The 144,179-nt window shown below is 47.1% G+C and overlaps 3 protein-coding genes across 4 annotated transcripts in view; 1 reads left to right on the top strand and 2 right to left on the bottom strand.

The window, feature by feature from the left end:
* The window catches only part of CREM (cAMP responsive element modulator), an 11,164-nt gene extending 7,210 nt beyond the window's left edge, over positions 1 to 3,954 (bottom strand). The window contains exon 1 of one of the 2 annotated variants that reach the window (XM_069729687.1): positions 3,875 to 3,954. In XM_069729687.1, coding sequence (XP_069585788.1) covers positions 3,875 to 3,899 — 25 coding nt within the window. In that variant the 5' untranslated portion in view covers positions 3,900 to 3,954. Of the gene's footprint in view, positions 1 to 3,452; positions 3,734 to 3,874 lie in introns of those variants that run through there. The other variant, XM_069729688.1, reaches the window with a different exon arrangement.
* Positions 3,955 to 21,594: 17,640 nt separating this feature from the next.
* LOC138643562 (uncharacterized) lies at positions 21,595 to 23,088 on the bottom strand. Its single transcript, XM_069732446.1, has 3 exons — positions 22,794 to 23,088; positions 22,564 to 22,708; positions 21,595 to 22,483 (listed from the first exon to the last, which is right to left on the bottom strand). Exons 1-3 carry the CDS (start codon positions 23,008 to 23,010, stop codon positions 21,715 to 21,717), a joined length of 1,131 nt encoding a protein of 376 aa, XP_069588547.1. The 5' UTR covers positions 23,011 to 23,088; the 3' UTR covers positions 21,595 to 21,714.
* A 25,019-nt stretch (positions 23,089 to 48,107) lies between these two features.
* On the top strand, positions 48,108 to 143,447 carry CUL2 (cullin 2). Its single transcript, XM_069729686.1, has 21 exons — positions 48,108 to 48,483; positions 61,601 to 61,742; positions 77,478 to 77,580; positions 78,564 to 78,658; positions 83,767 to 83,872; positions 85,316 to 85,398; positions 86,549 to 86,645; positions 86,748 to 86,858; positions 88,155 to 88,317; positions 93,978 to 94,102; positions 95,105 to 95,212; positions 96,840 to 96,899; positions 113,530 to 113,658; positions 116,953 to 117,039; positions 120,003 to 120,155; positions 121,877 to 121,954; positions 122,757 to 122,823; positions 123,104 to 123,306; positions 124,218 to 124,319; positions 127,550 to 127,666; positions 142,787 to 143,447. The coding sequence occupies exons 2-21, from the start codon at positions 61,624 to 61,626 to the stop codon at positions 142,916 to 142,918; spliced, it is 2,238 nt and encodes a 745-aa protein (XP_069585787.1). The 5' UTR covers positions 48,108 to 48,483; positions 61,601 to 61,623; the 3' UTR covers positions 142,919 to 143,447.
* Positions 143,448 to 144,179: the final 732 nt, after the last annotated feature.

Below are 144,179 nucleotides of genomic sequence, written 5' to 3'. Positions count from 1 at the left end.
GACTGATATTCTGCAAAAGGTACAGGGAGTGGACTGCTGAGGACTGGGGCAAAGTCACTTTCTCTGATGAATCCCCTTTTCGATTGTTTGGGACATCTGGAAAACAGCTTATTCGGAGAAGAAGAGGTGAGCGCTCCCACCAGTCTTGTCTCATGTCAACTGTAAAGCATCCTGAAACCATTCATGTGTGGGCTTGCTTCTCAGCCAAGGGAATCGGCTCACTCACAGTCTTGCCTAAAAACACAGCCATGAATAAAGAATGGTACCAGAATGTCCTCCAAGAGCAACTTCTCCCAACCGTCCAAGAGCAGTTTGGCGCCCAACAATGCCTTTTCCAGCATTATGGAGCACCTAGCCATAAAGCAAAGGTGATAACTAAATGGCTCATGGAACAAAACATAGAGATTTTGGGTCCATGGCCTGGAAACTCCCCAGATCTTAATCCCATTGAGAACTTGTGGTCAATCATCAAGAGACGGGTGGACAAACAAAAACCAACAAATTCTGGCAAAATGCAAGCATTGATTATGCAAGAATGGACTGCTATCAGTCAGGATTTGGTCCAGAGGTTGATTGAGAGCATGCCAGGAAGAATTGCAGAGGTCTTGAAGAAGAAGGGTCAACACTGCAAATATTGACTTGCTGCATTAACTCATTCTAACTGTCAATATAACCTATTGGTACTCATAATATGATTGCAATTATATTTCTGTATGTGAAATAAACATCAGACAAACACTAATAAAAACCAGAGGGCAGCAGATCATGTGAAAATATAATTGTGGTGTCATTCTCAAAACTTTTGGCCATGACTGTATGTGTATATACATATGTATATTATGTCTGTGTATAAATTATATCTACATACAGTATATATCTCTCGCTACATATACACACGTAGCAACGTATACGCACAGACATGTATACACCCCCCATGTACATCGATAGCTACATGTACACACAAATGCGCCCATATACATCCATAAGAGAGATATATGTATATATATGTATATATATATATATATATATATATATATATATATATATATATATATATATATATATATATATATATAGACATACCGCCGGTTCAACCGCACCGGGGCACAGAGCGGGAGGGGGGCCCAGAGCAGGAGAGGGGGCCCCGACGGCGGCGGACATACACGGCATTGTTGTGATACCTGTAATCCTGTAATGAGCGCCGCGGTACCCAGTGACCGCTGGTGAAGACGCTGCCGTGCCCGGAGTCTGCGGAGACCATCTGTCCACAGTCCAGGAGAAGGAGCTGGGAGCAGGTGAGAATCATATTTACCTGTCCACGATCCACACGCCGGGCGCCGCTCCATCTTCCGTCTCTCCGCACTGACTGTGCAGGTCAGAGGGCGCGATGACGCATATAGTGTGCGCGGCGCCCTCTGCCTGATCAGTCAGTGTGGAGAGACGGGACGGTGAGGACCAGCGGGCAGTTACGAGAGGAGAGTGTGTCATTTTTTATTTTTTTTTTTATTGCAGGAGCAGCATTTATATGTGGCACAGCTTTATATGGAGCATCTATGGGGCCATAATGAGTTGTATGGAGCATTATGTGTGGCGGCACAGCTTTATTTGAAGCATCTATGGGGCAATATTCAATAATGAATTGTATGGAGCATTATATGTTGCGGTATGGGGGGGGGGGGGGGGGGGCAGGAAGGTTTCTTGCACAGGGGCCCTCTGCAGTCTGTGTATATATATATATATATATATATATATATATATATATATATATATATATATATATATATATATATATATATATGTATATATATATATATATATATATATATATATATATATATATATATTACACACACACACACGTAGCTATGTATACACACACACACTGCCCATTACACCCACACACAGTGCCCATTACATACACACACAGTGCCACTCACACAGTGCCCATTACACACACACAGTGCCCATTACACACACACGTAGCTATGTATACACACACACACACACTATACCCACACACAGTGCCCATTACACCCACACACACAGTGCCCATTACATACACGCACCCAGTGCCACTCACACACACAGTGCCCATTACATACAGTGCCCCAGGAAGATTTTTTGCACAGGGGCCCTCTGCAGTGTGTGTGTGTGTGTGTGTGTGTGTGTGTGTGTGTGTGTGTGTGTGTGTGTGTGTGTGTGTGTGTGTGTGTGTGTATGTATATTTTACACACACACACACGTGGCTATGTATACACACACACACACACACACACTATACCCACACACACAGTGCCCATTACACCCACACACAGTGCCCATTACACACACACACACACACACACACACAGTGCCCATTACACCCACAGTGCCCATTACATACACACACACAGTGCCCATTACATACACACACACAGTGCCCATTACACACACACAGTGCCCATTACACACACAGTGCCCATTACATACACACACACAGTGCCCATTACATACACACACACAGTGCCCATTACATACACACACACAGTGCCCATTACATACACACACACAGTGCCCATTACATACACACACACAGTGCCCATTACATACACACACACAGTGCCCATTACATACACACACACAGTGCCCATTACATACACACACAGTGCCCATTACATACACACACACAGTGCCCATTACATACACACACACAGTGCCCATTACATACACACACACAGTGCCCATTACATACACACACACAGTGCCCATTACATACACACACACAGTGCCCATTACATACACACACACAGTGCCCATTACATACACACACACAGTGCCCATTACATACACACACACAGTGCCCATTACATACACACACACAGTGCCCATTACATACACACACACAGTGCACATTACATATACACACACAGTGCCCATTACATACACACACACAGTGCCCATTACATACACACACAGTGCCCATTACATACACACACAGTGCCCATTACATATACACACACAGTGCACATTACATATACACACACAGTGCCCATTACATACACACACACAGTGCCCATTACATATACACACACAGTGCCCATTACATATACACACACAGTGCCCATTACATATACACACACAGTGCCCATTACATACACACACAGTGCCACTCACACAGTGCCCATTACATACACACACAGTGCCCATTACATACACACACAGTGCCCATTACATACACACACACAGTGCCCATTACATACACACACAGTGCCCATTACATACACACACACAGTGCCCATTACATACACACACACAGTGCCCATTACATACACACACACAGTGCCCATTACATACACACACACAGTGCCACTCACACACAGTGCCACTCACACACAGTGCCAGGCTCCCCCGCACGGTCCACCCAGCACAGCCGGAGCTGCCCCCTTCCTCCCCGGCTCAGTGGCCGCACTCACCCCACATGTTCCCGGCAGGGTCGGTCCCGCAGCGCTCGGTGCCGCGGGGAGGCTGGCTGTGGCCGGCTCTGCTGATGACGCGGCTCGGTGCTGACGTCAATGTGCATCTTGTTTAGTGTGACATTTCCACTTCCCCGGCTGTAACCAGATTCCAGGAAATGTCATGACGTCAGCGGCTGCGTCCGAGGGGAGGGGCCGGGCAGCAGCTGACAGCCGGGGCTGCTCCCCCTCCGCTCCCCGGAGATCGCACAGCTCCGCTCATCCAGAGCCCGGCCCCCACTGGCTGCCCATGCTGGGAGTTGTAGTGCCAGTGCCCCGGGACAGATGAAGACAGCCGCTGAGGCCAGTCAGTGTAGGTGTCAGGAGAACTACTGGAGGCGGCATGTTAGGAGTAGAAGTCCTGGACAATGACTGACACTTACCGTAGTCATCTCTGGTCACTGCCATGTCCCCGCCGTGCTGCTGTGTCTGCTGTCAGTGCAGCCGCTGCCGCCTATTAATGTGCGCGGCCGATGACGTCATCGTGACGTCACTGCACAGTGCAGGGTGAGCTGTGCTATGTGTACAGTGCTGAGAGGAGGCACCTGCAGTACTGACGTGTACTGGTGATGACGTCATAGTGCACAGGGGAACATCCCCAGAGCAGAGGGTATAGGAGGGGGGCCACCCAGAGCACAGGGACTATAGGGGTCCACAGAACTGAGGGAATATAGGGGGCCACCCATGGCAGAGGGTATACAGGGGGCCACAGAACTGAGGGAATATAGGGGCCCACCCATGGCAGAGGGTATACAGGGGGGCCACACAGAGCAGAGGGTATACAGGGGGCCACCCAGGACAGAGGGTATACAGGGGGCCACAGAACTGAGGGAATATAGGGGGCCACCCATGGCAGAGGGTATACAGGGAGCCACAGAACTGAGGGAATATAGGGGGCCACCCATGGCAGAGGGTATACAGGGGGCCACAGAACTGATGGAATATAGGGGGCCACCCAGGACAGAGGGTATACAGGGGGCCACACAGAACAGAGGGAATGTAGGGGGGGGGGGGGGGCACACAGGGCAGAGGGTATACAGGGGGCCACCCAGGGCAGAGAGTATACAGGGGGCCACCCATGGCAGAGGGTATACAGGGGGCCACCCAGGGCAGAGGGTATACAGGGAGCCACCCAAGGCAGAGGGTATACAGGGGGCCACCCAGGGCAGAGAGTATACAGGGGGCCACCCAGGGCAGAGAGTATACAGGGGTCCACACAGAAGTGAGGTAATACAGGGGACCATCCAGGGCAGAGAGTATACAGGGGTCCACACAGAACAGAGGGAATGTAGGGGGGGGGGGCACACAGGGCAGAGGGTATACAGGGGGCCACCCAGGGCAGAGAGTATACAGGGGGCCACCCAGGGCAGAGGGTATACAGGGGAGGCCACACAGGGCCTTGCCACAATTCTGTCTCTGAGCTCCTTGGCCAGATCCTTTGACCTCATGATTCTCATTAGGTCTGACATGCACTGTGAGGTCTTACTGTATATAGACAGGTGTGCGTCTTTCCAAATCAAGTCTTATCAGTCTTACCAATGAAGGAGTAGAACCATCTGAAGGTGGATCACAAGGAAATGGACAGCATGTGAGTTAAATATGAGGGTCTGACCAAAGGGTCTGAATACTTATGACCATGTGATATTTCAGTTTTTCTTTTTTAATAAATTTGCAAAAATTTCTACATTTCTGTTTTTGTTCAGTGAAGATGGGGTGCAGAGTGTACATTAATGAGAAAAAAAATTAACTTTTTAGACTTTACCAAATGGCTGTAATGAAACAAAGAGTGAAAAAATTAAAGGGCTCTGAATACTTTCCGTACCTACTGTATATAGATGATATGAGGGGCCCACCGGGGGATTTACCTGTTCCCCCGTGGGCCAGTCCGAACCTGATTGGGAGGCAAATAAATTAATAAATGGCACATATGTACTGACCAAAAAAATAATAAACAAACAAATAGGAACCCTAAAGTGATACGTGCCCTATTACCTTCACAGAATGGGGAAACAAAACAAACAACAAATAACAAATACCAGACAGCACTGGCAGTGTTAGAAGTCACTTCCAATCCACAATTGTTCTCATAAGTTCACCGAATATGGGTCAACAGTAGTATAATTCACAGAGCATCGGTATATGGACACAGAATACACCCCTTTGATGGGTTTTCACTGCAACTGTGTCTACTCAACCAAAAAAATGTACAGTTTTTACTCTTGATCCCTTACTCCGGATGGTTTCTGAACAACAAAATGCGTATGCTATGTGTCCCATACACTTCCACGACACATCACATGCAATTGCTCCACTTAAATAATTATAAAAGTAGATACTATATATTGGATTGGAGCACTGTCAGTGCAGAATAGCAGCACATACAAAAAGCATTTCTGGATGCCCCAGAAACATGATTACCCATCCATATATCTGGGATACAAAATGACTCATTTCACAATTTCATGAGTGTTCCCTAATGGGTTAAATTATGGCACCTTCAAGGGTTAATGATAGTGGGATATTCTCTTAGGAACGCTGCGATGCATGAGACCAGATAAACAGTGAAAACCCATATGCTTGGGTAGGTCTCACCGCATGTATGATTCCGTCATCATCAGCTGTTCCTCTATCTCCGTCCACCTCATGTCCAACCCTGGTGTTAAAGTATGATGCTGCAAGAGGCATCTCCCGACGCGTTTCTTCCTTGTGGATTCATCAGGGGAGGATGCTGCTGCCATTGCTGGTCCCCCTTTCTGTGTCATTTATAGATTCAGCTCGGCGCCGCGCTGAGATAGACTCCGCCCCCTGGCGTGTGACGCGCGCCCCGGGCTTTCCCCTGTTTTTCCGGCCAGTTTGAGACGCTCACCTGCTTCATTGAGTGCTGGGAATCCCCGCTCCGCGGCGCATGTGCACTGCCGTGACGAGGCCAGACATATCACAGGATATGTGAGCACACTCCTGCCGGACACTGATAGAGAAGAGAATTGGGACACAGATGCATGTGTTCATGCTATTCTGTCCCCTAAAGTGCCTATACACACTGCAGCACCGGTTCAATTCATTATTATTGTGCCGCAAAAGTGATTGACACCCTAGAAACAGGAAAGATTAGTATAACCACCAATCCTGTTCACCAATTGGCATGATTCATAGATCTCTCAGCATATTTACATGACTTCCAGATTACGGAGGGTACATGTAAGTTGCCTACTTGTCCGGCAGGAGTGTGCTCACATATCCTGTGATATGTCTGGCCTCGTCACGGCGGTGCGCATGCGCCGCGGAGCGGGGATTCCCAGCACTCAATGAAGCAGGTGAGCGTCTCAAACTGGCCGGAAATACAGGGGGAAAGCCCGGGGCGCGCGTCACAAGGAAGAAACGCGTCGGGAGATGCCTCTTGCAGCATCATACTTTAACACCAGGGTTGGACATGAGGTGGACGCAGTGGCGTAGGAAGGGGGGTGCGGGGGGTGCGGGGGGTGCGGGGGGTGCGGGGGGGGCGGGCCGCCCCGGGCGGCACAATGCGGGGGGCGGGCATCTAGCCCTGCTGGCACAAGCATCTCTTCAGTCAGTGCAGGGCCAGGCAGTGCAGGCACATCGGGGTTAACAAGGCAGCCAGCGTGACATTGTTTTGTGGGCGGAGAGTTCTCCTGCTCTGCTCCTCCGCCCGCCCCTCGCTGACTGCTGAACTTACATCAGGACAGGCAGATTCTGGAGGAACTCCTTGGCAAGCCTTGCCGCCCTGAGTGAGTGCGATGTATCCCTGTATTCTGACAGTCTGGGTGACCTGGGGCGGCCACAGCTGATATACTGTATATTATATACTTCAGCAGCCGCCCAGGTCCCCAGCACCTGTCCTGTATATGTATATACTGTATCTGTACAGCCTGCATGACAGTATATATAATATATATACAGGACAAGTGCTGGGGGCCTGGGCTGGGCGGCTGCTGAAATATATACACTGCACAGTACCATCACTCCCCTGTATATATACACTGCACCGTACCACTGCCCTGTATATATACACTGCACCGTACCACTGCCCTGTATATATACACTGCACCGTACCACTGCCCTGTATATATACAATGCACAGTACCACTGCCCTGTATATATACAATGCACAGTACCACTGCCCTGTATATATACAATGCACAGTACCACTGCCCTGTATATATACACTGCACCGTACCACTGCCCTGTATATATACAATGCACAGTACCACTGCCCCTGTATATATACACTGCACCGTACCATCACTCCCCTGTATATATACACTGCACCGTACCACTGCCCTGTATATATACAATGCACAGTACCACTGCCCCTGTATATATACACTGCACCGTACCACTGCCCTGTATATATACAATGCACAGTACCACTGCCCCTGTATATATACACTGCACAGTACCATCACTCCCCTGTATATATACACTGCACCGTACCACTGCCCTGTATATATACACTGCACAGTACCACTCCTCCTGTATATATACACCGCACAGTACCACTCCTCCTGTATATATACACTGCACAGTACCACTCCTCCTGTATATATACACTGCACAGTACCACTCCTCCTGTATATACACACTGCACAGTACCACTCCTCCTGTATATATACACCGCACAGTACCACTCCTCCTGTATATATACACTGCACAGTACCACTCCTCCTGTATATATACACTGCACAGTACCACTCCTCCTGTATATATACACCGCACAGTACCACTCCTCCTGTCCTGTATATATACATTGCACAGTACCACTCCTCCTGTATATATACACCGCACAGTACCACTCCTCCTGTATATATACACTGCACAGTACCACTCCTCCTGTATATATACACCGCACAGTACCACTCCTCCTGTATATATACACCGCACAGTACCACTCCTCCTGTATATATACACCGCACAGTACCACTCCTCCTGTATATATACACTGCACAGTACCACTCCTCCTGTATATATACACTGCACAGTACCACTCCTCCTGTATATATACACTGCACAGTACCACTCCTCCTGTATATATACACTGCACAGTACCACTCCTCCTGTATATATACACTGCACAGTACCACTCCTCCTGTATGTATACACTGCACAGTACCACTCCTCCTGTCCTGTATATATACACTGCACAGTACCACTCCTCCTGTCCTGTATATATACACTGTAGAATTTACAATAGCTGTCACTCATATAAGAAGTGAAATCTGGCATTGGACTATACCTAGATTTCTCTGCCGTATCTGGGCATCATGAATCGTGGTATGTGTTAAAGGGGGGGGGGGGGGACCCACTGAGACTCTTTTGCCCGGGGCCCTCAAAAACCTGGAGCCGGCCCTGGGGGTGGGTCACCGGGCTGCGGCCGGCGCTGCAGCTGTTTAACGCTATTGACGTGTGGGCCCGCGCCCGCACGTCAATAGTTAACAGCCGCCAGCCAATCTGAGGCTGGCAGCTGACGTCAGTCCCAGTGTGCATGTCGCCGGCGTCTGACATCATTGTCAGTCGCCGGCGAGTGCACGTTTCAGCTGCATGGAGAGAGCAGGAGCGCGGTCAGGTAAGCAGAACTTGGTTATTTTTGCAGTCCCGATCATGTGATGGTAACATTCACCGGCGAAACAATTAAAGTTCTACATCTGAGGTCTTATTCCTGCGGGGGGGGGGGGGGGGGGGGGGGGCGCCAAGCTCGGGACCAGCCCCGGGCGGCAAAAGCTCTAGCTACGCCTCTGGGTGGACGGAGATAGAGGAACAGCTGATGATGACGGAATCGTACATGCGGTGAGACCTAAGTGGAGCAATTGCATGTGATGTGTCGTGGAAGTGTATGGGACACATAGCATACGCATTTTGTTGTTCAGAAACCATCCGGAGTAAGGGATCAAGAGTAAAAACTGTATATTTTTTTGGTTGAGTAGACACAGTTGCAGTGAAAACCCATCAAAGGGGTGTATTCTGTGTCCATATACCGATGCTCTGTGAATTATACTACTGTTGACCCATATTCGGTGAACTTATGAGAACAATTGTGGATTGGAAGTGACTTCTAACACTGCCAGTGCTGTCTGGTATTTGTTATTTGTTGTTTGTTTTGTTTCCTCATTCTGTGAAGGTATTAGGGCACGTATCACTTTAGGGTTCCTATTTGTTTGTTTATTATTTTTTCGGTCTATACATATGTGCCATTTATTGGCTTTTAAATATACCTAAATAAAGGTTAATTTTTATCCATTTGCTAAATACGGTATTAACTCTATTGGATAAGTACACCATGCTTATTATATAGAGGCAAATAAATGCATATTGTTGGGATGGCGAAAGCACAGAAGCTTTACCTGCACCATCTGCAGAGGGCGTTAGCTGTGTATTACAGCCGACACTCTGCTGCGACACAACATATAGAGGGATCCAATGGGTAACGGTTCTCCTTGCAGAGAGTGACATGTCAAGCCTGACATGCCAAAGCGAGGAGAGTTTTAATCCTTGCAATGCTCCTCTGGGAAATTAAATATGCAAATTGTCTCTTCAGAGAGGAAGAGGACTAGAACTCTAGTGACACCTATTGGAAGTAGCAATCCTAACGGTCAATGTCGACTCTAACGAGCCTTGTCACATGACTTAGGATAAAAACCAAAACCAGAATCTCAATTTACAGACACTGAGTTACGGGGTACTGCCCCTCGCCAGTGCAAAGTGTGAGATTTGGTTGTGCAAGGAGAAACGTTACCCCTTGGATCATGGTCAGACGCTACTCACCCACCCAAACCAGATCTCACACTTTGCACTGATGAGGGGCAGTACCCAGAAACGCAGTGCCTGCAGTTTGAGAGTCTGGTTTTGGCTTTTATCCTAAGGCTGCCATCACACTAGCAGTATTTGGTCAGTATTTTACATCAGTATTTGTAAGCCAAAACCAGGAGTGGGTGATAAATGCAGAAGTGGTGCATATGTTTCTATTATACTTTTTCTCTAATTGTTCCACTCCTGGTTTTGGCTTACAGATACTGATGTAAAATACTGACCAAATACTGCTAGTGTGACGGCAGCCTAAGACATGTGACAAGGCTCGTTAAAGGGTTGATATTACCTTTTAGGATTGCTACTTCCAGTAGGTGGCGCTGGAGTTCTAGTCCTCTTCCTCTCTGAAGTGACAATTTGCATACAACATATATACACATATCATCATATACCAACCATACACACCATGTTTGCAATTATCCCAATACCTACTGTACGTAAAGGGTTTGTTTCATGAATTCTGTACAGTCTACTGCGGTCTTGTCCTTATTGTTTACAATGTAAGAGGTTGAAGAAGGAAGGGGGCATTGTGTCTATTTTTGTCTTTGAGGGAGTAGCGTTGTCTACTTTACAATATTTTACTGGACACTGGAGCTGTCCCGTAGTGGCTGTATGTGATTAGGGAAAGGAGTCCTGAACTGTCACTAGGACTGGGGCACCAATTATACTTGCTCCTTGCTCCCAAAAGGTACCTCTAGAGGTGAGGAGGTTTGGGCCACCAGCCTTACTGTTCTCTTCTTATTCCCTAAACTGTCTCCACCACATAGTGCTCCATACAGAATAATGAGACCCATATAATGCTCCATACAGTATAATGAGAGCCATATATTATTTCATACAGAATAATGAGTCCCATATATTGCTCCACACAGTATTATGGATACCACATTGTGCTCCATACAGAATAATGAGCCATACATATTGCTCCATACAGTATAATGAGCCCCATATATTGCTCCATACACAATGAGCTACATATAATGCTCCAGTATATGATGGGCCCCATATATTGCTCCATATATAATGGGCCCCATATAATGCTCCACACAGAATAGGATGGACCCCATACAGTATAATGAGCCTCATATATTGCTCCATACAGTATAATGAGTCCCATATAATGCTCCATACAGTATATGATGGGCCCCATATATTGCTCATACAGAATAGGCCCCATATAATGCTCCATATATAATGGGCCCCATATAATGCTCCATATGTAATGGGCCCCATATGATACTGCAGTATATGATGGGCCCCATATAATGCTGTATATATAATGGGCCCCATATATGATGATAAAAAATGGGAGAAGCCAGCGCTGCTTATGGTCAGAACTTAATACATAAAGTGCACATGCACATATTGATTTATAACTGTATTTCAAAATGAGACATTTAGCAAACAATTGATCAATTCTTTGAGCCACCCCACCACGCCAAGGCATTCTCATAACGGGGCAGAACTACCCTACGATTTTTATACTCGCTGTGCCATTACGGCCTCCTAAATGTATTAAAAGCAAGACCACATTAAATGCCAACTGTACCTGAAGCATTTCTGAATAACTCCCATGGCGCCAGAAAGAGCAAGCACAGAAAGGTTGATCAGGTCTGGACACAGACATTTCAGGTACAACCTCCACACTGCCTGACCAGCACCACAGATGAAGGGTGAGACAGGCTTGGACACAGGTGCACAATCAAACAGAGCCTAGGGCAGGGCAGGGCTGCTGTGTCCAGCAATCTGCCCCAGTGTGTCCAGCATATTACCCCCAGTGTGTCCAGCAATCTGCCCCAGTATGTCCAGCATATTGCCCCAGTGTGTCCAGCAATCTGCCGCAGTGTCTCCAGCATTGCCCCCAGTGTGTCCAGCAATCTGCCCCAGTGTGTCCAGCATATTACCCCCAGTGTGTCCAGCAATCTGCCCCAGTATGTCCAGCATATTGCCCCAGTGTGTCCAGCAATCTGCCCCAGGGTCTCCAGCATTACCCCCCCAGTGTGTCCAGAAATCTGCCCCAGTGTGTCCAGCATATTAGCCCCAGTGTCTCCAGCAATCTGGCCCAGTGTCTCCAGCATTGCCCCCAGTGTGTCCAGCAATCTGCCCCAGTGTCTCCAATATTGCCCCAGTGTGTTGAGCAATCTGCCCCAGTGTGTCCAGCATATGACCCCCAGTGTGTCCAGCAATCTGCCCCAGTATGTCCAGCATATTGCCCCAGTGTGTCCAGCAATCTGCCCCAGTGTCTGACTTCAGCATATTACCCCCAGTGTGTCCAGCAATCTGCCCCACTATCTCCAGCATTGCCCCCAGAGTGTCCAGCAATCTGCCCCAGTGTGTCCAGCAATCTGCCCCAGTGTGTCCAGCATATTGCCCCAGGCCCCCTGGATTGCCGTTCGCAAAGAAAACAAAAAAAAAACGAGTTCTCCTCACCTGACTGGCGCTCCAGTGGTGAGCTCCCTCCAGCAGCGCGGACTCGCCAGCGACTGACAATGACGTCAGACGCCGGCGACGTGTGCGCTGCGCATGCGGCCGACTTCAGCTGCCAGCCTCCAATTGGCTGGCGGCGGTTGTTAACTATTGACGTGCGGGTGTGCGCCTGCACATCTATAGGTGAAACTGCCGCAGCGGGGTATCACAGGAAATTAGTTCCTAATTACAGCAGCGTAACCAAGCCCCTCACTGATCTGACCCGTAAGAACCAACCCCGCCAGGTAACCTGGACCCCGGAGTGTGAGGAAACCTTCCGCCAACTAAAGGACGCCCTCACCATTACCCCCGTATTGGCCGCACCCGATCCAACTAAATGTTTCCTTGTTCACACAGACGCTTCTATGTTTGGATTGGGGGCAGTACTGAGCCAAGTCGGGCCGGACGGCCAAGAACACCTGGTAGCTTACCTGAGTCGGAAACTACTGCCCGTGAAGTAAGCTATGCGGCCATCGAGAAGGAGTGCCTGGCGGTAGTATGGGCACTCAAAAAGTTGCAACCATATTTGTATGGACGACAGTTTTCCCTCCTAACGGACCATAATCCCCTAGTCTGGCTTAATCGGGTCTCCGGAGACAACTCCAGATTGCTGCGGTGGAGTTTAGCCCTACAACCTCTGGACTTCACCATCCACTACAGACCCGGCAAACAAAACGGTAATGTCGATGGACTAAGTCGACAAACGGAACTTGTACCAACCCCATAAACTTCGGTCATCCCCAAACCGATCTGTTAAGGATCAGACTGTGTTTGCCGATCGCGTCGCTGAAAAGGGGAGCCGTGTTACGTGTTACGGAACCACTCAGCACCCAGAATATGTTGTGCATATGTATGTATAATAGGTTCCATGTGAGATGCATGTCCCTAATGCATCAGCCCACAGGCTGCGCCCCTTGGCAGGGGGGACACGATATTCCCCTTTGTCCGCCCCCACCTTTGTAATTCCCACAGTAAATATCGGCAGGCTCCGGCCACCTGTGGCTATTGTAATGTATGTCTGGCCTGCCGCTTTTCTATTGGCCTGCCCTCTGTATCTGTGTAATATATTCTGTGTCCTGTGAGTAAAGTGTTGTCAGACTGGAAATACGTGGAGAAGCAGTGATCTTTTATATGCGCCCATGTAACCAAGCAATTCCAGCCAGCGTCCTTCATTCAGACTCCAGCCAAAGCAGAGTGGACCTCCTGAAACACGGGGTGGTACTGAAAGAGGTACCCCAGCTTGTTAGACCCCCGTTACAACAGGTGACTCCCCATATATATATAACTGGTAGTCTGTAGGGAAAGTTAGTTAGTTCCAGACATCTGTCTGAGAAGGACAGAGGGTCCACGGAGTTGTGCATGCCCTAAGAGATGCAGCTCCCAGAAGGAGACAATTCAGAATGCAGAATACGTTACAGTGAGCGTACAGGAAAGCAAAGCACAGGAGAGGATACCAGAAGGGAACCAGCTCCGAGCAGGCTGAGGAGGACAGAGGGTCCACGGAGCTGTGCATGCCCTAAGAGCTGCAGCTACAAGACTACAACACCAGAGCGCTAGAGGAAGGCTACTGATTTCTACCTGGACAAGGGGACTCTGGATTTGCCTCCAAACCGGCCGGACTCTGCCTGCCCTGTGGTCTGTGCTCTGGACTGTGGATGCTGACACCTTCAGTAAAAGGTAAAGAGACCGCAGCCTTGTGTCCTCGTTCTTCACTGCGCCTCACACCATCCACCATCTACACACTGGGAAGCCCTGGGGACATACTTCACCTGTGGGAAGGTATACCATCTAGCTGCCATCACATCACCCCAGCGGACCCCTTAAAGCAGAGTCAGTCACCCTGACCGAATACCACAGGTGTCGTCATGAACATAAACCTTATCCCTTTAAAGACCTTTCCCTTTTATACGGACGTCCAAGGGCCACGGACCGGGTCAGCAACCGTGACATCCCCCTGTGAACCGCAGGACCCCGTAACGAGTAACCCCACGGCCCTGACGGGGTGCTCTATATTCCTATCCCAATATGTAGTAGGTGTAAAAATAATAATAATAATATTCGTATATATCTCCAACTATAAATGTAGTACAGTTCTCTTGATAACTTTACGTCACTTACCCTATGTGCAGGGCATTGCAGTAGCTTAGGTATGTATGGTTAGGATCACTAAGAGCTGTCTGACTAAGGCTACTTTCACACTGGCGTTTTTTTGCCAGACGTCGCAATGCGTCGTTTATGGCAAAAAACGCATCCTGCAAAGTTGTTTGCAGGATGCGTTTTTGCCCCATAGATTAACATTAGTGACGCATTGCGACACTTTGCCACACGTCGCAACCGTCGTGCGACGGTTGCGCCGTGTTTTGGCGGACCGCCGGGAGCAAAAAACGTTAAATGTAACGTTTTTTGCTCCTGACGGACCGCTTTTTCCGACCGCGCATGCGCGGCCAGAACTCTGCCCCCACCTCCCCGCACCTCACAAAGGGGCAGCGGATGCGCCGGAGAAGTGCATCCGCTGCACCCGTTGTGCAGTGCGTCAAACGCTAGCATCGGAATCTCTGCCCGACGCATTGCGACGGGGAGATTCCGACGCTAGTGTGAAAGTAGCCTAACTGTCACTATATGAGTGGTTGTAATCACGGATACCTCAGCTACTGCAATGCCCTGCACATGGGGTAAGCGACATAGCAAATCATAAGAATTGTACTACCTTTCTAATTGGAAGGTTTTGCTAATATTATTATTAATACACCTGCTACATATAGGGATTGGATCTTAGAGATGGGAATACCTCTTTAAAGCCTGAAATAGTAGTGTCATCATTTATTCAGAAAATACTTAGCAAGTCTGACTCAAGCTATGGTGGACAGCAGCAAATGACGAGCAAAGTAAATAAAGAAATACGTGAGCTTAGACTGCAGTGATGTCAGGGTGTACTGATACAGTAACAGGCGGGGTGCACAATATTACACCCTACAATAAAGATCCCCAGCAGCAATTAAAGGCCCCGTCACACCTAGAAATTAATGCTAGTGCTAATGATTTTTAAATATTCCGATGATGGGCAACAGCAATTTCTAATCATACAAAATGTTGACTGATAAAACTATTATTCTTTGATAGAGGCGGATCATCCATTCCGGTGATCACTGTTATTGTTTACAGGCATTACCTGAAAGTAAATCTGATATCAGATTTCACTATACAAACTGCCTACATTTATTAATAGATCTATTAGACCTGATGCACTTACTTTATAAACCACTGCCATAATATCTGATCATTTTAAACTGGATTTTGAAAGTAAGTACACAATCCTCATCAGGTCTACGATATCTATTTAATGATGTATTCCGTTTGTATTGTGAAATCTGGGGAATGATCTGTTTGACGCTCCCAGGACCCAATACAAAATCTGTAACTGGTCCATTACCTACTATGTACCCTTTATAATACTCCATATGTAGCAGAAGACCCTTGTGACACATATGTGTGACTGCTATATGCACCGCTTATAATCGTTCCCCATTGTCATAGCATACACCTCCAATTAGAAATGTAGTATAATTCTTCTGATTAGCTATGTCGCTTACTCCATGTGCAGGGCATTGCAGTAGATTAGGTATCCACGGTTATGATTACTAACAGCTAACTAACTGTCACTATATCAGTGACCGTAACCATGGATACCTAAGCTACTACAATGTCATGCACATGGGGTAAGCGCAGGGGTGGATTAAGGGTAGCCAGTGCCCTGGGCTGTTCAGACACTGTGGGCCCCCCGGTCAGGTGACGGGGTCATGTGATGGGGTCGTGATGGGGTCATCATATACCTGAACCAGATTATTCCAGAAATATAATTGCTGTGTGAAACTATAACCGGTCAAACATCCATTGATCTATTTACCCTTCAGTTCAGTATATAGTATACAGTGTATAGTGTCAGTGTATAGCAGGGGTCCCCAACTCCAGGCCTCGAGGGCCGCCAACAGTGCAGGTTTTCAGGATTTCTTTAGTATTGCATCGGTGGTAATGTGATCATCTGCACAGGTGATAATTCCAACCCCTGTGCAATACTAAGGAAATCCTGAAAACCTGCACTGTTGGCGGCCCTCGAGGCCTGGAGTTGGGGACCACTGGTGTATAGGTAACACTGACTCACCAGTGACGTCTCTAGGTGAAGTCCTTCATCTTTCATCCAGCACAGACCGCCATCACTTCATCCAGCCAGGACTCGTCTCTGCAGGAAATAACACAGTTATCTCGAGCTCTGCTTGTAGAACACATTACTTAATTTTTCCCAACTTTTACATTACACCACATGAAGAAAAAGAGGCGACATAGTGTCACTTTACACAGTAACAGGACCACTCCCCCATTTAAAACAGTGTCCTCAAAAATAAAATAAATACATCACTGCAGTAATAATATCCCTTAATTAGCCCCTATGGTAATAATAATATCCCCCACCCTGGCCCCGTGTGTCTCATTCCTGGCTCCAGCCATATGTTCTCCCATCCTGCCCTCATGAGTATCCATCCTGCCCCATCAGTCTCCATCGTATCCATCCTGCCGCATGATCTTGCACGATCTGTCTCCAATCCTGCCCCATGTCTTTCATTCTCCCCCGTGTCTCCAATCATGCCCCGTATCTACATTCTGCCCATGTCTCCAGCATCTCTGCCCCCGGTGTGTCCAGCATCTCTGCCCCCAGTGTCCAGCATCTCTGCCCCCAGTGTCCAGCATCTCTGCCCCCAGTGTCCAGCTTCTCTGCCCCCAGTGTCCAGCATCTTGCCCCCAATGTGTCCAGCATCCTGCCCCCAATGTGACCAGCATCCTGACGCCAGCGTGTCCAGCATCCTGCCCCCAGCGTGTCCAGCATTTTGCCCCCAAAATGTCCAGCATGTTGCCCCCAGTGTTTCCAGCATATTGCCCTCAGTGAGTCCAGCATTCTGCCCCAGTGTCTCCAATATTGCCCCAGTGTGTCCAGCAATCTGCCCCAGTGTGTCCAGCATATGACCCCCAGTGTGTCCAGCAATCTGCCCCAGTATGTCCAGCATATTGCCCCAGTGTGTCCAGCTTATTGCCCTCAGTGAGTCCAGCATTCTACCCCAGTGTCTCCAATATTGCCCCAGTGTATCCAGCAATCTGCCCCAGTGTGTCCAGCATATGACCCCCAGTGTGTCCAGCAATCTGCCCCAGTGTGTCCAGCATATGACCCCCAGTGTGTCCAGCAATCTGCCCCAGTATGTCCAGCATATTGCCCCAGTGTGTCCATCTTATTGCCCTCAGTGAGTCCAGCATTCTACCCCAGTGTCTCCAATATTGCCCCAGTGTGTCCAGCAATCTGCCCCAGTGTGTCCAGCATATGACCCCCAGTGTGTCCAGCAATCTGCCCCAGTATGTCCAGCATATTGCCCCAGTGTGTCCAGCAATCTGCCACAGTGTGACTCCAGCATATTGCCCCCAGTGTGTCCAGCAATCTGCCCCAGTGTCTCCAGCATTGCCCCCAGTGTGTCCAGCAATCTGCCCCAGTGTGTCCAGCATTCTGCCCCAGTATGTCCAGCATATTGCCCCAGTATGTCCAGCATATTGCCCCAGTGTGTCCAGCAATCTGCCCCAGTGTCTCCAGCATTGCCCCAGTGTGTCCAGAAATCTGCCCCAGTGTGTCCAGCATATTACCCCCAGTGTGTCAGCAATCCGCCCCAGTGTGTCCAGCAATCTGCCCCAGTGTCTCCAATATTGCCCCAGTGTGTCCATCAATCGGCCCCAGTGTCTCCAATATTGCCCCAGTGTGTCCAGCAATCTGCCCCAGTATGTCCAGCATATTGCCCCAGTATGTCCAGTGTCATGATCCCAATGGCAGGGGATCACAAAAGGACAAGCACAAAAACAAAACAAGCTCTAGGGTGATGGAACCTGAGCTGACCGCGATCCTGAACCTAAACACACAACTAGCAGTAGCCGGGGAACGTGCCTACGATGATTCCTAGACGTCTCGCGCCAGCCGAAGGATTAACTTCCCCTATAAGAAGAAACACAGACCTCACTTGCCTCCAGAGAAACACCCCACAGAAATAGCAGCCCCCCACATGTAATAACGGTGAAATGAGAGGAAAGCACATACGTAGTTATGAAAATAGAATCAGCAAAAAATGAGGCCCGCTAAAGCTAGATAGCAGAGGATACAAAAGTGAACTGCGCGGTCAGCGAAAAACCCTTCAAAAAAACCATCCTGAAATTACTTGAACTCATGTGCCAACTCATGGAACATGAGGAGTAATTTCAGCCCACTAGAGCAACCAGCAGCAAGGAATCACATATCTGCAAGCTGGACTAAGACAAAAAGTAAGCAAAACGTAGAACAGGAAAATCAAAACTTAGCTTGTCCTGAAGATAACAGACGCAGGGAGCAGAGGTAAAAAGACACGCTGATTACATTGATAGCCGGCGAGGAAATGACAAAAAAGCCAGGTTAAATAGGAAACACCCATAACCTGATGGAACAGGCGGACACCAGAGACCGCAGAGAACACAAGTCACCCAGTACCATCAGTAACCACCAGAGGGAGCCCAAAAACATAACTCACAACAGTACCCCCCCCTTGAGGAGGGGTCACCGAACCCTCACGAGAACCACCAGGGCGACCAGGATGAGCCCTATGAAAAGCACGGACCAAATCGGCAGCATGAACATCAGAGGCAATCACCCAAGAATTATCCTCCTGACCATGAGGCTATGTGCACACGTCAGGTTTTTTGTGCAGAATTTTCCTGAGATTTTCCTGAGGAGAAATTGGCACCACTCCCAGGAAAACCGCATGCGTTTTTTGTGCGTTTTTTATGCGTTTTTTATGCGTTTTTTTACATGCGTTTTTTGTGCGTTTTTTACAGCAGATAAAGTTGGTTGAAAAAAAAAAAAAAAACCCATGAGTTCATTTCCTGGTCCAACCCCTCTTCACCATTTAGCTTCCTTGTTGAATTCAAGATGCCGCACCATCGTCTAACTCCAGAACAGAACTGCCTACTGTTGCATACGGCACTACTTTTGCTGCACCACTACAGCGAGCTGGTAAGAAAATGTCATTAGATGTGAACACTTTCCGTATTAGGCTAGGTTCACAATGTGTACAGCAGCCCGTTCAACACATACGTTCACGGTCTGCTGCAACGCAAGTGTTGACTTTGGCACATCACTAACGCAGATGGAGCATCTGCTAGCTACATCTGCGCTAGCAGTGACAGACACGGAAACGCTGCAGTCAGAGTCTAGAGGTCCGACCGTCACTCAAATGACGGCACATGGCTAGTGATGTCAGACATAGGAGTCAATGGTGGCGCTAGCGGACTACATTTCACCGCATTATGCAGCGGTGTTACGAAGTCCGTCAAAACGGACTGGGGGAACGCAATGTGAACCCAGCCTTACCAGCTGTATAACGTGTTGTACAGTTCCATGTAATAACACATACTATATTCTCCCATAGGAGCAAGCGCGGAGAAGAAGGGATAGCAGACGGCAAAAAAGGATGTGGGTTCATCCCATCATTCATGAACGGGAGGAAAAGGGACACTTCCATGTTCTTTATCGTGATTTAAGGAGGTAAGATATAGTGAGAAATGGTATATTGACAGCTGTGTTTCTTTGTACCTTTTTTTGATATATACAACATACATTATGTGTGTGTTTAAAATTAAAGTTTTATGTTCCTTTTTATTTTCAGCTTTCCAGATAAATTTTCTCAGTTTTGCCGTCTTTCCATTGAGGCATTTGATCGTCTTCTAATTCTTCTTGGTCCACACCTCACTTACGAAGATACGGTCATGCGAAGAGCGATCTCTGCAGAAGAAAGGCTGCTCATCACCTTGCGGTAAGGCCTTGCTGCTAGTGCCCCCCTAAATGCTGCTACAAATGCTGCCTGTTTAATCCGTAGGCGTAAGTGAGGCGTAATCCCTATCAACCATCGCCAAATCCCTATCTACCAAGGCCCCTTTTTAATTAATCTAATTGTAAACATTGCTAATAAATAAAAAATATTATTTAAACAATAATCGTTTCCATGTTGTTATTGTTTACCGTTGCTTAATCAGATCCCATTTCCGAGCTTCTTATTTTTATGATAATAAGAAATCTGAGTAGTTAAAATAATTTTTTTTAATAAAGTAAAAGAAAAATTAATTACATTAAAGAAACTTTTTTTAATGTATATGAACTTACATTTTATAACAAAACTTAAAGGGAACCTGTCACCCCAAAAATCACGGGTGAGGTAAGCCCACTTCTGTAATGCTGTAGATAAACCCCCAATGTTATCAGAAAAAGGAGAAAAAGACGTTATGTTATACTCAACCACAGGCGCTCTCGCTGCTGGTCAGGTCAGATTGGCGTCTCCGGTCCACTGCGGCGCCTCCTATCTTCTTTCCATGACTTCCTCTTTTGATCTTCAGCAACGGCTCCAGCACAGGTGTACTTTGCTCGGCCCTGTTGAGGGCAGAGGATAGTACTGCAGTGCGCAGGCGCCGTGCCTCTGACCTTTCCGGCGCCTGCGCACTGCAGTACTATCCTCTGCCCTCAACAGGGCAGAGCAAAGTACGACTGCGCCGGAGCCGTGGCTGAAGATCAGAAGAGGACTTCATGGAAAGAAGATAGGAGGCGCCGCAGTGGACCGGAGACACCAATCTGACCAGACCAGCAGCGAGACCGCCTGTGGTTGAGTATAACATAACGTCTTTTTCTCCTTTTTCTGATAACATCGGGGGCTTATCTACAGCATTACAGAATGCTGTAGATAAGCCCCTGATGACGGTGGGCTTACCTCACCCGCGATTTTCGTGGTGACAGGTTCCCTTTAAAGAACTTTTGTAAGATTTGGTCATGAACTCAACGGTTTAACATTCAATACACTCCCGTCTCTACTGAAATAGGATGAGATATCAAAACTCAAAATTGATGGTATTCCGGTTGGTAGCCCATATCATTAAATAAGTCAGGTTGGGAGTAGACACTGCTATTGGGCATACTGGAACGATGGCCAGTTGAACTAGGTACAGGTGTATGGCCACTGTACGCATCTACTTGATTGGCCCTGTATGTTGCCGCCTGTCCGTAACGCTGCGATGCAGCAGCTGGTGGTGGTGGTGGTGGAGGCATAATGGGGTTGCTGAAAACGTTGAAAATACCCGTCATTACTTGTGGAGCAGGGGGTAGGGTTGGTGTGTCATCAATTGCCATTAACAGACAATTGACAGCTGTAACGAACATTTGCTGCTTGTCCCGTGGCAGTGTTCTAACACGGTCTGCCAAAAATGACCCAAATTTGTCATGCTCATCTTGCTTTGAAGAATTATCAAGAAGATTGAGCGTTTTACTCGTTAATTGTTCTATAATTTGACCTTGTTTGGTCTTCTTTTGCACCGGTCTTTTCACTGCCACGGGACGGACAGAAGCAGCCCCCCTCCCCATGTGCCTCGACACACCACCACCAGAGTTTGCACCAGCGTCAGAGGAAGTAGAAGTTGTGGTATTTGCTGCAACGTCATGTTCTCCAAGGGAATCACTTATTTCGGGTGACCTTCCGGACAAAGACATGTTCCCCGGAGATTCTTGGCTGTTCATTATGCTGTCTTCTACTTCCTCTCCAATACTGTCCACCGTGGTGTCACCATCGGTAAGGTCCGGAGGTGTTTGGGCAGAGATGTTGCTTTCTGTTCTGCAGACCCAAAAATAAAACAAAGGTTACAAAAATACAAATCATTACGTCAAGCAACACTATTTCTTTATATTATCTACCTCCTCAAACTCCGGCTTCCCAATATGAACTTCAGCTGGTCTCCATAGGGCACCCTCTTCCTTGGCGGCGAGCTGCCACTCGGAGTCTTGAGTGATTTAAGATATCTGTCTGTGACAGACCGCCATCTCGTCTTCACATCGCCCACTGCAAATTTAAAATTTTTAAATAAAACATTACAAATCCATTCTTCTTACTTTTTTAAAAAAAAAGTTAATAAATTTATACTTACAAATCTGTGTTTGCTGCTGTGTTGGGAGATTCAGCCACTCTGGAAAGAGAGCGGTTACTATTTTGGGCCAGGCATCACGTTTTGCCCCCTTGTACTTTTCACTTGACCGGTCCCAGACCTCAGGGTGTTGTTCAATCTTCATAAAAAAGGACAACAAGTAAAAAAAATTGAAATTAATTGTGGCCAACAATAAATACACGGTTATGTACATTTGCATATTTTAGATATAGTAGCATACATCGCAGCAACATAACATAGTGACCAGCCACGTAGTATATTGCACAGGCACTTAGTATATTGGCCAGCCATGAAGTATATTGCCCATCCACGTACTATATATTACCCATCCACGTAGTATATTCCACGTAGTATATTGCCCTACGTTGATGGCCAATATACTACGTGAATGGGCAATATACTACGTGAATGGGCAATATACTACGTGGATGGGCAATATACTACGTGAATGGGCAATATACTACGTGGAATATACTACGTTGATGGCCAATATACTACGTGAATGGGCAATATACTACGTGAATGGGCAATATACTATGTGGATGGGCAATATACTACGTGGAATATACTACGTTGATGGCCAATATACTACGTGAATGGGCAATATACTACGTGAATGGGCAATATACTATGTGGATGGGCAATATACTACGTGGAATATACTACGTTGATGGCCAATATACTACGTGAATGGGCAATATACTACGTGGATGGGCAATATACTACGTGGATGGGCAATATACTACGTGAATGGGCAATATACTACGTGAATGGGCAATATACTACGTGGAATATACTACGTTGATGGCCAATATACTACGTGAATGGGCAATATACTACGTTGATGGGCAATATACTACGTGGAATATACTACGTGGATGGCCAATATACTACATGGATGGGCAATATACTACGTGAATGGGTAATATACTACGTGGATGGGCACTATACTACATGGCTGGCCAATATACTACGTGAATGGGCAATATACTACGTGGAATATACTAAGTTGATGGCCAATATACTACGTGAATGGGCAATATACAACGTGGAATATACTACGTGGATGGGCAATATACTACGTGGCTGGGCAATATACTACGTGAATGGGTAATATACTACGTGGATGGGCAATATACTACGTGGCTGGCCAATATACTACGTGAATGGGCAATATACTACGTGGATGGGCAATATACTACGTGGAATATACTACGTGGATGGCCAATATACTACGTGGATGGGCAATATACTACGTGGATGGGCAATATACTACGTGGATGGGCAATATACTACGTGGAATATACTACGTTGATGGCCAATATACTACGTGAATGGGCAATATACTACGTGAATGGGCAATTTACTACGTGGATGGGCAATATACTACGTGAATGGGCAATATACTACGTGGAATATACTACGTTGATGGCCAATATACTACGTGAATGGGCAATATACTACGTGAATGGGCAATATACTACGTGGAATATACTACGTTGATGGCCAATATACTACGTGAATGGGCAATATACTACGTGAATGGGCAATTTACTACGTGGATGGGCAATATACTACGTGAATGGGCAATATACTACGTGGAATATACTACGTTGATGGCCAATATACTACGTGAATGGGTAATATACTACGTGAATGGGCAATATACTATGTGGATGGGCAATATACTACGTGGATGGGCAATATACAAAATATAGTATATTGCCCATCCATTTTGTATATTGCCCAGCCACGTAGTATATTGCCCAGCCACATAGTATATTGCCCATCCACGTAGTATATTACCCATTCACGTAGTATATTGCCCAACCACGTAGTATATTACCCATTCACGTAGTATATTACCCATTCACGTAGTATATTGCCCAGTCATGTAGTATATTGCCCAGTCACGTAGTATATTGCCCAGCCACGTAGTATATTGCCCATCCACGTAGTATATTACCCATTCACGTAGTATATTGCCCAGCCACGTAGTATATTGCCCATCCACGTAGTATATTACCCATTCACGTAGTATATTGCCCAGCCACGTAGTATATTGCCCATCAATTTCGTATATTGCCCAGCCACGTAGTGTATTAATGAAATAAAGACACCGAGTTTTTGACCATATTTTATTATTTGGGTATTGGAAGGGTTAAAAAAAAAATGGTTTACAATGGAACAGGTGCAATTGCACCTGTCCCGTTGTAAACAATACTGCAGATGACATATATCATCTCTGCGCAGCCTCACCGGCTGAACGGAGATGAACTGATAGCATGGGAAAATTTTCCCACGCTCCAGAGTTCACCTCCGGTCAGCCGGAGAGTCTGCGCAGCTGCAGTGACTGCCGAACGAGTTCCCCCGAACAGTGCGAGCTGCGTTCGGGAGAACTCGGTATACAGTGAACGGGATCGCTTTACGATCCCGTTCATTGTATCGGCGGCCGCGGTTTAGAGCAGCCGCATGTTATGTGGCTGCTCTAAACTCCAGATCATCGTGGGACAATCGTTTAATTGGATGCTGCGGAGGGTAGGTATACGTTGTGGTTTGTTATTTTAATTTTTTCTGACAAGGGAATCGTGGAATTGGGCGTTTAGGTGAGTATGGGTTTGTTTTTTTATTTTTTATTTTAGGTGGCGATCGCCGGGGACAGGTAATTATAAGGTAACCACTGGCCACCAATGAAATTGTACTTTTTATTATTATTTATTCCACTGTCCACCAATGAAAATAAATAATAATTTACATATCCGTTCCACTGGCCACCAATGATAATTATTAAACACTGGCCACCAATGATAATACACTGGCCACCAATGTAAATAATTATACACTGGCCACCAATGATCATACACTGGCCACCAATGTTAATACACTGGCCACCAATGTAAATAATTATACACTGGCCACCAATGATCATACACTGGCCACCAATGACAATTAAGTTTAGGGGAGAATAGGGGTATATAACTAAGTTTATTAGGGGAATGGGCCCGTAACCACTGTTCACCAATGACCATAGGGGACATTTCATGGGGGAAATAGTACATTGCAGCAGGGACAGTTCGATGGGAAATACTGCTCCCATCGAGCTGAGCCTGCTGCAACTACTTGGAGGGAACAGACATCGGCCGATGAGACTAGTCTCATCGGCCGCTGTCCGAACACACGCGCACACACATATATACACATACACACACATATATACACATATACACACACACTTACCACACTTATCATCTGCACCACATCCAGCCTCATCCGATCATACCCCTCCATGTCGGCAGCCATAATACAGGAAGACGGGAATGGTGAGTTTCCTCTTCCTGGATTATGGGATGGGCATGAATGGCATGATGGGATAGATGGCATGTCACTTCCTGTAGTTTTTCAGGAAATAAACGCTAGAAATCCGCAAATTTTAATATGATTGCGGATTTCTAGCGTTTCAATACAAGTCAATGCATGCGGGAAATCAGCGATTCCGCAAAAATAATGAACATGTTGCTTCTTTTTCCGCAATTCGTTTTTTTTGCGGAAAAAAACGCTACATTGGCACAATTTTTGCGGATTCAATACAAAAGATTGGGAGCCTTATGTTAGCGTTTTTTTCACGTTTTTATCGCGATTTTATTGCGTTAAAAACGCGAAAAAAACGCAAAAAAACCTGAACGTGTGCACATACCCTAACCCTTCCACTTGACCAAATACTGGAGTTTCCGTCTGGAAACACGAGAATCCAAGATCTTCTCCACAACATACTCCAATTCACCCTCCACCAGCACCGGAGCAGGAGGCTCAAGCGAAGGAACGACAGGTACCTCATACTTCCGCAACAACGACCGATGGAACACATTATGAATAGCAAACGATGCCGGGAGATCCAAACGAAACGACACAGGGTTAAGAATTTCCAAGATCCTATAGGGACCGATGAACCGAGGCTTGAACTTAGGAGAAGAGACCTTCATAGGAACAAAACGAGAAGACAACCACACAAGAAGTCGAGGACCCACGCGGCGACGGCGATTAGCAAACTGCTGAGCCCTCTCCTGGGACAACTTCAAATTGTCCACCACATGACTCCAAATCCGATGCAACCTATCCACCACCATGTCCACTCCAGGACAATCAGAAGGCTCCACCTGACCAGAGGAAAAACGAGGATGAAACCCCGAATTACAAAAGAAAGGAGAAACCAAGGTAGCAGAACTAGCCCGATTATTAAGGGCAAACTCGGCAAGCGGCAAAAAGGAAACCCAGTCATCTTGATCAGCAGAAACAAAACACCTTAAATAAGTTTCTAAAGTCTGATTAGTTCATTCCGTCTGGCCATTCGTCTGGGGATGGAACGCAGACGAAAAGGACAAATCAATGCCCATCTTAGCACAGAACGTCCGCCAAAATCTAGACACAAACTGGGATCCCCTGTCAGAAACGATGTTCTCAGGAATGCCATGCAAACGGACCACGTTTTGAAAAAACAGAGGGACCAACTCAGAGGAGGAAGGTAACTTAGGCAAGGGTACCAGATGAACCATCTTAGAAAAGCGGTCACACACAACCCATATGACGGACATTTTTTGAGAGACAGGGAGATCCGAAATAAAGTCCATGGAAATGTGCGTCCAAGGCCTCTTCGGGATAGGCAAAGGTGACAACAATCCACTGGCCCGAGAACAGCAAGGCTTAGCCCGAGCGCAAATTCCACAAGACTGCACGAAAGAACGCACATCCCTCGACAAGGAAGGCCACCAAAAAGACCTGGCCACCAAGTCTCTAGTACCAAATATTTCAGGATGACCTGCCAACACAGAAGAATGGACCTCGGAGATGACTCTACTGGTCCAATTATCCGGAACAAACAGTCTTTCCGGCGGACAACGATCAGGTCTATCCGCCTGAAACTCCTGCAAAGCACGTCGCAAGTCTGGGGAGACAGCCGACAAAATCACCCCATCCCTAAGGATACCAGTGGGCTCAGAATTTCCAGGGGAGTCAGGCGCAAAACTCCTAGAAAGAGCATCCGCCTTCACATTCTTTGAACCTGGCAGGTATGAAACCACAAAATTGAAACGAGAGAAAAACAGTGACCAACGAGCCTGTCTAGGATTCAGACGCTTGGCAGACTCAAGGTACATCAGATTTTTGTGATCAGTCAAGACCACCACACGATGTCTAGCACCCTCAAGCCAATGACGCCACTCCTCAAATGCCCACTTCATGGCCAAAAGCTCCCGATTACCAACATCATAATTCCGTTCAGCGGGCGAAAATTTTCTAGAAAAGAACGCACATGGCTTCATCACTGAGCCATCGGAGCTTCTCTGTGACAAAACCGCCCCCGCTCCGATCTCGGAAGCATCAACCTCAACCTGAAAAGGAAGCGACGTATCTGGCTGACGCAACACAGGAGCAGAAGAAAACCGGCGCTTAAGTTCCTGAAAGGCCTCCACAGCCGCAGGAGACCAATCAGTAACATCAGCACCCTTTTTAGTCAAATCCGTCAAAGGCTTAACAACACTAGAAAAATTAGTTATGAAGCGACGATAAAAATTAGCAAAGCCCAAGAACTTCTGTAGACTTTTAAGAGATGTAGGCTGCGTCCAGTCACAAATAGCCTGAACCTTGACGGGATCCATCTCAATAGTAGAAGGGGAAAAAATATACCCCAAAAAAGAAATCTTCTGGACTCCAAAGAGACACTTTGAACCTTTTACAAACAAAGAATTGGCCCGCAGGACCTGAAACACCTTCCTGACCTGCTGAACATGGGACTCCCAGTCATCCGAAAAAACCAAAACATCATCCAAATACACAATCATAAATTTATCCAGATATTCACGGAAAATATCGTGCATAAAGGACTGGAAGACAGAAGGAGCATTAGAAAGTCCAAAAGGCATCACCAAATACTCGAAATGGCCCTCAGGCGTATTAAATGCGGTTTTCCACTCATCACCCTGCCTTATCCGCACAAGATTATACGCACCCCGAAGATCAATCTTAGTGAACCATTTAGCCCCCTTAATGCGAGCGAACAAATCAGTCAACAATGGCAAAGGATACTGATATTTGACTGTAATCTTATTCAAAAGACGATAATCTATGCAAGGCCTCAAGGAACCATCTTTTTTGGCCACAAAAAAAAAACCTGCTCCCAAAGGGGACGAAGATGGACGGATATGTCCCTTTTCCAAGGACTCCTTAACATAATTCCGCATAGCAGTATGCTCTGGCACTGACAGATTGAACAAACGACCTTTAGGGAATTTACTGCCAGGAATCAAATCTATAGCACAATCGCAATCCCTGTGAGGAGGAAGCGAACTGAGCTTAGGCTCCTCAAAAACCTCCCGATAATCAGACAAAAATACCGGAACCTCAGAAGGAGTAGATGAAGCGATAGAAATCGGAGATGCATCATCATGAACCCCCTGACATCCCCAGCTTAACACAGACATTGTTTTCCAGTCCAGGACTGGGTTATGAGTTTGTAACCATGGCAGACCAAGCACTAAGACATCATGTAAATTATACAGTACCAGGAAGCGAATCACCTCCTGATGAACGGGAGTCATACGCATGGTCACTTGTGTCCAGTACTGAGGTTTATTCATAGCCAAAGGTGTAGAGTCAATTCCTTTCAAAGGAATAGGAACTTCCAGAGGTTCCAGACTAAACCCACAGCGATTGGCAAATGACCAATCCATAAGACTCAGGGCAGCGCCTGAATCCACATAGGCATCGACGGAAATGGATGATAATGAACAAATCAGCGTCACAGACAGAATGAACTTAGACTGTAAAGTACCAATGGCAACAGACTTATCAACCTTTTTTGTGCGTTTAGAGCATGCTGATATAACATGAGCTGAATCACCACAATAAAAACACAATCCATTTTTCCGCCTATAATTTTGCCGTTCACTTCTGGACTGAATTCTATCACATTGCATTATCTCAGGTTCAGAAGACACCGCCAAATGGTGCACAGGTTTGCGCTCCCGTAAACGCCGATCAATCTGAATAGCCATAGTCATGGACTCATTCAGACCTGTAGGCGCCGGGAACCCCACCATAACATCTTTAATGGCCTCAGAAAGGCCATCTCTGAATTTTGCAGCCAGAGCGCACTCATTCCACTGAGTAAGCACCGACCATTTCCGAAATTTCTGACAATATATTTCTGCTTCATCTTGCCCCTGAGAGAGAGCCAATAAAGTTTTTTCAGCCTGAATCTCTAGGTTAGGTTCCTCATAGAGCAAACCCAATGCCAGAAAAAACGCATCCACATTGAGCAACGCAGGATCCCCTGGTGCCAATGCAAATGCCCAATTCTGAGGGTCACCCCGCAGGAAAGATATAACAATCTTGACCTGCTGAGCAGGGTCTCCAGAGGAGCGAGATTTCAAGGAAAGAAACAACTTGCAATTGTTCCTAAAATTCAGAAAACTAGATCTATCTCCAGAAAAAAACTCTGGGACAGGAATTCTAGGTTCAGACATAGGCGTATGTACAACAAAATCTTGTATATTCTGAACCTTAGCAGCAAGATTATTCAGGCTGGAAGCCAAACTCTGGACGTCCATGATAAACAGCTGAGGTCAGAGCCATTCAAGGATTAAGAGGAGGAAAGAAGCAGTCAAGCTGCAATTAAGGCTAGGCAGCAAACACTGAGGAGGGAAAAAAAAAAAAAAAAACTTCCTCAGACTACTTTTCCTCCTACTTCAGCCAAAACGATGACCAATTTTTTTTATTGGCCGGCTATACTGTCATGATCCCAATGGCAGGGGATCACAAAAGGACAAGCACAAAAACAAAACAAGCTCTAGGGTGATGGAACCTGAACTGACCGCGATCCTGAACCTAAACACACAACTAGCAGTAGCCGGGGAACGTGCCTACGATCATTCCTAGACGTCTCGCGCCAGCCGAAGGATTAACTTCCCCTATAAGAAGAAACACAGACCTCACTTGCCTCCAGAGAAACACCCCACAGAAATAGCAGCCCCCCACATGTAATAACGGTGAAATGAGAGGAAAGCACATACGTAGTTATGAAAATAGAATCAGCAAAAAATGAGGCCCGCTAAAGCTAGATAGCAGAGGATACAAAAGTGAACTGCGCGGTCAGCGAAAAACCCTTCAAAAAACCATCCTGAAATTACTTGAACTCATGTGCCAACTCATGGAACATGAGGAGTAATTTCAGCCCACTAGAGCAACCAGCAGCAAGGAATCACATATCTGCAAGCTGGACTAAGACAAAAAGTAAGCAAAACGTAGAACAGGAAAATCAAAACTTAGCTTGTCCTGAAGATAACAGACGCAGGGAGCAGAGGTAAAAAGACACGCTGATTACATTGATAGCCGGCGAGGAAATGACAAAAAAGCCAGGTTAAATAGGAAACACCCATAACCTGATGGAACAGGTGGACACCAGAGACCGCAGAGAACACAAGTCACCCAGTACCATCAGTAACCACCAGAGGGAGCCCAAAAACAGAACTCACAACAGTCCAGCAATCTGCCCCAGTGTCTCCAGCATTGCCCCTAGTGTGTCCAGCAATCTGCCCCAGTGTGTGTAGCATATTAGCCCCAGTGTGTCCAGCAATCTGCCCCAGTATGTCCAGCATATTGCCCCCGACAATGACGTCAGATGCCGGTGACGTGTGCGCTGCACATGCGGCCGACTTCAGCTGCCAGCCTCCAATTGGCTGGCGGCTGTGGTTAACTATTGCGTGTCCACAATCAGGATTGCCGGCGGTATCGTCGGAGCGGCACACCCGCTCCGCGCTAAGCTCCGCCCCCTCTCTGGGACGCGATGATGCCGGATGTGTTCATAGCACACATCCGGGATCATCGCTCCCCACCATAGGGCCCTGTGCTATATCTTGCGGCGCCATAGCGTCGCCGCAAGATATACGGACATGCTGCGATCTGAAAAGACACACAGCATGTCCGGAGTCGCAGGGCCGCCGCGTGCGTGTTACCACGCATAGTGGAGACGGGATTTCATTAAATCCCCTCCACTATGCTGTAACATCTGGACGCTGCGTGTTTGACGCTGCGTCCCTATGCAGTGTCAAACATGCAGCGTTTACTGTTATGACCTGGTGGTCAGGACAATGATGGACCTGGTGGTTAAGAGCACACGGAATGACCTGATAGTTACTGATAATAAGGACGAGCTCTGGGACGTGGGAACTCTACTGACCGCAATCCCTAAACCTATCAAACACACTAGAAATAGCCGTGGAATGCGCCTAACGCTCCCTATGCAACTCGGCACAGCCTAAGAAACTAGCTAGCCCTGAAGATAGAAAAATAAAGCCTACCTTGCCTCAGAGAAATTCCCCAAAGGAAAAGGCAGCCCCCCACATATAATGACTGTGAGTAAAGATGAAAATACAAACACAGAGATGAAATAGATTGGCCCGACTTACTGAACAGACCGAGGATAGGAAAGGTTACCTTGCGGTCAGCACAAAAACCTACAAAAAGACCACGCAGAGGGCGAAAAAAGACCCTCCGCACCGACTCACGGTGCGGAGGCGCTCCCTCTGCGTCCCAGAGCTTCCAGCAAGCAAGACAACAAATTAAATAGCAAGCTGGACAGAAAAATAGCAAACCAAAGAAATACAAACTGGAACTTAGCTTCTGATGGGAAGACAGGTCACAAGAACGATCCAGGAGTGAACTAGACCAATACTGGAACATTGACAGGTGGCATGGAGCAAAGATCTAAGTGGAGTTAAATAGAGCAGCAGCTAACGAATTAACCTCGTCACCTGTGAAACTCAGAAACACCCACCAGAGGAAGTCCATGGACAGAACCAGCCGAAGTACCATTCATGACCACAGGAGGGAGCCCGACAACCGAATTCACAACAGTACCCCCCCCTTGAGGAGGGGTCACCGAACCCTCACCAGAGCCCCCAGGCCGACCAGGATGAGCCTAATGAAAGGCACGAACCAGATCGGCAGCATGAACATCAGAGGCAAAACCCAGGAATTAGCTTCCTGACCATAACCCTTCCACTTGACCAGGTACTGGAGTTTCCGTCTCGAAACACGAGAATCCAAAATCTTCTCCACCACATACTCCAACTCCCCCTCAACTAACACCGGGGCAGGAGGACCAACGGATGGAACCACAGGCGCCACGTATCTCCGCAATAACGACCTATGGAACACATTATGGATGGCAAAAGAAGCAGGAAGGGCCAAACGAAATGACACAGGATTGATAACCCTCAGAAATCTTATACGGACCAATGAAATGAGGCTTAAACTTAGGAGAGGAAACCTTCATAGGAACATAACGAGACGACAACCAAACCAAATCCCCAACACGAAGTCGGGGACCCACACAGCGTCGGCGGTTAGCGAAACGTTGAGCCTTCTCCTGGGACAATGTCAAATTGTCCACCACATGAGTCCAAATCTGCTGCAACCTATCCACCACAGTATCTACACCAGGACAGTCTGAAGACTCAACCTGCCCTGAAGAGAAACGAGGATGGAAACCAGAATTGCAGAAAAACGGCGAAACCAAAGTAGCCGAGCTGGCCCGATTATTAAGGGCGAACTCAGCCAACGGCAAAAAGGACACCCAATCATCCTGATCAGCAGAAACAAAGCATCTCAGATATGTTTCCAAAGTTTGATTAGTTCGTTCGGTTTGGCCATTTGTCTGAGGATGGAAAGCCGAGGAAATAGACAAATCAATGCCCATCCTAGCACAAAAGGATCGCCAAAACCTTGAAACAAACTGGGAACCTCTGTCAGAAACGATGTTCTCCGGGATACCATGTAAACGAACCACATGCTGGAAAAATAATGGCACCAAATCAGAGGAGGAAGGCAATTTAGACAAAGGTACCAAATGGACCATCTTAGAAAAGCGATCACAAACCACCCAAATGACCGACATCTTTTGAGAGACGGGGAGATCCGAAATAAAATCCATAGAAATATGCGTCCAGGGCCTCTTCGGGACCGGCAAGGGCAAAAGCAACCCACTGGCACGAGAACAGCAGGGCTTAGCCCGAGCACAAGTCCCACAGGACTGCACAAAAGAATGCACATCCCGCGACAAAGACGGCCACCTGTACTGTTATGACCTGGTGGTCAGGACAATAATGGACCTGGTGGTTAAGAGCACACGGAATGACCTGATAGTTACTGATAATAAGGACGAGCTCTGGGACGTGGGAACTCTGCTGACCGCAATCCCTAAACCTATCAAACACACTAGAAATAGCCGTGGAATGCGCCTAACGCTCCCTATGCAACTCGGCACAGCCTAAGAGACTAGCTAGCCCTGAAGATAGAAAAATAAAGCCTACCTTGCCTCAGAGAAATTCCCCAAAGGAAAAGGCAGCCTCCCACATATAATGACTGTGAGTAAAGATGAAAATACAAACACAGAGATGAAATAGATTTAGCAAAGTGAGGCCCGACTTACTGAACAGACCCAGGATAGGAAAGGTTACCTTGCGGTCAGCACAAAAACCTACAAAAAGACCACGCAGAGGGCGAAAAAAGACTCTCCGCACCGACTCACGGTGCGGAGGCGCTCCCTCTGCGTCCCAGAGCTTCCAGCAAGCAAGACAACAAATTAAATAGCAAGCTGGAGAGAAAAATAGCAAACCAAAGAAATACAAGCTGGAACTTAGCTTCTGATGGGAAGACAGGTCACAAGAACGATCCAGGAGTGAACCAGACCAATACTGGAACATTGACAGGTGGCATGGAGCAAAGATCTAAGTGGAGTTAAATAGAGCAGCAGCTAACGAATTAACCTCGTCACCTGTGAAACTCAGAAACACCCACCAGAGGAAGTCCATGGACAGAACCAGCCGAAGTACCATTCATGACCACAGGAGGGAGCCCGACAACCGAATTCACAACAGTTTACTGCACGTGGACACATACCCTAAATGTCTAGGACCGCAGCTATTAAAGCTTAAGGCCTAGAGTTGAGTGAAAATATTCACAGGACCCAGAAACCCGGAACAGAGCCATGAAATCCATTAATACCTGCCAGCATCCCTGGTGCTTTTCTGATTAGTCGCCCCGTTGAGCGTGACGTTGTGCCGGACCTACCAATCAGAAGAGGCACCTGGAATGCCGGCAGGTAGGAGCAGGTACTCAGGACTCTGGTCCGGCGCCCACAGACCACAAATGTGGCCATTATACCAGGGTCTTACAAATCTTTTTTGTTCAACTCTAATAGGGTCCATACTTACTACAGGATAGTCAGGTGAACCCATGGATTTTGGTGGTTGCGGCTCACTATCTAATATAATGTACAGTATATATGGGTTTCCCAATGTCTGGGGAAGAAAATGGCGGTGTTGGATTTCAATATGCCAAATATTTTATCACATGATGAGATCCACTGCCAGAGTGCATGTGTAGGGGGTAGTTGGAAGGAAATCTGAGGAGTATGGTCCTTCTATGTGGTCCAACAACATGGTGGCACTGACATACTCCTTAGAAGTCACTGGGCACAATACAATCCATTCACTGACCTCTGTTGTAAGAAAAATCTGCATAAACTCACTAAGAACACTTGTCTGATAGACCTCACACCCATATAGTGACCGAGGAGGTCCTTCTGTGGGAGAAGCCAATGTAGGCATGGCGGACTGGGTCCTGTTCTCTGGACATTGCTCAGAACTGTCTACGACTGCAGTGTCGTCAGACGACCGATGCTTCAAAACGCCCCTAGATGACAAACAGAGGAGAAGGGATATACCAAGGAATTAATGGAAGGAGTACGTACAAAGAATGGCAAAATCCTTCATTATGAAACGATATTTAAAGTAAAACTTTATTCTCCACATTTTGTACTTACTTATATGGATCACATTCTCTCTTATTATAGTCTGCTTCCGGTAATTCTAAACACTCCCAGGGTTTCTCGATTTTTACCTACAAAAAGGAATGTAGAAGCAAATGAACATAGTGCAGACTCAAAGACCTCGATTCGTCGAATTCAATTGTACCAGAATTCTGATGTAAATCGCTTTAGAAAAGGTGCAAAAATTTTGTGACTTTTGGCATTTTCACAGCAGTTTTGCCAAACTCCGAGAAAATGAGCAAAGCTGGGGTAGAACAGAAGCGGAACAGGGCGCGTGATGCCACAGCTCGTCTAATTCATGACAAGTTGTGGCGTTTCTTACGCCAGAAATCTTAATCCAGTCTGTGACTAGAATAAGATTTGTGGCGAGGCGCACAGAGGTGCAGTCACTCGTCTGATGCTCCTGATTCCTTAGGAGGCTCGTGACAATTAATTAATTCGGTGCGTTTGACAAGTGACATGCGCCTCACCACAAATCTTACTCCAGTAAGATGGAGTATGATTTCTGGAGAAGGAACTCCACAAGTCGTCATAAATTAGACGAACTGAGGTGTCACTGCCCCGTTTCGCCCCAGCTCTGCTCATTTTAGTGGAGATTGGCGAAACTAACGTAAAAAGACAAACCATTACTCTCTATCCAGTCCAGAAAAAGAGGGAAAGGCGGGAAAAGCTAGGAAATGGAACCACTATTCTAGTGGTGGGTGGGAGACCCCAACAATAAGTCATTTATCACCTATTTTATTGACAGCTTATCCTTTTTTGGGGGGAAGGTGGAACTGGAAGAGGAGTGAGAGACCCTCTTTAAGGACCCTGTTAGTTCTGTCCTTAAAGGGATTTTCCAACTGTTTTTTTTTGTTTTTTAAAAGAGTCAAAGTTATTTCTTTATTTTTCTTTTTCTCAGCATTAGGAAAACCATACAGTTTTATATTTACATTGACACAGTTGAGTCTTGTTTTTTTTTGTGGGACGTATTGCATTTTTCAATGCCACCATTTTGGCGATACTTATATAACCTAATACATTTTATTAATTCTTTCTGGGATGAATGGAATGCCGTTGTTGTTTTGTTGCGTACTGCCTGAAACACAAGAATAAAACTAACCACTGTTACCGTAGGGATCATTAATTTCTGACAGAAATGCATTGTGAGAACCCATTTTCGTACTACATGTACTTGTAGCCCAGCAGGAAGCATTTATTGAAATGGGTCACATAAAAAAAAGGAATTTTCTGCATTATGTTTTTATACATGATACTTCTCTGGTCGGTAGCTTAGTATCTTTAGTACAGAACTGTGGGGTATGCTGCAGCTTGTTATTATGTAGCAGGCTGGCCACTGACCCCACAGAAGCCAGATACTTCAGTAATCATCTCATCATCACAGACAGAATGACAATGACAGAGAACACCTATATACACAATAGATTATACAGGATCCACCCTTCACGATAGAGGATTCCCTCTCTGCACAATGGCCTCTGCACAGATCACAGAGCATGCCCACTTTACTCTCCTATAGAAGTCTATGAGAATGTGTCAAGTTAAAGAAGACCTTTCACCAAGTCAGAAGAGGCCAGTTTTGACTTATTTTATTCCTGCTCCTGATTATTCTGTTTTTGTTTTTTTCTTTAAATCAGCCATACGATTCCAAATATATGGGTCTCTTTATCTAGAGCAAATTTTAATGGTCTTTACTTCAGGGACTCCTGTGTATAGTGGCCGCTCTCTGCACACAGAATGACGAAGCAGCATCAGGCGGTGGCCGATGCAGACAGGAAAGGGAGATGAGAGCGCTCACTGTCTTATTTTTCTCGCTCTCATCCCCCTCTCCTGGGTATAGCAACCGCCCGCTACACTCAAGATCACACAGCAATGGAGGACACTATATATAGGAGAGGGAGACGAGAGCATGCACACACTCACATTGTGTACGTTCTAATCGCTCTCCTGTCTTGCAGCTTTGTAATCCTGTGTGTAGGGCACGGACACCATTCACAGGAGAGGGGTTTGAGAACTCGGCTCCTGCCCACTCTGACGGTGTGTATGCAGGCGCGCTGCCGCTCCGCTGTCATTATGAGGGTTACACACTTGTTTTGGATCCGGGCTTTGCTCCTCTCACCTTTATCCGATGATTGGGTGATTGGGTGAGGAGCGTATGAGTGTGGAGGAGAGGAGGAGGTCTTGGGTGGGCCAGAGGTTGCGTGTTGGAAGATATCGGGAGATTAGTTTGGCGCTATACAGAGGAGACAGATTATGGATGGCTCTGTAGGTCAGTTTTAGTAGTTTGAACTGGATACGCAGAGGGAATGGGAGCCAACGAAGAGATTTCCAGAGGTGAGAAGCAGAGGCATAGCAAGGCGAGAAGTGGATTAGTTGGGCAGCAGAGTTAAGGATGGACTGGAGAAGTGCGAGATTGTTAGCAGGGAGGCCACAGAGAATATTGCAGTAGTCAAGGTGGGAGATGATGAGGGCATGCACTAATAATAATAATAATCTTTATTTTTATATAATGCTAACATATTCCGCAGCGCTTCACAGTTTTGCACACATTATCATCACTGTCCCCGATGGGGCTCACAATCTAGAATCCCTATCAGTATATCTTTGGAATGCACTAACATTTTAGTCGATTCAGGGTTGAGGAATTGACGGATTCTGGAAATATTTCTGAGTTGAAGGATGTGGCAAGAGCTTGGATGTGCGGTTTAAAGGGTGGCAGAGTCCAGGGTTACTCCGTGGCAGTGGACTTGCGGTACAGAGAATAGGGTATGTAGTGTGGCGGTGCTCACACTGTGAGATTTAACAGGCAGTGACCCAAGAAAGTCGAACTTAAAGTCTTTATTGTCCAAAAACTCACACCGTTAAAGGAAGATTTATCCTCCGGATCGCAGCCGGGTCGTCCAAACACAGTCCGTATAGCACCTCGTTGCCGTGGCTTACAGCACCGCCGTATCACCCTTGGGTGCATCAGAAGTCGTGTTGTCCTTGGCTCTGTGCTTAACCTTGGAGTGGATGGAGAGATTCGCCCCACTGCCAAACCTGCAAAATCTCTCCAAAAATAAAAGCCCAAATCCAAACTTTTTTAGTCTGCATTGTAAACACAGGCGTTGCTGTAGTCACAACGCGCTCCAGCAGATTCAATAATTCTCTATGCACATAGTAGGGGATACATATCGGTCCTCGTATATTATTCCCCTCACTGCCTCACACATTATATAATTTATTGTGACAGATAGATCAGGTAGGGGAGTTAGGTGAGATGAAGGAAAGATGATGAGTTCAGTTTTGTCCTCATTGAGCTTTAGGAAGCGAGAGGAGAAGAAGGAGGATATGGCTGACAGACACTCCGGGATTCTGGACAGCAAAGAGGGGATGTCTGGGCCAGAGAGGGAGATCTGAGCGTCATCAGTAGATAGATGGTATTGCAAGCCAAGGGACTTTATGGGTTGTCCCAGGCCAAAGGTATAAATTGAAAACAGTAGGGGTCCTAGGACAGAGCCTTGAGGGACACCAACAGAGAGAGCCGGATGAGGAGATAGTATGGGAGAGGGAGACGTTAAATGTGTGTTTGGAAAGATATGAGGAGATCCAGGAGAGGACAAGGTATTTGATGCCAAAGGAGGACAGGATCTGTAGTAGGAAGGACAGGTCTAGGAGGAGGAGTATAGAGAATTGTCTGTTAGCTTTGGCTGTAAGTCGTAATTTTGGTTGGGGTAGCTTCGATGGGATGGTGGGAATTGAAGCCGGACTGTAGGTCATCAAAGAGTTAGATGAGATATGGGAGGAAAGTTCAGCATGGACAAGCTGTTCGAGGAGTTTGGAGGCGAATAAGAGCAGCGATATGGGTTGATAGTTGGACGTAGAGGTCAGGTCAAGGGATGGCTTCTTCAGGATAGGTGTGATCGTGGCATGCTTGAAAGCAGAAGGGAAGGTCCCAGAAGGGAAGGTGTCAGAAGTTAGATATGAAAGGCGTTGGATATATCAGATCCAAGATTATTTTTTTTTTTACTTGTCAAATATAAATAATAGCATTTATATCATAAAAGGAGCAATTGGGAATCCCATGGCTAAAAAAAAAAAAAAAAAAAAAAAGTGGTTACTTTTCATGTGTAATGTAATGACCTTGAGAAATCTGTATGTTATCAATCTTGCAAAAAGAGGAACATTGCTTGTCTTGCTAAAAGATAGGAAATTCTAAAACAGCACCTCTGCTCCATTCAGGACTGGACTCTATAGTTTTCTCCCTCTTTTTTTTTTTTTAATGCTTGAGATACCAGGTGGTTAGATGCCCAGTGATCATAGATAAGGGATAGGCTGTGATTTTGATAAAATCCCTTTAAGTTTATTGATTGTGTGATGAAAAGTGATGTTACATCACAATACACCGGTACTTTATGTTTTTAATCAGCAATGAGTTAAGGACATCTGTTTGAATGTAATTATCCGCTGACCGCAGGCAGTTCTGGAACATGCTGATTAAGTGAAATATTGAAGATGACCCATCGCGGGTCCTTTATAAAGGAGTTGCTTGGGAGTTTTAAAAGCTGGGCCAACATCAGGAAAAAAAAAGAATACTCACCTATTTAATCTCCTGCCGCTCCATTGAGTCTATGAGATTGTGGAGCCAATCGTTAGACAATGAATGGAGCTGAGCACATCTGTGACCATTGCTCATTACTAATTTGGCAATTCAGAGCACCGCTCTCGGGATAGCAGGTGTCCCAGAAGTTGGACTATAGCAATCCGCAACTTTATTATCTGAAATGATTTTCCCACAATGGATAATTATTAGTGATGAGCGAGTATACTCGTTGATCGGGTTTTCCCGAGCACGCTCAGGTGATCTCCGAGTATTTATGAGTGCTCAGAGATTTAGTTTTCCTTACCTCAGCTGGATGACTTACAGCTACTAGACAGCTTGAATACATGTGGGGATTTCCTAGCAACCAGGCAACCCCCAAATGTACTCAGCCTGGCCAGTAGCTGTAAATCATTCAGCTGAGTCAACAAAAGCTTAATCTCCGAGCAGTTAAAAATACTCGGAGACCACCCGAGCGTGCTTGGGAAAACCCGAGCAACGAGTATATTCACTCATCCTTAATAATTATTAGATATCTAATCACCGGGATTCCACCATTGAGACACCCACTGATCACTAAATTGGGGGTTCAGAGACCAGCTGCACATGTTGAATCACCACCGCTGCACTCAAACTCTGCTCATGAAGTGACGAGGGATTGGGAGCTTGGGATCAGTACAGGTATCAGCAGTGGGGTCCCCTAAAATCTGACATTTAACACCTTAGGCCAGGTTCACACTGCGTTAGAGGCGTCCGTTAGACGGACTACGTTACACCGTGGCATAACGAGGTGTAACACAGTCCGTTAACGCCGCCATTAATTCCTATATCGGATGCATCACTAGCGCACACGCACAATAGACGTGCCCTTTCGATGTGCCGTCATTGAGTGACGGACCCTGGGACGTGGGCTGCAGCGTTTCCGGGTCCGTCACTGCTAGCGCAGATAGAGCATCTGCTAGCTCTGTCTGCGCTAGCGCGACGACATATCGGCACATGCGTTAACAGCAGCCAGTTACCATATGTATTGAATGGGCTGCTGTTAATGCAATGTGAACCTGGCCTTATACTGGTGTAGCATTGGCTGCTAGCGTCTGGGTTAAGGCAAGAATTGTGCAGCCCAACCCAGTAGTAAAGAATAACAAATAGTGCCCCCTTTAGAAAGTGTTAATGAACCTTTAGGGTCCCGTTAAACAGTAATAATGCCAAGTGCCTCATCCAAAATTTGTAATGCCACGTTTGTGCTGTCCCTCCACAAAAAAAAAGCTTATCCTCACCTAGACCCTGTCCCTGGAGCACAGAGTGGGCACACCGCAGTCACGTCATTGGGACGCTAGAGCCTTGCAGTCCATATGTCTACGGTCCCACCGCCCTGGAACAGGATCCAACTGTATCAGTCTCATATTGAGGCCAAAACAGTTTCAAATTGCACTTGCCCAGAGATTAAGGGCACCTGGGAAGATGTCAGGGGCCTGTGCAACACCCCGAAACTTCAGCAATGGAGGCGACACTTTTTTTTTAACTTTTGACACTTTACATCCCTACAAATTCTGCGCCACTTATGACCCCAATACTCTGCCACTGGCGTCAACAGATAATAAATATCATTTGATGGAAAAACACTTAAAAGTGGGTGATCCCTAATTCTCAAAATTAGGGCTCATCCAGACGTCAGCGCTTAGTATACAAGTTATCTGCAGTTTTCACGTATGGGGTTGTGCACATGTACGATTTCTTTCCTCTGACTGAATGGTCCACAGAAAAGATCAGAGACATGTCCAATTATAATCCGAGCGTCGGTAATGTAAGTCTGACATCCGTGTGCCGTCCGATTTTCACAGACTGTCACATACTGTAGGAACATTTGGGGAATCTTTTTTTTCCCTCCAATGAACTGATGACATCCGGACCATACTCTGAAGTCTGATCAAAATATTCGGACTGTTTTTCTCGTAAGTCTGAATGAGCGTCAGACGGCCGATAACATGGACGATGATCGCATCGCAGTGCACGGAGCTATTACACTCGGGTGAGGCGAGCCGCCGGCCAGTCCGTGCACTGCGATGTGACTGTCGTCCATGCTATACGGCCGTCTGACTGCGCCATTAGTTAGATAAACGTGTGACAAGTCTCACAGTTCAGGACAACATTGACAAGTCTCCTGGACCGCACCAAAGCCTCCCAAAAAGCTGCATGTCTTATGTGTGATGCTGCAGAGCTCGGTGTTAGCCATCATCCAAAGCAAATGGAGGCTGTGAGAGACATGGCCCGAAAAGGGGAGTAGTGCTGGAGGGAGTTTCGGCAGCAATCATTGCATCTGACCAGGGTTTCCCCAGAATAGCATTCCCTAATGTTAACAACGACGAATAGTAGAATATATATATATATATATATATATATATATGCATATACACACACACACCGGTATGTATTCTGTATAGCAGAGCTAAAGTTATCAGGGAGCAATGGCTCCCTCTGCTGGGGTAGTGGTAATACTGCAGCCGCCCTCTCCCTGTGTATGAGGCACTTACCGGCCTTGTCAGTGCTATGGACGTCACACACGGTGGCTGTACGTCACACACGGTGGCTGTACGTCGGCGGCACGTCAGCTGGAGGGGCTGTGTCCGCTCCTGGAGAGGGGGCTGGCTGACACCACTGCTCTTTCCTGACAGAGCTTTGTTTTCCTGCAGTGACAGCGGTTTCTGCGCCTCTCCTAGCACCAGCCATGCTCCGGCATGGCGTCAGTTATTGCCATGGTTACCGCGGCTGCAGGTGGCCGCTTTGTGACCTATGCTGGGAGTTGTAGTTCCCTCCATGAGCTGCAGTCTGTGTGCACACTTTATATGCAGGAAGTCATTTTGGAATAAACATTGGCAAGATGAAAAAAACTTCTTTTTTTTTTTTTTGCAGACTTAATGTATTTAAAAGATGTGAGAAAATCAGCCCATAAAATGCTTAAAAAACGCTATTAAACAATTAACAGAAAGCCTTAAAAAAATTGGGACGAAAAGACACAATGTTTCCTGAAGGTATCAGCTTGAAAAAAAAAAACTCAGCATCTTTGCCTCCATTAGAAATGTAGTATAGTTCTTCTGATTCCACTATGTGGCTTAATTCGTGCAGGCATTGCAGTAGATTAGGTAAGCAACTGTCACTATATGAGTGGTTGTAACCATGGATACCTAAGCTACTCTAATGCCCTGCACATGGGGTAAGTGATATAGCTAATCAGAAGAACTAAACTACATTTCTAATTGGAGATATTAGCTAATATCATTATTATTACACCTACTACATATTGGGATAGGATCTTGGACATACCCCTTTAATGACCGTCAATGTGGCCATTTAGCGGCAGATGACATCATCGGATATTTGGTTATAACTCTGCAATCATGACCACAATGTCACCTGTTCACTTGCAATTTTGGGATTTTTTTTTTTTTCTATGCAAATTAGAATATTTTTGCTCATATGACTTGGATCCAGATTGCATGTAGGTGAAAACAGCAGCACTGCCTGCCCTATCCGTCTGACCCTGTACACACTGTGCCGGCCTTGTACACACTGTGCCGACCTTGTGCTGCCCTATCCAACTGACCCTGTACACACTGTGCCGACCTTCTGCTGCCCTATCCGACTGACCCTGTACACACTGTGCCGACCTTCTGCTGCCCTATCCGTCTGACCCTGTACACACTGTGCCGGCCTTGTACACACTGTGCCGACCTTGTGCTGCCCTATCCGACTGACCCTGTACACACTGTGCCGACCTTGTGCTGCCCTATCCGACTGACCCTGTACACACTGTGCCGACCTTCTGCTGCCCTATCCGACTGACCCTGTACACACTGTGCCGACCTTGTACACACTGTGCCGACCTTGTGCTGCCCTATCCGACTGACCCTGTACACACTGTGCCGACCTTGTGCTGCCCTATCCGTCTGACCCTGTACACACTGTGCCGACCTTGTGCTGCCCTATCCGTCTGACCCTGTACACACTGTGCCGACCTTGTGCTGCCCTATCCGACTGACCCTGTACACACTGTGCCGACCTTGTCCTGTCCTTTCCCTGTCTGACCCTGTACACACTGTGCCGGCCTTGTCCTGTGTTTTCCCTGTCTGATACACACTGTGCTGACCTTGTCCTGTCCTTTCCCTGTCTGACCCTGTACACACTGTGCCGGCATTGTGCTGTCCTTTCCCTGTCTGACCCTGTACACACTGTGCCAACCTTGTCCTGTCCTTTCCCTGTCTGACCCTGTACACACTGTGCCAACCTTGTCCTGTCCTTTACCTGTCTGACCCTGTACACACTGTGCCAGCCTTGTCCTGTCCTTTCCCTGTCTGATACACACTGTGCCGACCTTGTCCTGTCCTTTACCTGTCTGACCCTGTACACACTGTGCCGGCCTTGTCCTGTCCTTTCCCTGTCTGACCCTGTACACACTGTGCCGGCCTTGTCCTGTCCTTTCCCTGTCTGACCCTGTACACACTGTGCCGGCCTTGTGCTGCCCTTTCCCTGTCTGACCCTTTACACACTGTGCCGGCCTTGTCCTGTCCTTTCCCTGTCTGACCCTGTACACACTGTGCCGGCTTTTTCCTGTCTGATCCTGTACACATTGTGCCGGCCTTGTTCTGACCTTTGCCTGTCTGACCCTGTACACACTGTGCCAGCCTTTCCCTGTCTGACCCTGTACACACTGTGCCAGCCTTTCCCTGTCTGACCCTGTACACACTGTGCCGGCCTTTTCCTGTCTGACCCTGTACACACTGTGCCGGCCTTTCCTTGTCTGACCCTGTACACACTGTGCCAGCCTTTCCCTGTCTGACCCTGTACACACTGTGTTGCCCTTTCCCTGCTGACACTGTACACACTGTGCCGGCCTTGTGCTGTCCTTTCCCTGTCTGACCCTGTACACACTGTGCTGGCCTTGTGCTGTCCTTTCCCTGTCTGACCCTGTACACACTGTGCCGGCCTTGTGCTGTCCTTTCCCTGTCTGACCCTGTACACACTCCGACGGCCTTATCCTGCCCTTTCCCTGTCTGACCCTGTACACACTGTGCCGGCCTTTCCCTGTCTGACCCTGTACACACTGTGCCGGCCTTTCCCTGTCTGACCCTGTACACACTGTGCCGGCCTTTCCCTGTCTGACCCTGTACACACTGTGCCGGCCTTTCCCTGTCTGACCCTGTACACACTGTGCCGGCCTTTTCCTGTCTGACCCTGTACACACTGTGCCGGCCTTTCCCTGTCTGACCCTGTACACACTGTGCCGGCCTTTTCCTGTCTGACCCTGTACACACTGTGCCGGCCTTTCCCTGTCTGACCCTGTACACACTGTGCCGGCCTTTCCCTGCTGACCCTGTACACACTGTGCCGGCATTGTCCTGTCTGACCCTGTACACACTGTGCCGGCCTTTCCCTGTCTGACCCTGTACACACTGTGCCGGCCTTTCCCTGTCTGACCCTGTACACACTGTGCCGGCCTTTCCCTGCTGACCCTGTACACACTGTGCCGGCATTGTCCTGTCTGACCCTGTACACACTGTGCCGGCCTTTCCCTGTCTGACCCTGTACACACTGTGCCGGCCTTTCCCTGTCTGACCCTGTACACACTGTGCCGGCCTTTCCCTGCTGACCCTGTACACACTGTGCCGGCCTTTCCCTGTCTGACCCTGTACACACTGTGCCGGCCTTTCCCTGTCTGACCCTGTACACACTGTGCCGGCTTTTCCCTGTCTGACCCTGTACACACTGTGCCGGCCTTTCCCTGTCTGACCCTGTACACACTGTGCCGGCCTTGTCCTGTCCTTTCCCTGTCTGACCCTGTACACACTGTGCCGGCCTTGTCCTGTCCTTTCCCTGTCTGACCCTGTACACACTGTGCCGGCTTTTCCCTGTCTGACCCTGTACACACTGTGCCGGCCTTTCCCTGTCTGACCCTGTACACACTGTGCCGGCCTTTCCCTGTCTGACCCTGTACACACTGTGCCGGCCTTTTCCTGTCTGACCCTGTACACACTGTGCCGGCCTTTCCCTGTCTGACCCTGTACACACTGTGCCGGCCTTTTCCTGTCTGACCCTGTACACACTGTGCCGGCCTTTCCCTGTCTGACCCTGTACACACTGTGCCGGCCTTTCCCTGCTGACCCTGTACACACTGTGCCGGCCTTTCCCTGTCTGACCCTGTACACACTGTGCCGGCATTGTCCTGTCTGACCCTGTACACACTGTGCCGGCCTTTCCCTGCTGACCCTGTACACACTGTGCCGGCATTGTCCTGTCTGACCCTGTACACACTGTGCCGGCATTGTCCTGTCTGACCCTGTACACACTGTGCCGGCCTTTCCCTGTCTGACCATGTACACACTGTGCCGGCCTTTCCCTGCTGACCCTGTACACACTGTGCCGGCCTTGTCCTGTCCTTTCCCTGTCTGACCCTGTACACACTGTGCCGGCCTTTCCCTGCTGACCCTGTACACACTGTGCCGCCCTTTCCCTGCTGACCCTGTACACACTGTGCCGGCATTGTCCTGTCTGACCCTGTACACACTGTGCCGGCCTTTCCCTGTCTGACCATGTACACACTGTGCCGGCCTTTCCCTGCTGACCCTGTACACACTGTGCCGGCCTTGTCCTGTCCTTTCCCTGTCTGACCCTGTACACACTGTGCCGGCCTTTCCCTGCTGACCCTGTACACACTGTGCCGGCCTTTCCCTGCTGACCCTGTACACACTGTGCCGGCCTTTCCCTGTCTGACCCTGTACACACTGTGCCGGCCTTTCCCTGTCTGACCCTGTACACACTGTGCCGGCCTTTTCCTGTCTGACCCTGTACACACTGTGCCGGCCTTTCCCTGCTGACCCTGTACACACTGTGCCGGCCTTGTCCTGTCCTTTCCCTGTCTGACCCTGTACACACTGTGCCGGCCTTTCCCTGCTGACCCTGTACACACTGTGCCGGCCTTTCCCTGCTGACCCTGTACACACTGTGCCGGCATTGTCCTGTCTGACCCTGTACACACTGTGCCGGCCTTTTCCTGTCTGACCCTGTACACACTGTGCCGGCCTTTCCCTGCTGACCCTGTACACACTGTGCCGGCCTTTCCCTGTCTGACCCTGTACACACTGTGCCGGCCTTGTCCTGTCCTTTCCCTGTCTGACCCTGTACACAGTGTGCCGGCCTTGTCCTGTCCTTTTCCTGTCTGACCCTGTACACACTGTGCCGGCCTTTCCCTGTCTGACCCTGTACACACTGTGCCGGCCTTTCCCTGCTGACCCTGTACACACTGTGCCGGCATTGTCCTGTCTGACCCTGTACACACTGTGCCGGCCTTGTCCTGTCTGACCCTGTACACACTGTGCCGGCCTTGTCCTGTCTGACCCTGTACACACTGTGCCGGCCTTGTCCTGTCCTTTTCCTGTCTGACCCTGTACACACTGTGCCGGCCTTTCCCTGCTGACCCTGTACACACTGTGCCGGCCTTTCCCTGCTGACCCTGTACACACTGTGCCGGCCTTTCCCTGCTGACCCTGTACACACTGTGCCGGCCTTGTCCTGTCTGACCCTGTACACACTGTGCCGGCCTTGTCCTGTCCTTTTCCTGTCTGACCCTGTACACACTGTGCCGGCCTTGTCCTGTCTGACCCTGTACACACTGTGCCGGCCTTGTCACTCCTCATCAGCGGTCACAGACTTTACTTCTGTGAGGTGATTCAAACCCTGGTAGCTTTATTATCCGCCGCAGACAGCATTGCGCTCTCGGGCGGACATGCTCCCCCTGGCGGTGCCTCTGCTCCCCACAGTCCGTGCACTCGCCGCCCACCACGGGCTTCCCCTTTCCTGCTTGTCATCAGGGCATGGACCCGAGGCCGCTTGAGCCTCCGCAGCTCCCGTACCTCGGACCAGTCTACTGCGCAGACAGGGGGACGGTAGATCCGGCAGCCCCCATCTGCGCACGTACTCCCACTTTTTAGACCGACTCCTTGCCGGTGATTGGCGGGGAATAGTGAGGGCCTTAGTCTGTCCCGGTGCAGGGAAAGAGACCTATCCGGCTGGTGGTGCAGTAAGTAAATGTGCCTGCTCCCCCCTCCATGAGCAGAGCGGATGGTAGCGGCCGGCATCCCAGGTAATGGCAGCTGAGTGAGCGGCGTCGGTGACAGCTGATGATCTCCCCCGGAGGACTCCCAGGGCCCGTGTGACAGGTACCGGCCGCACGCCTCTCCTCCTCCCTCCTCCCGGGGCAGCTGGCGCTCTGAGGCCGGAGTCTTCCCGTGCTTCCCTCCGGAGCCGGCAGCTCCTCACCGGCCCATGCCCAGCACACATGTGTAGGCCTCTGTCCTCGGGCTGTGCGGCCCCGTGCCCCGGGCTGGCGTCTGTGAGGGCGCTGCGGGGATACAGGCTGTCAGCCAGGCCCGGAGTATGGAGCCATGTACCGTAACCACTGCCCCTCAGAGTGCCCCGGCCTCTGCCTGTGAGGGGCACTTACTAATGAGCGCTGGCACATGTGCCGCCTGCAGGTGATGTGCTGGATGTTACCTCAGTGTGACTGCAGCCGCAGTGCCACCGGTGGGTCTGTGCCCACATACCGCCACCTGTAGTGCCACCGGTGGGTCTGTGCCCACATACCGCCACCTGTAGTGCCACCGATGGGTCTGTGCCCACATACCGCCACCTGTAGTGCCACCGATGGGTCTGTGCCCACATACCGCCACCTGTAGTGCCACCGATGGGTCTGTGCCCACATACCGCCACCTGTAGTGCCACCGGTGGGTCTCTGCCCACATACCGCCACCTGTAGTGCCACCGGTGGGTCTGTGCCCACATACCGCCACCTGTAGTGCCACCGATGGGTCTGTGCCCACATACCGCCACCTGTAGTGCCACCGGTGGGTCTGTGCCCACATACCGCCACCTGTAGTGCCACCGGTGGGTCTGTGCCCGCATACCGCCACCTGTAGTGCCACTGATGGGTCTGTGCCCACATACCGCCACCTGTAGTGCCACCGGTGGGTCTGTGCCCGCATACCGCCACCTGTAGTGCCACTGATGGGTCTGTGCCCGCATACCGCCACCTGTAGTGCCACCGATGGGTCTGTGCCCACATACCGCCACCTGTAGTGCCACCGATGGGTCTGTGCCCACATACTGCCACCTGTAGTGCCACCGATGGGTCTGTGCCCACATACTGCCACCTGTAGTGCCACCGATGGGTCTGTGCCCACATACCGCCACCTGTAGTGCCACCGATGGGTCTGTGCCCACATACCGCCACCTGTAGTGCCACCGATGGGTCTGTGCCCACATACCGCCACCTGTAGTGCCACCGATGGGTCTGTGCCCACATACGGCCACCTGTAGTGCCACCGATGGGTCTGTGCCCACATACCGCCACCTGTAGTGCCACCGATGGGTCTGTGCCCACATACTGCCACCTGTAGTGCCACCGATGGGTCTGTGCCCACATACCGCCACCTGTAGTGCCACCGGTGGGTCTGTGCCCACATACCGCCACCTGTAGTGCCACCGGTGGGTCTGTGCCCACATACTGCCACCTGTAGTGCCACCGATGGGTCTGTGCCCACATACTGCCACCTGTAGTGCCACCGATGGGTCTGTGCCCACATACTGCCACCTGTAGTGCCACCGATGGGTCTGTGCCCACATACTGCCACCTGTAGTGCCACCGATGGGTCTGTGCCCACATACCGCCACCTGTAGTGCCACCGATGGGTCTGTGCCCACATACCGCCACCTGTAGTGCCACCGATGGGTCTGTGCCCGCATCCTTAAGATACTTCATTCATGTCTGATCGGTCGGGGTCCAACACCCGGGAACCCCGCTAATCAGCTGTTATTGGTGTCCGGAAGTACTTATTTCCGAGCTGCTCTATGTTCTGATAGCCGCCAAGGATTGGTACTATACAACCGGCTCCTATTCAAATCAATAGGAGGCAGATGTGCAGTACCCTGCGGCTGCCATTATCAGAAGACGGAGCAGCTCGGCAAGTGAGGACTTCTGGCTGGGGCCTGCCGACACCAATAACAGCTGATGGGTGACTGCACTCATATGTCATCGCAGTGCAGTGTGATGGTTACCATGCACCCATAGACTTGATTGGGTGAACAGCATTCGATTTCACAGTGAAATCTTTTTTTCACTGACCGATTCGGTCAGTGAAAAAAAAATCGCTCATCAGCACTGCCCCAGTGAATAACATCGGTTCGAGAGCTTGCCGATAAATCATGGGCTGATGTATTCGCTGGTGTGAGTGAGCCCTTATACTAAGATTCTCTGAGCTTATTTATGACCTAGTGAAAGTTTATCTGTACTGAGATGTGGTTTGTAGTCATAAGTTAGCAGAGAGGAGCTTAGAAAAATATATAAAAAAAAAAAGTTAAAGTCTCCATCAGCTCACTGAGAGATTCTCAGAGCACTCATTCACCAAGGCATTAAAGGGAACCTGTCACCCCAAAAATCGTATATGAGATAAGGCCATCGGCATCAAGGGCTTATCTACAGCATTCTGTAATGCTACAAAATAAGTCCCTGATGTAACCTGAAAGGTAAGAAAAACAGGTTAGATTATACTCACCCAGGGGCGGTCCCACCTCTTAAAAATCATGAAGAGAATGCCAAGAGTGTGCAAAGCAGTCATCAAAGCAAAAGGTGGCTACTTTGAAGACCCTAGAATATGAGACATATTTTCAGTTGTTTCACACTTTTTTGTTAAGTATATAATTCCACATGTTAATTCATAGTTTTGATGCCTCCAGTGTGAATTTACAATTTTCATAGTCATGAAAATACAGAAAAATCTATAAATGAGGTGTGTCCAAACTTTCGCTCTGTACTGTGTGTGTGTGTGTGTGTGTGTATATATATATATATATATATATATATATATATATATATATATATATATATTGTTATTAAACTCCCCACACTTCTCCCTATCCTGCCATTTCCTGCCAGTTTGTGTGGAGTCTCAAATGGGACATCACAGGAAGCTGGCACTGCACTCGCTTCTCTGGAGCTTCTATCACCCCTTCTGAAACAGGACGTCATCAGGTGGCGGCGCTGCGATCACTTACAAAAACTACTGTCTTCTGCTTACATCCTGCTTTAGTAGAGGACCACAGTCGCCGTCAGTCACTGCTTCTAATACCACAGTCTCTTTCCCTGAAATGAGTTGTCATCAGGGAACGGTTATAGAAGCAAGGTGAGTGACCGTAGCGCTGCCTCCTGGTGATGATTCAATTGAGGGTGGTGATAGAAGCTGGGGAGCAGCACTTCGGCCTGTCACTCACACTTCTTTTATCAGCAACCCCTGATGATGATTAATTTCAGGGTAAGTGACTGCATTGTTAGAAGCAGTGACTGTGATGGCCACTGAAGATGTGGTCACTTCTCAATCACGTCTATTAAACCAGGATATCATCAGAGGACAGCGGTAACAGTAGCTGTGGAAAGTAACTGCAGCACTGCCCTCTGATGACTTTTTTTTGTTTTAGGAAGGGAGATAGAGGGAATGGAGTGCAGTGCCAGCCTCCTGTTACAGTCCTGCTCGTCGTTATTAGCACCCATGAAGTTTAAGTACATAATGTGGAATATCTCCTGAAAAAAAAAAATGAATCAAGTGAAAGTTTTTTTGTATAGAGCACTCATGTTAAATACAAAAGAGCAAATGATAAACAATAATTTAAAATAAAAACCAATGGGAGGGAAAAATGGAAAAACCTAAAGCTTGCTGTGACGCTGGTATTGGCACCCTTAACTTTAAATTAGTATGAAAACACATTTTCACTAGCCTGTGATAAATCACAAATGAATCAACTGTAATTAATGGTCGGTGCTCAATGTTGCATGAATTTGCCAATGAATGATGATTTCAGTGTTTTAAAAAGCCACATGGTAGGCCACGTCACATTGTCACAATGGGGAAGATAAGCTGTTTAATGACATCAGAACTGCTACGTCTACATTCAAAGACCTGAAGGCCAACCTGGAACAATCTGGGGTAATGGTTTCAACCATACCATACGCCACACACTAAATCAAGCAGTGCTTTATGGGGGAAGGAAATGACAGTTGCTGAAGAAAAGATATAAAAAGAAACAGTCTTTGCCAAAGGGTACCTTGACAAACCACAATCCTGCTTGGAAAATGTTCTGTGGACAGATGAAACAAAAATAGGGCTTTTTGGCAATGCAATGCAACAGTTTGTTTACAGACAGTGCAAAGAAGCTTAAAAGGAAAAGTACACCCTACCAACAGATAAGCATGGTGGAGGATCCATAATGTTGTGCGGTTGCTTTGCTGCATCTGTTATTGGAGGCCTTGACAGTATCACAGGAATCATGAAATCAGAGAATTATCAAGAGATTTTAGGGTGAAATGTCTTAGTATTAATTAGGGGTGCCTTTATTGCTGCACATGATGTTACAATTGCAAAGAAGAAACAGACTAAACATGTAAGTTGAAAACAATGTTTTATGGTTATATTACTTTACATCACTAATTAAAAAATCCTGAGGATATAACCTTGGTACATTTCAATTTATTTCTGAAGATATTGTACAGTCTATGGAAGAAAATGAAGTGGTGTCAGTAACGGTGAGCAGCACTGTACAGCCTGAGACTCCTCTCAAACTAAAAGTCATAAGATGAGAAGATAAAAGAAATGCATATAAAGAAATGGCAGGATAGGGAGAAGTGTAGGGAATTTAATAAATGCTAGTTACAAAAGTGGTTAAGACTTAAGGTACCGTCACACTTAGCGACGCTGCAGCGATACAGACAACGATCCGGATCGCTGCAGCGTCGCTGGAGAGCTGTCACACAGACCGCTCTCCAGCGACCAACGATGCCGGTAACCAGGGTAAACATCGGGTAACTAAGCGCAGGGCCGCGCTTAGTAACCCGATGTTTACCCTGGTTACCATCGTTAAAGTAAAAAAAAACAAACACTACATACTTACCTACAGCCGTCTGTCCTCCGGCGCTGTGCTCTGCACTCCTCCTGTACTGTCTGTGTAAGCACAGCGGCCGGAAAGCAGAGCGGTGACGTCACCGCTCTGCTTTCCGGCTGACCGACGCTCACAGCCAGTACAGGAGGAGTGCAGAGCACAGCGCCGGAGGACAGACGGCTGTAGGTAAGTATGTAGTGTTTGTTTTTTTTTTACTTTAACGATGGTAACCAGGGTAAACATCGGGTTACTAAGCGCGGCCCTGCGCTTAGTTACCCGATGTTTACCCTGGTTACCAGCGAAGACATCGCTGAATCGGTGTCACACACGCCGATTCAGCAATGTCTGCGGGGAGTCCAGCGACCAAATAAAGTTCTGGACTTTCTTCCCCGACCAGCGACAGCACAGCAGGGGCCTGATCGCTGCTGCCTGTCACACTGGACGATATCGCTAGCGAGAAAGCTGCAACGTCACGGATCGCTAGCGATATCGTCTAGTGTGACGGTACCTTTAGCCCGAGTGCAGACTATCCGGAACTAGCAGCGCTTTGAAACCTGCTGCCGTCTATTGAACGCAGGTGAATTTGCATGTTGTGATGGTGTGATATGTTATGTGGGTATCATTTTGTGTAGATTTACGGTATATTTTACGGATTTTCATAATGTTCTCTTGTTGCCTTGTATCATTCCGTGTATTCCCCATATTGTCTAGAGTCTCACTTACCTTCCAAAAGGCTGATAATTGAATTAGCTCACTTACTGTCTGCAGCCTGACTGTATCTGTGCCTCTTGATGATGCCCTGTAGTGCCTTAATCCCCGAGGCACTTTACAACCCTAACCTGTCTGACTACCCCTGGACATAAGGAGGGGGCTAGGGAGGACAGGAGCTGGCAAGTCAGTTCCTGTGTGGTGAGGACGGAGTGAACACAGAACGTCAGGGAGAAAGGGAAGCATAACAATTTTTTTTTTTTTTTATATCCTCTGTCTGCTGGATTATTGGACACTCATCTCCTTGGACATTTTATCCTGTCACTAAACTGCATTCGTGTTCTGGACTACTGTATCCTCAGTGTGGTGGATTGCTTGTGGACCTTTTAGTTTTGCCTATAATAAAGGTCTTGGGATTGTTCACACTTCCCTCGCTCTGTTGATTGTGTGGTATCGGAGAAGGACCCCATGACAACTGGTGGCAGCAATGGAATCAACACAGTGTAACCCAATGGAGAACCACCCACAGAGTGAGTACAGAAATTGGACTGTATCCAGTTTACAGGAGAGCCAGAGACCTGGCCCAGAACTCCCAGGGACTGACTAAAGAAGCCTTAATTGACCTACTGGTGGGTGCTAGCCCGACCACCTCCTCCCACATGGCTGTAGGACAAGCACTGGAGACAGGGATCCCCACCCCAAAAAGCCAGTGGTTGGTGTGGTACGAAAAAGAGATGGCCGTTCTGGGCCCAGGCGTCTCTCAAGAGTATAAGGAGAAGGCTGCCCGCCGGGCACAGCAGAGACCAGATGCAATGGAGCTTGAAAGAGAGAGTAATGCAATGTGGAGTGTAAACCCAACGATCTGTGAGCCTGTACGGATCACCCGGACAGAGTTTAAGCCATTTGATGAGGCTTCCGGAGATGTGGAGGGGTTCTTGAAGGACTTTGAGCAGCATGTGCTGTGATGGAGGTGCCCCACTCTGGCTGGATGCGTTTGTTAGTGGGACTCCTGAATGGAAGCGTGGTGGAGGCTTACCAAACCACTGACTCACAGCGGAATCGGGATTATAACATTGTAAAGCGGACTATCCTGGATTACCATGCTATCACTCCAGATTCATATAGGGCCAAGTTCCGAGACCTCCCATACACCACGGGGGGATCGTTTAGGATGTATGCACATAAAATGTCCCAGGCATGTCGGAGATGGCTGGAAGCAGAAAACTCCTTTACTGTGGAAGATGTTATACTGGCGTTCCTTATAGAACAATTTCTTGCCAAGTGCCCCACAGAGGTACTGGAATGGGTCCAGGAGCGCACGCCGTGTACCGTGGATAGAGCTGCAGCCCTGGCCGATGAAGCCCTTACTATCCGACCGCAATAGAGGAGGCTTCTGGACAATGAACCACGGCCTGCTCCCGTGCCCCGTCCCCCTTCGATTATATCTGTCCTTCCACCTAGTCGCAAGCCGATGACAATCATGCCTCACAATCCTGGGCCCCAACGGTTCCGACCATGACCTAGGGGTATCACAGAGAGAATGTTATGGGTGTGGGCAACCTGGACACTTGCAGTCTGGCTGTCCCTCAAGGATTCGGAGGGAGCCCTACGCAGCCCCACCTCGTCCAGTGCATCTTGTGCACTCCATCCCGCCTGAGGAAGAGCTACCACCACCCCCACCAGAGTGGACCAACGACCACGGCACCATAGATACCCCTCCTGGAGTGTACGGACTCCGGCCTTTGTCCTTTAGCTACCCAGAGCAACGGCAATGCCACCTGCAGGATGTCTTAATTGATGGATACAAAGTGTCAGGATTTAGAGACACGGGGTCATTCCTGACTATCACTAACCCCCGTGTGGTTCGATCCGAGGCAATTCCCCAGGGTCCGGGAATTCCCATTGTCCTGGCGGGAGATGCCCGCAAATATATATGCGTTTGGATTATGGTTATGGAGAAAAACTCTGTTGGATTGGAGTTATGGGAGGACTTCCTGCAGATATCCTCCTTGGGAACGACATTGGGGAGTTACAGTGCTAATTTGTGGGAGCAGTCACCCTACTACAGGCCCTTCAAGCACTACGTCATCCGGACCTCACGGGGGAACAACCACAACGAACCGCATCAGAGTTGCACCTTGGCCAAGCCCCTAACCGACCTGACCTTCAAGAACATGCCGAGGAATGTGATGTGGACGACTGCATGAGAGGATGCCTTTTCAGCGTTATAGACCGCCGTAATCACTGCTCTTGTCTTGGCTGCCCCTGATTATAAGCTCAGGTTCCTCGTGCAGACAGATGCATCCACCTTTGGGATTGGGGCAGTACTTAGCCAAGTTAACGCAGCCGGAGAAGAACATCCTGTTTCTTTTGCCAGTTGGAAACTACTAGATCGGGAAGTTGCCTATGCCACTATTGAAAAGGAGTTTCTTGCCATCATATGGGCGCTAAAAAAATTGCAGCTATACTTGCATGGCAGAGACTTTACAATTCTTAGACCACAACCCCCTCACATGGCTGAACCGCGTATCAGGGGACAATGGAAGATTGCTGCGGTGGAGCTTGTCCTTACAACCCTACAGCTTCTCCATCCAATACAAGTTGGGAAGCCAACACCAGAACGCCGATGGACTCTCGACAAGAAGAACCATAGGCTCCCTAGGCCGACCTACCCCTGCCACTGTACAAGGAACTATAAACGATTGAGCAATGTGGACTAAAGTGAGCAGGCCAGAGGTCTGTGTAGACCTTATGGCGTGCTCACTTATTATGATGGGGTTCAGTTTGTGATGGTGTGATATGTAATGTGGATATCATTTTGCGTATATTTATATTTTACTGATTTTCATAGTGTTCTCTTGTTGCCCTGTATCATTCCTTGTTTTTATTCCCCATATTGTCTAGAGTCTCAATTACCTTCCAAAAGGCTGATAATTGAATTAGCTCCCTAAAGGTACCGTCTAACTCAGCAACTTTGCAAAGAGAACGACAACAATCCGTGACGTTGCAGCGTCCTGGATAGCGATCTCATTGTGGTTGACACACAGCAGCGATCTGGATCCCGCTGTGCCATCGCTGGTCGGAGCTAGAAGTCCAGAACTTTATTTCTTCTCCAGGTCGGCGTGTATCGTCATGTTTGACATCAAAAGCAATGACGCCAGCAACGAGCATAGGGCCCCTAGATGTGTGTCGGATCGGTACACTCCGGCTGTTTGACATGGAGCTAACAACCAGCGAGAACGAGAAGTGAGTCGCCGTTACGTCACTGGATCGCTCCTGCATCGTTCTGGAGTTGCTGTGTTTTACGTCTCTACAGCGACCTAAACAGCAACGCTCCAGCGATCTAGTTTAGGTTGGCTCGTTGTCTATATCGCTGAGCGTCGCTGAGTGTGACGGTACCTTTACTGTCTGCAGCCTGACTGTATCTATGCCTCTTGATGACCCCCTGTAGTGCCTTAATCCCCGAGGCACCTTTGTCTGGTCTGGGAGGCCTGAAAACCACCCCAACCTGTCTTGACTACCCCTGGACATAAGGAGGGGGCTGGGGAGGACAGGAGTTGGGAAGTCCCTGTGTGGCGAGGATGGAGTGAACACAGCACGTCAGAGAGAAAGGGAAGCATATGGATTTTTTTTATCCTCGGTGTCTACTGGATTATTGGACTCTCATCTCCTTGGACATTTTATCCTGTTACTGAACTGCATTCGTGGACTATTGTATCCTCAGTGTGGTGGATTGTTTATGGACCTTTTAGTTTTTCCTATAATAAAGGTTCTTGGGATTGTTCACACTTCCCTCGCTCTGTTGATTGTGTGGTATTGGAGAAGGACCCTGTAACACATGTGATCTCTGAACCGTGCGGATTTACTGCGTCCAATACATTCTGTAGGTGAAACTTCTCTTGTAGAGATGGTAGAAATTCATGTGCTGCGGTCTGGAGAGATGATCCGCATGTCCGTCTCAGTGGGGGTCTCTGGACACATAGAGGACATGAGATTTCTTGAAATGGCCAATGCGGGTTTGACACTGTATAAGTACGCAGCATCCAACCCGCAGGTACTCTGCATCGTGTGCACCTACCCCTAAAGATAGTTATTTATAAAGGGCTTTATAGTTACAGGACCATCCCTATAGCTTTTAAGTCCAAGTGGGTGTCTTCACTGGGGTAGAGGACTTCTCTCTGTATCAGTTGCTATCTGATATCATCCACTTGGACTTAACAAATGTTTACTCATTAGGTGCAAAATACTTTGGTAATATCTCCGCAACAAAAAGGCAAAATAAAAAAAAGTACACACAAAAAGAAAAGTTTAATTCCTGTTTTCATCCACTATTATGTCTTGTTAGGCTCAACATGAAAAATTTGGTGAAAAGTCATCTTTAAAGAGGATCCATCTTCTGGACAGTTTGCCTTAAATGGGTTTTCTGAACTTTCAGCCTCCCAGCTTCCTGCTTTCTCTCCTCTCCGGCAGTTTGCAGCAGAGGCGTTCTTGTGCTGCAGGGCTGTGCCATCTTTGAGGTTGTTAACAATCGCAACTTTCTGCCGCCGCATCTGAGGAGCGCAGGGAGACTGACTCCGTCCTGCTGCAGAGCAGCGCTTACAAGCTTCTTGAAAGGGCTCGAGTCCCAAGACAACAAGCCATAAACTATAAAATTTAAAATCCCTCTAACCTTAAGAACGCTGGTTTTTAATAACAAGTAATTTGCAAAGTTTCCTTGTTTTTACAAGCACTTAGCTGACACTATTTTGATCACAAGCGTGTAAAAGCAATCCCACCGTGACAAGGTGTACCCAATCAAGACGGACCCTCGTTATGTGCAAGAAAGCCTTAAAATAGAGGGGGCTGAGCAGGACCCAGACCCGACTGTTTTGCACATGACCATGGAAAGATATACAAATGATGCAAAAGCAAAATAAAGCTGGTTTGGCCAAGTACAGACCACATGGCTACACGGAAGGACCGTCACAGCGGAGTGTCCAGATGCAGCCATGTGGTTTATCAAGCTCCGCTTGTATTTTCCATTGGCATTTACTGGTGACAGGTTCCCACTTTATCACCTAGTTTTGATTTATTTATTTTTTTTATATAAATTTAGAGGTATATTATTAAATCTTTTTATTTTTGCTTTTGTTTCCATTTTTTTTAAAATTTTTTCTGTACATTATTGAGCGCAGCCATCTTGCCTGAATTCCTGTTTTCTGCACTGAATTATTTGATCTTTCCAGCAGCCACATGAGCCATAGAAAATATCTGAATGTGTTCCGGTAATTGACTTCTATGGGAAAGTGTGCTGGGCATGCTCTGTGATTTGTGTAGGGAGAGGATAAGGGTGAGCTGTGACACAAGCCAGAGCACATGAGCGACTTCCAAGGTTTGTGCAGAGTAAATCATGGTATTCTCCAGTCCAGAGCTGGGCAAACTGGGGGCTGAAGGCCACATCCAGCCCTCTGGGTGTTCCAGTCTGGCCTACCGACCAAGTCAGCCAAAGGGCTGAACAAGCACCATGTACCATGTACTCCACCACCCGCTGTCACCTCTTTCCTCATCCTCAGGAATGGCTATATGGGGGCTCATAATGTATGTAGGTGACTGTGTGTGGACTATTCTGATATATATATATATATATATATATATATATATATATATATATATATATATATATATATATATATATATATATATATAGGCTGTGTGTGGGCTCATATTGTATATAGGGGCTGTGTGGGGTTCATACGGTATATAGGGGGGCTCTGGTCTAGTTTTCATATGACTGGTGCATTTTCAGGCTTGGCTGCTCCTACACCGCTATGAGAGCGAGCGCACGGAGCTTGGCTGGGCTGCTCCTACACCGCTATGAGAGCGAGCGCACGGAGCTTGGCTGGGCTGCTCATACACCCATCCGCTATGAGAGCGTGCGCACTGAGGTAGTAACATCCATTTTTTGCTGATGTGATTATTCTAAGTTTTACCATATCTGTGTGAACTTGGCCATGAGAGACATTTCTAGGTTTGCAGTAGATATCTACATACTAGCGGGGCCATTGTGATGACCATGGCTGGCACTCATGTCGGTTATGTACGTGTCTTGGTCTTTGCACCTCTCACAGATCGCATATTACCATTATACCCAGGTGTGATCACCATGGAAATCCGTGGCCAGTAACTCATTTCCCCATAGCAGTGACATGACTTGCCAAGGTCATGGCCATCTACTCTATGTAATGCGTGAATTCAACAGGTCTGCCAGCGTGGGGGCCGTCTGTCCTGGCACATGGTAAAAGCCCCCTGCATGTAACGTCCAGATGCCCCCTGCATGTAACGTCCAGATGCCCCCTGCATGTAACGTCCAGATGCCCCCTGCATGTAACGTCCAGATGCCCCCTGCATGTAACGTCCAGATGCCCCCTGCATGTAACGTCCAGATGCCCCCGTTTTGAGAGTCTCGAGGTAGGACTTTATGTTGTGTGCGTGTGATATTTGCCTGGTGAATATTTTATGAGGTTTCACCCAGGACGGAATAAGAAATGAGCCGAGATTTCACAATTTTACTTAGCGATGCATTTATTCCAGAGCTAGACTGAGACGAGCAGCCAAGTCACTAATTCATCTGAATATGTCACCGCTGTCTAACGTTGTAGGTTATTTTCCCTGCATCATCTGGATGGGAGCCCTGTGAACTGCGTCTTACCAGATGGCATCCCTGGCTCTTCTTCTGATTAGTATGCCTAGCGCGGTATCATCATGGGACACGCATGTGACTTTCCACAAGGCCGGCTAATCAAAAGCAAAGTCCTGGATGCCATCACGTAGGTCTCCGTCCTCAGGGCTCTTGTCCAGCCCACACAGATTACCAACATGGCTGATGGACCAGTTCCTGTCAATCAGTTCGCACCAGCTCTATTATCAATTTGTATTGAATTTCCTCTTGTTGGACTTGGTAGAGTTGTCTGGTGAACAAAACCCATTTTCATATACACTATTGGGCAATGTGGAGCTATTTAGGGTGTGGGGTCCTCTCCCCATCTCTTGGCCACAGTGGAGAGCAGTTAAAAAGAGCGTCTCTTACACTGGAGGACCGGTCTGGTTCTTCATTACACAAATAACACATTGCCGTGGTGTAATTCTTCATTTCCCCTGCGGAGGAGCTGTAGGCACACAAAACACTTTGAACAAATTTTTCCCACAGAATAAAGGTGATGACTGAGCTTGCCAGCAGGAGAACGCTTAGTAATCACCTTAATGTCAAGGATCCTCTCTAACAAGCAGTGGGTATCTAAAGAAGGGAACCTAAAACAATAACTTTTATAAAGAAGTTTCAGCGTAATACAAGCTGTTCATCATTCAAGAGGCACAGGGGTGAATCCTCTACTGCGAGAGGCCTTCTGGCTTGACGAACCAGCCGGGCTACGACCTCTCAAGCCCGTTACAGCCGCGTCATGTGCTCTGCGCAGATGAAGCGGAGGACTAGCTTCACAGCAAATGCCGATGGAGCAGCCAGAGAGTCGTCAATCGAGTCTGTAAGGGGGCGTCCAGCAGGATTTATTTAGAAGAGAAACCTCCTCCTTAAGTAGGAATTAGACAAAAGATAGAATAGCAGCACATGTAGGTGATGGATTGTAATTTTTTATTTTTTTATTTTTGCAGGTTTTAACATTTAAAACCCCACCATGTCATTGAAGCCACGAGTCGTGGATTTTGATGAGACATGGAACAAGCTTTTAACGACAATCAACGCCGTTGTCAAGTTGGATTACGTCGAGAGGGCAACATGGAATGACCGCTTCTCGTATCCTTCCCATAATATTCACGCTTTGTCCGATTTTATAGAGTCAAATGTGACTGTTGTTAATTTCTTTATTGACTGATACTACTTTTTCTTTAATATGTTTCAATACAAGAATTTGACAAAAATGCTAAAAACTCTTCTGTATTTACACTCTGAACGCGTCATTTCGAAAGCCAAATATTCCGGTGGACATTTATTATTAATAATAATAATAATAATAATATATAGCACCATTGATTCCATGGTGCTGTACATGAGAAGGGGTTACATACAAATTACAGATATCACTTACAGTAAACAAACTAACAATTACAGACTGATACAGAGGGGCGAGGACCCTGCCCTTGCGGGCTTACATTCTACAGGATGGTGGGGAAGGAGACAATGGGTTGAGGGTTGCAGGAGCTCCGGTGTTGGTGAGGCGGTAGCTTCTGTAGTGGTGAGGTGGCAGCGGGGTCAGTACAGGCTGTAGGCTTTCCTGAAGAGATGGGTTTTCAGGTTCCGTCTGAAGGATCCGAATGTGGTTGATAGTCGGATGTATTGGGGCAAAGAATTCCAGAGGATTGCGGATATTTTGAAGAAGTCTTGGAGGCAGTTTGTTGAGGAGTGGATAAGTGTGGAGGAGAGAAGGAGGTCTTGGGAGGACCGGAGATTACGTGAGGGAAGATATCGGGAGATTAGTTCAGAGATATATGGAGGAGACAGGTTATGGATGGCTTTGTAGGTTAGTATTAGTAATTTGAACTGGATACGCTGAGGGAATGGGAGCCAGTGAAGATTTGCAGAAGGGGGAAGCGGAGGAGTAGTGAGGAGAGAGATGAATTAGTCGGTCATCAGAGTTAAGAATGGACTGGAGAGATGCAAGGGTGTTACCAGGGAGGCCACAGAAAAGGATGTTGCAGTAGTTAAGGCGGGAGAGGATTAGGGCATGCACAAGCATTTTAGTAGATTGAGAGTTGAGGAAAGGACGGATTCTGGAGATATTTTTGAGCTGGAGGCGACAGGAAGTGGAAAGAGCTTAGATGTGCGGTTTGAAGGACAGGGCAGAGTCAAGGGTTAATCCGAGGCAGCGGATTTCCGGCACGGGGGAAAGCGTGATGTCGTTAATTGCGATAGATAGGTCAGGTATGGAAGATCTATGAGATGGAGGAAAGATGATGAGTTCAGATTTGTCCTCATTGAGTTTGAGGAAGCAAGAGGAGATGGAGGATATGGCTGATAGACACTCCAGGATTCTGGACAGCAGAGCGGTGACGTCTGGGCCAGAAAGGTAGATCTGAGTGTCATCACCATAAAGGTGGTACTGGAATCCATGGGACTTTGAGTTGTCCCAGGCCAAGTGTATAGATTGAGAAAAGTATGGGTCCTAGAACAGAGCCTTGGGGGACTCCAACAGAGAGAGGGTGGGATGAGGAGGTAGTGTGGGAGTGGGAGACGCTGAATGTGCGGTTGGAAAGGTACGAGGCAATCCAGGATAGGGCAAGGTCTTTTATGCCAAAGGAGGAGAGGATCTGTAGTAGGAGGCAGTAGTCAACTGTGTCAAAAGCAGAGGACAGGTCTAGAAGGAGGAGTACAGAGTATTGTCCGTTAGATTTGGCTGTAAGTAGGTCATTAGTGATTTTGGTCAGGGCTGTCTCAGTTGAGTGATGGGGGCGGAAACCAGACTGTAGATTGTCAAAGAGCAAGTGAGATGAGAGGTGGGAGGAAAGTTCAGCGTGGACATGCTGCCCCAGGATTTTGGAAGCGAATGGAAGCAGCGATATTGGGCAATAGCTGGACATAGCAGTTGGATCGAGGGTTGGCTTTTTAAGGATAGACGTGATTGTGGTATGTTTGAAAGTGAAGGTGCCATAAGTTAGTGATAGTTTGAAGAGGTGGGTTAATGATGGGATAAGTGTGGTGGTGAGGTTGGGGAGGAGGTGGGATGGGGTGGTGAGGTGCGATTTGGAGAGGAGACAAGCCCCCCTTCAGTGATGTTGGATAGGGAGGTTATGGGGTTTGGGCATTGGTCTGGTATACAAAAGGGGTTGTGGTGGTTGAACAATGAAGACTTGCCTTGTTTGGTCGATCTTATTTTTAAAGTGTGTGGTAAAGTCCTCAGCAGAGATGAGGGAGGTTGGAGGGGGCAGTGGGGGGCGGAGGAGGGAGTTAAAGGTTTTCAAAAACTGGGGTTGTAGGATAGAGAGAATACGAGTGTTGTGCAGTAGGCCTGTTTAGCAGAGGTGAGAGCAGATTTAAAAGCGAGTGTTGCCTGTTTGAATGCAGTGAAGTCGTCTTGCGAATGTGTTTTCTTCCAATGCCGCTCTGCAACCCTGGACAGTTGCCGGAGCTTTTTAGTGGTGTTATTGTGCCAGGGTTGTCTATTGATACGTCGCACTCTGCCATGAACGAGAGGGGCGACCGTGTCAATAGCTGATGCGAGAGTGGCATTGTAGAAAGCAGTGGCACTGTCTGTGTCGGGGAGTGAGGATATGGATGTCAGTTGTAGGATAGTCAGAGAGTGTGTGGGTGTCTAGGTGTGCAATGTTTCTGCGGGGGTGCGCATGTTGCTTGACATGGGTGACAGGTGAGGAGGACGGATGAGAAAGTGAGCAGATGGTGGTCGGATACAGGGAGAGGTGGGGTGGTGAAGTTAGAGAGCAGAGACGGGTGAAGACCAGGTCTAGTGTATGTCTGTCTGTGTGGATGGCTGCGGAGGACCACTGAGTAAGTCCAAAAGAATAAGTAAGGGACAAGTTTGGAGGCTGTTGACTGAGGGGTATCAGTGGGGATGTTGAAGTCACCCATGATGATGGTGGGAATGTCAGCAGACAAAGTGAGGGAGCCAGGTGGAGAATTGGTCAATAAAGGCAGTGGCTGGGCCTGGAGGTCGGTATATGACGGCCACTTGGAGGTTGGAGGGAGAGTAGATGCGGACAGAGTACACTTCAGAAGAGGGGAGGATAAGGGAGGGTAGAGGTAGGATTGGGTTAAAGGGAACCTGTCACCCCGTTTTTTGAGATTGAGCTATAAATACTGTTAAATAGGGCCTGCGCTGTGTGTTCCTATAGTGTATGTAGTGTACCCCGATTCCCCATGTATGCTGAGAAATAACTTACCAAAGTCGCCGTTTTCGCCTGTCAATCAGGCTGGTCAGGTCGGGAGGGCGTGGTGACATCGGTGGTTCTTCCTCAGCTTTACGTTGGTGGCGTAGTGGTGTAGTGGTGAAGACACAGCGCGCGATCTGCGCTGTAATCCCTTGCATCGGTGGGGGCGGCCATCTTCCTGGGGCCGCGCGTGCGCAGATCGAGTGCTCTGCTGCACGGGGCTTCAGGAAAATGGCCGCGGGATGCCGCGCGTGCGCATTAGAGATCGCGGCGGCCATTTTCCCAAAGCCGAGATGCAAACTCGGCTTTGGGAAAATGGCCGCCGCGATCTCTAATGCGCACGCGCGGCATCCCGCGGCCATTTTCCTGAAGCCCCGTGCAGCAGAGCACTCGATCTGCGCACGCGCGGCCCCAGGAAGATGGCCGCCCCCACCGATGCAAGGGATTACAGCGCAGATCGCGCGCTGTGTCTTCACCACTACGCCACCAACGTAAAGCTGAGGAAGAACCACCGATGTCACCACGCCCTCCCGACCTGACCAGCCTGATTGACAGGCGAAAACGGCGACTTTGGTAAGTTATTTCTCAGCATACATAGGGAATCGGGGTACACTACATACACTATAGGAACACACAGCGCAGGCCCTATTTAACAGTATTTATAGCTCAATCTCAAAAAACGGGGTGACCGGTTCCCTTTAAAGGTGCAGTTAGAAGAAAGGAGAAGACCCACTCCTCCACCATGTCTGTTGCCGGGAGGAGGGGTGTGGGTGAAGTGGAAGCCGCCGTAACACAGCGCAGCAGGGGAGGCGGTGTCAGAGGGTGTTGGCCTTGTTTCTGTGAGGCCAAGGAAGGCAAGATTGTGAGAGAGAAAAAGGTAATGAATCACATGAAGCTTATTGCAGATTGAGCGGGAATTCCAGAGTGCTCCAGAGAGAGGGAGTGGGCATAAGGGGCACGGGCTTTATGTTGGAAAGATTGCGGTAGTTCATATTAGATAGGGAGCGATAGGATGGGGTAGTCATGGGAGGTATGAGCTGTGGGGGACCATGGTTGGGAGATATGTCGCCAGCAGTGAGGAGAAGCAGAGCAAGGGAGAGCAGGTGGCAGGAGGAGAGTGGGCGACTTGTTTTATGTTTTATTAGGACAGATTTGAGCTTGAGGAGTAGGTCAGCAGAGGAGGACAGGTGGGGAGGAAAGAGTGCAGTGGAGATAATTATTTGGTTAGGGGGTGCTGGGTTTGTGGATAGCGAAGGAGTGAGAGGAAAAGTGGAGCAAACACTGTAAGGACATATGTAAACATGATGGAGTAAGATGGGTTAATAGAAAAGCTAGATCCAAGTGATTAGAAGTGCTTATTCAGCAGACATACCCAAAAGAGACAGATCCATAGAGTGGGGTCCTAACTCCTGCCATGACTAACAGCCGTTGAAATAACTGCGGCGTCTCTATGTAGGCACTGAAGGCTTAATTTTATGGTTCATAATTTTCTATCGTTTTATTTTGCTCAACCTTACTTTAAATGGGAACTGTACTTTAAGCAAACTTTGCATAAATCAATAGTTCAGACGAAAAGAAGGGACTTTGTAATATATCTTATCAGATAATTCTCCTTCTTTCTCATCCTCCGCCTTCTGAACTCCTAATATAGTCTGAAAAACAAACAGCTTTCCCAAGGTGACGTGTTTACTTTAAAAGAGTTGTCCGGTCAAAACCGATAAGTCTGCAGTCACTCTGTGTGACTGAAAACTTATGAAATCCTCCTACCCCCCCAACCCCCCCGCCACCCGCGCGCATACGCTGACTGGACAACCCCTTTAAAGGCAGTCTCCGCACAGAATGACGGTTCAAACCAAGCACAGATTCTCGGTGCATCATGGTGGGGCAAGATATCTAAGGCTACGTTCACATTTGCGTTGTTGGGCGCAGCGTCGTCGACGCAACCAACAACGCAAAACACAACGCTGCGTTTTTACACGCATGCGTTGCCATAACCTAGTAATGTTCTTGAATTTTGGCGCAGGGAAAACGCTACAAGTAGCGTCTTCCGCGCCCTGTCTGGTGCGTCAAATTGACGCATGCGTCGTAAAACGCAATACAACGCATACCGGCGCATGTCCATGCGCCCCCCATGTTACAGATAGGGGCTCATGACGCATGCGTCGACGATGCTGCGCCCAACAACGCAAATGTGAACGTTACCAAAGTGCACCTTCCCACCTGCTTGTTTCCATCATCTTCACCCTTCTTTGGGTCTATGAAGCAAGAACTGTCAATCATAGAAGAATAAGGAGGCGGTTGAGTGAAACCAAGCAGGTGGGAAGATCGGCCCCACCATGGTGCACCAAGCGTCTGTACTGTGTTTGAACGCTGCATGGAGCAGCTAGTCACCACTTGCTATGCTGTGAGCGGTGGATGTTGGCGTGCGCCCTGGCACTTTGATTCATAGCTTGCTCTGTGGTGCATCTATGCACAGCCGGCTGTCAGTCAGTGCCAGAGCGCACATACAGCCACCGCTCAGAGTATAGTGATCAGTGCTGTGATCGGTGACTGGAGCTGCCCTGTGCACCACCCCATGACTGAAAGCCAGCAGCTGCCAGGCGGAAATAAGTTCATTTTCTCCCAGTAGCCACACTTTCAGTAATGTGGGGTTGAGCAGCGTTGTAACAACGCTTACCTTTAGATTGATCGTATATTGGTCAAAACCTGAAGGACTATCAGCACATTGAGATGTCTGTGAGGGAGACGCAGAAAGATCATGCTGAGATTTTTCACAAGTTTTTTACCTTATCCTAGTGCTGACACTTGATGAGACTGGTGTACTTATTTTGGAATGTCAGAATAGCTGTGTAATCCTGGTATTAAAGTGAGCATTTTGTAAATGCAGTAAGCATGAAAAGAACTAATGAGTCTGATGATTCAGGGTTTTTTTTCACATTCAAGCCTACCTACGGCTGCAGCTTGTACTGAGCTGTGTGAGATTGCAGCAGGGAGGAGGCGCAGGGAGGAGGAGCACTGAGGAGCTAGCGATAAGGCTGGATGGATTTAGATTGACTTTAAAGGGGTTGCCGAGTACTGGAACAATCTTTTTAAACATTCTGTTCCCCAGTGTAAAATAAAAATACTCTGTACTTGCCTCCCGTAGCGGCGTCAATTCATCCATGTTGGACTGGCGTAATTCCAAGTCTTTAGTGACCTTATTATGCCGTGTGTGTCCTGTAGCCAAATAACGGCCACTATTGAATGGCTGTGCTCTTCCCCTCGACACCTGAGGAGGAGGAAAGAAGGAAGTGTGAGCTCCGCAACCCATTAGCAACTGCAACATGGCATAACAATATCACGAGACCCTCGGGAGACGCAACGCCGACATCGCTGGAGCGACACCAGTACGGGAGGCGATTGAGGTGGTATTATTTATACAAGGGAGAATATTGTATTTATGAAGAGGTTGACTGCAGAGAATTGGGAGCGCCGTGTGGAAAAAAATTCAGTTGTAAAAAAAAAATTGGTAAGAAAAAAAATAATTCAGATATTTGGACTTAAAATCGACTTATTGTTAAAATGTGGATATTCACTTGAAAATGATTGTAATGTTTTACATGAGGACGTAAGGTCACAAGTTCCGTCATCTCAGTTGTAGGCTTTGGCCCCCATCCAGGGAACTGCGGAGCACTGAGCACGGCGTCTGGCAGCGAGTGAGCGCCGCTCTGGCAGAATGTCTGTGAGAAGCGGCCAAAGTGGTGGAAATCTTGGCAAATATATCATTCTTGTAAATACTTTTGCTTTAATTCATTGCTCTTATTCACAAACAATGACTGAACGCTTTTTTTTTTTTTTTTTTTTTTTTTACTATTCATTTGGAAGTTTTACCACCCTCTGTAGCGGGGAAAAAAATCTTAGTTGTCAGAGTTGTAAGTTAGATCAAGGTTACAGGTTGATTAAAAGGGTGATCATAATGTGGATCTTTTACCAGATGTTATAATGCTTGCTTTATTAAACAGACCTGATGAGGCTGTCATACTTACTGTGAAAATCTGTGTCTAAATGGCAGTATAATCCTGCTACAGTTGCAATCAAAATGATACAGACCTCCATTGAAAACTGGGTTTATGTCAAAGTTGAGAAACTTTCTCCTACGCCTCATTGGGGGACACAGCCCGGGGGTGTATGCTGCTGGCACTAGGAGGGTGACACTAAGTGATACAAAGAAAGTTCTCTCCTCCCCTGCAGTATACACCCTCTTGCTGGCTCTCTGCTCCTCCCCTGCAGTATACACCCTCCTGCTGGCTCTCTGCTCCTCCCCTGCAGTATACACCCTCCTGCTGGCTCTCTGCTCCTCCCCTGCAGTATACACCCTCCTGCTGGCTCTCAGATCCTCCCCTGCAGTATACACCCTCCTGCTGGCTCTCTGCTCCTCCCCTGCAGTATACACCCTCCTGCTGGCTCTCGGCTCCTCCCCTGCAGTATACACCCTCCTGCTGGCTCTCTGCTCCTCCCCTGCAGTATACACCCTCCTGCTGGCTCTCTGCTCCTCCCCTGCAGTATACACCCTCCTGCTGGCTCTCAGCTCCTCCCCTGCAGTGTACACCCTCCTGCTGGCTCTCGGCTCCTCCCCTGCAGTATACACCCTCCTGCTGGCTCTCAGCTCCTCCCCTGCAGTGTACACCCTCCTGCTGGCTCTCGGCTCCTCCCCTGCAGTATACACCCTCCTGCTGGCTCTCTGCTCCTCCCCTGCAGTATACACCCTCCTGCTGGCTCTCGGCTCCTCCCCTGCAGTATACACCCTCCTGCTGGCTCTCGGCTCCTCCCCTGCAGTATACACCCTCCTGCTGGCTCTCGGCTCCTCCCCTGCAGTATACACCCTCCTGCTGGCTCTCAGCTCCTCCCCTGCAGTATACACCCTCCTGCTGGCTCTCAGCTCCTCCCCTGCAGTATACACCCTCCTGCTGGCTCTCGGCTCCTCCTCTGCAGTATACACCCTCCTGCTGGCTCTCATCTCCTCCCCTGCAGTATACACCCTCCTGCTGGCTCTCGGCTCCTCCCCTGCAGTATACACCCTCCTGCTGGCTCTCATCTCCTCCCCTGCAGTATACACCCTCCTGCTGGCTCTCATCTCCTCCCCTGCAGTATACACCCTCCTGCTGGCTCTCATCTCCTCCCCTGCAGTATACACCCTCCTGCTGGCTCTCATCTCCTCCCCTGCAGTATACACCTTCCTGCTGGCTCTCAGCTCCTCCCCTGCAGTATACACCTTCCTGCTGGCTCTCAGCTAACCAGTTCTTGCTTAGGCTTCTTTCACACTAGCGTCGGAATCTCCCCGTCGCAATGCGTCGGGGAGAGATTCCGACGCTAGCGTTTAACGCATTGCACAATGGAGGCAGCGGATGCATTTCTCCGGCGCATTCGCTGCCCCATTGTAAGGTGCGGGGAGGTGGGGGCGGAGTTCCGGCCGCGCATGCGCGGTCGGAAAAAGCGGTCCGTCAGGAGCAAAAAAACGTTACATGTAGCGTTTTTTGCTCCCGACGGTCCGCCAAAGCACGACGCATCCGTCGCTCGACGGATGCGACGTGTGGCAATCCGTCGCAAATGCGTCGTCAATGCAAGTCTATAGGGAAAAAACGCATCCTGCAAGCACTTTTGCAGGATGCGTTTTTTCTGCAAAACGACGCATTGTGACGGATTGCAGAAAACGCTAGTGTGAAAGTAGCCTTAGTGTCTGTAGGAGGCACACGGGTCTGGTTCAGACCCCAACGTTTTTATTTTATTTTTTACTTTTCTGTAAATTTTAATTAACGGAGTGAAGGGGGCGACGGATCCTTTCAAGGTTCCGATCTCCCCCGAATTATCAACAGGCGAGCACGACAAGTAAACCTCCCCGTACCCTCTCCTGCGACGTGGGAAGCCATGCCTGAGCTCACTTCAGTGGCGACGGTTCCTTTCACGGTCCCGATCTCCTCACACCAGCAGCAGGCGACCACATGGAGTGTCGCCTCCGTGTATCCTCTTCCCCAGCCAGGCTTAATGCCGGACAGCTGGCCCTGTCCACCCGGGGGCTGAACTCCGTGGATGTACAGAGGCCCCTCTCTATGGCGTCCGAGCAGCCCACACTGTCCCACCACTGTGAAAGCGGATGGCACAAGGAGGCAGACGGTTCCTCTCCACCTCCCTAACAGACGGATGATGGATTGAGGTTTATCCCTCTATCTCTGCACCTGCAGCAGAACAGTAGAGTGCGTGTGCTTTCCTCGGCGCTGAAACCCAGTCATCGCGGCGGCTCCATGCCGGGACGCGCACCGATGGTGAGTGGATCCAGTCAGCGATGGGCCTCTGCAGTGGGATATTCACATGCTGACAGGCAGCCTCAGCCACTTCCCTGTGGCCCACCTCCCTGAGGTAACGCTCCGGCCGACTGCAAAAATTTAGCCCCCGGCTTCAGCCGATGTGTAGGGCGCATCCCGGAAGCCGCGCCTGCATTATGGCATGCTAAGGCGGCTCCGCCCACCTTTTCTGGCGCTTCTTCCCTGGCACGGGAACAATCGCTTCCCTCAGCAACGCTGGTATTGCTCACGCCGGCTACAGAAATTTAGGCCCCGGCTTGGGCATATTCATGGAAGTCACGAGGCTCCACCCACATCACGTCTGTGGCTCCGCCTCCCCCTCCCCCCAAATTGCCGTCTCTCACTCTTTGCGAGACTTTACCACCTCTGCACTCACGGTGGCCATCTTGGTCCACCCTGTCGGCACACACACAGGGGCGATGGTTTTGTATTAAAGGGGCACAACGACCCTGCATCGGGTAAGAAGTACTGCTCTCTTCCCCTGCATCTTCCCCCTGTGCTTAACATGACCAGTATTTCCTGCCACATGACAAGTATTCTTGGTCTTAAAGGCACATGACCAGTATTACCTGGTCTTAAGGGCACATGACCAGCATTCCCTGATCTTAAGAGCATATGACCAGTCCGAAGCCGGTCACCCTAAATGAGCTCAGGAGCCCTCCGTCCCCAGTCCCAGCTTATCCCAGAGTACCTAGTTCCCTGAGTGGGCTTCGTCACTGCCGCAACCCATGGATTCTCTGACAAGAGATTGAATCCCTCCGTGAACCCTCTGTGGCTCAGAGTGCTCGCAGGACCAATATAGATGGTCTCTTTCCTTCAGGCTAGCAGGGGCCGCAAGTATTCTAGAAACGTACACGCGCCTAGAAAACGGAAGTTTCATTTCCTGATCCCTCAACAATGATTTGCGGAGAACAAGCTCTGAATATGGATCGGATATTGCCTTGGTTCTGGACTCACCAGAACTTCAGAAAAGGATGGATTCGCTTATTTATATCATCAACCAATCTCTGTAGACTGACGAGGACTTCGGTTCTGCTCTAGATCACGCAGTGTCCCTCATGAGGAAACTAAACTCCCTTGCAGCATCTGCCATTCACCCTCACAGGGAGCATCCGGGTAAGCGATCCACTGGACAGAAACCTCTGCAAGCGCGGTGTCCTTTTTCAGCCAATATGCAAACACGCGGGGTGTACCCTACACGTATTCCCACCGAAGAAGTGAGATGCCATGCCTGGCCTGATTAAGGGCGATGGGTCCTTTTAAAGGACACCGATTTCCCCACACAAGCAATAGACGAGCACATGGAGTGTCGCCTCCATGTATTTTCTTCTACAGCCAGGCCTAACGCCGAACAGCCAGCCCTGTCCACCCAGGGACCTTAACTCTGTGGATGTACAGAGGCTCCTTTTTTTTTGGCGTCCGAACACCCCTCTGCATCTCCACTATTTAGCAGATGATGCAAGAAGGTGGACGATCCCTCTCCACTTCCCTGTAAAGAGGATGGTGGATCGAGGGTTCATCATTTTAACTCTGCACTGTCAAAAGAGAGCGGCAGTAAGAGACGGTTTTTCCTCCTTCTGCATGCAGCCGCGCATTCTGCCACTTGGCATATTAACCGGGTAGAATCTCCTGTGGTATACCTACCAGTATCCCTACCCAATGGGTCATCAATTAAAAATACAACGGACTGTCAGATAGCAAATCTAGTTTGTTCTGTATTGTGGCCTCCAGTTCAGCTCTCTACCCTCCCTTAGCCGCTGCATGTGTTGCTAGAGCAATGGTCTCTTGGTCAGAGACCTTAACTATTTTAACTTCCTGTAGACCCAACCAGCAGTGGATCAGTTGTCCAGGACGGTCTAGATCTAAGGGATCTTGGTTCCAAAATGGGCACCAAAAAGTAAAACCGACCCTGAACCTCAAACTTCTACCAAGCTTGACAAGGTCCCCCTTCTTCGGATGGAGTTCCCCCGCTCAGCCATTACTTCAACGGAAAAAGGGGGAGTTTCGACCTTGTCCTTCTCCCTTGCTACCGCACCCAGAGTGTTGGCAAGGGTTATGAGGCTGTCGTGTTCCTCTTGCACCCTAGAGGCGTGGTCGTCCTGCCCTATCTGGTCGACTTTCTAGCTGCTCCTTCAGCCCGGCGCTGAGTCGTCCATATCTCTTGCGATACCCTCTCTCTCCTGGGCTGGCAGCTAAACTTACACAAGTTTTTTTCCTCATTTCCAGCCCAGCAGATATTTTTTTTGAGGATGATCTTGGAATCTTCCAGAAGTTTGGTGATTCTCCCTTGAGACAAGGCCGTGGCCCTTCAACAGGGAGCTCGCGCACTTGTTCACTCATACCCTCATTCCATTTGATTTGCTAGGAGTGTTCTGAGGAAAATTGGTAACGACAATGGAAGTGGTTTCCTTTGCTCCTCTAGTTTTCTGCAGGTCCATTAGGCTTTGAGGGTAGTCTCTGAGCTCCTTCCTCATCCAGGGGAGATCATTTCTCCCGGTTCAATGGTTATTAGTGACTACCGATGCCAGTCCTCTTCTCCTGATCATTGTTCTGGGGATCCGAATGGTACGGCTAGTTCTACTGCCTTCTGGCGGGTCACCCCATCCGATTCAATCGGACAATCCCACGTCTGTGCCATACGTCAATCATCTAACAGGTACCCACAGTCAGGCGTCATGGCCGAGGTACCTCACATTCTCTGTTGGGCCACGATCTATCATTTGGTGATCTCAGCACTGCACATCTCAGGTGTAGAACTCTGGGCGGCGGATGCCGTCAGGTTCCCGCCTCATGTGAGTGGGAACTTCACCCGGAAGTCTTCCATCAGATCTGTCTTCTCTGGAGCACTCCAGATGTAGGTCGGATGGCATCCAGACTAAACTCCGATGTTCTCTTAAGTTCATGGTTCGTCCTCCAGGTCCAAAAGCCATTGCAGTGCATGCTCTGGTTCTTCCATGGTACCAGTTTCCTTCACCCCTCTTCCACTACTTCCGAGATCTTTTCGGAAGCAGGAAGGGCCCCAGTGATCCTGGGAGATCAGCACTGACCATGTCAGGTTTTTTTCTCGTTTGCTGAACTAGTATTTTTCATCTTATTACAACAAAACTGCAAATATGGACTTCCTAGCAGGGAGTCTTTACATGTGGTACTTCCCTATCGCATACCGTTAGATCTTTGGGACCTTAATGATCCTGGGAGCCTTACAGTAGACACCTTTTGATCCGGACAGACTTTACTATCAGGGAAGGTCGCCCTTTTTTCTCTGCGATCTCCTCATCCTAACGAGTCTTCGGAGCTAGTCGCTCTGTTCTTTCAGACCTTTTTCCCTTATTACCATCAAGGCAAGGTTGTCCACAGGCCATCCCCATCCCTTGTTACCAAGGTGGTATTGTATTCCCACAGTTATGAAGGCATCGTTCTTTCCTCATCTCTTTCAGCACCAGTCCACATTACAGTCCACATATGGGTTTCCCATATTCTGGACGTGGTGAGTGCTCTGAGTAGGTACGTCTCGAGGACAGCGTCCTTCCGAAGGTTGGACACTTTATTTGGGCTACCTCACTGTAAGAGGACTGCTTCCTGACGGTTACAGGGTTTAGCTGTTTCATCGGCCATGTTAGCTTGGTGGATTTGTTAAACCATCCAGGAATCCTTCTGTGTTAGATGTCAGCCTATCTCCCTGTCTATCGAGGTTTCTTGGATTCTAGGCACCAGGCGTCGGCACAGCATAACAGCAAGCTTGCGGGCCCCTGGAAGAAGCGGAAGCGAAACGTGCGTCGGGGTGAGGAGGGATTCTGGTCACCCACTGGGCATTGGCGCAGCACTTTAATACCCGGGTAATAATTAAGAATCTTTATACTTATATTGGCATTTATCCCTTCAACATTGGCCGGGATTGCTTAGAATTTATTTAGGTCACGTGACTATTTATATTATTGGTATGTAAACACCCTTGCCTTGTTCTGAATAGGGATACCTATGGACTAGATATTGTGCTTAGCGGTTCTTAAAGGGAACCTGTCACCCCGTTTTTTTCAAGATGATATAAAAATAGCGCTAAATAGGGGCAGAGCTGTGCTTTAAATTGGTGTATTTTTGGAGCCTTTATTCCCCACCTATGCTGCCGAAATACCTTTGTAAAGTCGCTGTTTTGGGCTGTCACTCACGCTGGTCTGGTCATATGGGCGTGGTGACAGCGCTGTTTCTCCCCCAGATCTCCGTTGGTGGCGTAGTGGTGTGCGCATTCCCAGCAGGCGAATCCAGTGCACAGGTGAAGGAAAAAAGCGCGATCTGCGCTATTCCGCGGTTTATTGGTGGGCGTGGCCATCTTTGTGAGGCCGCGCGTGCTGCGATGGTACTTCTCGGCTTCAGGAAAATGGCCGCCGCGATCTTCATCTGCGCACGAGCGGCATCCCACGGCCATTTTCCTGAAGCCCCGGGAAGCCGAGAAGTACCATCTGCGCACGCGCGGCCTCACAAAGATTGCCGCGCCCACCAATAAACCGCGGAATACTAACGGTATAGCGTTCCAGGATATGACCGGTTCTCTTTAAGAGGAGCTTGTCTGGTAATGAATTGCATTCAGATCATTCTGACTATATGAGAATGATGTCAGGTTACTTTCCACATAACCGCTATAAAGAGATTGGAAAATTACCAGATTATTATTATTTTTTTATCTAAAAGTTAACCAAGAACCCAACATAAAAGAAAAATGCAAAAAAGAGAGGTCTCATTAAAAAAGTTATCCCCAAATCACTCTGCAGCCCACCCCCGTCACTGGAGAGAATAAACCGTGGCTCTGTGGCACAATGAGTAGTGCGGTGGGCTTCTAGAATTACTACATCAGTATTCCAATCACTGTTCATGTTTGCAGGGAGCTAAATAAGTGCTGAGAAATCTGGGAGATCGCCTCGTTGTTGGTGAGACCTCGTGTATGGATTACACCAGCTCTCCTGTGGAACTTTCTCCCATTACTGCACAGCCAGTGATGTGTATGGATTACACTGGCTCTCCTGTGGATCTTTCTCCCATTACCGCACAGCCGGTGACGTGTCTGGATTACACTGGCTCTCCTGTGGATCCTTCTCTCATTACTGCACAGCCAGTGATGTGTATGGATTACACCAGCTCTCCTGTGGATCTTTCTCCCAGTACCGCACAGCCAGTGATGTGTATGGATTACACCGGCTCTCCTGTGGATCTTTCTCCCATTATCGCACAGCCAGTGACGTGTATGGATTACACCGGCTCTCCTGTGGATCCTTCTCCCGTTACTGCACAGTCTGTGACGTGTATGGATTACACCGGCTCTCCTGTGGATCTTTCTCCCGTTACTGCACAGCCAGTGATGTGTATGGATTACACCGGCTCTCCTGTGGATCTTTCTCCCGTTACTGCACAGCCAGTGATGTGTATGGATTACACCGGCTCTCCTGTGGAGCCTTCTCCCGTTACTGCACAGTCTGTGACGTGTATGGATTACACTGGCTCTCCTGTGGATCCTTCTCCCATTACCGCACAGCCAGTGATGTGTATGGATTACACCGGCTCTCCTGTGGATCCTTCTCCTGTTACCGCACAGCCGGTGACGTGTATGGATTACACTGGCTCTCCTGTGGATCTTTCTCCCATTACCGCACAGCCGGTGACATGTATGGATTACACTGGCTCTCCTGTGGATCCTTCTCCCATTACTACAGTCGGTGACGGCCTCTTTCCGGTAGTTTATGGTCACGCGCTGCGGCTCCACCGGCTTCTGTCCTTCCTGTTGCCAGCTCCTGTTCCCGTAAAGTGGCGCCGGCAGCGGATCTAATGCTAGGTGATGAATGATCCGAGTGTCTGGGTGCGTTCCCATTCTGACGGCTTAGGTCGGGTTCTGCTGGCAGGAGCTGCACATGTTGCTTTCTTCCAGGGCGGCTTTGATCTCTAGCATGGTGCCAACATGCACTATTTTCAGACTGGCATATCTGTCGTTTCTCCACCTGCGGGCATGCTGGCACGGCTGTGAGGGTTATTATTGGCAGTGCTTTGCTGGTACCTTATGAAACCTTTTACATATGCTGGAGTCAGCGGGTGTGTGCTCCATATTGTCAGATCGTGTAAACATTCCCTATGATAACACTTACTGTCACAGATGACTAAGCAGCCTTACAGTGAAGGAGACAGTATGGCAGGGGTGTTTTCAGCTGCTGCTTGGGAGGTCCGATAAAGACGCTCTCTTCAATGATTAGGGGTCCTCATCTATATCTATGCCGGGCCGTCCAGGTCTGTATTTGCTTTTTTACCTGTTTTCTTTAATGGCCGCTCAGCGATATATATGCCCTCTGCGTCGCCTATCCAGAACCTCTTGGAGAAAAGCTGTACTCCGAAACCAAGACCTTCCTGGAGAATCATGTCCTGCAGTTACATGCGGTAAGAGACCTTCACTCTCCCGGTTTATAAAGCTGCAGCTATATAATCTTGGCCTGTCATGTCCCCTCGGACCCCCTTTTTGCCCCCACCATTCCCTTCACAAGGGTCTGCGGCACACCGGGGGTGCACTGGCTGATGTCACGCAGGGTGTAAACTGTTTTGCCGTCGCACCTTGTCCTTTCATTATTACGTACCTTGTCCTTTTATTATTATGCACCTTTCAGCTCGACTTAACACACGTTATGTATCTATAGGGGAGTGATCGCCCTTCACATATCACCGGAAGCCTCAATAATAAATCCCAGCATGGCCGATCATTTGTCTCGCCCATAGTAGTCAAAAACCAGTTACCGGCCCGGTGCTCTTTTTCTGCACCCTGCCTATGTTCTCCCCTAGTCTCTTCGGTTTCTGGCTGGAGACGACTTGGGAGCCCTGCTGCCAATCAATAGCCACTGATTGACAACAGCGGTGGCGTTCTTACCAGTGCAGAAACAAAGTCTTCTTGCTCTCTCCTCCGGCTATGGCGGCAGCGGTGACGTCCAGTCAATCAGTGGCTGCTGATTAGCTGCAGCGGTAATGTGAACCACCGAAAAAAGGAATCCGCGGAGTACATGGCAGTGGTGCGAGGGTCAGGGCTGGACTATGCAATCACAAGCTTTACTTGCATGGGCAGTGATACCATTCACCATCCATAGACTAGTTGATTTTGAGGAAGAAAGTTGTCCTGTTTTTCTAATCCCACACAATCCCTTTAAGTAAGATATCTGGGATCTTATTTAAGATAACTAATCATAATGAGTGAACATGCTTGTATAAGGTGTTATCTGAGCATGCTCGGGTGCTGTCGACCAGCCACGACACGCAGCCGCGGGGACACTTTTGAGCACGCCAAAGACACTGTTAGCATATGAGCATGCTCAGATAACACCTTATGTGCGCACGTTCACTCATCACTAATTAATAATTTACTTTGTATTTATCAGAAAGTTTTGGAGTCTGCAGAACAAGTTCTGGTGGTGTATCACCGGTCCTGGGAGGAATACAGTAGAGGAGCCGACTACATGGACTGCCTATATAGGTAAGGCATAGATTACAGTTTGTTATCCCGACTTAAGGTGTACCTGTCCTTTTTGTTTAAAAAACAAAAAAGGGGGCTGGTTTTGCTGTCCTTCTCCCCTACATCAACTTATAGGACTGGTATGTGTACCAAAATTAGTTTTATGTGCAGCAACTATTCTTATGCCTGTGTTAATTGCCACTCACTAATTTTGAATAGGCAGTTACCCTTTAATCAACATTCTTCCAGCACTATAGGTGTTGGGAGTGTCCTTTCACTTCCCAGCATACATTGCTTCTGTCATTGTCCAATGATTTGCCAACTCTGAAGGGAAAGCCTTCCTCTCTTTTACGCTTGTATGCAGTGTGCCAGAATGGAGAGCAGGTGCAGAGACACAGGGCAGCCCCCCTGTAAACCTTCTTGGGGTCTCTGCCGCTAGAGACAGATGAGCCTTGGCAGCAGGCAGTGGACGGCAACTTGGAAGAGAGATTGCTCCAACAATGTGATTGTGTATTTATCATATTACCTGACACGTTGGCCGTTTATACTGAGATCTTGCAAACAATCCAATGTGTTATTCACATGGGCTGTTGGGGAATTTAGCCGTCTACCTGGTGCGTGGTAAAAGAACGTAGGCTGCTTTACTTGTCAATTTTACCGGCACTAGGGAACAGTGTGAGAAACCTTCCTATTTGTGGCCATTGTGAGACAAAGACATGTTCTTCCTTGTAATAATGACAGACCCTAGCACAGTTAGAGGGGCTGACCAGCATCAATGAAAACTTTACACGTGGCATGGATGGCTTGGAAGTCACAACATCAGCCACACGTACGTCTAACTACTGGACCCAGTGCAGACCAGTCTGGGGGTCCCACTCTTCAGTCCCTTTATCTGGCCTGTGATTGGCTGTAGCAGACAGGTGGCTTTTTGTTCCCGACGCAGACCACCAGTGCTACCTGTGCTGGATCCACCAAGATGACAGCAGGGGTGTTTCTGTGTTTGGGCACGGTAGCGCTTCTGATGACTGCGTTGGGTTTCTTTAGCTCTCATAAGCCAGCATTGCCAAAATTGTCTCTCTGTTCTTGCCTGTGAACGCCTTCTCTCGTTCTATCCGTAAGGTAAAACTGTAGTGTTTCCTTCGCTCACCAGCTATACCCCTCCTACAGGGCCTGAACTTAAGTTTTAGCTTAGTATCTATAGGAGACAGACTTAAGCCCCCCATACACTTTAGATAGCTGTTGGCCAGACTTTGATTCCGGTGGCCGCTATCTTTCCGGTGTGCTCTCTATGAAAGAGCCACTGCCAGACGTCTCTGGCGTTGGCTCATCTGTATGAGAATAATAGGATCAGCAGTCCAAAATCTCCTCCTGAAAATCATCCATTGGGTGGCCCCCATGCACTTTAGACTGTAACATACCGATATTGGCGGGTTTGGTCTATGTTGGTCTAATATGTATGGGGAGCTTTTTAGGGTTATTTGACTGTGTACGAGTTGGTCACTCTAGGTTCAGCACCTGTTCACACTTAGTCTATGTTTGGATGTGACTGTCAGTTTTTTTTTTTTTGTTCAAATACATTTTTATTAAGAATAACAAGACAATTAACATGTTACATTCACATTTTCAATACAGAGTATTTTCCCCTCCCCTCCCCCTTCAAACAACCCCCTTCAATCCCAAGGCCCCCCACCCCCATCCCACAAAGCAGCTCATCTTGTTAATTACTTCCATCATTAAGACCATAGAGTATCTAATCCCTCATCCAACCGTATAAGCCACACTTCCCATTACTATCCCATAGCAATCCATGAAGACCACATTTTATTGAACGTTTCAATTTTCCCTCTCTTCTTATAAACCCCTTTTCCAGTGTCAGGCCCTGCTTCACATACTGGAGGAACTCTCCTCTTGACGGCGGCTCTTCCCTAATCCATTTTCGGGCTATCACCTTCCTAGCCATGTATAGCAATCTGGCTATAGCTATATTTAGGTGTTTATCCACCCCAATCTCATCCACGCATCCCAACAAACAGACAACTGGATCCCTTGGCACCGTGCATCCATACGCACCTTCCATACGACTCAAAACTACCACCCAGAAGGCAGCCAACCTCGGACATGTCCACATCATATGGAAAATGTCTGCATCCGTAGACTTACACCTCGGACATTCAGAGTCATTCCGCAATCCTGCCTTATATAGCACAATCGGAGACCTATAAACTCTGTGTATCACATAGAGCTGTGACAGCCTATACAGTTCACTCAGCGACAGTCTTGGGACCCATTCCAACACCGACTCCCAAGTCTCATTATCCATTGGACCCAGATCCCTTTCCCATTTAGCTCTCGCCATTATTGGAAACCCCAATAGGAAAGTGTGCAACAGATCCCTATACAGCGTGGATATGACTCCTCCAGTCGTCCCGTCATTACACACATACTCCAGTACTATATCCTTTTGAATCCTAATACCTCCGTTCCTACTCTGAGCTCCAAAGGCATGCCTCATCTGCAAATACTGATACTCCCCTGCAGTCCCGATACCAAATTCCGCCTGCAATTGGGAAAATGATTTCAGTTCACCTTGTTCAATTATTTGGTATACATACTGAATCCCTTTGCCCAATCACTCTATCAGTACCCCCAATGCCTCAAATTCCTTCAGATTGTTATTATGCCATAACGGCGAGTATCTAGTCAAGTCCGTGATCCCACGTATATGCCTCAATCTACTCCACAGCTTGCGTATCAACAGCAAAGTCGGGTATAGCTTCCCCAAACTCTCCAAGGATCCATCCTCCAAACATTGCACCACTGGCCTTCTTTTTGTCACCACCTCCATCAGCCGCTGTACCGCCCCAGATGACCCTTCATGCGCCCAGCCCCTTAGATGCTGACTCTGGGCTGCAAGAAAGTACAATTCCGGGTTAGGCAATGCCAGACCCCCATCATCCTTGGGTCGCTGAAGTGTCTCCAGTTTGATACACGGATGCTGCCTCCCCCATATCAAATTCCTAAACAGAGAGTTGATCTGTCTAAATTTCCCGCGCGGTATCCAAACCGGTGTATTGTGGAGAATATACAGTATTTTCGGCATCAGAATCATTTTGATAAGATTCACCCTACCTACCACAGATAAATGCAGCTTAAGCCATGCATCCGCTTTTGCCTTGAGGGCACCCAAGATTGGAGTCAGATTCTCATGTATATACTCAGTGACCGGCATAGTTACCCATATTCCAAGGTATTTAAATTTACTCGTCACCTCCAGTCGTCCATCCTCCAATGGTTCCCCACCCTCATCGTCCACCTTAAACAAGATAGACTTACTCCAATTTATTCTAAGCCCCGACACTGATCCGAATCGTTCAATAATCCCAATGGCTACCTCCAAGGATGCAACTGGATCAGCCAGAAACAACAAAATGTCATCCACATACAACGCCACCCTTTCTTCAATCCCCCCATATTTATACCCCGTCATCTCATCAGACCGTCGAAGCGTAGCGGCCAGCGGTTCCATAGCCAGAACAAACAAAAGGGGGGAGAGCGGACACCCCTGTCTCGTCCCTCTAGCCAATTGTATGGTCCGTGACAACTCCCCGTTTACCCTAACCCTGGCCATCGGCATCGGACTGTCAGTTTTTTTAAGTTTTTGAAGCTATAATCCATAGTCCTATGTCCCCACCAATGGTGTGGAGGAGTAATGTACAAGCTTTAACTACTTTTGGACCCCCCTAAGATGTCAGCGTAGATTAAGCATCTTGCAGGAGATTGTGCCTTTGTGGGGGCAGGGAGCCGGCTGTCAAACACAGATGGTTTATTACTGGCTGTCAGACACAGACGGACTTCCCATACAGAAGGCAGAGATGGTTTATTACTGGCTGTCAGACACAGCCGGACTTCCCATGCAGAAGGCAGAGATGGTTTATTACTGGCTGTCAGACACAGACGGACTTCCCATACAGAAGGCAGAGATGGTTTATTACTGGCTGTCAGACACAGCCGGACTTCCCATGCAGAAGGCAGAGATGGTTTATTACTGGCTGTCAGACACAGCCGGACTTCCCATACAGAAGGCAGAGATGGTTTATTACTGGCTGTCAGACACAACTGGACTTCCCATACAGAAGGCAGAGATGGTTTATTACTGGCTGTCAGACACAACTGGACTTCCCATACAGAAGGCAGAGATGGTTTATTACTGGCTGTCAGACACCGCTGGACTTCCCATACAGAAGGCAGAGATGGTTTATTACTGGCTGTCAGACACAACTGGACTTCCCATACAGAAGGCAGAGATGGTTTATTACTCTATCTGTCTGACCGCTCTGTAGACAGCACTGAACCAGCATTGTGTATATCGATTGTGAAATGCTGATGGCTGAGTCCTGGGAGGAAGCACTAACCTGTGATCACTGGGTGTAGGACCATAGGATCATAGGAGACTGTCAGCTCGGCTCTGCAGGCAAGAGGCTGAAGTTCCACTGCAACTGGTGTTATTATACCAGCCACAGTCACAAGGGAAATTGGCAGTAAAAAGAATGTATTATGTTAAAATGTTCCCATAAAGGTTTTTTTTAAGATTTTATGGGTGGGCAGAGTGTTTAAAATAAACTGAGGAAAGTAAAATAATAAGAAAAGAAAAAAAACAAGCAAACTTTAACCAAAATAGAGGCTGCAATTCCATTTTGCTGTTTCTAGCCCGATATGCTTTCGATTTAAAAAAAAAAAAAAATTCCAGCATATAAAAATAATTTCTGTGGAGACAACCCAATCTAAAATGTATTTTAGCATTCCTTTGTTGGTTGTGTAAAAAAATAAATAAATAAATAAATTAAATGTGTGAAATAAATATATATTTCCCATATTTCTTTACACTTTTCCCCCATGGAAGCAAAAAATAAAAAGGAATAGAAAAATGACATACATGTTAAGCCACATGTATCATAATAAAAAGGTAAAAGCCATTAATGAGAACATTTAGAGCTGTTGAACAATCCTGAAATCGTGCCTGGTCATGAGGTTTAGATGTCGCCTTACACCTTGAGGATTGCCAGGGCACAACGTCTGGTCGGGAGCAGCAGCACCACGGTCTCGTGATGGTAATGGTTTCTCCTCCACAGGTATCTCAACACTCAGTTCATAAAAAAGAACAAGCTGACGGAAGCAGATCTGCAGTACGGCTACGGCGGGGTGGACATGAACGAGCCGCTGATGGAGATTGGGGAGGTGAGTGTTGTAGTAGATATCCCAAGCAATGGCCGCGCGCAGGATGAAAACACGGCGTCTGTGCAGAAGGCAGGCAGGTAAATCATGGCCGCTGCATCTTGATGAATCGCTCCGTTATGGTTCTAGTCTTCGTACAAACGTTTCCAGCAGCAGGCACGCTAAGTGGCTGTCACTATTGTGATGTGAGCACCGCTTTAGGCTACGTTCACATTTGCGTTGTGTGTTGCGTCGGCGACACAACGCATGCAAAACGCATGCAAAAACACATTGTTTTGTGACACATGCGTCCATTTTTGGCCGATTTTGGACGCAAAAAAATGCAACTTGCTGCGTCCTGGCTTGCTGCGCCAAAAAAGACGCATGCGTCACAAAACGCAAGACAACGCATGTCCATGCGCCCCCATGTTAAATATAGGGGCGCATGACGCATGTGTCGCCGCGGTTGCGCCCGACGCACCGCAAATGTGAACGTAGCCTAACTTCAACGGGTTTCCACTTAAAGAAAAGAAAAAAAACAGTGGTCCCCAAACATTCTTATTTGTAAAATACCAATAAAAGAAAGTGCTCACCCTCCATAGGTCCAGCACTGTCTCTCCAAGCTACTCCAGTCTCTGTGTTTTTGGCTGCAGTGGTGACGTTATGTTACCACTGCAGCCAATCACTGAGCTCAGCTGCTATGCTGATGAAGATTGCACAAGATGCCGAGCTTAGTTATTGGCTGCAGCGGTGATGTACCTGCTCTTCTTGTTATTTTACAAGTATAAAAGAATTTAGGGGCTGTTTTTGACTTGTTTTTTTTTTTTTTTTTTTTAAGTAGAAAGCTTTTTTAATATTTTCATTATTTTTCAATTAATACAGTTCTATTTTGATTTGGATTCACCAAGATTTAGAAAAAAATCCTTTTTTTTTTATTATTATTATTATTTTGCAGAAACGGCGAAACTTGTCCAAAGGCTTTGTCTGTTATTGCAGTTTAATAATTTTCAAAGGAGGATTAGATGTGGGCCAGGGACAAAAATGACGCCGTCTCTTATAGGAGACTTGGTTCTGAGCTTTTGGCTGACCGCTACTTAATGATTGTAGTCGCTTTTGTCAAAAAAAACAAAAAAAAAAACATTGGACATCACCACTAGTGAACGTGCTGGGATCAGGTGTTATCTGAGCATGCTCGGCTGCTAACAGAGTCTTTGCCTCTGTTAAACTGTAAAGCGCTGCGGAATATGTTGGCGCTATATAAATAAAGATTATTATTATTGCCGTGCTTGAATAATATGTTCCAGCTCCCGCGGCTGCACTACTCGCAAATGTTCAACAGCCAAAACAAATGCAGCAAAGACACTCGATTAGCACCGGAGCATGCTTAGATAACACCTGATCCCAGCACGTTCGCTCATCACGTTTTATTAATATGTAACTGATGAGCGGATCTCCTGCATGTTGCAGTTAGCGCTTGATATGTGGAGGAAGCTGATGATCGAGCCGCTGCAGGAAACCCTCCTCCGAATGCTTCTGAAAGAGATTAAAAGGTAGGTGCGCTCTGTGACTGCGCTGCGGACTCGCTCTTATTTTGCACTCATGAACATTTCGCCCCAGTGACCTGACTGACCGCTCCTGGCAGACATTTCGGAATAACCCTTTAGCTGCTGGGACAATTTTTATACTTTGGAGAGGCACAAATTTGACTCCTTTTTAAATTGCAAAAAAAAAATAAAAATGGACAACTAGATCCCACAATAGATGTATTAATATAAATGGGGGAGGGGGCTGTAAACTGCACACACATAATGCATGAGATGAGCCGTATCCAGGTGTATGGTTGGGTTCAGAGCACTAGTTGGAGGCGCCCCGTAAAAGTCGGGGGCCCGCAGCTTTCCTTAGTCATCGGCACTTGTCTCCGCCAACTTTCATGTCTGGAAGTCTTCAGTGGATAGTTTTATTAATATATTAGATTGGGCTCAGAAGATTATGCCTGTAAGCACACTTAAAGGAGTTGTCCACTGCGGAGCAGACCATCCTTAAGGGGGTTTGGTCACGTACAAAAGTGCCTTTTGATCAATAGATCTTGGAATAACAACAAGTTCCACAATTGGATGTGTGTAAATAAAATGTTCCTGTGCTGAGATAATCTTATAAATGTTCCCTGCTGTGTGCTGTGCAATGGCCCTGTCTGCTGCACAGGGACATGATCTGACAACCCATAACCAACAGGCAATCCCTGCAAATGTTATGGCTGTTGAACAACCATTAGACATGCAGCCACGGGGACTTGAACAGATTTCTTGAGCACGCCGAAGTCACTTGGTTAGCACCTGAGCAGAGCATGCTCAGATAACACTTTATCCTAGCACATCCGCTCATCACTATTCCTCACCGAAGTCATTCACTGCTGCAGACGAGCTTTCCTATCATTTATACACTGCTGGACTGCCTACCTCTGAATGGAGCGATGGTTACTCATGCCATACTCTGTATACGGGGCTGACGGAGAGTCCAGAGGAGGGGGTATCACCGTCCGCCCCCAGACAATGAGCAGAGCAGGGGCGCACGACTACAGGGGACACCACAGCGCCGTCCTCTGTATCTCACCCCCAGCAATCAGCGATTTTTGCTTCAAGTCTGTTATTTTTCACCATTTTTTTTTTTTTTATGTTTTTTTTGTTTTTCTTTACTTTTCAGTGATCGATGTGGGGAAGACCCAAATCGAAAAGTAATCCACGGGGTTATCAACTCCTTTGTTCATGTTGAACAGTATAAGAAAAAATTTCCCTTAAAGGTACTCGAGTCTCGCAGGTTTCTGCCTTTTGTGTATGTTTTGCAGTGCTCCTTCCAGTTTATGGCTTTATCTTATCTGTTTTGTTTTGGGTTTTTTTTCCAGTTTTATCATGAAATTTTTGAGTGGCCTTTTCTGGCTGAAACAGGGGAGTATTACAAACAAGAAGCTTCAAATTTATTACAAGAGTCAAACTGCTCACAATATATGGAAAAAGTAGGTATTGCCACTGTTTTATTATTAACATGTATACAGAATGATTTTTATCTTGACCCATACTTTTCAGATTGGTAGAGGTCAGACTTCTGATACAAACCAGTTCATTTAAAGGGGTTTTCCATTAAAAAAAAAAAAAGGCTTGTCCCCAGGCACTTTTTTTTTTTTAAGCGCTTCACTCACCCACCTTGGGTCCAGCACTGAGCTTCCACCGCTGCTCCTGTTGTCTGTTATTATCGGCAGCGCTGGTGTCATGGGGATTGCGCTGCAGCCAGTCTGTGAACTCACCAACTTATGCCATCTACCCAGGCAGAGCCACCAAGCTCACTGATTGGCTGCAGTGGAGAATTGACCGTGGACCCAGGGAGGGTGAGTAAAGCTCAGTTTCTATTCGGAAAACAAACCATATTGGATACAGGAGTTTTCTGGAGATGTATCCGCTGTATATGTTGCGTGGCGGTACTGCTTGCTGTCCCCTGTTCACATGCATGGAAAAGAGATTGCATTACCGTTCATGGCCACTGCACACTATATGGCGCTGTGCCACCTGTGTTGTATCATGGATTCTTCGATCGGCCGATCAATGGAGATCATGGAGGTGCCAGGAGGCCGACTTGACCAAACCAATATTGATCTGCCAGAAAATCTATTTAATGGTGGCATTTTAGAAATGAGAAATTTTAAAATTGTTCATAGAGTACATCCGTATATAATTGTGAAAATTATCTGAAAGCTAAATCTGACCATAAATGGTCCCAGGAGTCATACAAACTAAATCTGAAAAGTTGTGTTAGTTTGTTAGCGGCGACCTTACCAACTATCCCGTAAATGGAGAATGTGGAATGCAAACTTAATGGGGTATTCCAATCTCCAAGATCCTATCTACGTATTTAGTAAGTATAGTAATATTCGCAAATTCCTCCAGTTAAAAATGTAGTATAGTTCTTCTGATGCACTGTGTCGTTTACCCTATATGCAGGGCATTGTAGTAGCTTAAGTATCCATGGTTACGACCACTGATATAATGAGTTACTTGTGGCAATACCATGGATACCTAAGCCACTGTAATGCCCAGCACATGGGGTAGCATAGCAAATCAGGAGAACTATCCTACATTTCTAGTTGGAGGTATTTGCTAATATTATCATCACACCTACTGCATTTTGGGCTAGGATCTTGGAGATGGGAATATCTCTTTAACAATACACACGCCTTTGTTTCCTTTTTATGAACTATTGTATTAAATTGATCTGTGTTTGTTGTGACGAGGTTTTTTTTGTTTATATATCCATTTAGATTTTAGGTAGATTAAAAGATGAAGAAATTCGATGTAGAAAGTATTTAAACCCCAGTTCATATACTAAAGTGATTCATGAATGCCAACAGAGGATGGTCGCCGACCACTTGCAGTTCCTACATGCAGAATGTCACAATATCATTAGGCAAGAAAGGAGAAGTGGTAAGAGGAGCTTGTTGTGTTTATTACAGTGTTAGCAACGGTTGTCCAATTGGTAACTTTTTTTTTTGCCAAAAAGTTTATATAGCTTTAAAAATATACAAAAGGAGCAACACGCACCTCAGCTGTCACCTACGCCTGTGCTTTAATGCTGTGATTTTCCTTACTGTGCCCTGCCTCCTGCCACAGTGATATTGTCCCAAATCATGGACCTGTGATCACTGCACAATCACTAACCAGTCGTAGGCGGCAGTGATTGGCAGCAGCCCTTTACAGGATCCTGTTTTAGTACACAATCATTTACCAATCCAAAATTCCATACTGATTTCTTTCATTCTATTCTTGCTGTAGTCAGAGCTACTTATCCCCCCGATGTAACCCATAAGGCAGGCTGCCATCACTAGAGATCTTCCTGTTAAATGGAGTTTGTCAGCAGGTTTTTGTTATGTCATCAGCATGATGTAGGGGCAGAGAGCCTGATTCCAGCAATGTGTCATTTAGTTTACTTGCTGCAGCAGTTGTGAAAGAATCAGTTTTCTGTGCTACAGATCTAGCAGAGCTTGGAGTGCTGAGCTCTGTATAACCCCTTACCCCTTTACCCACTGTCAAAGTGACATCAATGTGAATAAGGGTTTGAGCAGGACGGGGTCCTGAATATGGCAACCCAGCAATGGGACGCTATGTAAACGTAATGTCCACTCAAAAGAAAGGCAGGCGGCACCCTTACCTGCACTGAGAGCCAACACATGGAACTTAACCGAAAAAAATTAACTGGAGTCTAAGTTGGTATGCGTGCAAAATATAGGAGTATGTTCACACTGGTCATTAAGCAGACAAAACCTAAGGTAGAAACAAAATGAACATATACCCTGCTGTAAGTAAGTAAAAGCAATAGTGCATGTAAATAACATTGGGTACTTGGTAAACACAGTTTCTGATCACAAAAAGCATAACCGCCATCCCACCAGCGTCAGGGTGTACCTAAATCGGGATGGTCCTAACCTCCAGTATTAAAACCTTGCTCTGGAGGATAACAGTCGAGGAGGGATCACAGAGATCTCACCGCTGTTACCACTTTGTCACAGATGACACCAGGGAAATCACACAGATCCACCCGCTGTCACCAGTTTGTTAAGGGAACGCAACGCTACTGCCTCCAATCATCAGGACACTTAAGCAATTGATTAACGAGTGATGAACAAGGCCGCCGCGTCTTCCAAGCAAGTTAGGCTTCTTTCACACTTTTCCAAATCTGCACAGGATCTGTCAAGACGTTGAAATGACGGATCCTGTACAGATTGTGGAAAACGTGTGCACTGGGCCCGTCTTCCTGACGGACCCGTCGAGCCTATGTGCACCTGTTGTGTATGCGTCTTCACAGCCGTTTTCCACTGCGAAAACTCACACACAACACAAACCAGGTTAAAAAAAAATAAAAAATTGCAGTATTCTCACCTACCGGCGTTCCCGCGCAGTGATGCTCCCAGCAGCTAGTGTTCCTAGTAATACATTGCGAAATCTCGCGAGAAACCGCGGTCTCGCGAGACTTCGCAATGTATTACTAGGAAGTAACGCCAGCTGTCGGGAACATCGGTGACGCTGCGCGGGAACGCCGGTAGGTGAGAATATTGTGATTTTTTTTTAAAATTATTTTTCACATTCTATCTTGTTACTGTTGATGCTGCATAGGCAGCATCAATAGTAAAAAGAGAGCGAGAGAGCTTTTCCCTAACTGGAAATTCTTCCACGCATGCTCTCTTTGAAAATGCGTGACCCGTCGCTGGATTCCTGCTTTTCACAGGCAGCGACAGCGTCGCTGACCGATTTTTTTTTTTTTTTTTTTTTTTCTCCGACGTGCAGAAAAAAACGTTCCTCTGAACGTTTTCTCTGCCTGACAGACCGTTTTTTTATGCAGGATCCAGTGAAAGCCGGATGAAACTGATGGCCATCCGTCACAATCTGTCGCTAATACAAGTCTATGAAAAAATTCAGGATCCTGCATTCTCAAAAATCAACGGATTGTGACGGAAGTGTGAAAGACGGAAGTGTGAAAGAGGCCTTATTGGGGAACTCAGTGAGCGTATGGTGTATACACTTCCGATTCCAACGCAACAAATAGATGTGTGTGTATATACGAAAAGTTTGCACACGCCTTCTCATTTAAAGATTCTTCTGTACTTTCATGACTATGAAAATTGTACATTCACACTGAAGGCATCAAAACTATGAATTAACACATGTGGAATTATATACTTAACAAAAAAGTGTGAAACAACTGAAATTATGTCTTATATTCTAGGTTCTTCAAAGTAGCCAACTTTTGCTTTGATGTCTGCTCTGCACACTCTTGGCATTCTCTTGATGATCTTCAAGAGGTAGTCCCCAGAAATGGTTTTCACGTCACAGGTGTGCCCTGTCAGGTTTAATAAGTGGGATTTCTTGTCTTATAAATGGGGTTGGGACCATCAATTGTGTTGTGCAGAAGTCTGGTGGATACACAGCTGATTGTCCTACTGAATAGACTGTTAGCTGCTTTTTTCTTGCCATAATACAAATTCTAAGTAAAGAAAAACAAGTGGCCATCATTAATTTAAGAAATGAAGGTCAGTCAGTCCGAAAATTGAGAAAACTTTGAAAGTGTCTCCAAGTGCAGTGTCAAAAACCATCAAGCGCTACAAAGAAACTGGCTCACATGAGGACCACCCAGGAAAGGAAGACCAAGAGTCACCTCTGCTTCTGAGGATAAGTTTATCCGAGTCACCAGCCTCAGAAATCGCAGGTTAACAGCAGCTCAGATTAGAGACCAGGTCAATGCCACACAGATTTCTAGCATCAGACACATCTCTACAACAACTGTTAAGAGGAGACTTTGTGCAGCAGGCCTTCATGGTAAAATAGCTGCTAGGAAACCACTGCTAAGGACAGGCAACAAGCAGAAGAGACTTGTTTGGGCTAAAGAACACAAGGAATGGACATAAGGCCAGTGGAAATCTGTGCTTTGGTCTGATGAGTCCAAATTTGAGATCTTTAGTTCCAACCACCGTGTCTTTGTGCGACGCAGAAAAGGTGAACGGATGGACTCTACATGCCTGGTTCCCATCGTGAAGCATGGAGGAGGAGGTGTGATGGTGTGGGGGTGCTTTGCTGGTTACACTGTTGGGTATTTATTCAAAATTGAAGGCATACTGAACCAGCATGGCTACCACAGCATCTTGCAGCGGCATGCTATTCCATCCGGTTTGCATTTAGTTGAACCATCATTTATTTTTCAACAGGACAGTGACCCCAAACACACCTCCAGGCTGTGTAAGGGCTATCTGACCAAGAAGGAGAGTGATGGGGTGCTACACCAGTTGACCTGGCCTCCACTGTCACCAGACCTGAACCCAATCGAGATGGTTTGGGGTGAGCTGGACCGCAGAGTGAAGGCAAAAGGCCCAACAAGTGCTAAGCATCTCTGGGAACTCCTTCAAGATTGTTGAAAGACCATTCCCGGTGACTACCTCTTGAAGCTCATCAAGAGAATGCCAAGAGTGTGCAAAGCAGTCATCAAAGCAAAAGCTGGCTACTTTGAAGAACCTAGAATATAAGACATATTTTTTGTTTCACACTTTTTTGTTAAGTATATAATTCCACATGTGTTAATTCATAGTTTTGATGCCTTCAGTGTGAATGTACAATTTTCATAGTCGTGAAAATACAGAAAAATCTTTAAATGAGAAGGTGTGTCAAAACCTTTGGTCTGTACTGTATATGTACCATATTTTTCGGTAACCTTTTTTTCCTCAAAAAATGTAGAGGAAAATGGGTGCGTCTTATAGTCTGGATGTATGGGGTCTGGCTGTGGTGGGGAGGTGGGGGAGCGGTATCAGTGGAGCAGCAAGTCACAGAGGCAGGAGCCAGCTGCTGCGGCTAACTCTCTTGTGCCTGCTGCTAAAGAGAAATATTCACTGCATTCCACGCCCATGAGCGTGGATGGCAATGCATATTCATTTCTCTTTTATAGCATCCTGGTATTTATGGCCCCATCCTTATCCTGATATGATTGACCCTCACCCCCATCCTGGTATGCATGGCCCCATCCATATACATTTAAAAAAAAAAACATTACACTTGCCTTCCCAGCGCTCCCTCGCCTCATCTTGTCCCAATGTCAGTAGCTGCTTAATGCTTGTAAGCAATGCATGGCAGGGACTTCATGCCCTGCTTGCAAGCCAAAGGGCAGCTGCCGGAATACTGGGCTGCGCACAGAGCAGTGAGTACTCATTGCGCTTTAATAGCGAGCACAGTGTCAGAGCCTCCCTGCAGTCAAGTCAAATGTGCTACTACTCAAGAGAAATGAATATTCACCTCGCTCCACGCCCATGTTTTCTGGTTTTGACTAATCGTACCTAGATAAGGATGGAGCCATACATACCAGGATGGGGATGAGGAGCCATGCATTCAAGCATGGGGATGAGGAGCCATGCATTCAAGCATAGGGATGAGGAGCCATGCATACCAGCATGGGGATGAGGAGCCATGCATACAAGGATAGGGATGAGGAGCCATGCATACCAGCATCGGGATGAGGAGCCATGCATACCAGCATAGGGATGGGAAGCCATGCATACCATGATGGGGATGAGGAGCCATGCATACAAGGATAGGGATGAGGAGCCATGCATACAATAATAGGGATGAGGAGCCATGTATACCAGCATCGGGATGAGGAGCCATGCATTCCAGCATCGGGATGGGAAGCCATGCATACCAGGATTGGGAGGAGGAGCCATGCATAGAAGGATAGGGATGAGGAGCCATGCATACCAGGATGGGGATGAGGAGCCATGCATTCAAGCATAGGGATGAGGAGCCATGCATTCAAGCATAGGGATGAGGAGCCATGCATACCAGCACAGGGATGAGGAGCCATGCCTATCAGGCTTCAGATAAGGGGGACATGCATATCAGGATAGGGATGAGGGGACCATATATATATACCAGAATAGGGGATATTAAGTACAGAATTGACCACATTTTTTGCTTCAATTTTTTTTCTAATTTCCTCCTCTAACACCTAGGTGCGTCTTATGGTCCGAAAAATGCGGTATATAAGTGTGTGTGTGTGCATTTATAGTTATAGAGAATCACTCCAAAAATTAAAGTGAAAAACTGTGGCTTTACTGATCCATTAGCAGCAACGTTTGGACAGATTTCTCTGCCTTTCTCAAACTTGTACGTATTATTCGCACACCAAAGATACTGTTAGCACGCGAGCATGCTCAGATAACACCTTACCAAGCACGTTCACTCATCACTATTCCAAAACAAAAAGGGGTCTCCTCCTCTGTGTTGTCCCATGACTAGTGATGTGAATGTAGGGGGCTGGCGAACCACTAAGGGCCTGAATAACAGATTTTACAAAATAATCAGCACAAAAATGTGGATATATTTCAGGAAAGGAATTATTGTATTTACTCAACTTTTTATGTCAAGCAAAAGGTTTCTCGTCCAGATCCAATGGGTGACAGGTTATTAATGAGGAATTGGGGCTGTTGTTGTCCTCGCTCATTGGGAATGTTTTGAAGAACCACTGTTATATATTGGCCGTACGGGTCCCAGTTTGTAACTCTTGTGGCCCTTCATCCTGAGTAACACGGGTCTATTCTTCCTATTTTCAGACATGGCCAATATGTACACCCTTCTTCGTGCTGTATCTAATGGTTTACCTCACATGATTCAGGAACTACAGAACCATATCCACGATGAGGGCCTTAGAGCTGTTAGTAATCTTTCTCAGGAAAATGTGAGTATTTCCTAAGTGCAGTTATATTATCCATACTGATCAGACTTTCATGTCTTGGGCGTATTACGGTACGTTATAGTTTTTTGGGGGAAGGGAGGTACATAAACATGTAATGTGCAAGTGTTCTTACAATATCTGCAATCTTCATGGGGGATTTACTCCCACAGCTCAGTGAGTGCAGAGACCCCCATACACATTGGATGATTAATGGCTGAACCCGCCTGATGTTTGGGAGACTCCCAACTCTCCCCCAACAGATAATGTCAGGGTAGACAAGTATCAAGCAGTCGGTGTTCCCACACTTGATCCTTTTCTTTTCAGGGCAGGTGTTGCGATCTCCTGTGTAGGGCCTGCCTAAAATCCAGCATAGAATGAAATAGGAAACTCATAATTTATGTAAAGGGCTACAAAAAAAATCCTATATAGTGTAATTATGGTGTTGGGAAGCTTCGCTTTAAGTAGGGGGACACTTGGCGTAAGGCTAGGTTCACATTGCGTTGGTGCAGTCCGTTCAACGCATGCGTTAACGGGCTGCGTTAACGCAAGTGCCGAAAAAGATCGCGTTATGCGATCGCGCTAGCGGACCCGGAAACGCTGCAGCCCGCGTCCGAGGGTCCGTCACAGAATGATGGCACATCGCTAGCGCATGCCAATTTTGGCATGCGTTGGCGATGCGCCTGATAATAGGGGTTAATGGCAGCGTTAACGGACTGCATTATGCCGCGGTGTAACGCAGTCCATCTAACGGACTGCCGTAACGCAATGTGAACCCAGCCTAAGACTACAGGATCAGACTACACAGGGATTGTTTGTTGTCTGGAACCATAGAGACGCATGGATCTGCATGGGAGCTGTAGACACAAAAAAATAAGATTTTTAAAGAAGTGTTTAAAAAAACCCACTGTCATCCATTTGTTCTATAAGCTGATAAAGATTTCAGTATTAGACTTTTATGTAAAATGTGTGTTTGATTTTTTTTTTTTTCTCCTGCCTTTATTCCAGATGCCAACCCTGTTTGTGGAGTCTGTCTTAGAGGTCCACAGTAAATTTGTCCAGCTCGTCAACACCGTTTTAAACGGAGATCAACATTTTATGAGCGCATTAGACAAGGTACGTTAATCTAGAAGTATAGAGACAAGTTATTGAGCATTTGTCTTGTTTGTAGTCAGCGGAGAAGATGGAGAAAGTATGTGAATGTCGGTCACATAATGGTAGAGCAGGGAAGCAGCACCTTTACTGGACCAAGGGCCATGTTGTCAGGCTGAGCTAGTTCCATGGGCCACAATAAAGGGACAGTGGTATTATTATCTAAGACATTCATGGTGTGTCGAATATGTATGCCGTAACTGGTTCCATCTTCAGGAATCTCACCAGTCAGGAGAATGGCGGTCCTCTGCCTCGTCTCTTCTCCGGATTGCTGTCCAGAAAGGAAGAGCTGATGTGTGCAGCCATCTCCATTGCAGTTTATGCAAGTTACGGAAAAGCTCGAATATTTGACTGCATCCATAAAACTGAATGGAGCCAGCTGCACACTTGTATAGCCACCTCGCAAAGTTCCCTGATAGGTGCCCGTCCCGGTGGTCAGATCACCGTCCTGCAGATAGAAGGTAACTTGTTTTCACTGGACAACTCCTTTTAAAGGATCATTTCCAGCATTGAAAGATATTGCCTATCCAGAGGGATGGGTGATAACTTTCTGATCAATGGTGGTCTGGCTTCTGGTACCCTGACTTATCCTGAGAACGAGGCACTGTCAGCATGTCGCGCGGCCTCCACTGTTTTGCGCCGTGCCCAGATTTCTCCCGCAGTTCCACAGACAATGAATGGAGCAGCCAATCTAGCGGTGACATGATAATCTATTATTGGCCTTCCATCATATGTTTCTGTTCTTCAGTCCCATTTTCAGGTTACTTGTTTTAGTGCCCGTATTTGCCCGGCGGAGGGAAGAGTCGCCCCATCTGTGTGCTATGTACTGCCTTACTTATTTTCTCATGTGTCACAAAGCTGACCGCTCTCTCCTGTACCTGTAAGAAAGTGTTCTGTTTATGCCGTTAGTATTTAATCTGGTGGCAGACCGATGTGCGCACTAATTGTATAACACAAAGCCATGACTCTTGCTGTCACCTTCCATATTTTTTATCACCACAGCCCAGAACCTCATCGTTGAGCAATGGCCATATCAATCCAATTCTACCGAAAGGGGTGTAATATAGGCGGACTTTTAGCCTAAAGTCCTGTCAACACGAACCGACCGGCAGCGCTAAGTGACTGCCGATCGCTAGATATTAACCCATCGGCGGTCGTTTTAATAACATTCTTACACAGAAAGGCCGCGATGAGCAATGCACACTGAGTGATCAGTGATAGATTGTTGAGTACACGTATGCAGCCATTGTTCTCTGCAGCACAAGTCCTGTCTACACAAGACGATGGCGGCCAAGAATGATTAGATTTGTGCTGCAGAATAAGTAATTTCTCCTGATGATCACACAGCTGATCGGCAGCCTGCTTACACTGAAAGATAGTCGTGAGACGAGACCACTTAAGAACGCTCATTCACAATTATGTTACAGTGTAAATGTAGCTTTAGTGTCAAAATATCAGGCAAGATATACAGCTGCGATGGAAAATGGGAGGAAAAGCTGCCAGATTGGATGAAATAATATCGATGCGCAGATATCTTTCTGTGACCCGGACATTGCCTTTGGATTAATACTTTGATGCTTTTTCTATACAGGCTCTTACGTGTGTCGTCAACTACAAAGAGCCCAAATCCGTCTGCAAAGCACCTGAATTGGTGAGTGCGCTGTTCCCAGACCAATAACGGGTTTCTGTTAGGCCGCCAGGTTCGCACGAGCATAGAAAAATCATCCAGAACAGTCACTCATGGTTTTCTCACTTGTCATCCGTAGACAATCTGTTTTCTCTATCGCTTCATTGGGGGACAAAGGTGACCATGGGTGTATGCTGCTGTCCTCCTCGGGAGTGTACACCCTCCAACATGCACCAGGCAACTCAGTTTTTGCTTAGTGTCTGTAGGAGGCGGACCTGGATCTAACACCAGATCCACTTTATTCTTCCTTACAGGGATTTGGTTTTGGTGTGTGTTATTAATCATTTCCCCTTTTTTTTTCAGTTTCCTCTTCAGGGTAACAGGGCGCAGTTTTCTCACCCTGTTTTCCCCACATTAAGCGACCGAGAAAGCAGTGCGGTATCACCCACATCGCACCCTCTCGGGACCGCTGGGCAGGACTTCGTCCCCTGCCACCCTTATGGGTGCTTCAGGGCGACTATCTTGGTGGCCAGTCCTTGCCCTGTCCCCTTTTCATCCCTCTCCTCGGAGAGGGCTGAGAGGAAGACGGTGGTCACCTTTGGTGGCCTCCCCCTTATGCATAAGGGGTTGACGCTGTCTTCTACGCCGTGGCACGGCGTGGGAAGGAGGGTCCACTCTCCAGGACCCTTCTTACTATCCAAGGGATTTCCGTGCGGCCGGAAATAACCTCATCGCCGACCCCCGTCACATGATCGGGGGTCGGCGATGCATCAGGATGGTAACCATAGAGGTCCTTGAGACCTCTATGGTTACTAATGCCGGCCTGCTGTGAGCGCCCCCTTGTGGTCAGCACTCACAGCACACGTGCATTTCTGCTACAAAGCAGCGAACATCAGATCGCTGCTATGTAGCAGAGCCGATCCAGTTGTGCCAGCTTCCCATGGAGGCTATTGAAGCATGGCAAAAGTGAAAAAAAAATGTTTTTAAAAATATAAAAAAAATATGAAAGTTTAAATCACCCCCCTTTCGCCCCATCCAAAATAAAACAATAAAAAAAATCAAATCTACACATATTTGGTATCGCCGCGTTCAGAATCGCCCAATCTATCAATAAAAAAAGCATTAACCTGATCGCTAAACAGTGTAGCGAGAAAAAAATTCGAAACGCCAGAATTACGTTTTTTGGGTTGCCGCGACATTGCATTAAAATTCAATAACGGGCGATCAAAAGAACGTATCTGCACAAATGTGGTATCATTAAAAACGTCAGCTCGGCACGCAAAATATAAGCCCTCACACGACCCCAGATCACGAAAAATGGAGACGCTACGGGTATCAGAAAATGGCACTTTTTTTTTTTTTTTAGCAAAGTTTTGAATTTTTTTTCACCACTTAGATAAAAAATAACCTAGACATGTTAGGTGTCTATGAACTCGTAATGACCTGGAGAATCATAATATCAGGTCAGTTTTAGCATTTAGTGAACCTAGCAAAAAAGCCAAACAAAAAACGAGTGTGGGATTGCACTTTTTTTGCAATTCCACTGCACTTAAAAATTTTTTCCCGTTTTCTAGTACAAGACATGGTAAAACCAATGATGTCGTTCAAAAGTACAACTCGTCCCGCAAAAAACAAGCCCTCACATGGCCATATTGACGGAAAATTAAAAAGTTATGGCTCTGGGAAGGAGGGGAGCGAAAAATGAAAACACAAAAACGAAAAAGGGCCGCGGCATGAAGGGATTAAATCTTGTGCCGTTTTTCTCAGCGCGTTTTTTTTTTCTACCTCTCCGTTTTCAGCAATATCTGCCCCGGAAGGCCGCGCCCCTTCCTCTTCCTATCCAGTGCTGGTATTAGCTGTGATCCGGCGGGCCACGCCCCCTTTTCTCTGCCGGCCTATCAGGCGCTTGGTTTCCCTTCGGCCGGCTACGCCCCTCTTGTTGGCGCATTCTCTGCACGAGCAGGCGTTCGCAGCCCGTGTTCTCCCGGCCAGCTACCTCCATTGCGTACCCAGGAAGACCCTTCCACAGTGTAGCTGCGCTGTTCGCCAGGTCTGTATATTTTCGCTATTCTCCATCCCCTTTTGGTATCTCCCTAGGCACATCGCCTGCTGGCATATTGCTTCAGGTGCCTTTTTCACTCTACCTATGCCCAACCCCGCAGGGGCCCCCGGCTATATCCCCACGGTGATTCATTACTGTTCTGTCTTCCTCCACGTAGAATGCTGTGTGGATTCCAACATACGGCTAAACCTTCATCCACATCCCAGTAAACAGACTGTGTTGATGCTTAAGTCTTATTTATTAGGGTGATGATAACCAAAACTATAACGTTGAACAACAATGGTGGACAGTATTCATAGTAGATGATCGAATAGTGAATGATGTTGATGTACAAAGAGGATGTTCAGTGAATAATCATAGTGGATGACTGATCATAGTGGATGACTGGTGAAAAACTGTAAAGAATAACATCATTTCAGTATATGCACATACAGGGTGCAATCACATAAATAACTGGGACATTACAGCAAGAATTATACAGAGTGCATTACACAGTAATTCTAACAGCACTGCCCTATTCTATACAATAATGCATCTATCTACATGCAGAGTACACCTGAACCTAACTGCAAGCTGCAAAGCACATCTGCCTAACTATATCTGACTATAGGAGCTGCATAAGGCTTAAATACTTAACACAAAACATAAGATGCATTAAACCTTTATAAACGTACCGAGATCCGTTAGGACAGGGGTAAGGAAGTAAGCGAGACAGGAGCACGTGTGCCTCTGTTCAGATCTGAGGAAAAATGGCTACTGAAGCTTGTCTTCACAAGAAGAATGTGGGCGGAACTAACCCATAAGACATTGCTCTTAAGAGGGAAAGGTTGGTAAACAACATGAAAAGTAGGCAACTGATGACCTCCAGTGGCCACAACTTGAATAACAAGATAATTAACTTTCTGCACATTAAGATGGGCAGAACAATTACGCCTATGCCCGCTGTAAGAAAGTGGGCTTCAGGCCAGCCGTCGCCTTTTTGTACGTCCTGCAGTCCTTCCATTATGTCCATCCCTCAGGAAGCCCCTGATGTTCGGGATGAGTGCACCCCTTCCTCCGGAGTGGGCTGTTGTGATGTCTCAGTCAGTCTCTGACCTGAATAAAGTATCTCAGTCCCTGGTTTAGGTACTTGAACGTATTCTGCTGGAAGGAAACGTTGGACATTTTATATCCCTTTGCTTCAGACCTTGTTAGCAATTGGTCCGAATCACCTAAGGTAGATCCGCCTGTCTCCAGATTATCCTCCCAGACAGTGCTGTCCATTCCTGACGCGGCGTCTCTAAAGGACCCTACGGACAGGCAGATTGAGCCTTTAAGGCTTCTGGCGCCTCTCTTTGTCCCAATTTTGCCTCTTCTTGGGTGGCGAAAGCGGTGTCGGCCTGGGCCAAGACCCCACGCAGAGGCATTATAGCTTCAGCTCCCGCACAGGAGCTAGCAGATTTAGCAGATCAGATTTCTCTTGCTGGGAAATACCTCTTGAATGCCTCCCTAGATGCGGCTGCTTGCTCCGCAAGGGCAAACAGCAATATTGTCACCATTCGCCGTGTCCTTTGGCTTAAAGTGTGGAGCGCAGATCCCGCTTCCAAAAAATCCCTCACAGGTCTGCCTTTCCAAGGATCCAGGCTCTTTTGCGCACAACTAGACCAAATGATTTCAGACGCCACTGGCAGTAAGAGCTCTTCTCTACCGCAATCTAAGCCCAGGCGTCCCTTCAATAGAAAGGGTCCCCAATCCTTTCTCCCATTTCGCTCCTTCGCCTCATCAGGCGGTGCCTCTCAGCAGGACCGGTCCTCCTCCCAAAGGGAACGAAGGAAGCCTTCTTTCCGGCCTACCCCTCACTGTAGAGCTAAAAGCCGCTCCTCCAAGTCTTCCGGTTCCCGCGATCACAGATTTTCTTCAAAATGACGGGTCACTCCCACCTGGAAATCATTCCAGGGTGGGAGGACGGCTTGTTCTGTTCACAGAGGCTTGGTTATCGGTGGTCGACGCCTGGGTCAGAGAGATTGTTACATCAGGCTAGAAAATAGAATTTTCTTCGCCCCCAGGAAGACGTTTCTTCCTCTCTCGCCCACCCCAACAGCCCTCCCATGTACCAGGGCTTCTTCAGGCCATTGATTCCCTCCTCGCTTCAGGTGTAATCGTCCATGTCCCTTCCAACTAGTGGTTTTCCGGCTTTTATTTAAATCTATTTGTAGTTCTGAAAAAAGACAGCTCTCTTCGCCCGATTTTGGACCTCAAACAGTTGAACCGCCATCTCCGGATTCAGCACTTACAGATGGAGTCCCTGCGCTCGGTGATCGCTTCCATGGAACCGGGAGAATTTCTGTGCTCGGTGGACCTTCGGGATGCATACCTACACATTCCGATTTGTGTTCAGCACCAAAAGTCCCTTCGTTTTACGATCCAGGATCAACATTTCCAGTGCACGGCTCTTCCTTTCGGCCTGGCATCCACTCCCAGAGTCTTTACGAAGGTAATGGCTGCGGTCATGGCCATCCTTCGGTCCAAGGGGATTCTTGTAATCCCCTATCTCGATGACCTTCTCGTAAAGGGTCCGTCTCACCGGGACTGCGGTCAGAGCCTCCAGATCACTCTGGAAACGTTAACCCGTCTCGGTTGGATTATCAACGATCAGAAGTCCTCCTTGATTCCCAGCGTCTAGAATTCCTAGGCAAGGAATTCGACACCATTCAGGCCCAGGTCTTCCTCCCAAGGGAGAAGTTTCTTTCTCTTCGGAGGGGCATCAAAGCCCTAAAGCGTCCTACCCCTCTACCTCTACGGCTTGGCATGAGGGTTCTGGGAAAGATGGTCGTTTCCATGGAAGTGGTCCCTTATGCTCAGTTTAACTCTCACCCTCTCCAGTTGGCCCTTATGTCTGTTTGGGAGGGGAGTCCACTTTCCTTAGACCGCCCTGTTCTCCTTCCTCTCAATGTGAGACAGTCTCTCACTTGGTGGATGCTATCCACCTCCATTCTGCGAGGGAGGTCATTTCTCCCTCGCCGCTGGCAGGTCATCACCTCCGACACCAGTCTCCGGGGTGGGGGGGTGCCTTCTTTCTCCACCTCACAGCCCACGTTCGCTGGACTGCTCAATAGGCACGTCTCTCCGATTAATCTCTTGGAGATCAGGGCTATCTTCCTAGCCCTCCTCCGATGGCAGTCCCTCCTCTCGGGAAATCTGGTCCACATTCAATCGGACAATGCCACGGCTGTGGCTTACATAAACCACCAGGGAGGGAATTGCAGCAAGCGGGTCATGAGGGAGGTGGCAAAGATTCTACTGTGGGCAGAGAACCACGTTCCCTCTATATCAGCCATCCACATCCCAGGGGTGGACAATTGGGAAGCCGACTTCCTCAGCTGTCGGGGGCGAGTGGTCTCTCCTTCCCTCAGTTTTCAACCAGACTTGCCAAAGGTGGGGCATTCCGGATATCGACCTAATGGCCTCCCGAACAAACCACAAGGTTCCCCAGTACGTGTCCAGATCTCTGGATCCGATGGCCATCGGTTGCGATGCCCTTGTGATCTCGTGGGCCCAGTTCCAGATGCCTTATCTGTTCCCTCCTCTTCCCTTGCTCCCAAGGATCTTGAAAAAGATAAAGGCAGAAGGGGTCCCTGTTCTCTTAGTAGCTCCAGATTGGCCCCGCAGGGCCTGGTATGCGGAGCTAGTGAATATGCTATCGGACGTCCCCTGGAGACTTCCAGACCGTCCGGATCTTCTTCAAGGACCCCTCTTCCACCCGAATTCTCGGTCTCTGAATTTAATGGTATGGCCGTTGAGGCCGCGGTCCTGAAGGATGCAGGTTTTTCACAACACGTTATTCAGACCACGATAAGGGCTAGGAAACCAGCTTCTTCCCATATCTACCACAGATGCTGGAAGGCCTTTTTCCAATGGTGCGACGACAACAATCTTTCTCCTATGGTCTTCTCCCTTCCTTCAGTGCTTGGTTTTCTTCAATCGGGTCTTGATTTCAGCCTTTCCCTGAGCATGTTGAAGGGTCCGGTTTCGGCTCTGTCAATTCTTTCACAGACTATAAACATAAGGATGAATGACCTCAGGGAGATCAAAACATCCAACACCGGAGACACCATCACGTGTTTCTCAACACAGTGATCCAGAACACTGCCCCCATCCCTTATGGGAAATATGCAAATGCATGTAGGAAAGCCGCGGAGACACCATCACGTGTTTCTCAACGCAAGCAATAAATAGCCAGGTCTTTCACCGGGAAGGAACAACCACGGGAAGGGCAGCATCCAAAAAGGAAAACCACCTATGCCAAAACATGGTATCCATCCACAGACAGCTGTTTCGGGGTATTTGCCCCTCATCAGTGTGGAGTAGGAAACTGGCTATTAGGAGCAGTGTCTAGTACACGTGATGGTGTCTCCGCAGTGTTGGATGTTTTGATCTCCCCGAAGTATTCATCCTTATGTTTATAGTCCTTTTACTAGGCACTGCTCCTAATAGCCAGTTTCCTACTCCATCTTACTCTACCTGGGCTGTGGGAGCTTCTTGGGCAGTTCGTCACCAAGCTTCGGCCTCACAGGTTTGCAAGGCCGCAACTTGGTCGTCCATCCACTCCTTTGTAAAGTTCTACAAGGTGCACACTCAAGCGTCTGCAGATGCAGGCTTGGGTGGGAAGATACTGCAGTTTTCCTTTCTCAGTTTATCCCGCTCTTGGGACTGCTTTTGGACGTCCCATGGTTACCTGTGTCCCCCAATGAAGCGAGAAAGAAAGAGGGAATTTGGGTTCTTACCGTAAAATCTCTTTTCTCCTTCGCCTCATTGGGGGACACAGACCATGGGTGTATGCTGCTGCCGCCAGGAGGCTGACACTAAGTAATACAAAGAAAGTTAGCTCCTCCCCTGCAGTATACACCCTCCTGCTGGCCCCCAGCTAACCAGTTCTTGCTTAGTGTCCGTAGGAGGCACACGGACGGGTCTGCTATTCAGACCCAAAGAATTTTACCTTTTTACCTTTTTACCTTTTTTACCTTTTACAACGGACGAAGGGGGCGACGGATTCTTTCATGGTCCGATCTCCCCCGAACCAACAACAGGCGAGCACGGGAGTTTCACCTCTCCGTATCCTCTCCTGCGACGTGGGAAGCCACTGCCTGAGCTGATTTTAGGGGCGACGGGCCCCTTCATGGGCACCGATCTCCCCCCTCCCTTATCAGACGAGCACTGAAGTTTCACCTTCAGTATCCTCCTCTGCAGCCAGGCCTATTGCCGGACATTCAGCCCTGTCCACCAGGTTTTACCCTCGGCTGTACAGAGGCACCTTCCAACGTGGCGTCCGAGCAGCCCCCACTGCATCACCACTGAAAAAGCGGATGATGGAAGGAGGCAGACGGTTCCTCTCCACCCCTCTTCTGCAGGGATGGTGGATGGAGGCTCCCCAACCCCTACACCGTCCTATCTTCCCTGGCTCAGCTCTACCTGCAGCATGGGGTAAGTGCACGTGAAAAATTGAGTTTTCTGGCGGTCATAGGTGGGCTCCATAGCGCCAGGGTCCCCACAGAGCTTAGCGGTCCTTTCCCCTTCAGTCCGCGGGTGCGCGCCAGCCGAGTCTATAAATTTAGTCCCCGGCTTCGGCCCTGTTTAGGCCGCATTCCGGGAAGCCCCGCCCCCCGCCTGCATCACTCTAGCGGCTCCGCCCCCCTATTCTGGCGCTTCTCATGCAGGACGAGATCTCGGCGGCCATCTTCTCCCTGAGCCCAGAAGTTTCCGGTCCCTAGTTCTTCTGGAAGGGGCTGCTGCCGGCGGTTTTCAGCGCTGTAGTCGGCACTATTCCAGTCGGGGGACTCAGAATCCCGGTAAGGTGAATCGCTCCCTTCCCCCGCAGCCCCGCACGTCCGGCAGCATAAAGGGTCTAACATCACGGTTTTATATACTTGGGACCTGCATTCTCTCGGGTCCCCTGGTCTTTGAGTCTCATGTCCAGTGGCCGCTGGGCTTGACTCGTGCCCAGTAGCCGCTTCAATGCCCAGTGGTCGCTGGGCTTATAGGTGCTGCTACTGAACGGAGATTTATTGGATCCGTTATTGAATGCTGTGTTCCAACTACTCGGAAGTTCGAGCCCAACTTTCCCCAGTTTTTTCCATGGTGTTTCTCATAAACCCTTGACCTGCATTTCCTGGTCTTAAGGGTTCCCTAGTTTAAAAGGGGCATATTACCAGCAGAGCCGGTCACATTTCTCATAGTTCTTTATCAATTTAGCTCAGGAGCCTTCGCTGATGCCTATTCCGGCTCCTCCCAGAGTACCTAGTTCCCCTCATGGGGTCCCACCTCTGGCATAATCTTTAAAAAAAAAAAAAAATGCCCCGGTCTTGTCCAGCATTCCTGGTCTTAAAGGAGCATGACCAGCATTCCCGGTCTTAAAGGCACACGACCAGTATTCCTGGTCTTAAAGGCACATGACAAGTATGCCCTGGCCTTAAGGGCACGTAACCAGCATGCCCTGGCCTTTAAGGCACTTGGCTAGTATGCCCTGGCCTTGAAGGCACATTACCAGTATTTCCTGGTCTTATTGTCTCATGACCAGTATGCCCTGGTCTTAAATGCACGTGACCAGTACTCCTCGGTCTTAAACGCTAGTGAACAGTATGCCCTGGTCTTAAACTCCCATGACCAGTATGCCCTGGTTTTTAAAGGTACATGACCAGTATGCTCTGGTCTTAAAGGCACATGACCTGTATGCCCTGGTCTTAAGGCGTTTGTCCAGTATGCCGTGGTGTTTAAAGGTGACCAGTACGCCCTGCTCTTTAAGGATCTCGACCAGTATGCCCTGGTTTTAGAGACACGTGACCATTATACCCTGGACTTAAAGGCACATGACCAGTATGTCCTGGTCTCAAAGGCACATGACCAGTATGCCCTGGTCTTAAAGGCACATGTCCAGTATACCCTGGTCTTAAACGCAAATGACCAGTAGGCCCTGGTTTTAAGGGCCCATGACCAGTATGTCTTGGACTTAAAGGTGCATGTCAAGTTCGTCCTGTTTCTTAAAGGCACATGACCGGTAGGCCTTGGTTCTTAATGGCACATGACGCACAGGAACTGTATGTCCTCCTCTTAAAGGCACAAGACCAGTATTCCCTGGTCTTAAAGGCGCATGACTAGTATTGACTGGCCTTAAGGGCACATCAGCAATCCTAAACTGGTCTCCCTATCTGAACTCTGGAGCACTCAACATGCTCCCTATCCTACAATGGGAGTCGTCGGCTAGCAGGGGCCGCTAGTATTCTTGAGTAACGTACAGGTTCTAGAAAATGCAAGTTTTCTTTTCCTGATCTCTCCCCCATGTTTTGTTGAGAACAATGCTGAATATGGATCGGATATTGCCTTGATTTGCCAGAGCTTCTGAGAAAGAGGGACTCTCTCTCTTTATATCATCAACAGGTTGACGGGCGATGCACTGGACAGAAACCTCTAAGTTGGATGCCATTCCGGGTCGGTTTTTTATGGCGACGGGTCCTTTAAGGGGCTCCGATTTCCGCCCACACCTTCAACAGACGAGCATATGGATTGTCGCCTCCGTGTATCCTCTTCTGCATTCAGGCCTAACGCCAGACAACCTGCCCGGTCCACTCGGGGACTTCTACTCTGAGGATGTACGGAGGCACACATTTTTGGTGTCCAAGCACCCCCCCCTTTTCTATCATCACTATTTAGCGGATGATGCAAGAAAGCGCACGATTCCTCTCCGCGTCCCTGTTAAGAGGACGGTGGATTGAGGGTTCCTAATTTTTCTACTCTGCACGACGATGGCTAGAGACCTGCTGGTCGCAGTCCCGCATTCTACCTCTTGGCAGTTTATCCGGGTAGAGTTTCTTGTGGTATACCTACCAGTATCCCTGCCTGATGTATCATCATTTAAGATACCACAGACGGTCGGATAGCAAACCTAGTTCGTTCCGTCTTGTGGTTTCGGGTTCAGCGCTTTTCCCTCCCTTAGCCGCCACATGGGTTGCTTGACCAATGGTCTCCTGGTCAGAGACCTTAACTACTTCGTCTTCAACAATATAGCCGGCCAATCTATTTTTCTGAGCGGGAGACTAGCAAGGGATCGTATCTCCTCTACAGACCCAACCAGCAGTGGAAGCATTGTCCAGGATAGCCTAGATCTAAGGGATCTTGGTTCCTAAATGGAGGGAATCTAACAACCTTGGTCAAGGTCCTCCTTTTTTCTTATGGAGTTCCTCCGCTCAGTTATTACTTCATCAGAAAGAGGTGGACTTTTCTGGCATCCTTAGACATTCGGGATTCTTACCCTCACATGCCTATTTCTTCCCGCTACAACAATCTCTTCACCTTTCCATTTGCGAACAGCATTTTCTAGTCTCGTTCTTGTCTTCCGGCCTGGCTACCACACCAGAATGGTCGCAAGGGTCATGTTGGTTGTCGTGTGCTTCTTGCACCCTAGAAGCATGGTCGTCCTGCTCTATTTGGTCGACTTTGTAGCTGCTCTTCTAGGACTACGCTGAGTCGTCTATATCTCTTGCAATACCCTTTCTCTGGGCTGGCAGCTGAACTTAGACAAGTTTCTTTTCCTCTTTCCCAGTTCAGCAGATCCTCTTTGAGGATGATCCTGCTCATGCAGGATGATTATTCTCTCTCGAGTCAAGGTCGTGGCTCTTCTCCAGAGAGCTTGCGCACTTGTTCTCTCATTCCCTCGGTTCATTTAGTTCGCTAGGAGGGTTCTGAGGAATTGGACAACAATGGAAGCAGTTTCCTTCGCTGCGCTTGTTTTCTGCAAATCTATCAGGCTTTCAAAGAGTATTCTCTGAGCTCCTTCCTCTCCCAGAGCCTTCTCCTGATCCAATGGCCATTGGGGGAAATCCAAGGCCAGTCTTCTTCTCCCGATCATTTCTCTGGAGTTCTGAACGGTACGTCTAATCCTACAGCAGGCCCACTTACTTTAGGCGGGTCTTCAGTTGGATATCGCCACGGCTGTGCCACTCGTTAACCATCTAGCAAGTACCCACAGTCAAGCGCCATGGCCCAGGTATCTCTCTCTCTACTGATGAGCCGAGATCTTTCATTCAGGGATCTCAACAGTACTTATCCCTGGAGTAGAGCTCTGGGCGGCAGACATATTCAGCCGTCAGGGTTTTCTCCTCTAGTGAGTGGGAACTTCACTCGGAAGTCTTCCATCGGATCTGCCTTCACTGGACTACTCCAGATGTAGGTCAGATGGCGTCCAAGCTGAACGCCAATGTACTCCGATTCATGGTTTGGCCTTGACTTCCAAGACCATCGCAGTGCATGCTCTGTTCTTCCACGGTACCAATTTCTATATCTCCTCTTCTTCTACTTCTGAGATCTTTTTCGGAAGCAGGAAGGGCTCCAGGGATCCCGGGAGAACCGCACTGACCATGTCAGGGTTTGCTCGCTTACTGTTCTTCTAGTTTTCCGTCTTATTGCGACAAAACTGGAAAGATGGACTTTCTCGCAGGGAGCTTTAACCTGTAGTTCTTCCGCGTACCGTTAGATCCGTGGGACCCTAACGTTCCTGGGCATCTTACAGTGGACTTCTTTTTTGGATCCGGACAGCCTTCACTATCAGGGAAGGTCTCTTCCCTTCTTTCTCTGCGTTCTTGTCCTACTGATGAGTCTTCGGAACTCGACGTTCTGTTCTTTGTCTTTTTTCCTTATTACCTCAAGGCAGGGTTGCCCTCAGGTCATCCCCTTCCCTCATTGCCAAGGTGGTATTGTATTCCCACTGTGGCAGGGGAATCGTTCTCTCATTTCTTTCGACTCCGCTCCACACACCTCGGAAGAGATCCTCCATAATCTGGAAGAAGTGTGTACTTCGAGTGGGTACGTATCGAGAATGGCGTCCTGCCAAGGGTTGGACGCTTTACTTGGCTTTCTCGATGGTAAGTAGGCTTCCTGATGGTCGCAGGAAGGGTCTAGCCGTTTCTTCGGCCAGGTTAGCCTGGTGGATTGTTTTCTCCATCCAGGAGTCCTTCCGAGCTAGATTTCAGCCTATTTCCCTGTCTGAGGGCTCTAGGTTCCAGACTTCGGCAAGCACGACCGCAAGCTTGCGAACTCCTCCAGTCCGCATACATTCTTGAAGCACTTTTATTCACATACTTCTACAGATGTGAGTCGGGGCAGGCGGACCTTGCAGGCCGCGGTGGCGCACTTGTAAGTAGCGGTTACACGGCCTGATCTGATGTTGTCCCCACCCAGGGACTGCTTTGGGACGTCCCATGGTCTGTGTCCCCCAATGAGGCGAAGGAGAAATAGGGATTTTTGTGTACTCACCGTAAAATCCTTTTCTCCGAGCCATTCATTGGGGGACACAGCTCCCACCCTGTTATTAGCTTATGCTTTGTTTTATCTTTTGATATGTTATACTCTCATTTATAATGTTACATGCTATACGTTTATATGTTGCTATTGATCTCCTACTGCTTTTGCACCGAACTGGTTAGCTGGGGGCCAGCAGGAGGGTGTATACTGCAGGGGAGGAGCTAACTTTCTTTGTATTACTTAGTGTCAGCCTCCTGGTGGCAGCAGCATACACCCATGGTCTGTGTCCCCCAATGAATGGCTCGGAGAAAAGGATTTTACGGTGAGTACACAAAAATCCCTATTCTTGGAGCCTTCATTGGGGGACACAGCTCCCTCCCTTTATATTGTACCGTATTGGCCAACGTGCCATTGTTGAGGGTTGGTACATAGGTGGAGTTTGTTTATTCTTGTTCCTACTACTGCTTCTGCACCAACTGAGTTGCCTGGTGCCTGTCGGAGGGTGTATACTGCCCGAAGGAGTTATCCTTTTTTATTTGCATAGTGTCAGCCTCCTAGTGACAGCAGCGTACACCAATGGTTCCCTGTGTCCCCCAATGAAGGCTCCAAGAAAGAGATTTTACGGTAAGAACCAAAAATCCCTCTTTTTTACAGCAGTGGCAATTAATCATTTACACGACCATTTACCGTTTCCTATGTTAAAGAACTGCAATGTACAGTGGGGCAAAAAAGTATTTAGTCAGTCAGCAATAGTGCAAGTTCCACCACTTAAAAAGATGAGAGGCGTCTGTAATTTACATCATAGGTAGACCTCAACTATGGGAGACAAACTGAGAAAAAAAAATCCAGAAAATCACATTGTCTGTTTTTTTAACATTTTATTTGCATATTATGATGGAAAATAAGTATTTGGTCAGAAACAAACAATCAAGATTTCTGGCTCTCACAGACCTGTAACTTCTTCTTTAAGAGTCTCCTCTTCCCTCCACTCATTACCTGTAGTAATGGCACCTGTTTAAACTTATCAGTATAAAAAGACACCTGTGCACACCCTCAAACAGTCTGACTCCAAACTCCACTATGGTGAAGACCAAAGAGCTGTCAAAGGACACCAGAAACAAAATTGTAGCCCTGCACCAGGCTGGGAAGACTGAATCTGCAATAGCCAACCAGCTTGGAGTGAAGAAATCAACAGTGGGAGCAATAATTAGAAAATGGAAGACATACAAGACCACTGATAATCTCCCTCGATCTGGGGCTCCACGCAAAATCCCACCCCGTGGGGTCAGAATGATCACAAGAACGGTGAGCAAAAATCCCAGAACCACGCGGGGGGACCTAGTGAATGAACTGCAGAGAGCTGGGACCAATGTAACAAGGCCTACCATAAGTAACACACTACGCCACCATGGACTCAGATCCTGCAGTGCCAGACGTGTCCCACTGCTTAAGCCAGTACATGTCCGGGCCCGTCTGAAGTTTGCTAGAGAGCATTTGGATGATCCAGAGGAGTTTTGGGAGAATGTCCTATGGTCTGATGAAACCAAACTGGAACTGTTTGATAGAAACACAACTTGTGGTGTTTGGAGGAAAAAGAATACTGAGTTGCATCCATCAAACACCATACCTACTGTAAAGCATGGTGGTGGAAACATCATGCTTTGGGGCTGTTTCTCTGCAAAGGGGCCAGGACGACTGATCCGGGTACATGAAAGAATGAATGGGGCCATGTATCGTGAGATTTTGAGAGCAAACCTCCTTCCATCAGCAAGGGCATTGAAGATGAAACGTGGCTGGGTCTTTCAACATGACAATGATCCAAAGCGCACCGCCAGGGCAACGAAGGAGTGGCTTCGTAAGAAGCATTTCAAGGTCCTGGAGTGGCCTAGCCAGTCTCCAGATCTCAACCCTATAGAAAACCTTTGGGGGGAGTTGAAAGTCCGTGTTGCCAAGCGAAAAGCCAAAAACATCACTGCTCTAGAGGAGATCTGCATGGAGGAATGGGCCAACATACCAACAACAGTGTGTGGCAACCTTGTGAAGACTTACAGAAAACGTTTGACCTCTGTCATTGCCAACAAAGGATATATTACAAAGTATTGAGATGAAATTTTGTTTCTGACCAAATACTTATTTTCCACTATAATATGCAAATGAAATGTTAAAAAAACAGACAATGTGATTTTCTGGATTTTTTTTTCTCAGTTTGTCTCCCATAGTTGAGGTCTACCTATGATGTAAATTACAGACGCCTCTCATCTTTTTAAGTGGTGGAACTTGCACTATCGCTGACTGACTAAATACTTTTTTGCCCCACTATATCTGTAAAAAATGAATGCCATACTGTGGCGTCTGATTTTTATATATTTTTTTTTTATGTACACACCTAGACCTAAATGGGTGAGTGTCATCTGATTTATGGAACAAACTAGTGCACACTGCAACATTTTTTATTTTTTTTTTACACGCAGATTCAGTGCTTGAAAAAAAAAAAAAATCGCTCCTCTGCACACCCCATTGAATAACATTGGTCCGAGTGCTGTTCTTTTTGTTTTTTTGGGGTTTTTTTTGTTTGTTTTTTTTATGGACAGCGTTCGGTCCAACAATACGGTGGTGTGAAGGAGCCCTTAAAGTGAAGCTTCACTTTAAACAACCTGTGCCGACTATGACACTTAAGTGTTTTGTAGGTAGTGGACCCCCCATAATTGGTGGTAATGTGTTAGAATAGCTGCCTGTTGTTGCCATCTTGGTACTCGTTTGAAGCCCAAAGCTTAAAGTTAATTTTAAAACAAAGCACACAAGTCTCAGAAAATGGCAGAGATGATTTTTTTTTTTTTTTACTATTTTTTTGTCTGTCTTTTTCTATGTTCAATTTTTAACCACTTCCAACCCCCTCCCCCCTAAAAAAAACCTCAGGAAAATTGTATCACTATTATACTGATCTGGAGACTCATTCTGCCCAGGTAATTACAGCACAATGAACTGAAAAGACTATGGTGGAATTGCATTTTTTTCACCAGTGCTGATGTAGTGATATGTATGACGCAAGTGAACAGACATTTGCAGCTTCAAGTCCCCAAAGGGGACTATACAGTAAAAAGTTATTAAAAAAAAAAGTTTTAAAAAACGTACAAGTTCAATATCACCAACAATTAAAATACTGCACATAGTTGGTATCGCTGCGTTCGTAAAAGTCCGAACTATCACAATCTAAAGTATATTGATTGGTAAATGTCATAACATTGCAATAAGAGGCAATCAAGACATTGTATCTCCCCCAAAATGGTATCCATAAAAGCGATACTCCAGGGTGCAAAAAATAAGTCTCACACAGACCCAGATCCCAAAAAAGTGAAAACATTACAGGTCTTGGAAAATGGTGACAAAAGCAATTTTTTTTAATTTTTCATATAATACAAATTTCAGACATTTTTTTCACCACCCAATTAAAAAAAAAAACTATACATGTTTGGTATCTGCACTCTCTTGCTGACCTGGGGAATCGTATTACCAGCTCAGATTTACCTTATAGTGAACATGCTAAATAAAACGCCAAAAAGAAAAATCTATTATGGAATTGTACTTTTTTTTTTTTTTTTTTTGCAATTTCAACGCACTTGGATTTTTTTTCCTGTTTTTTCAGTACAGTATGTGGAACAGCACGGTGGCGCAGTGGTTAGCACAGCAGCCTTGCAGCGCTGGGGTCCTGGGTTCGAATCCCACCCAGGACAACATCTGCAAAGAGTTTGTATGTTCTCTCCGTGTTTGCGTGGGTTTCCTCCGGGCACTCCGGTTTCCTCCCACATTCCAAAGACATACTGATAGGGAATCTAGATTGTGAGCCCCCATCGGGGACAGTGATGATAATGTGTGCAAAACTGTAAAGCGCTGCGGAATATGTTAGCGCTATATAAAAATAAAGATTATTATTGTTATTTATAACAGTGAATGGTGTCAATCACAACTCATCCACCAAAAAACAAGCCCTCATTTGGCTTTATTGATGGAAGCATAAAAATGTTATATAGCTCTTGGAACAAGGCGAGGGAAAAAAAAAGCAGAACAGAAAATCGCCATGTCAGGAAGGGGTTAAAGCACAAAAACAGAAAATGGCCTGGTCCTTGGGGGGTTAAAGACAAGACCTCATGAAAGGTCGTTGGGGCATAAGGAGAGCGATTTCTTATGTTCTATATGAATGTGACCCCAAATGGGGAACAGAAAACAATAAAGTAAAATAAATGATTTTTTTTTTCTCTGTAATGCAAGCAGCTGTCATCTGCAGACTAATGCCTTGTGTCCTCCATGTCTCCATAATCCACGCAGCTGGCCAAATACTGTGATAACATGCTGAAGAAATCAGCCAAAGGTATGACTGAGAATGAGGTGGAAGACAAGCTAACAAGTTTCATTACCGTCTTCAAGTACATAGATGATAAAGACGTTTTCCAGAAGGTATGTGCTACATCAGCGTAACACTTCTTCACTAGCAGGGACCCTGATTCCAGCGCTGGATCACTTACTGGACTCCTTGATTGTAGTTCTTCTAATAGCACTGTATTATATGCTGAAGCTTTGCTAGTCTTGCACCTACATCGTTGATTGACAGCTTTCTATGTGCACTCTGCATAGGCAGAAAGCTGCCCATCAGGCGAGTAGAGTCAGAGGTCATAAATAATAAGGACTCTATAGGAGGACTTCATCACGGAGAGCACTAGTAGAGCTGCAGCAGATAACAGTGATTTCATTACATCAACAGCAAGAAACCTATCAAGTGAATAATAAGAAATAATAAAAGTGAAACACCGCAGAATCTGGGTCTCTCTCCCTACTTTATCCTTTGCCCGGGGGAACAAAAACATGGTGACCGATATATTGATTTTTTTTTTCTGATAAGATATATTGCAAAGTTCATATTTTCATGCATACTAATGATTTATACAGCCATGGCCAAAAGGGTTGGCACTCTTAAAAATTGTTTCAGAAAATGAAGTATTTCTCCCAGAAAGTTATTGCAGTTAGGGCGCAGACAGATGGCCATATAACTCGCGCGAGGATCTCATCGCAGTTTTCGGACTGGCTGGCTGACTGACTGACTGACTGACTGGCTGTCTGCTCTGATCTGAGCTTGACAGCTGCAAAGAAATACAACACACTGTCACGCTTAGGTCAGGAGTGCAGACCGCCAATCTTTACGCAAGATATACAGCCGTCTTGTCTGTACCTTGCACATATTTTCTTATACACATGCTAGTTTCATTTTGTGTATTAGAACAACAAAAAAAACAGAGAATAAAAGTCAACTTGGACATAATTTCACACAAAACCCCCAAAAATGGGCCGGACAAAATTGTTGCATTCTCAACTTAATATTTGGTTGCACCCCCTTAGAAATAAATAACTGCGATCAATCGCTTCCTATAACCATCAACAAGCTTCTTTACACCTCTCAACTGGAATTTTGGAGCACTCGTCTTTTGCAAATTGCTCCAGGGCTCTCATATTTGAAGGTGCCTTCCCCCAACATCAATTAAGATCTCTCCACAGGTGTTCAATGGGATTTAGATCCAGACTCATTGCTGCCACTACAGAACTCTCCAGTGCTTTGTTTCCATCCATTTCTGGATGCTTCTTGACTTATGTTTAGGGTCATTGTACTGCTTGAATCTAGGACGAAAGCCCAGCTTTCGAACACTGCGCATTACATTACGACCCAAAATGCTTTGATAATCCTCAGATTTCATGATGCCTTAAACACAGTCAAGGGACCCAGTGCCAGAGGCAGCAAAACAACCACGAAACATCTTTGAATCTCCACCATATTTGACTGTAGGTACTGTTCTGTTCTTTGTAGGCCTCATTCAGTTTTCCGTTAAGAGTAGAATGATGTGCTTTACCAAAAAGCTCTATCTTGGTCTCATCTATCCATAAGACGCTTTCCCCAGAAGGATATTGGCTTACTAAAGTACATACTGGCAAACTGCAGTCTAGCTTTTATATATGTCCTTCCGAGTCTTCTGCCATAGTGTTTCCTTTCATTCAAATCTTGATGGATAGTTTGCTCAGAACCCTGGTACACGCTGAGCCTACAGGACATCTTGAATTTCTTTGATATTTGATTGGGGCTGCTTATCCACCATCCAGACTATCCTTCATTGTGACCTTTCATCAATTTTTCTCTGCCGTCCACGTTCAGGGAGATTAGCTGCAGTGCCATGGGTTGTAAACTTCTTGATTATGTTGCACACCATGGACAAAGGAACATCAAGATCTCTGGAGATGGACTTGTAACCTTGTGATTGTTGAAAAATATCAACAGTTTAGGATCTCAAGTCCTCAGACAGTTCTCTTCTCTTCTTACTGTTCTTCATGCTTAGTATGGCAATCTGACACAATGCACGGAGCAAGTCAACTTCTCCCTTTTTATCTGGTTTCAGGTGTGATTTTCATATTGCCCACTCCTGTTACTTGCCATGGGTGAGTTTGAATGAGTATCACATGCTTGAAATAAAGTTGTTTACCCACAATTTTGGAAAGGTGCCAACAGTTTCGTCTGGCCCATTTTTGTAGTTCAGTCTGAAATTACGTCCAATTTTCTTTTTTCGCTTTTTTTTTTTTTTTTTTTGTGTCGTTCCAATACATACAAAGGAAGTAAATGTGTATAACAAAATGTGCAATTGCAATAATTTTCTTGAAGAAAAACTTAATTTTCTAGAAAACTTTTAAGGGTGCCTACACTTTTGGCCATGACTGTAGAATAAAAGTTAAAACAACGGTTACACTTTAAGATTTCCTCTCCAACTTATATGTTTTGGGGCTGAAGTTAGAGAGATTCTTTGCTTAAATGGGTTATCAGAGGTTTAATAAAACTGGGCAGGAAACGCCAAATACGAGTATCCACCGGAAACTGTTAAAATTTTGCCCAATGTTATCAATATTCGCAGAAAAGCGTAACACAGCCAAAGACCACAATTCAGTGGAGCACAAACAAGAAATAAAGAAAAGTGCCCGATTCTTTATATATGGGATCTGTTTAAGTCAATTCTCCTGTGGCTCACAAAAATAAAGATTATTTATTAAGGAGTCAATGGTTTTCAGAGTTTGGAGCCAATTAAAGCTTTAGCTTTGAAAAGTCTCAAAATTGACGTTTGAATCAACTCTGCTTGGAATTAACAGAGCTGGGGAGGGGGGCTGATGGCGTTATCCATATGATGGCTGAGCTGTCGGCTGTCTTGTGTGCTTGGGTCACCGCACCCTGGTTACACAATGGACACATCCTCTGGAATTCCAGTTCTTCCGCTGATAGACATTGTAAGGGTATGTGTCCACGTTCAGGATTTGGTCAGGATTTTATGCAGGTAAAATCCTGAACAAATCTGCACCTGAGGTCACTGGCAGGTCACCTGCGTTGTCCTTGCGTTTTTTCTGCAATGTAAGGACATGCTGCGTTCTTAAAAGACGCTCCGCATGTGCGTTTTCGCAGGTATACCGCATGCGTTTTTTACTGCATAGTGGAGACGGGATTTCATGAAATCCCCTCCACTGTGCTGTAACGTCTGGACGCTGCGTTTTTGACGCTGCGGCTCAACGCTGCGTCAAAAACGCAGCGTTTCCTGAACGTGGAAACATACCCTAAGGATCAGAACATTTTCAGTCTAGATACGAAGATGTGTGTAATCTCATCCATTCACTCGATGATTTGCTTCTTCCTGCGTGGTGTAATATGTGTTTGTGTCTCTTACTGCTTAGTTCTATGCTAGAATGCTGGCAAAGCGACTGATTCACGGCCTGTCAATGTCCATGGACTCCGAAGAAACCATGATCAATAAATTAAAGGTAATGTTAGATTTCATTTCATTAGTCAAACAGCATTTCAAAGTCGAAAACCTAAGTCTGACAGATCTGGATCCCACCTCCTCCTTGAGAAGGGTGCCCTGTCTTGCTCTGCCGTGAGTGGAGAGGTGGACGCACATAAGGATGGAGTATTGCATTTACTTCTATGGGACTTAATAAATCAGTCAAGCAAATGTGCTTTGGTAATATCTGAGATGCGACTAGACCACGCCGCATGTGTATGGCCGTCTGTGCTGCACAACTGGGACCTACATCTATCTGACATTTATGGCATATTATGTGGATATGTAATAAGTGTCTGTGATTGGAGTAACCCTTTAAACGGAATCTGTCAGCAGGACTTTAACACCTAATCTGAGAGCAGCATACCGGAGATGCAGAGACCCTGATTCCAGAGATGTCATTTACTGGGCTGTTTGCTGTAGTTTTGATAGAATCACTGTTTTATCGGCAGGAGCATATCGCTACAGGATTAGTAAACCTGTTCCCATGTAATCCTCCATATTCATAGGCTCTGTATAACCCCATCCCCACCATTAATTGTCAGATTTCTGCATATGCACAGTGTACACAGAAAGCGGCCAATTTGTGGGGAGGGCGGGGATATACAGAGCTCTGCAATCAGAGAACTGGGAGATCTGCCGCAGAGAAAACTTTCATCAGAACTGCAGCAAGCAGCCTAGTAAGTGACACGTCGCTGGAATCAGAGTCTCTGCCCCTATATCAGGCTGGTGACAGATTCCTTTTACTGTATGAATTAAAAACTCAAATTAGTAAATTATTCAGACCAGAGTTTTAGACCCTTAAAGACAAAGACATTCAAGGATGGGAAGTTTACAGTGATCTTGAGTCTTTCACACAGGTAGTGGTTGTCTTTTAAATGGCCTGAACTGCTTATTTAGAAAAGTACTGTAAAACATAGGATGGGCGCTGTAAACAGTTTTTTTTAGGGTGTCCCATTTGAGTACATAACAAGCGACTGTTGAATCCACTGATTGCTTCATGAGAATCCTTGGTGCTAATTTCCTTCAGAGTTGTACACAGATCCACCTCTGACCATCTCCTGTGTAGCGTTAGTTTGGGGTAGTGTAGCAATGGGCGAATACCGTACACACAGATGCACCTCTGACCATCTCCTGTGTGGCGTTAGTTTGGGGTTGTGTATCAATGGGCGAATACCGTACACACAGATGCACCTCTGACCATCTCCTGTGTAGCGTTAGTTTGGGGTAGTGTAGCAATGGGCGAATACCGTACACACAGATGCACCTCTGACCATCTCCTGTGTAGCGTTAGTTTGGGGTAGTGTAGCAATGGGCGAATACCGTACACACAGATGCACCTCTGACCATCTCCTGTGTGGCGTTAGTTTGGGGTAGTGTAGCAATGGGCGAATACCGTACACACAGATGCACCTCTGACCATCTCCTGTGTGGCGTTAGTTTGGGGTAGTGTAGCAATGGGCGAATACCGTACACACAGATGCACCTCTGACCATCTCCTGTGTGGCGTTAGTTTGGGGTAGTGTAGCAATGGGCGAATACCGTACACACAGATGCACCTCTGACCATCTCCTGTGTAGCGTTAGTTTGGGGTAGTGTATCTATGGGCGAATACCGTACACACAGATGCACCTCTGACCATCTCCTGTGTAGCGTTAGTTTGGGGTAGTGTAGCAATGGGCGAATACCGTACACACAGATGCACCTCTGACCATCTCCTGTGTGGCGTTAGTTTGGGGTAGTGTAGCAATGGGCGAATACCGTACACACAGATGCACCTCTGACCATCTCCTGTGTGGCGTTAGTTTGGGGTAGTGTAGCAATGGGCGAATACCGTACACACAGATGCACCTCTGACCATCTCCTGTGTAGCGTTAGTTTGGGGTAGTGTAGCAATGGGCGAATACCGTACACACAGATCCACCTCTGACCATCTCCTGTGTGGCGTTAGTTTGGGGTAGTGTAGCAATGGGCGAATACCGTACACACAGATGCACCTCTGACCATCTCCTGTGTAGCGTTAGTTTGGGGTAGTGTATCTATGGGCGAATACCGTACACACAGATGCACCTCTGACCATCTCCTGTGTAGCGTTAGTTTGGGGTAGTGTATCAATGGGCGAATACCGTACATATAGTAGCAGTGGGAGCAGAGGCAGCTGGGGTCATCTACAAGAACACCTAAGCCGGCTTTAGAAGACTTGCATTAAAGGGACAGACAGCCAAAGTTGTGCACGTTTGTTTTTTATATCCAAAGCTTGCACTATTGATCCTTGGGTAGCAGGGGGCCTTGAAACTTAGTGCAGGGATAATGGGGTAATTTATAATGTTATTATATACACTGCTCAAAAAACTAAAGGGAACACTTAAAGGGAACCTGTCACCCCGGTTTTTCAGTAGGAGATAAAAATACCGTTAAATAGGGCCTGAGCTGTGCTTTACAATAGGGTATTTTTTGTCCCCTGATTCCCTACCTATGCTGCCGAAATACCTTACAAAAGTGGCCTTTTTCGCCTGTCAATCAGGCTGGTCAGGTCGGATGGGCGTGGTCACAGCGCTGTTTCTTCCCCCAGATCTTGCTTATGTTCCCGTTGGTGGCGTAGTGCTTCTCGCATGCGCAAGTGCCGAATGCACTGCGCAGCTGTAGAAAAAGAGCGGTTTCTCGGTGGGCGTGGCCATCTTCCTGAGGCCGCGCGTGCGCAGATGGAGTCTCCTGCTTCCCGGGGCTTCAGGAAAATGGCCGCGGGATGCCGCGCGTGCGCAGATGGACATCGCGGCGGCCATTTTCCTGAAGCCGAGATTACTCCCCACCCAGCGATTGGGAAGTTATCAGCTAGTGGATCATTTTAAAACTTGAGTATTCACCTTTTTAGTGGTTTGATGACGTGAAAAGTAATTGTCACCTGGTCAGGAGTTCTAATCCGTGTTACATACTTTGTTACAGCAAGCGTGCGGGTATGAATTCACCAGCAAGCTGCATCGAATGTACACGGACATGAGCGTAAGTGCCGACCTAAATAACAAGTTTAACAACTTCATCAGAAACCAAGACACCGTGGTCGATCTGGGCATCAGCTTTCAGATCTATGTATTACAGGTGAGTTGTCCCTTCAGTTGTGTCCTATACCATGTCTAACCTACAGATCTGACCTTGGTGTTCCTGCTGAAGGTGAAAAGAAGATCTACACCATGTGGGTGGATGACAAGAAGGGGGAAAAGTGTCATAAATGGATGTCACTACTTTTTGTCTTCGTAGTTGGAGTTTAAATGGCTTAATTGGAGTAATTGATATATATCTTTTTTCTTTTTTTTTTTTTTTTTATAGATCAGTACTCACAATGTAATTTCCCTCACATAAGAATTAAAAGCCGATCTGTCACGAGATTTTACAAAACCCTAACTTGAAGTGACCTAATGAGACTGGTGTACTTCCTCTGATATTCCATCTAGGATTGGCCATTAAATCGATTTTTGAAAGTTTACAATCAGTCTGTGCCCACCTAACCTAATTGACAGCTCCTCAGTGTCCCTCCTCCTTCCGGCTGCTGAGATCTCCCACTGCTCCGTACAAGCTGCAGTTCTTGGGCTGGGTGGGAAAAGATTCATTGTACTTGGACTCATGAGCTCTTTATAGCTCAATTTATTATCAGTTTTCTTTTTTTAATGTTAATTGACTTGTGAACTTGATAACATAATCTGTGTCCTGGCGGCACAGCCCAGGCTGATTGTGTATTTGTACTGCTGAACCTGGGTGATTGGCAAATAGGTGGCCGCACCGGTCTGACAGCTCTGGTGACTTCATCCACACCGGTAATGACAGCCGCACAATGCGAATCTGTCACCACCTGTAAGCTCCACTATCGGATCTGCAGCAGAACTGCCGGAAGCTTTCCTCCCCAGCACGCAGCGAGCGATCATCGCTTCTGTACATATTTGTCCTGTTAGTTTGATGTGTATGTGCAGGTTCACACATTGCATTTATATTGCTCGCACAGCGCTAATGCATTACACTCCGGACCTTCCTCTGGAGCCAGAACAATTAAACAATTCAAGTAATGTTCCTGGCCAAACAAGTTACCTGCTCACTTGTTACCGCTGTGGCCAGTGATTGGCTGCAGCTGTCACATCTGTTGGTCTGGAGCAGGATGTAAAAAGACCAGTTCTGCACTAGCGGCTCGGTCCGGACGAACATGTGATCACTGCAACTACTGAGCAGCTGACGTGTTCACATGATTCTTAAAAGGGGTTGTCCAGTTATTCTCTATTGATGGATTGATGGCTTATCTTTAGGATAGGTGATCAATATCAGATCATTTGGGCTGCAGTACCCAGCACCCCTGCCGTTCAGCTGTTGCCAGTAGTGGCCGGATGTGAGCAGTTGTGGAGCTGAACAGTTCTGACAACTCTGTAGTAGCCGCAGTGGGGTACAGGAGATCCAATCCTATTCAGCTCCACAACTCATCCCTTCAGCCGACCCCGGAAACAACTGAAAGGCAGGGGTGCCAGGTGTTGCACCCCTGCCCATCTGTCCGTGTGTGGTCCAAGTCACTGATCAAAATTAGTCCATGGCTCGGTGACTGTAACAGTACCCTGACATCATCCATTATAAACATTGTAATGGCTAGGCGAAGCTTTGCTTTTTGTTTTTTGACATGGAGGAAAATCACAGACAAAGCACTGATGGTGAATAGGCAGATAGAATGATGAAAATGGTCTTATTTTACGTATAATAAAAACCATCTGAATGAGGCCAGGGGCAGTGTCCCACCTGTACCGTAGTGGAATTTAGTGTATAATTCCTGCGCACACTCATTTCAGGCTGGCGCATGGCCGCTGACTCAGGCTCCATCCTCCACATTTGCCATCCCTCAGGAACTGGAAAAGAGTGTTCAGATGGTAAGTGCCAGCTTTTAGAAGTTCTGCTGTTTTGTTATGTTTAGGATCACCTCGAGGATCGGTTTTGATTGTTGGGGGGGTCCCTCTTGTATGAATGGAGTGGTGGTTTGGTGGGCACACTGACGCTCCATTCAAAGACTCTGGGACTGATAGGAAGTAGCTTGGTGTGACGCTCGGCTATCTCTGAAACTCCCTAGACCCCCCCCCGTACATATTAGACTAGGTTGATGTCTGGGAGATAAGGATCTGGCCTGTCCGATATCTGGCTGCCGGTTCTTTTGTGAGATGACAGGCAGCCACGCTCTCATAGAGAGCACAGGAGTAGTGATTAGCGAGCGCGCTGGGATAAGGTGTTATCTGAGCATGCTCTGGTGCTAAGAGTATGTTTGGCGTGCTCGAATACTATGTTGGAGTCCCCGCGGCTGCATGTCTCATATCTGGTCTACAGCCTCAACTCATGCAGGGATTGCCTGTTTGTGAGTGACAGCAGCCATGCGTGACCAACGCTCCATTCAAACAGCATTTGGGACCCCTGTTCCTATGATCGGTGACCCCCCCAGTGATGGCTCCCACAGCAAGCAATCCCTTACTACCTACATACCCCATACTCCCCCATAATCATGCACCCTCTGCTCAGCGGAGAGATTCCTTTTTCTTCCCCACTCCCAACATTTCCTATAAGGGTACAGTCAGATGGCTCCCACACCTGCTCTCAATCTTGTCAGCAATTTTCTATTTATATATATTTTTTTAAATTTTCTGTGATTGATGCTATCTATGTGTTTTTCGCTTTTGTCTCCAGTTTGAATTATTTTACAACCAGCACTTCAGCGGCAGGAAGCTGACGTGGCTGCACTACTTGTGCACAGGTAAGATGGTCGGAGGTGGTGCTGCAGCTGGGGCTTGGCAATGGGGAATATATGTATTTGCATCGCTGCATGTTGCGTTTATGTGAAGAGTTCGTAATATTGTGCATTTGTATAATTCGTGACTATTGACTTGATGGGTCAGATACAACCAAGACGAATCATGGCATGTTCTATTACACGTTTTCTGTAATGGTAGTGCGGCTCATGTGCACGTTACGTAAAGATGAATTTATATATTTAAATGTACATTTAATCAACTTTTTTTTCCCTTTCTGTACAGGTGAAGTGAAAATGAACTACTTGTCTAAACCATACGTGGCTATGGTCACTACATACCAAATGGCCGTCCTGCTTGCCTTCAACAACAGCGAATCGGTCACCTATAAGGAGCTACAAGACAGCACTCAGATGAATGAGAAGGAGCTGACCAAGACCATCAAATCTCTGCTGGATGTGAAAATGTTAAACCACGATTCTGACAAGGTCTGAGTTTAATGATGTCGCAAGTCGAGTTTAGGAGAAAGATCACTCATATCATCAGCTGGAGCCCGAGGATCGTACAGCGCTATGTTTTCCCGATGGGATAGATTTCTAATTGTTCTCATGGGCATTAGATTGTAGTCAACAAATTGATTCATAGTCCAAAACCCATCTGGGCACCTATGTATGTCCATCTGCTTAAAGGGGTTTTACTGGTGTAAAGATTAATGCTCCAAAGACTCCACGGGGGGCAATAAACCAAACTGGGCTAATACTCTCCTTACCAGGGTACAGGGTTGCTTCTCGTCGCTGCTCCAGTCTTTCTTGACTGACCAGCTACATTGGCGGCAGCGCTGAGATCAGTGATTGGCTGCAGTGCTGTCAAAGTGAGATCAGACACATGATGCTGCAGCTAATTAACAAAGTGTGGAGGATCGGAGGCGGTGCTGGACCCTGGAGCAATAATGTTTCGAACAGGACAACCCCTTTACCTTGTCCAAGTATCCAGGACCCAATTCTTTTCTCTTGACATTTGTCTTCAAAGGGAAGTCCATACACCCCCATTCACATTAGATGGTCAGCCAGTTTGCATTATTGTTTTACTTTCCTGAACTGAAAACACATTTTGGAATCCATGGTTGAGATGGAAGAAAACAAACAGGAACGCCAGCTCATCCTCCACTTTCTATTGGATTTGCTGTGGTCTAATCTGACGCATGTAGAGATGAAGGATTGGCCATCGGGGCAAGTAATGATCGTAATGATTGATTCTAATTTATCCCTCTAAGTGACACATTTAGTTTCCTTTCTTACGGGTCTCTGCTGTGATGTCGTTCTATACATGACTCCGTTACATGACTCCAGGCTATAAAAAATCCATGAATCTTTTTTTCTTTTTATTTATTCCACTGCAGGAAGATGTGGACGTCGAATCGATATTTTCATTAAATATGAATTTCAGCAGTAAAAGGACGAAATTTAAAATCACTACACCAATGCAAAAGGATACCCCACAGGTAAGTTTAATTCTTTACCAGTGGGTTACCTAGTTCTCGTTCAAATCTAATTTGTGGAAATTCACATTTGTGTGCCAAAACGGTATCTATTGCCTAGCGATATTTACCAGAAGATTGATATGTTACCATCATTGTTATGGGGGGGTGGGGTATTTATTTTTTAATGGGCCTGCTGGACAATTCTGTCCTGTCAAAACCAACGGACCGCTGATGGATAGATATGGACCATGTAGACGTGGATGTAAGTGTGCTTACATTGACAATATAAATGTGTAAATGCACTTGGGCATGGAAATCCTCAAAAAGATCCACTGCTGGCAGCTTCCTTTGCAATTGCCAGTCAATGATGGTCTCGATGGTAGAAAAGTCCAGAAGCTCTGCAGGATATTGTTGCACATTTAGGCCATGCGGGGTGCGCCCCAAGCACAGTAACAGGCATAATGCACCGCAGTATTGCTGGGTATTATTCAGTGGCTTAAAGGGAACCTGTCACCAGGCTTTTCCCCAATAAAGTAAGGCCAGCACCTGTATGCCCTCATATACCGCATTCTAGAATGCTGTGTATATGTCCCAAATCCGCTCTGCAAGGCAAAAAAATAGCTTGTATTATACCCACCTATGGCTCGGTCCGGTCCAGTCGGCGTCCCTAGTCTTGACCCAGCGCCTCCTCTCTACTTGCGATCGCCGTTTTCCTTCCCTGTTCAAATCCTGAATAAAGTTTTTTGGTTCTTCGAAGTAACCCCTTTAATTTTAAATACAAATGTTTAATTGACCCGATCGTTCTTCTGAGTATACATAATATATCATCAGGCGCGATGTCCGCCACTAGCGGTGTACCGCATCCACTATGACCCCATGCGGCTGCCTCGCCGTCATCACACTTCAGTCTCTACGTCTGACGATAGAAAACATTACATCCATTTTTATTTAACTGGGAAACAACTCGTTATATGTTCACATCTGAATAAGGCAATCGCACCAGAATTGCCAGCACTCCAAATCCATCAGAACCTGTCTTTATCGAGCGCGTTAAATACATATACCGGAGTCTTGCATTCTGTTGGTTTTCCTGTATGAGGATTTCATGTGGTCAGTAAAGAAAATCTGTTTTAACAACACGAGAGCCAGCGATCTCGCTTCTCCTTTCCTTGGTACGCAGGCTGATCTAATTGTACACCCCTCCTTGACCTTGTGAGTAGAGCTGGATTGGAAAATCTGCAAAGAATAATGGTGTATCTTAAAGGGGAATTATCACTTCCGAAAAAAAAAAACACAAAGAGAATGCAAAATTATGAGACTTTTCTCAAAAGCATGAACTTGGTAAATCAGACGATTTCATTCAGTATTACAGTGGTGCAGGTTTTATTTACATGTTACCGGCATAAGCATCAAATCTGGTGAGATTCCCTTTTGGGAGGGGAAGGTGATCCAATACGACATCTGAATAACAAAATGGGAAATATTTCGACACAACGAGGCACTTTTATCCCCTCTACAAAATAAATTGTCAGGTTGGGTGCCTGACTACCACTCCGATCAATCACCATAGGGCTGCTAGGAAAAGCAGAGTGCAGTGCTCGACCGCCCCATAAGGAATGAATGGAGCCATATCGTTCTAATGGGGATTAAAGTGCGCTGTACTGCTTATCCGCTGAATAGAAAAGTTGTTTTCAATAAAATCTGCAAGAGAAGGACATGGCTGCTTATAAAGGATTGATCTATCAGATGAGGGCACAGCTGCTTCTAAAGGGTTTATTATCTCTCTACATACACACAGACCACACTTGAGTTGCTGTGGTATGTTTTACCTCCATGTCTTCTAGCCTCTTGCATCTCCACCTGATGCACTATAATACACAAGCATCCATGTTATACTGATCCTAATATACTGTAATTACAGTTCTCCTGTTATGTGCCGTACACAACCCCACCCCGCTGTACACTATAAATTGGAAAAGGTTTTTATTCTGGTTGCTGAACAGCCGCAAGACTCAAACATATTAATCGAGCACGCCAAAGACACTCGGTTAGCACCTGAGCATGCTGAGATAACACCTTATCCCAGCACGTTCGCTCATCACTAGTGTCTACTCTATATTTTTTACCTATTTTATGGATTCACCATGAACATATGAGATGGAAATACCACATTAATGAATTTGATATAATGGCTTGCTGTCCATTGTCCATTCTTTTACTGCATCATTTACTTTAATGTCTTAGAAATGAACCTGTGATATTTTTCTGGAATAATTGTAATCACATATTTGGCAGATAGTCTATTTCATACGACTACACTTCAAAGCTTTTTAGTGAGTGCAGACACAGGGTTTGATGGCCGGCATGTGGATTCATAGTTCGGTTAGAGGGCAGTGAGCGCCCGTCTGTTGACCTAGTTTATCTATTAACCTTTGATTTTTTTCCTGGATTTTTTTGCATTGTTTTCAGCTTGGTGTTTGCGAGGCTTTTAGTCTTATTACTAACATCATCTGAACCCACTGATAGTGACTGGTTTTCCTACAGTCTAATGTGTATGGGGTCCCTGAACAGATGATATCACGGGAGACCGGGACCTGGCATATCCGGTTTCGGACTGACAATCTTTTTCTCCTCCCTGAGATAAGCCACCGCCAGAAATGTCTGGCAGTGGCTTTCTCATGGAGAACATAGGAGTGCTCGGCAAAGCGAGAGCTCCTGTGTATCATAAAGTTAGGCGAAATGACTGTCGCTGTTACAAGTCCATTGAGGGCTTTAGAAAAAACAGAGCGGGTGGGTCATGGTTTGGGTGCGACTATGATGCTGCCATATACTGCTGAAGTTTTCAAGTTACTCCATAAACATTTGTTCGACACTTGCGTTTGGAATGGTCGTTCCCCGCAAAATCAAGTGATTTGCTTTTTATACAATCACAAAAAAACCCTGCAGCAGTGGAAGGTTTGTCGTGTCTTTTTGCCCGCTTCGTGGCTGCACCGCGCCTGCTTTGCTTGGGTTTGCCCCAGAAAGGCGTTTTTTGAATGAGGCAGAATCGTGGCCACATCACTGTGGATTCGTGAGATCTGCGCTCAGAATTCAATCTGGTGTTAAACTCAAACTTATGGAAAAAAATAAAGGGTTAAGTATCACCAATAGGGTGTGGGTTGTACTTCGTATCGTTTTCAGGGTCACAGTTGGACGGTGAATGTAGTGAGAGGGATGACGTGCCGCCTAATTGCCCATCTTTGTGTCTATAGGAAGTGGAACAGACCCGAAGTGCTGTAGACGAAGACCGAAAAATGTATCTTCAAGCTGCTATAGTCCGTATCATGAAAGCCCGCAAAATACTACGACACAACACATTGATCCAGGAGGTAAGGACTCGTCTATGACACCGAGAGCCACGTTGTGCTCCACAGAGCGGGGTGCCCTCATGGTGGTGGTTACTATGACCAAAAGCCGCACTTGTCACATTTTCATTTATTTTATTTTTTCCTCTAATTCTCTCGCCAATCACTGAAATTCCAATTATAAGGTATTTTGAGTGACAATACTATTTTTTTTTTTTTTTACTTATAAAAGTAGAATTCCACCAAACCAATAAGTGGTAATTAACAATTCCGTTGATCTATCTGTTTAGAAATATTTTGTCAAAATCTGCTCTCCATAAGTTAATTTTCTGTTAGGTGTGTTCTTGACATACCTGCTATCAGAAAAAACAGCTGCAGTGTAAAGCATGGCCAGTGACAGATCAGCAGTTTATGAGGAGTAACAGGATCAGGAATTTATCGTCTTTACGGTACAATTCCCATTATTCGTAGCTGCGTCCTAACTGCACAGGACCAAGGTGGCGGTCACACCATCGTCTCTGGGTCCAGATCTCGACATCTGCGTGAGTGGAGCCGTGGGGATGACATCCATGAAAGTTCCACATTGTAAGATGGGGGGAAAAATGGTAAACACATGTCCTGACCCCAATCCTGCAGATCTAAGAATTAACATAACCTCGTTTTCCACTTTGGACGCCATGAAGTTCTCATTACACCACAGAGCCTCCACTGTCTGCTCCTATGTGATGGTTATGTCTTTAATCAGGAGAATAATTGAATGTCATGCCCATTTCCTTTTCTAGGTAGCGCGAGTTACAGTCCTGTCCCGTGACTCTCTCAGCTTAGTCTTTAAAGTGCACAAGTGGAGACGTCTACAGATGTGAAGGTTACGACAGCCCATTATTATAGGAAACCCCTCTATGTTCACCCCCCTTTTAATGGAGAAAGCAGCCGCCAGACATCTCTGATGGTGGTTTGTCTCCTGCGAAAACAAAAAAGATCAGACATTCCACTTCCATCCCCAAATCTTTGATGGTTCGCCTTCTCCACCTAAAATCAGCCAACTTTAAAGGGTTATTCCCATCTTTACAGTTGGCTGTTGCCGGATAGTGCTTGTAAAGACAATCAGGTCTGCAATTTACTGCTTGTTAAAATTTGCAGCCTTTCTTGAGATATTAACATTTTTCTTTAGTTTTATTGTTCGTTGCCTAGGAGACCGACCACTGCAGCTGTCAGACTTGTAAGCACTGCGCAGGATCCTATGATTTAGAGGCTGCAGGTTTAGGGGTATGTTTTTGAGGCAATATAAGCAGTTTACTACTTTTAAGTAAAGCAGCAGCACTTAAAGGAATATGTCATCAAATTTTTGAACTTAATCTGAGAACACCATGAGGTGGGAGCTGAGACGCTGAATTCAGCAATGTGTCATTTACTATGCTTTGTGCTGCAGTTTCAGCACCATCAGTGTATTATCAGCAGATTATACCTCTTGGTCCAACCCCGCTCCCAGCACTGATTAGCAGCTTACTGTCAATATACAATGTACATAGAAATCTGCTAATCAGCGCTGTAGATGGGATTCACTTTTTGAACACTTCTACATCCACAGCAGAGAAAACTCTCTTTGCTTCACAACTGCTGCACCCAGTAAAGTAAGTGATACATTGCTGGAATCGGGGTCCCTTTTTCTACCTTATGCTACTCTCTAATGAGATAACAAAAACCTGATGACAGATCTCCTGTAAAAGGGATTTATCATGAGGTTCTATAGTACAAACTGTATACTGAATTGGGTAGGCCTCTTAGGCCTTATAACGCTGGTGTACTTGCTTTCAAAATCATGACAGAATGGCTGTGTAATCCTGATATTAGGATGAGCGTTTTGTGAGCCCAGTTACAGAGCAAGCGCGCTCGTGAGTCCAAGTATATTCAGTCTCCAGCCTGACAGCTGCAGCTTGTACTGAGCAGTGTGAGATCTCAGCAGCAGGGAGGAGGGACACTGAGGAGCTGTCAGAAAGAATTAGACTGCAATTCTGAGATGGATTTTTCACTGTAAGAACATCAGCCTCATCAGGTCTAATGTAAGTATTTTGTATGGATAAATCGGAAGACGGATTTTCTTTAATGTGAAGTAGAGGCTGCAAAAGAAAATGCAAAGTTATTGTGTAAGAGCTAAATATTAATCCCCTCCGGCGCACAAATAAGTGATGAGACATGGCGCAAACTATTGGACTGTTAGACTCCAATCGATAACATGAATTTGCTACTGAACTGTTTGTCTTTTTCCTTTCTCAGATTTACCTTTAAAATAAGATTCAGCTATACAGAAAAATGATACAGGCTTCTTTTTCTGTTCTGTTAAAGAGGTTGTCCAGGACTTGCAAATTGACCTATTCTGTGATAAGTCTTCAATATGCGAAGCGTGGCACCTCCACTAGTCAGCTGATACACCACTATTCCACTGATTTCTGTAATAAAATCATCGCGACGAGTCCCCTTTTCGACTTATGATCTACTAGCGCATCATATGTCAGGTCCCTGTCTTTAAAGCAGGCTCAGAAGCAGAGCCTGCAGTGTTGCTTGTTGTTCAGCCATCATCTGCCTCTAACCGTCAGCTTCTGAAATACTGTTGTCAATATCTGATAGTTGCATTTACATCGCTCGGCCAGGAGGTGCACCATTTCAATCATCATAGTCAACACCCCACCTCGCCTCCCACTCCGTGACGCCATACCTGCTTCTGTTATTACCGTACTCAATTCCTTTTGAAGATCAAACAAGTTTTCTCCTTCCCTTCATTGGGGGACACAGGAACCATGGGTGTATGCTGCTGCCAGTAGGAGGCTGACACTATGCACAAAAAAGTTAGCTCCTCCTCTGCAGTGTACACCCCACCGACTGGCACTAGGATAATCAGTTTAGCTTAGTGTCGGTAGGAGGTGGACACGGGTCTTTCACTAGACCCATTTCTACCTCAGTGTGCTCCGTTTCTTTTCGGGTACCTGGAGGGATACAGTGTGATAGTCACACCTGTACTCCCACAAAGAGACTATGAGTACGACGTGTACTGCCACCCCGTATCCTCATATGTCTAGTCGACAGGACCCCAGCCCCTAACACAGAAGCGTGTTGAGGTGATCTGGACCCGGTCCTGCTTCGGTCTCCCACCCACTCGCCCACCAGAGCCTGTCGGTTGGAGGAGACGCGGGCATCCCACATCGCAAGCTCTTCGGACGTCTGAATTTTCCTGGATGGCGAGGTACTTTTCCCTTTTCCCCCCAAGTGTTAGTGAAGAGGATAAGAAGAAAGATGAGAATTTTAGCTTAAAAAAAAAAAGATTCCCTTTATTTTACTAGAGGGCCTTAGGGGTCTTTCCCCTTAATTCCGGCGTACCTTCGGCGTTTTAGAGCTTCCACGCCGCTTCCCCATACTCGGGCAGGCATCAGCTGTAGCCTAGGTCCCAGCTTCTCTGGGGTCTAGCTGCAACGTTCAGTGATTGGGTCTTCCTCCTTTGATTCTGGGGGTATTAGGGTCCCAGTCGCTTTTGTTTTCGGCGCTCCAGGGTCCTTCGCGCCGCACCCCCATGCGCTGGCAGGCACCAGCTGCAAATTTAGGTCCCAGCTTCTCTCGGGCCTAGCTGCAGCGTTGGCTCCGCCGCCGCCTTCCTGCTCTTCGGGCAGGCTTTTCTCCCTCTCGTCTCTTAGCTCCTTCCTTTCAGCGGTTGGCTCCACCCCCCCACCCGAGCCAGCCCCTTCTTACTGCCCCTGGACATGGCATTTAGGCGCCGCCCCCTCCTCTTCCGGTTTTCAAGAGCGGGCTTTTCAGTGCACGCTTTCCCTGCTTGGACCTGGGCAGACTCTTGCAGCTGACATCTTTCTGGACTGCCAGCCGGATAGTGCCTCCTCCTTGCGGAGTACCCTCTTCCTACACAGCAGCTGTGCACCCGAATGCTGAATCAGGATCACTGCACAGTACTGCGAGTAGCTCTACTCTGCATTTTACTGTCCCCTAACCTGCTGGTATCACTTAGTGTGTCTGCTCATCATGTCTAATTTAAAGGGAGAAAAATAAGGAAATAGAATGGACTAAAACAGGCCTGCACAACCGTATAGTGTAGAAAAATAACACAACCGTTTTATTAGACACCACAAAATCAACATAAAAACACTTAAAAATACATAGCAATGTATACTACAACCCTATACATCCTAATAAATATGCAGCAAATATAGAATATACATATTCTGGCCAATGAAAGAACACAACACCATATACTAGCTATAATATATGTGCCAGGGATAAAAGAGATCGGCGTAATGCGTGAATATTGCAATATAAACTATACAAAGCAAAAATACACAGCAGCATAAATGCAATACTGGATCCCCTAGTGAAAATACACCCAAAATGGGCACATAAAATATCGATATATTAGCTATGACACATGAGTGTCCAGGTAATGTTAACTGGATGTTGCCTAGATGGGGTTTGACCTAAATGTAACGATCAACAAATCCCCCATAAAAAATGAAAGTGGCATCGCGCCAGAAGAATACTCAGCTAAGTCTGAAGTGAGCCAGAAAAGAGAGACAGAAAGCCAATAAGGCCGAAATGGTGCTGCCAGACCAAGAGTCATAAAAGACCGGCGTATAATAAGGAGGGGGTGTGAGGAGAGAGCCCCACGCGTATCGCCGCCGCAGCGGCTTCGTCAGGAGAAGTGGGGTAAGTGGTGAATAACATGCATATATATAGAGGCTATAATTACAACAATATCCTACCAGTGTGTCGCTCAGAGGAGGGAGGAGGAGGGCGGAAGTGGCGTGCAGCCGCCGATAAGAGGAGTAAGGCAGAAACAACGGAGGCCTCCGTGGTACAAGACTGGCGCATGCGCAGACGCGGCCCAAGATTAGAGCCGCACTGCGCATGCGCCGGGCACAAATAGCCCATAGAGTGAAAGCAAAGAGCCGGAATGAATACACAGGAAATGTATTGTAAAATGTGATGATAATGGAGGTATGTATATGCCAGACCCCCTCCTTATTATACGCCGGTCTTTTATGACTCTCGGTCTGGCAGCACCATTTCGGCCTTATTGGCTTTCTGGCTCTCTTCTGGCTCACTTCAGACTTAGCTGAGTATTCTTCTAGCGCGATGCCACTTTCATTTTTTATGGGGGATTTGTTGATCGTTACATTTAGGTCAAACCCCATCTAGGCAACATCCAGTTAACATTACCTGGACACTCATGTGTCATAGCTAATATATCGATATTTTATGTGCCCATTTTGGGTGTATTTTCACTAGGGGATCCAGTATTGCATTTATGCTGCTGTGTATTTTTGCTTTGTATAGTTTATATTGCAATATTCACGCATTACGCCCATCTCTTTTATCCCTGGCACATATATTATAGCTAATATATGGTTTTGTGTTCTTTCATTGGCCAGAATATGTATATTCTATATTTGCTGCATATTTATTAGGATGTATAGGGGTGTAGTATACAATATGTATTTTTAAGTGTTATGTTGATTTGTGGTATCTAATAAAACGGTTGTTATTTTTCTACACTATACGGTTGTGCAGGCCTGTTTTAGTCCATTCTATTTCCTTCTTTTTCTTGGTTATAATATAATAGTGGACTTGGCATTGCACCCGGTTTATCATTATCTTTCTTTTACAGCTAGAGTTCACCCTTTTCCTATATCTTGTGTAATTTAAAGGGAGAACATCCTCGTCTTCCTGCCTGCTCCTCCTCTTCTGCTCTGGTCGGACACTTTGTATGCTCTTCCTGTAAATGCAGGCTTCCCTCAGGTCACTCCTCTCCCCTATGTCAGGACTACAGCAAACCCACTGTACCCACCACCCAGGAGCCCCGTTCTGTCACAGGTGAGAGCGAAACCCCTAAGGCTCCGGGCCTTCAAATACAGGCCGCAAAAGATACAGTAGGAGCGCCGGTCTGAGTCCTCTTCCAGTTCCATCTTGCCCCTCGGTCCATCTCGGCGGTCTGCTTCTTCCTGATCCTCTGCTCCTGTGTCAGGCGAGGCGTTTTCAGATGCTCCATCAGAGGACGCTTTGGAGCTGGATTTGGACCAAATCGCTAACATAAGGGATATGGTTCAGAGTCTCATTGGAGCGATCAACCAGACCTTTGGCATCAAAGATACCTCTACGGAATCTGCAGATCAGGCGGTTTCATTTAGACTGTGTAAACCACCTTCCAAGGTCTTTGCTCCTCATTCAGAATTTGAGGAGATTCTGGCCAGGGAAAGGCAGAATCTGACCAGATGCTTTCAAAGAGGGAAGCGCCTTGGCGTGTTATATCCTTTTTCTCGGAGCTCACCGCCAACTGGTTATCTTCTCCCTCCATGGACCCACCAGTTTCTAGACGGTCTACCAACACGGTCCTCCCGCTTACTGATGGAGCATCTTTGAAGGATTCTAATGACAGAATTATAGAATCCTTTGCAAAGTCAGCTTTTGAAGCAGCTGCGTCTACTCTGTCCGGCTTTCGCTTCCACTTGGGTTTCAAAGTCCGTAGCCAAATGGGCCAAACAACTCCGTCAAGGCATTCTGGCCGGAGCTCAGCCAGAACAGCTGGCGGGTCTCGCCAACCAGATTTCTCACTCGGGAGTATTTGGTTTCCGCCTCCCTGGATGCCGCATCTTGCGCAGCTCAGGGTTCCAGTAATTTTGTGGCTGTCTGGCGAATTGTTTGGCTTAAGGCCTGGCAGGCGGACTTGTCGTCAAAGAAGTCCTCCACCGGCCTGCCTTTTTAAGGATCACATCTTTTTTTGGTTCCAGGATGGGCCAAATTATTAAAGATGCCACCGGGGGGCACAAGCTCCCTTCTCCTCTATTCCAAACCTCGCCATCCTTTTCCGAAGTGGCAATTTCGGTCCTTTTGTCATTTCACGGCAGAGTCCTTCTCCCAACAGCAGAGGCAGTCGGCTTGCCAGGATAGGAAGAAGGTCTCCTTTAGGCCAACACCTTCTTAGCGCTCCCGCTACACCCAAGGTAGATCCACCAGGTCTAGACCTGGAAGAAATACCTCAGCATGACTCTCACCTAGACCCCGGCACATCTCTCCGAGACGTCTGGCTCGACTCGGTGGAGGACGCATGGGTCAGGGAGGTTGTATCTTCAGGATACAAAATAGAATTCGTTTCTCAGCCCCGGATCGATTCTTCGAATCCCGCCCTCCAAGAGACCCCGCTCTGGTACCGGGTTTCTTTGCATCCATCGCCTCCCTCCTCAGTTCGGGGGTAATCTTTCCCATTTCTACTCAAACCTGTTTGTGGTGCCGAAAAAGACGGCAGTGTTGTCCCATTCTGGACCTCAAGTTACTGAACAGAAGGGTCCGCCTGCGACATTTTAGGATGGAATCCCTTTGTTCAGTAATCGCTTCCTTGGAGGCTCAGGAATTTCTGTGCTCCATAGACATTCAGGACGCCTATCTTCATGTCCCTATATTCCCGGGACATCACAAATTCCTGCGTTTTGCGGTACATCAAAATTATTTCAAGTTTGCCGTTTGGTCTCGCAACCGCTCCCAGGGTTTTCACAAAGATCATTGCAGCGTTGATGGCCATTTTGAGGATCAGAGGTCTAGTGCTCTTTCCATACCTCGACGACATCCTCATCAAGGCTCCGTCTTTTTCCCAGGCTCACGAAAGTCTGTCCATCTTCCTCGATACCCTGTACCTCTTCGGGTGGCTTGTCAACAGGAAGAAGTCCTGCCTTGTTCTGACTCAGCGCCTCGTGTTTCTAGGCATGCTGTTCGACACCCATCAGTCACGGGTTTTCTTCTCCGAAGAGAAAAGAGCAATTCTCTGGCGGGAAGTTGGCTTGCTTCAGAGCCCTTGGCTTCCGTCCTTCCGATCAGCCATGAAGGTCCTAGGGAGGATGGTGGCAACGTCTGAGGCGATACCCTTCGTTCAATTCCACTCAATACCACTTCAGCAGGCCATCCTTTGGCAGTGGTACAAGTCTGTCTTTTCTCTGGATCGTCCGATTCGGCTCCCATCCCGGGTGAAACGGTCCCTCAATTGGTGGCTGACATCACCCCTCATCTTACAGGGCCAGTCCTTCCTTCTCGTTCACTGGCAGGTGGTGACGACGGACGCCAGCCTTCTCGGCAGTGGATAGGTTTTTCGCCACCTGACTGTCCAGGGTCATTGGTCAGCACAGGAGTCTGTTCTGCGGATCCACGTCCTCGAGATACGGGTCATCTTTCTGTCCCTCCTTCACTGGGAAAGGCTTCTCAAGGGTCTGCCAATCCGAATTCAGACGGAGAATGTCAACCACCATGGAGGGACTCGGCGTTCCTTGGCGTTGGCCGAGGTATCAAAGATCCTCCTTTGGGCAGAGGTGACAGTCCCGGCGATATCCGGGGGGGAATATCCCCGGCGTGGACAACTGGGCAGTCCGTTTTCTCAGCCGCGAGGGTCTCGCAGCAGGGGAATGGTCCCTGCATCAGGAAGTCTTCCATCAGATTTGCATTCAATGGGGAACTCCGGATGTGAACCTCATGGCATCCCAACTGAACAGGAAGGTCCCTCGGTTCGTCTCCAGGTCCCGCGATCCTTTCGCGGTGGGCGCCGATGATCTGGCCATTTTTTGGTCGCAGTTCATGCTTCCCTATCCGTTCCCTCCCCTTCCTCTTCTTCCCAAGCTGTTGAAGAAGATCAAGGCGGAGAGGGTGACAGTCATTCTGATCGCACAGGATTGGCCCAGAAGGTCTTGGTTCGCGGAGATCGTCAACCTTCTCGTGGACGCACCCTGGCGGCTTCCTTACAAATCCGATCTGCTGTCTCAAGGTGCGATCTGCCACCCAAATTCTCGGTCACAGTTTGATAGCGTGGCTGTTGAAACCGCAGTTCTGAAAGCATCTGGTTTTTCAGATCGGGTGATTCACACCATGATCCAGGCTAGGAAGCAGTCCTCCAGGATCTACTATCGAACCTGGAGGGCCTATTTCAACTGGTGCGAGTCCAATCACATCCCACCTATGTCTTTTTCTCTCCCTTCTATTTTGGCGTTTCTCCAGGCGGGACTGGACGCGGGTCTTGCCCTTAGTTCTAAAGGGTCAAGTATCAGCTCTTTCCATTCGTTTTCAGAAGACGTTATCCTCCCGACTAGGGTTGAGCAAAATGGATCGTTCATTTTCAAAAGTTGCCGAGAGAGAGAGCTAAAAAAGTCAAGGTCGCTCAACCCTGCTCCCGACCGCAGGTCAAGACCTTCCATCAGGGAGTAGCGCATGCAGCTCCTCCGTACCGGGCTCCCGTGGATCTCAATCTAGTCCTGGAGGCCCTGAAGGGTTCTCCCTTTGAGCCTCTCTGAGAGGTTTCCCTGTCATTTCTGTCCTGGTAGGCGGCTTTTTCGTGGCCATCACCTACATCCGGCGAGTCTCGGAGTTGGCGGCCCTTTCTTTTCGCCCTCCTTTCTTGGTTCTTCACCAGGATAAGGTGGTCCTGTGGCCTCCGCCTTCCTTATTTCCCAAGGTGGTGTCCACCTTCCACCTAAATGAGGACATTGTTCTACCTTCTTTTTGTCCTGTTCCGACTCATCCTCTGGATTGTTCCCTGAACAAGCTAGACCTGGTCAGGGCAGTGAGGATCTATCTGGCTAGAACGGATTCTTTTCATCATTCCAGATGATATGCGTAGAGGCCTTCCGGCCTCCAAGGCGACTATTGCTCGCTGGATTAGAACAGCAATTTTGGAGGCTTACGGGATCAAGAACAGAGTGCCCCCTCCTAGAACTAAGGCTCACTCTACCCGGGCAGCGGGCGCCTCTTGGGCTGTGCACCACAGGGTTTCCATCCTACAGCTTTGCAAAGCGGCAACCTGGTCTTCTGTCCACATGTTCGCCAAATTTTACTGGGTCCATACCTACGCTTCGGTGGACGCCAGCCTAGGCAGAAGGATTTTGCAGGCGGCAGTGGTGAGATCTCCGACCTGATGGAAGTCTGCTTTTCCCTCCTGAGGGACTGCTTTGGGACGTCCCATGGTTCCTGTGTCCCCCAATGAAGCGATGGAGAAAACAGGATTTTTGGTTGCTTACCGTATAATCTGTTGCTCAGAGCCTTCATTGGGGAACACAACAGCAGACCATGTTGATCTGTTCCTTTGTTTCTGTGTTATATGGTTACAGTTAAGATGTCTGTTTCGTGTTATTTCAATTTGTTGTTTCTCCTACTGCTTTCTCACTGATTATCTTAGTGCCAGTCGGTGGGGTGTACACTGCAGATGAGGAGCTAACTTTTTTGTGCATAGTGTCAGCCTCCTAGTGGCAGCAGCATACACCCATGGCTCCTGTGTCCCCCAATGAAGGCTCCGAGAAACAGAATTTACGGTAAGCAACCAAATATCCAGTTTTTTCTCTGGAGGTGATACTGTAGATTTGTCACTTCTCAGCCTCTTGTATACATCGAGTCCAGACCTCCTGTCTATCTCCAGCAGATATCCTACTTCAATTACCTGTTCACAGCAGGAGGTCACAATTCAATATGAGAGTGTTAAGTCCCTTCTCTGTAGATTGTAGATCTATGACAGTCACCATGGGCCGACAGGTTAGCACACATGTGACTTGTATGGAGCGCTGCAATTATTTCTGTGCTGAATGTTGTAAGTATTAATAAATAAATAAATATATAATTTTTTTTTTTTTATGTACAAAAGAAATAACCATTCATAACTGAACTCTTTGACTTCATATATAAAGTGATTTTTTTCCCGGGAAAAAAATATAATGAAAGAGATAATAATGCCATTATGAGCTGTGCAATACAGAAGGCCGTCCTTGCCACCAAGGGCAGTGAGTGATTGCTTCGCTCGGTGAGATGTTGCCATTTGCACATTACATTGCTTGGCTGTCTTCGCCGTCCTTGGCTGCGTCCGTACATTTCTAGTTTTCCCTTCTTGCATGGCTACACACAGTATAATCAGCGCTCACTTCCCTGCTATTTCCATTTTCCTTCCACCATACCTCACAGATTGCAGGCCGGTAAGTGGTTGCTAGAGATATTTGCATGTGCTGATGCCAATGAAATGCAGATCAAGGAATGAATATACAACTTATTGGCTTCTTCCCAGCAATCCTGGATGTCTAGTTATTTGCGTTTTTAGGTTTTCTTTTTCTGCATATGGAGCTTTTTCCACTAAAATATTTATTCTCCTTGGCTGCTTCTGTCAGTTTCTTGACAAGGATCTGTCAGATCGCAAAGCATATTATGTATTAGTAAATTACCTGTATTCCCCGTGAAACACCAATTCTGTAACCTCCGGTTACCAAACTCTGCCCTGTTCTGTTCCTCTGTTATTACACCTGGAAAAGTATAACATTAAAACAAAGTGGTCCGGGGAGGAAGAAAAGTTCCATAGGGACTTGGCGCTGTAAAATAATAAAGTAAGTGATATTCGCCTACGTGCACCAACCTGGCTCCAGCATAATCTCCTCCATGGTCTACGCGGACACCGGAGGAGATGTCGTCATTGTTCCACCAGGAGCAGGACGGCAGCGCCCTGTGAATAGCAGCAGCACATCATCAGAAGTCACCTGCCGGTGTTGCTGCTAGTGGAACGGTGACTTATTTTTGTGTCCGCTCAGACCACCACAGGGCACCCTGCGCTGGATCTAGGTGGGTGCCTGTTAGTGAATATAACTTTATATTAGAACTTGTATATTATTTTTTATTACACTAAGCCCCTGGGGAGTTTTTGTTTTTACCTGGACAACCCCTTTTAAAGTGTAGCAGTCATTTCAGGTGACTTGTATCCTGCTTTTCTCTCCAGTTTTCCCCTCTGCAGCCTCGGTCTTCATCAACTAGCTTGGATGCAATTGAAAATTGGAGAGCTGTTATGTGCCCCATTCACAGCGCACATAGATATATTCCTGCCCATTTATTTAATAATAATATTCTTTATTTACATAGCGCTAACATATTCCGCAGTGGGTTACACTTACACAGTTTCAAACACAACAGTCATAAGTAACAGTAAAGTTTCTGTGTAGGACATGGTCAAAAGAAACCGGAGCATGGAGGACGTTATAGACCAGTACTGAGTAGTGTAGCTGTGAATTCAGCACTGGAGTAAAGCACACACTTACTAGGGACCCGTTGAAGTGCCACTCTGCACGAAACGGCCGTCGTCCGATCTTTATCCACTCCCTTCCCTGCTTTTTGTACAAAGTCCTAATAAAGTGGTGACTATTTTACCTGGGTAAGTGCGCTCCAATCTTTTTCCTCGTTTTTCCTTTATGAACTCTGTATGCTTTTGTTGGATGCAGCACCCCGTTGGTAATGAAAAGGAAATTATCAGCCATATACGCCCTTTGCATGTGGTTTTTGCTGTTGTGCACATTGGGGTCAGATTATCGGGGCAGTGCGGAAGTAGAACTTTTTTACCCTGTGATTTCAACTTACTAGAAAGCAGCAGCACATTGTCTCTCACTCTGCTCTGCTCCTTTTCCCCTCTCCATGGTTTTCATCATAGACAATCAACAGCTCTAAAGTGATCCCTCAGTGAGGTGACAGTCCCTATTGTTTTAGCCATTTTTTAAAAAACAAATATCTAGGAGGAGGCAAGTGGTGTAGAGACTCGGAGATGGAAGCATATCTCTTATTTATCATTACATTTGTCGGAGGTTTGTCCCTACACACTGACACTGTCGAGTCATTTATGACTATATGGACACTACCATTGCCAGATGGTAACACCCACTTGGCAAATTATATATTTATTTTGGAGAAGGACTAGCATAGGAACAATGCAGAGGTTTAGGAAAAGATGCTTAAAAATATTTATTGAGAAACACAAGTATATGGTGTGAATATTGGGTTATAGAGGGGCTTCTGCCATTCAGGATCCTCCTCAAAAAATATCTCTGACGCTGGATGCAATGCTTATTTTCTCCTGTCATGGTGCCAGTACTGAAACAAAAAAGTAAGATGCAGTTTGATAGATGGGAACCATCACAGAGTACGTCTCGGCACACGGTGCCACCACGGCGCCGCTCCACAGTAACGACTGCCACATATCCCATCACAAAAACATATGTATTCAAGGAAAATGCTTCCGTGTTTAGATATTACGGCTACATGTCCGCTATGGCTGCCCCTGGGGCTCCAGCGGTCACAGGTGCTGAGTAGATCAGTCCCACCCTCCCGATCCCCTGGTACACAGTGGCGGAGAGATTTCTGTCAATAGGAATGTATGCTAGAAGCTGGTTTTCTCACCAGCATTCCAGATATTATGTGGAAGTTCATTATCGAGACTTTTTCTCTTTAGCGATTACATGTGAAAACTTGTTTTTGTCCTTGATGTAAATGACTAATCCTGAGCCGGCCTCTCAGGGCTGCACAGTGCGGTGACACCTCCACTTTAGTAGTCGAAGAATGTCGCTATAGGGCTCAGAAATGGGAAAGTGGAGCCGTGTGTGTCCTGAAGTAGAGTAGGGAGCTGCGGCAGATACGACTCCTCTTGGATGAGATTGCTCCTTGTGACTTGTCCTCTGCGCTCATCTGTGATCACGTGTATCGTGGAGAAGCTGACCTTCTGCGTTCATTACGTAAGCCATCACTCCAATACACTGTGCACAAAGCATCGCTCTCATCAAATATTCACCAGCTGCGTGTCCATGGCCCGTAGCGCACTCATTCCTAGCCGATCGGCACGCAACGCTGTCACTGGCCTGCGCTGGGACTCTGCTCTGTGTAACGCACATAGTGGTTTGATGATATTGTGGTTATATCATGGACGTCATGCACTTGTTTAAGTCATGTTGTAAAAATGGACAGTTCCTGAATTTTTACTTTATCCAAACCTGCTAATATTTGGGTTGAATCCTGAATCTTACCTGCGTTGTTTAAACATGATCTTATGTCTGATTTAAGGAAATTTACAGCAGCAAATATTGATCAGTCACTGGATAGGTGATAAATGTTAGAGCGCATTCACACATCAAAATACCCTGCCCAGCCACTCGTCTCTTGGTACAAACTCATGCATGTCTGAGGCTGATAGTACAGACTCCTTTAACATAAAAAAATATATATTTTACATATATTAGTGCTATTTTATTAAATAAAGTTAATCTAAGCTTCAGTCCACAATCTTCATTCTTTCATTCATGTGCAACCTGATTTTTAGTGTCAGATTTTTCTCTTGTGGGAGTGTCCCTGCCTGTAATACGTGCTTTATCTGAGGTTTGTGTATCCAGGGTGTATCCTGGGTGCTGCTATCTACAGTAGCTCCGATATCGGCACAGCTCACGCCCAGCATTTATTTCCTTTTCATGTACGGTATTTTCCTCACCTGTAGTACTGTGTCTCTTTCCTTCCGGTGATCGTACCTGCTTTCTCACCTGTCCACACTATGGATCTGTGTCCAGCCCCTATCCCTGCTGCTGTACCTAACACTAAGAGAAGGGAGAGCAGAAAGAGCTGTCAGGAGCCAAAGCTTTGATGGATTTGTATCTTTTTTGCAGTTCACTCACCTACTTAAAGCACTTGGCAATACTGCAGCCCCAAATTTTAAATGGTAGAACATTTTTAAGGAAAGCAATTCGGAAAGTTTTTTACCTTGGCATGGTGGAAGTCAACGAACAATTAAAAAACAAATGTATGCAAACTTTTATACTTTAATGGAGTCGATCAGTACTGGACAAACTAAACGTAAACATTTCAGTGCTGTATTTAAAATAAAAACAATATATACATTCCTCCTTCGATGACCACATTCCAGCACTGTCGGCGCTGCTGTTCCCGGTGAGTGACGTGACTTTGTCGTGTGCAGCCAATGAGCTGCCACTCATCAATATTCCATCAGGGCAGATGTCCACTCTATTGGAATAGCTGCCGAGTGGCTGCTCATTGATTGCAGCCGCTACGCTACACACCAATCACATGAGTCTCCTGGAACAGCAGCACTGACCACATTGCGAGAATGGCATCGCTACGGGAAGTTACTGTCCACTGTTTTTATTTTAATTGGTCCTGAATTGATTAAGCTGGGTGCAATCAGCCATTAGTAGACCGCCCCTGTAAGGTGTAGACCAGAAGTCTAGATCCTACCGAACTTCATCTATATTTCTTTTTACAGTGATTGTGGCGAAATGTTTCTTGTTGTCGCGACTGTAATATTCTGTTCCTGTCCTTCCACAGGTCATCAGCCAGTCCCGAGCACGATTTAACCCAAGCATCAGTATGATAAAGAAGTGTATTGAGGTCCTCATAGACAAGCAGTACATAGAGCGCAGCCAAGCGTCAGCAGATGAATACAGCTACGTAGCATGATGGTGTCATCCCGTCGGCGCGTGTAAGAGGAAGTCATCACATCACTGTTCGGTGTTCTCCTGTTGGAAGAAGCTGGCCTTTGCCTCCATACTCTTATCACCTTGGCAGTCCCTTTTTTTCTGCTGTTTACAACATCACCAGTGCCACGTCATGAGCGTCAGTCAAAATGCCTCTAAATATTTCCAGCTCATGCCATTGTAACATTTCTTACAACTCTACTAAAAGGAATGAGTGAAGTATTTCTGGAATGTGGAATTTATTTTTTTTTAACTTGGGTTTTTTTTTTGAGTTGGGTAATTTTGTTTTGGAGTTTTTTTTTTTCTGTCCCTTCACCTTCCTCAACACGATTGCAGTTGTTTTGTTTTTTGTTTTGTTTTTTTTTATGTATCTTAAAGGACCTAAGGTTGAAACTAAATATTGTAATATTAAAAAAACAAATAACCTAATAATTGTATCTACTTTAAAATGTACAAAACAACAAACATGATATCGCTGCTTGTCGGATTAAAAAATAAAGACATGTACCGTGTAGCAAGAGGATTCCCTCCAGGTACCAGGAACGGTCTTTCGATTCGGCTCCTTGCCACTAGGATGCTATTACAAAAAAATCTATATAGATGTACTGCTTGATAGCACTAGCTAGCGCTTATTTTATAAAAAGAAAAAAAAAAAACACCAACCTATTCCTGCAGATTCTTTGGATGCTGTTTTATACCACAAGCCCACTAAAATCTAACCTGCAAATGTAATGGGAGATTTATCTGCTTTATAGAGATTTATCTTCTTTATAAGGCTTTGTGCACACACTGCTTGTGGATGGGGGTAGAGTAATATTGAAATATCTTTTATGTGTGTGCTTGACCTTTCCTTAAATCTGTGAGTGAAAATTTCAGAAGATGCAGCTGTAAATGCGAGAGCACATCTGGTTCCACTCAATATCAGAAGGTAAAAAGGACAAGACTACCACTACCTGGGAGGCTAAGTGGCAACATGTCCCATTTCGGCAATTCTGAGACCAAAAACATCTGTGCTACTTGTCTGTGACTTGCTGTCACTAGTGATGCTCGTTACTCGAGTTTGCCTAGGGTGCTCTGGTACCTACCTATCGCAGGTGCTTGAGTGACATGTTTGAGTTCCCGCACCTGCATGCTTTGCATCTGTTAGGCAGCTATAAAACATGCAGGGATTGCCCATGTATATCAGGCAATTCCCACATGTTGTGTGACTAACAGCTGCGAAACGTGGGCACAGGTTCTCGAAC

This window comes from Ranitomeya imitator, chromosome 6, assembly GCF_032444005.1.
Source record: "Ranitomeya imitator isolate aRanImi1 chromosome 6, aRanImi1.pri, whole genome shotgun sequence".
Taxonomy (NCBI): domain Eukaryota; kingdom Metazoa; phylum Chordata; class Amphibia; order Anura; family Dendrobatidae; genus Ranitomeya; species Ranitomeya imitator.
Note: the sequence above shows the minus strand (reverse complement) of the source record. Positions and strands in the feature narration are given on the sequence as shown.

Bases quoted from the DNA above. Each gene is read 5' to 3' on its own strand.
- LOC138643562 (XM_069732446.1), bottom strand. From the start codon at position 23,010: ATGCAAATGTACATAACCGTGTATTTATTGTTGGCCACAATTAATTTC. The intron at 22,709-22,793 runs GTAAGTATAAAT...TTAAATTTGCAG, and splicing joins ACAGCAGCAAACACAGATTT to TGGGCGATGTGAAGACGAGA. The intron at 22,484-22,563 runs GTAGATAATATA...TTGGGTCTGCAG, and splicing joins GGAAGCCGGAGTTTGAGGAG to AACAGAAAGCAACATCTCTG.
- CUL2 (XM_069729686.1), top strand. From the start codon at position 61,624: ATGTCATTGAAGCCACGAGTCGTGGATTTTGATGAGACATGGAACAAG. The intron at 78,659-83,766 runs GTAAGGCATAGA...TCTCCTCCACAG, and splicing joins TACATGGACTGCCTATATAG to GTATCTCAACACTCAGTTCA. The intron at 88,318-93,977 runs GTAAGAGGAGCT...TCCTATTTTCAG, and splicing joins TAGGCAAGAAAGGAGAAGTG to ACATGGCCAATATGTACACC.